Source organism: Diadema setosum, chromosome 2, assembly GCF_964275005.1.
Source record: "Diadema setosum chromosome 2, eeDiaSeto1, whole genome shotgun sequence".
In the NCBI taxonomy this organism is placed as follows: domain Eukaryota; kingdom Metazoa; phylum Echinodermata; class Echinoidea; order Diadematoida; family Diadematidae; genus Diadema; species Diadema setosum.
This window is the reverse complement of record NC_092686.1, coordinates 41609026-41730891: the sequence shown is the minus strand read 5'-3', so window position 1 is coordinate 41730891 and position 121866 is coordinate 41609026. Positions and strand designations below refer to the sequence as shown.

The 121866-nt window shown below is 37.4% G+C and overlaps 2 protein-coding genes and 1 non-coding gene across 3 annotated transcripts; 1 reads left to right on the top strand and 2 right to left on the bottom strand.

The window, feature by feature from the left end:
• Positions 1 to 10285: 10285 nt before the first annotated feature.
• Positions 10286 to 45705, bottom strand: LOC140246303 (solute carrier family 25 member 3-like). The gene is made up of 8 exons (XM_072325769.1): positions 45676 to 45705; positions 45371 to 45552; positions 18261 to 18382; positions 17350 to 17529; positions 16118 to 16299; positions 15410 to 15582; positions 14183 to 14293; positions 10286 to 11569 (listed from the first exon to the last, which is right to left on the bottom strand). The coding sequence occupies exons 2-8, from the start codon at positions 45543 to 45545 to the stop codon at positions 11406 to 11408; spliced, it is 1107 nt and encodes a 368-aa protein (XP_072181870.1). The 5' UTR covers positions 45546 to 45552; positions 45676 to 45705; the 3' UTR covers positions 10286 to 11405.
• Positions 13710 to 14043, bottom strand: LOC140246395 (small nucleolar RNA SNORA53). Its single transcript, XR_011902463.1, has one exon. It is a non-coding gene; the product is annotated as a small nucleolar RNA SNORA53 (small nucleolar RNA).
• Positions 45706 to 59832: 14127 nt separating the features above from the next.
• Positions 59833 to 121497, top strand: LOC140245992 (uncharacterized). Its single transcript, XM_072325442.1, has 7 exons — positions 59833 to 59922; positions 76301 to 76358; positions 111073 to 111451; positions 115286 to 115355; positions 116459 to 116591; positions 119490 to 119649; positions 120303 to 121497. Exons 2-7 carry the CDS (start codon positions 76330 to 76332, stop codon positions 121428 to 121430), a joined length of 1899 nt encoding a protein of 632 aa, XP_072181543.1. The 5' UTR covers positions 59833 to 59922; positions 76301 to 76329; the 3' UTR covers positions 121431 to 121497.
• The last annotated feature ends 369 nt before the right edge of the window (positions 121498 to 121866 follow it).

The window sequence follows — 121866 nt, the reverse complement described above, 5'->3', positions numbered from 1 at the left end:
GGTATACTTTCTGTATCAAAAATATATATGAGGCTGTTTTTGATGTCATTCAATCTCTGTGTAAATACGCTCACATCTCTTGAGCATCAATCTTCTGTTTGATTCTACTAATCTCGATTTTAGGGTCCGTGCTCCTGGACTAGGTTGTTTGAGGCAAGGGAGAAATTCTAAAGATTTAGATGAATGTTCAACGTGTCATGTAGAGACAAGTTCTCGTAACTTAAAGCCAACCGTGGCATCTCAGACCATGTTATGAGGTCGCTCTTGATGCAAACATGTTTTGCTCTGTAGTTTTTTTAATTGAGGAAAAGTAGACATCGTCTAGAATACTTGTAGAGTAACTGGTGAGTCTTTCGTACCCAAGCTATCCAACCACTGCACCAGCCCGGTATGCTCCTTATTCTGATATTTCTACTCTTTTTATAGCAACTCATATTGTGTCACATCTTGCCCTATGTAGGCTGATTCCTGCCCACTATTGGATGACAATCATGTTCCATACCAACAGGTTTCGTTTAGAACTTTCTGTCTTCCACATTTATCTGACTTTTGTAGCTCAAGTCAATGTCAGCAACTTTTATCTATCTATTTATCTAATCATTTTATTTGGGGGGGGGGGAGGGGTGTGATTTTTTTTTAATGTTTGAAATTTTAGTCAGGATTGAATTCAAAATTTTCAACCATCTCCTGAAAAAATTTAAATGATGATTGCTGACCATGGCATTTTTTCCCTCTCTCTCTTTCTTTGTTTGGCAGAACATGAAACACTAAAGCTTCTCTGTTATAAAATGTTCAAATACACAAGAAAAGAATTTGCTATTTGTTTGGATTTTTCAATTTAGTTTTCACATGATGCTGCATCACAAGACGTGCAGTAATTCAAATCGTCCATTGTTTGGTATCCACTAATTTGTTGTATCTATTTTACAACACCTTTTCATTCAAATTTAAAAATGTTCCTCAACAGAGATGACAGTGTACACATACATTTGTACATCATGTAGGGGATCGAGGCACCTGATTTGCAACGGGTATCAATCTTACATTTTAGCATCATTACGGGAGTGTACGGTTCAGCCATACTAATAATTCTGAGAGATGGTTGCCTTCTTGTGTTAATCTTCAGCTTGTGATATACAATGCGCCTTGATGTGCTGTGATTGACCAGAATTTTGTCAAGAGTTTCAATATCTTAAAGCTACTATAAATCATCCTGTTGCTTCCATACCACAAGAGAAGAAACTGATATCCAGTTCAAGTTTCCAAACAAAAGCTGAATTCAACAGAGGACTGTAAAAGTGGAAACATTCGTGCGAATAATTTTTCATGCTCGGCCGGGTATGAAGATGAATCTTGCACATTTTTAATTACACAGAATCAAAACATTAAAACGGGGTATATATAACAAGCAAAGATATTCACTTGCTTTTATTTTTAAGCTAGTTACTTTTCTCATGAAATGCATGAAAATTTCCACTTTTACAGAATTGCTTGAAAGCATCTATTCTGTGTGAAGATGGTCAGAGAATGCAGGTATTCCGTTCTCTCTTCGGGACGGCTATGCTGTTTGATTTGCTGCCTTCTCTTCTCGGCCTTAACTCACATGGTAGTTGAATTGAGTGCTCTTCTAATAACTGACACAGATTCCTTATTGCAAGACGAAGCACATCAGAGAATGTGGCAATTTACGTCATCTCATTTGTCCCGCAATGAAACCTGCTACTGGTGTAATAGAAAGCATGTTGTAATTATCAACATGTTGGAACATGCGATTGCATAAGAAACATGTGATAATTATCGACACATTTTAGGCTAGTAAGACTTTCAACTACCTTGCAATGCCAAAGGCCTTAGAAGTCCATTTTATGTCATGAACATATTGTAACAGCAAAGTACAATTTGTGTGGACTATCACCTCAAGATTGTTCAGCTGTAGTAGAGACCACATGGAAAATGCTGGAAATAAAATTAGAGTAATCAGTAATTTTGAAAAATTGCCCTTTAGCAGATGAATTTCTAGAAAATCTATGATAAATCAGTGAGTCCACAGCTTTCATTGAGCATATAAACAGGTGTACATAGTTGCACAGTAACGTTGCCGATATACACCTGTAGGCGTCCTATATGTTTAAATGGAATTCCACAAGTCCGTAGCAGCTAATTGTAACAAGTCAGATAGAAAGAGAAGGTGTGATGCTCTCATCGCACATTACACTTTAAACTAAAAAACTCTTTGTATTTTACAGTTGAAAAGCCACATCAGTAGATATTTGAACAATCAGAAGACAGCCCTGCTGTTTGCTAAAAAATTTGATGTTTTGGGGGATTTGTTTGCCCAAGAAGCTCTTTGGGGTACTACACATTATGTTTTACTCATAAAAGCTGATCTTATGATGAACGATTTTTTTTTTTTTTTATGTACTTTGCTACATTGAAAAAAGCTATGTTTTTAGCTGTACATCTTTGTTTTCTATAAGGAGTTCGTCACAAATCATACATACACGAGGACAGTAGTATATATATATCTAAGCTGTCCTAGTAAGGTTGTCAGCATGATGTGAAAATTTGACTCTTTATTTCAATGCATGGAAAGTTTTGCATAAGCAAGGCTTTCACTATTCTTTGTAAGCAGACAAAAAAAAAATTATCTGTCCTGATTTTGTCTGTGGTAAAATTGTCAGAAATCACAACTTTCTCTTTTCCCAGGTCTAGTAGTATATGGTATCCGTGTTTTGGTATTTGTTTGTTTGTTTGTTTGTTTTATTTTCATTGCTGTTATTTCCAAAGAAAACAATGGCACACCAATCAGCACTAGCCATGAACATTATTCTATTTGTACTTGTGATGATGTGACTGGACATTCTCGTGTTGTGGCACTTTAGAATGCCTTTCAATTCTTATATCAAAGACGGTGTGATAGAACGGAATTTGCTGCAGGACAATACACATTTAGATAGGTAGACGATGAAATAGAGGGCGCCAGAGAAAAGAATTGCTTCCTAGTGTACATAGATTGTGGTTTGTCTGTGTGACATGCCCACAAAGAAAGAGTTCACTGTGTTCAGTCCGATGGAGAGATCAAGCTTTACCATTTGACATAGTTGGTGAACTGAGTTTTATACAATGTGGTGCGTCAGTAGAAGAACCTGCAACAAATTTAAACTTGCTAAATTTGAGGGCTGTAGTCGCAAATACTGATTTTATTGTAATTATGTGTGATTGATTACCTGAAACAATAAGAATATGCAGAAATGGAAATAACAAATAAGGAAAGAGTTATATTTTTGTAATTACAGCATCTGGTATTGGGAGAGCTGATGTGTATTGTACAGACCATCTGTGAACTTTTTTTTTTGTTGTCGTTGTTCTGTTTTTAATTCTCTAGATACAATCAACTGATGTTAATAAGTCGAGTAATTTGTACATTTTTGTTTTTTGCTGATGCTAAAATTGTCTGCTGCCTAATGCTGCACAAAGCTGTCATGAGCCCAGCTAATTTTTAAGATCATTTGAGTCGTTCTCTTTCGTAGGATTTCATGTTGGTCTTGCCAGGGTCACAAACTAGCTTTGTTCACATTTTGATGATAGAAAGGAGTAATCACCCATGCACTGGAGAACATCCTATATTCTTAATTTAAACCTTTGCATGCACTTGATATGCATTTCATGGTAAAAGGCATTATGTCATAGATCGGAAAAATAAAACCACATTCTCAAATGTTGAGGATTGTTAATTTCCCTACATGTTGGTGTAAGGGAACATAACATTAGAAATGCTTCGCAGCTTTGCTCTTGAAGGAAAAAGAGATGAAGTTGATGGAAGATTTTGTGAAACATAACATGTAACGCTGGTACTGTATGTTGCTCACATGCACGTCCATATGCATACATACATGTGTTAATTTGTCATGACTCAAAACTGGCTGGCACATCTTCGAGGCTCGTTAGCAGGACATGCAGGAAATCACTTCATCTTATCATTGCTGCATGATCTGAGCCGGGTGTACCATGTGTCGGTTGCACTTCTGATGCCTCGTCATCCACAAACACAACCCAAATTTCACCTCTTGTTCTACCCCACCCTTCTTGTCTCATTTCTGTCTAGCTATCAGTCTGTACATCTATCTATGTATAAAGCTACCACACTCTCTGTTATCATCTATCCCAACTTATCATCTCGTCTATGTTCATATTTGTCTATCAGTTTGTCAGTCTCTCTGTCCGTTCCCAAACCCCGTCACCAACCAGTCATTTGCTTTAGGCAAGTGAAGACGTTTGACAAGTTGTAAGCTCAGATCAATGGTGTACATGTAGCACGAAGAAGGGATTATGCCTAGCCTAAGCCTAGCTTCTCCCTGCACTTTTTTTTTAATTGCTTGCATGTCTCTGCGTGAACCGTTGAGCTCGCCTTGCGTCCATTCCAGCATTGTGCAATTGTTCTTTGACTATGTGTTTTCTCCCTTTTCTTTTAAGGTAGAAATGCTTTCTTTTAAGTATTTGTTTCTCATTGAGAAACCCTATGCATATCTACCCATAAACAATCCCTGTATCGTGTCCCAAAGTGGTTGTATCATTCCAGTTCTATTTATAGTAAACGTACTCCTTGCAATGTACATGATAAGTGAATATTTGTTTAATATTGTAGTAATTATTAAATTATTTGTTGTGTGAAAAAAAGTTTTGTTTTGTACAATCTTGAAGATACCAAAGAAAGTCCTCTATGTAAAATGAGCTCATGTGTAATTTTGTTTTTCATGAAATTTTTTGATGAAAAACAAGTGAGAACATGATAATTGGCCTTGCAAGACTTTAAAAGTTACTTCCATATGCCTTGTGGTGATTTTTTTGCACAAAATACTCCAATTCTAATTCTGATATAAGAAACTTCTTAATGTCTTGTTCTCGTGTCTCCAGTAATGATGAGGGTGCTACGCCAACATCATTGATAGTTAGAGCTGTAAATATGCTGTTTCATTATAGATGCCCATATTTGTGTGGTAAAAGTGGATACATGATTAATGTAACATTGCACCCCTAATGTGTTCGGTTGTGAAAACTGTTCATGTGTCTGCATAGTTGTGTACAAATTCCTTTTCAAGCAAGGGCAGGTCAGAGTGCGGAAACCAGTAGTGAGCTTGACTCTTGTTGTTGAGACAGTCGGTCACACGGTGTTGACTTTTCATACCGGCCCTGCATCTCGGTATAAAGCAGTTATGCAGACTATTACCGCTAGTTAGAACGCTGTAGTCTAGACCCTGCAGCAGGGCTCTACGATGTAGGATTACTTTTCGAGATGGTATGGAAGGCAAACGGTGGTAATGTCACCATTCTGAACAAGTGCATGAATTGACCTCTTGCTTGATATAGGATTAATAGCAACATGGATTGAGGTGGAAGTACTACCTTACCAATGCACAATAAATTCTTTGTCTCACGTACCAGCACATTCTTTATTATAAAGATATGTCAAATTATCTACAAATTAAAAAAAAATCAATCCATGCAAGACTGTAAATGAAGTAGTGCAAGTAGGTTGTGTAGCAAAAAAAAAAAAGCAAAAACAAATCATGATGCAATTTTTTGTTGTGGTTTCTTCAGACGAAAGAAAAAAAAAATGAAGATCGGTGAATGAAATGAAGAGTATAGAGCTTATTTTATATTTCCTGCATAGTGTAAAGATAGAAGCCTTCCAGAAGTGTAGCGGTAGTGAAGAGAGAGTACATTAATTTATGATGATAACGGTGATAGCTGATGAGACTGCAAAGAGAGGGGGAAGGGCAAGTTTGGCGAGGTTTGAAATGTGTGTGGATCACATGGTTGCGTTTGTGTCCCAACACCGAGCCTGCCCCTCCCATCTCGCTCGTGTCAAGTTGGTTACACTTGATTTCTTATTAAAAAAAATAAAAAATGATTGAATCATGAAAGAAAATAAAATGTCTGTTACGTTCTCATTTTTTATTATGTCGGTTTAGGTGATGAATGTTGCAATATGTTGAATTGCTTTATGGTACATGTATAATATCTAAAGCTGCGTTTACACCATGTTCTCGGTGGCTATGGCAACCCTGTTTGCCCGAAACATGATGCGCCTTGTGTAGATGAGACATTCTCTCGTTTTCCCCTCTGGCTAGACTATCAATATTTTTCCTCACGTCCTGCCAATGGACCACATCCAAGTTTTTTTATGCCTCCGCCAACGAAGTGGCCGGAGGCATTATGTTTTCGGGTCGTCCGTCCGTCCGTACTTCCGTACGTCCGTACTTCCGTACGTCCGTACTTCCGTACGTCCGTACTTCCGTACGTCCGTACGTCCGTCCGTCCCGTTTTGTTTTTGTCGATATCTCAAGAACCGTGTGGTGGTTTTGCATCAAACTTGGTATGAGGGTATATCCTTGGGGGATGATACTTTGTGTGGATTTTAGGGTCACAGGGTCAAAGGTCGAAGGTCACATGTTATTTTGTGAAAAAAAAAATTGAAATTTCATGTTTTTCTCCATATCTCGCAAATGGTTCAAGGTATCTTCATGGAACTTAGTATATATGCTTGTACCGATGGGCAGTGATTATCTAGGGAAGTTGGGGGTCATGGGTCAAAGGTCAGGGGTCAAAGGTCAAGGTCAACTCCTCAAAATATAACTACTTTCCTTATATTTATGCAGTGCCTGAAGGATTTTTTTTAAACTTGATGTATGCATGTATAACCCAATATATATTCTGTGGGAAGTTTCTTGCCAAAAGGTCAAAGGTCAAAAGGTCAAAGGTCAAGTGAAAGTGCTAAATTGCACTTTTTCCTCCATATCTCAAAAATAACTCAAGGTATTGTCATGAAACTTACATATTTATGCATGTTCTACCTAACAGTGATTCTCTTTGGAACTGTGGGGTCAAAGGTCAAAGGCCAGGTTTCGATAATACTATTTTACCATTTGATACTGAAATTATACTTTTTCTCAATACCTTGAAAATTACTCAATGCATAAACTTGTAAAAGGGTCAAAAGTCAAGTGAAAATCATCAGTTCCCCCAAATACCTGCACTCTTGATGTTTTAATCATTCATCCAATTGAACCTAGTTCTAGGAAAGTGAACATTCAGCACATTTGTGGCAAACCTGTCATTTTAATATTTTGCCAACTGTGTGAAACTGTCATAACACATTGTCAAGACATTGTACTATAGACCTATTAGGAGAACCATGTATTATGGCGGAGGCATACACCAGTCGCCGTAGCGACATTTCTAGTTTACAACCTATTACATGTTGTCAGGGTTTGTCGCATTCATCCTGTTTTAGTACGGCATACAAGATTCCTCATTAGCACCGGGACTGCCTTGGCAATTTTTTGACAGTTTAAAAATCTGACACGGCCTGCACGGCAATCGTGGCCTGTCCTGTTTGCCTGTCCATTCTCACCGTGTTGTCCCACGCTCATCCCGTTGTGTCCATAGTGGCCTGAAACATGACTGCCATGGCTGCTGGGAACATGCTGTAAATGCGGCAGTAGAGAAGTACCACAGAACTTAACAAAATATTATTTTAAGAGCAGTTTCTCACAACGGATTACCTTATGGTAGGCATGTAGTCATCAAGTGGTTATCATTATGCGCGTGGCAGTTCCAATGGCAACAATTTAACTTCTCACAGCAGATGGGTTAGAGCAAATGTGTATGTAACTATGGCAATTTGCAGTAGCAAATGAAATGTCTTCATAACGTGGGTCCCTAGGTTTTCAGCCACTTTTTGTTCTACATCCCAGGTTTCCTTTCATAAGAGGTGTTAGAATAGCAGTTTTTGGTGGGAAGCAGGATTTTTGTCATTACAATGATACTTGTCATTGCGGCAAGAGTTGCTATCATATTATCAATTTTCTATGAAATGGAGTCCAGGGCCCCATTTCATAAAAACTTGATATGATAGCAACTCTTGCTGGAATGGCAATTGTCATGCTACATGTAATGACAAGATTCCAACTTCCTGATTGGCTGTTGCTATTGGAAGTTGCCATTCCAGCAAGAGTTGCCATTCTAACGTCTTTTATGAGATGGGGCCCAAATGTCCCAATTACAGCGATATAGAGATATCACACTGAATCACACAAAAAGGCATGTAAATAACTGTTGTGTGAGTCATTGTTGGTGCTTGTACGTAGTTGGTCTATGTCAGACATATTTTGTTGTGGCAGAATTGATAAGAGATATGGAAAAGGAAGCTGAGTCAAAACACACACTGTTCTCTCTAGATTTGAGCAGCACAGCATACATGAATGAATAATGACTGTTGGAAGACAACTCTTGATCTCACACAGCTACAGGCAAATATGTGGAATAGTAACCACAATTTCCACATGTACTAAACAGTCAAGGAGAAAGAGGTGAAGGCAAAAATATTGTACAGTAGCAGACAGTGCCAAAATATGAATCGTTTACTGTATAAGCTGTTATTTTCACGTACAGATATTTTCACAAATGAGGAAATCACGAACATTTTTGGCGAGATGTTGTTTATGCAAATTGACACCGACACTTTTATAAATGCACTATAAATTAACCGAGCACATGGTGACATTGTCGCGTGTTGTCAAATTCGCGATCCAACTGTAATTTGTGCAATTTGCGAAAATTAAACCCTGGCGAAAATGACAGCTCATACAGTAAATGACAAGTGACAAAAAACGAGCCAAAAAAATAATGTAAACAGGCACATAAACAGCTTTTTTTTTTTGGGGGGGGGGGGGGGCTTGAAATGTTGAAGACATTGAACATTCCTGGCATTTTCAAAGTTTTTTACTTTGAAGCAATTCCTGAGCAAACTATGTATTAAAAAAAGTGATAACATAAAGCAATACATGTATAGTGTATAAAAACCCAACTGCAGTCTTATTGATGCTACATAATTACAAGCATTGCAATTTACACATAATATCACTATGGGATTTTAGGATTTATGACTGCCATGTGAACAGAAGAGGATTGCCATGCAAAACTCAGGAGCAAACTATGTTCAAATTGTACTACACCTGCAGAATGCTGAGCCACACAGGAGCTTGATTCTAAGGAAAGAAAAAACACCTTGCTTGTAAAGCACTAAGAAATGATATCAAGGGTATCACAATGTGTGAATAGAGCTATCAAAGGTATGCTGGGATTACAGTATGTATTCTTGGTCGGTGGGGGTGGGTGGGGTGGGTGGGGAGGGAGGTTTACACGCAGTGAACATTCCCATTGTGGAGCACCCACACAGGTTAAGTGAATTTCCAGTCTATGGAGCTTGGTTCAGCGGACACTAGTAAATGAATGAATCAGTAAGGACTTCCTCTACTAGTCTACAGACCACAGCAGCTATGAATCAGAGTTCATCAGAAAGGTCAATCCATAAATAGCTTCAAATGAGTTTGATGTTGATAAATCGAAATTACCAGTACTTTTTGTATATGTCAATTCATTTTTTCTGATCAATCTATTTATCTGTGTCTACTGTTTCACCTTTCATTTACACTTGTATCTATATATCCATTTAGTTATTCATTCCTGTAATAATTCCTACAGGATGACCTATTCACCAGAGTAAATATTGCCTTCCATGGGGCCATGGCATAACAATACATGCGGAAAAATGTAAATCTATGTACTGAATGATTAGACTCATTCACAAGCAAGAATATTGTCTAATTACCTATTCATCCACAAATCTTTAATTGATATAATGAACTTACAGCAAATAAACAAACAAATAAATAAATAAGGGGGAAAAAAATGGGGGAAAAACAACTTGCTTTGATTCACCACGACATGCACACAAATTGATTCACCACGACATGCACACAAATCACAAATCTAAGCATTAATCCCACGCTAATCTTATTTCCCCCTCAGCGTTCAGCTCTTTATAACAAAGCAACTTTGCTTGCCCCAAAGCTAAAAATTTCTCTTTTCAACCTATGTCATTCTTTTTCTTTCTTTTTTAACAGCTTAATATTGTGTGAAATGTGTGTAGGAATTCAGTTTTGTGCATGTATTATGGAAAATATGTTTTATGTGTATTTCAGTTATGTAATTGTATTGTGTTCTATGCATGTGATTTTTAGTTCACAGACAGGCCAAAAAACAGCCATCAGGTACAATGAACTTTATCTAGAGTTCACCATGACATATATTCATCAATACACACAACAAACACACTCTCACTGATTTCAGCTCACATACACATGCACACATCAGTCAAAAGTAAAGAAGCTTCCAAATAAATGGAGATGACTAACAATAAATAAGATTCCATGAGAACCAATTGTTTCAAGTTGACTCTGGTTTATTCAATTTATGCATATTTTCAGACAGACTCCCAACACTTCCATCATTTGTTGGAGTGTGAAGTCGACACATATCAAGACAGAAACAGTTCAGAATTACTCAGGGGTATAAAGTAAACATCAACACAACTGGAGGGCCTACAATTTTTTGTTTGTGTCACTTTTGCATGAAACTGACCAAAATGTGTAAACACAGCAAACTCAAACTCAGTTGCTTCACATTCAGACAACAATCAAGTTATAATTGAAAGCTACTACATGTCCTACAAAAATATACATGTACACTCTTTGGGAAAACGTGCCTCTAGCATTTCTCAAATTTCACTTCTCTTGATATTCACTGTACACACTTATGCATACTGGGAGCATTAAAAATCTGTGAAGTATTCTATAAATAGTGATATGTCAGACATACATCATAATCAATGCTTTGACCACATCATTTATAGTCCATAGATTTCCTTTCCATTTTTTCGGCAACAAATCACGCACAAACTTCATTCACCTCTTTTGTTTGTCAACACTGGACATTTTGCATTTATTAATAATCCATGCACTGTCATAGGCTTGGATTTCATGTTTCACTGATAAAAGAATGTCTCATAATATGCATAAATATACTGCAAGATTGCTTCATCTTTAAAATGAGTCAAAATGCTCATCGTGTGAAGTAAGTGATAAATAGACTTACCGTTTATAATTCTTTACATGTCTACCTTAGCCACAAATATATATATTATCCAGTTTCTGATGTAGAACTCAATATGATACATGTGTATCACACAAATACAAAGTTCATGTACCAAGGTACATCCTTGTAAGGTACCAAGTTTGTTTCCATTACAATGCACTGACTTTAGGAATACAAAATTTGTTTTTTGTTTTGTTTTCTTTTTATCCATAATCATTATTTTCACATTCAATATTTGTGTGGCCCACAGGGAATTATCAATTGCAAGTCAGTGTTTTCAGATGGGTGTATTGCAGGATGTGAAATTCCAAGATAATTTTCATCACATATGAGAGTATGGTGTCTTTCAAGTTTCCCAAACATTTGACTGGTCACGGCATCTGTGGGCGGAGGGAGTAGTGCCAGGTTTACTGATTCTTAGCCTCCAGCTTGGCCTTCAGACTGGCTGGCATCTCAGGTGGGGGTGGGCGGGGCAGGCGGAAGAAGACCTTGACGGAGTCGTAGATGAACCACTGCAGGGCGGTCAGGGTACCGATCATGATGATACGTGGGCCGAGACCCTTCCACAGACCTGGAAAACGGGAATAAAAAATGATGAGTCAATCACAACTGCAAAGTACCATTTCAATCAAAATGGCATAATTTGCCATTTGAGCCATAAATGTCCAAACATCTCACTTCTCTTAAACTTATTATTATGTAAACTGCATGCATACAGCAGCATGAAAATGGCAAGAGGGGTAATATCTACAATTAAGAATTTGTCTCTTCTTTTCAGTACTTTCTTCTTTCTCATGGGCAAAAAGTCTTTCATCTCTCATTGTTGAGAGTTTTCCTATTTCCCCTTGGTACCTATGGAAAAAGACAAATTTATCATCACTTTCTAAAACTTATCAGATACAGTTAGCGCATGCAGGAAAAATGAATTAAAAGAAACTAGAAATGTCGCTACGGCGACTGGTGTATGCCTCCGCCATAATACATGGTTCTCCTAATAGGTCTATAGTACAATGTCTTGACAATGTGTGATGACAGTTTCACACAATTGGCAAAATATTAAAATGACAGGTTTGCCACAAATGTGCTGAATGTTCACTTTCCTAGAACTAGGTTCAATTGGATGAATGATTAAAACATCAAGAGTACTGATGATTTTCACTTGACTTTTGACCCTTTTACAAGTTTATGCATTGAGTAATTTTCAAGGTATTGAGAAAAAGTATAATTTCAGTATCAAATGGTAAAATAGTATTATCGAAACCTGGCCTTTGACCTTTGACCCCACAGTTCCAAAGAGAATCACTGTTAGGTAGAACATGCATAAATATGTAAGTTTCATGACAATACCTTGAGTTATTTTTGAGATATGGAGGAAAAAGTGCAATTTAGCACTTTCACTTGACCTTTGACCTTTTGACCTTTGACCTTTTGGCAAGAAACTTCCCACAGAATATATATTGGGTTATACATGCATACATCAAGTTTTTAAAAAATCCTTCAGGCACTGCATAAATATAAGGAAAGTAGTTATATTTTGAGGAGTTGACCTTGACCTTTGACCCCTGACCTTTGACCCATGACCCCCAACTTCCCTAGATAATCACTGCCCATCGGTACAAGCATATATACTAAGTTCCATGAAGATACCTTGAACCATTTGCGAGATATGGAGAAAAACATGAAATTTCAAATTTTTTTTCACAAAATAACCTGTGACCTTTGACCTTTGACCCTGTGACCCTAAAATCCACACAAAGTATCATCCCCCAAGGATATACCCTCATACCAAGTTTGATGCAAAACCACCACACGGTTCTTGAGATATCGACAAAAACAAAACGGGACGTACGGACGTACGGAAGTACGGACGTACGGACGTACGGAAGTACGGACGGACGGACGACCCGAAAACATAATGCCTCCGGCCACTTCGTTGGCGGAGGCATAAAAAATCAAATTCGGCAAAATGTTTAAAACTCTGGCATATCTCTCCTTTATAAGGGTTTGTAACATAATTAACAGAACTACAAAATATGAATATCAAGCAGGAAAGTTGTTACCAAGCCTCGGTACACCACATGAATGACTGACAGCATATTTTCTCTATTAGTGAACTGAATTTGATATATAGTGTGGGGATTTGCATGGTTCATTAACCAGCTGAAGACTATTGTAAAAGTGGTTAATTTCGCGCAAGTAATTCTTGCGCTCAGCTGGGTAACATGAGTTTCACATTTAATTCGCGGAATCAAGACATTAATTAGTAAAACATATGAGGAGCAACAAAGAAAAAAAAGAGGTTTTTATTTTCATGCTGGTTTCTGGGGGGCATTTCATGAAGCATTTTGTCCGAAAAAGTTGTCGGACCAATACTTCGTCGGACCAATTTGCTTTCAGCCCATCAGATGCAAGGATTTCAGTAGCTTGTAACAGTTTGTCAGAAAAATATCGACCAAAACGTTTCATGAAATGCCCCTCTGGTTGCGCGAAATGTCCACTTTTACAGTAGTCCCGAGTATACTCAGGCAGGTGCCTATGGGAAATGTGTGTCATAGCAAATTCGGTTCGTCCTCAACAGGTTTACACACAAATGCTTACACTGGAAATGAACAACACATTTTGAGGATGGAATATTAATAGACTTATAAACAAATTCATTGAGCTTATGATCTCTACTTGCTCACACACTAACAATGCAATGATGTTGGAATGCTGTCCCCAGTAAAGGCAGCAGTCTTGCAGGAAAGAAGCAAGACTGCACAAGTGCCTTCACAGGAGGTATATTGATGTAACACACCAATGACTCAAGCACTTCCGACGACACAACGTGGCAGCGTTGCTGGGTGATAGCGCACCTATTGTCACAGGACGCCTTCGCGGCTCCACCGACCCACAGGCGAGGAGCCCTGGCGATCAGCCCACTGCTCCAAAACAGGAGAAGTTGAACTGAAACACAAAGGCTTCTCAGCTGTGGGCGGGAAGTGCGAAGGGGCGAGTGATGGGTGCGTCATTTCCACCCCGGAAGCGGATCTAAGGAAGTGTGTACAATTCTGTGTCACATGTTCACAGCAGTCCCAGTGGTAAGCTAACCACAACATTTAATACACAAGGATTTCACAATAATAATAAGGGGTTCCATTCACATGTTCTCCTTGGGATATCGGTGAAAGAAAATTATCCTTACCAGCCATGCCAAGTTTCTTGGCTGCCTCGATGGCCGTGCTTCCCTTGTCCTGGTTGAGCTTGGACACAACGGTGTCAGCAGGGTGAGACACCACGGCACAGAACACACCAGCTGCAAAAGTCAAATGATAGCATTGGAAATGTTAAGACAGTAACACATGCTTTACACTATCCACAGCAATTGGCTCATAGACCGACTTAAGACTTTCTACTGATCATTATGTTGGTCTTGACTGTCATTCAATTGAATATGCCTGTTGCACAATAACACTCGCTGCATTACAAAGTTGAATTCTCTACACACACAGAGGACAAGAATACTCCTTCCAGTATTAGCCATGGATTAAAATTGGCTATCAAACCCACCTACAGTCACCACCTGCCTCAATCACACAATTTTGCTCGTTCCCTTGATTGGCCTACAGAGCCAAATTTGACTATGCTGCTGGTATTGCAATCAGTAAACTGTTTGCTAAAGGGTATACTATAACCTAAATGATGTCTCACAAGTACCCGACGACTCGTAATAAAGAAGTCTTAATTGGACACCACTCTCTTAATCATCTTATCAACTGTATCAGCAACATCAATGTTAACAACTTAATATCTGCAGGGGATCACCATCAATATCAACAATATCTGTAGGGGGTCATTTTCAGAAATCCTTACGTCCCGCTGCAAACAGAAGTGTAAAGAAACATGACAAAATCTTGGCAACAGGGGTATACAAGCTGTAGAAGACATCATAATGTCACATTGACGCGACAGTCAAATTCTGTTCTGAATTTTGGAATTAAAGGGACTGTACAGTATTGGTTGAGGGGGATTCAGGTTTATAACATCCCTAAGTGAGATAATGAGAAACCTCATATGAAATATGAAAGAGCATGTGATTTTAGGACAGATTCAATTTGATGGAAATTGGTTTTCAAATGGCTGAGATAGCCCAAAAAATGATGATAATAAAAGGCTACAGGCCACTCTTTTTATTAGGATCTCTTTGTTTCACCTTATATTTGGATATCTCAGCCATTTCCAAACCAATTTTCATCAAATAAACTTTTGATACCCCTTAGAATTGCATGCTCCTTGACATCTCATAGAGTGGTTTCTGAATATCTCACAAAACGTTAAAAGCTAAATCCTCACCTCAACCAGAACTGTACACACCCTTTAATGCCAGTTCTAGCACTGGGAGCAGTAGGGAACAAGATAGGTCCAAACTCACCGATGTAACCTGCCATGAATGTGACTACGAGCTGCTCGCCCTTGGAGCAATCACTGCGGGGCTTGGGGACGACGTACTTGTAGAGCGCTTCCACGGTGCGCTCAAAGCAGGCGAACTTCATCATGGTGTACGGGATCTGTCGCATCCAGAGGGGCGGGAGACCCTTGTAGAAGCTGAGTTGAAAAGGGTCACAATTAAACCAAACCTAGTTAGTATCATCACCACTTACTGAAGGATATATAAGTAATATCCATGAAGCTCAACTTTTCTGATTCCAATTATTGCCAACGTTAAAACATTGGTGCAAGGCCCATTTTATCTCATTCAGCAATTGATACATGTAACCTGGTTAAGTGTTTTGATTGGTCAAAATCTGCAAAGTAATAAGATGTTTGAATATGAACCAAGTGTTTCTAATTTTTTCCAACCAATATCAAGATTTAGTAGCACAGAGAACATATAACAAATACTTCCTTCTTGCCAATTGCAATTTAATCATCTTACGGCTTGGCAAAGCTTAGGGTAACAGTATTAGACAAGAAAAACAAGCAGTAAAGAGCATCGGAGATATGCTTCTTTAGGTCACACTGCGTAAGAATGAATTTCGCCCACAAACAGAGCTATTAAAATGGTTGATAGTTAATCAAAGTCATCAGGAAAAGATAGATGTCAACACCGAGTCAGGAAAGGTAAAGGAATTTCACCTACCCATTGAGGCCTTCGTCCCTGTAAATCTTGGGTGCTGCTTCCCTGAGGGTGTTGGCAAAGCCAGGCTGCGTCTGAATTCTGACCTTGGCAGCTTCCATGGGAGACAGGGCGATGTCGGCAAAGAATTCAGCACTGGCACTGGCAGCTAGGTACAGGGAGGTTCTGTACGAGTAGGACATTTCCTATGCCAACAAAAATGGATACATTGAAATGTTTGCTATTCCTCCATGGTCAATCAAAAACTTCTTATACATGTCTCATCAGACCATGCCACAGTCAATATCATTCAAGGCATATGGGTGAATAAAAATTCTGAGCAAGTTGAACTGGGGCTCTCAACAGTCTAGAGCAAAATGTGAGGCAACAAAATGTTAAATTTAGTTACACAACAGACCACAGCAGTATGTATTTAATCATGAAGATGACTGTACTAGAACCCATATTGGATTTACAAACATCTATGTTACAACAAATACTAAATACCTACAATTCAGAATTAAGGTACTCTCAGAGTTTACATTATTACTAGCCTATCACATAATTTCTGTACATTTTTTTTTTTCTTTTTAATTCAATTTGTTGAGTAAAGCTTGTTCATTCTTACATTCCTCATTCGACTGACTGTTACCTGAACATATCAAATATATCAGGTAAGTGGAAAGATATTGTAGCGGTCTCAGGTATTGTAAAATAAATGCTTTCCATGCAATTATGTACCGATTTAATGAACTAGCTAACAAGGGTACAGCTTTCAACAGGTCAAAGTCAGCAGTCCTGAATTTTCATTACTGTATTTAGTTGGTCTATCTTGTAGTATGTTTACGAGATACCCATTATAATAATGGGGTAAAATTAGCTGGACCAGCAACCTCCAATGGGGGTTGTCTGTACTGTACATTCCCAAATTTCCAATTCACAACATAAAAACTGGTTTCATAAAAGCAAGAAACACATTCGATAGCTCTTAAGGCAACTTTAGAACCTTATAAGCAAACCGAAATCAGCTTATGACCCCCTTACAGCAGCCTGGAAATCAACTGAAATAAATGGGAAAAAACAAACAAACTAATATTGCAAACTGGATCAAAACTATTTTTGTCTATTTGTTGTTACATTTGCTTTTGTGTTTATTTTATTTTATTTTTTTTTTTTTATTTTTTTATTTTTTTTTTTTTGGGGGGGGGGGGGAATGGCTTGTGTCGAGAAGTGGATATATATGTTTGTTTCTTTACCTCTCCAAGCATGTTGCTATACAGAATCTTGAAGACCTCATAGAAGCCAAACTTGCATAGACCCTGCATGGAGTAGCCGATGAAAGTAGGTGCCCATCCCTTGGCCAGGGCACGTACACCCTCCTCGCTCACTGTCACCCTGAAGCCCTTGAAAATACTCTGGTACTTGGCAGGGTCGACCTGTAAGAAACAGGGAGTAACTTCAGATGTTACGCCCAAACCGTTACATGGTGCCTGCAAACTGGTGACATGTATGACTAAAATCACATGCTCAACTAGAACACAAAAGGAGCCTTTGCAGGATGAATTATGGAGAATGACTTAAATCATTTCACAGGAAAGTCTTTAAGATGCTCTTTTTTCTTCTTTTTTTTTTTTTTGGCTGTATTTTATGATATGTGGCAAATGACAATATTTTTAACACAGCACTCCATAAGTCAGGTATCAATGTCACATGGATGCAAGCTTGCATGCTCATCCAACTTCAGTTACAGTCTGCATCAATCCACAGTTGAATTCTGCAAAACAAAATACATGCACATTTCTTTCACTTGCACAAATGGGCATACTTTGAGCACACAAGTGCCAATTCATTTAACTTACTGGATGGTTGAGTTTTGCTTGCCCAAGGCAAGCAGGCAAGGGGTTGTATGTGGCACCATGCATATAAAATGTAAGGTGGGCCAAATCTGCTACCAGTGCCCTGTTGCATAAAACCCTTACCGCTGGACTTACCGCTCCTTTCTAGGGGTAAGTCTTCAAATTAGCCGTAAATTTTATAATCCTTGATGCCGATTGGCTGTGACGCCTAATTTTGACAGTTAGTTACCATTGAAATTCAACGGTAAGTTTTATGCAACGGGCCACAGGTGAAAAGAAAAAGACCCTTGCATCATCTAGAAACCACTTACCTGAATTCTGCACTTGACCAGATCGAGGGGGACGACTGCGGTATGCGTGATGCCGCAGCTGAGTATACCACCAAATCCACAGAGGGCGTAGAATTTGGCAGAGCCATACTCACAACTGGTCTCTGTGGAATATAACCAGCAGAACTCAACCAATAACCACACTCAATAATGCTCATTTATTGAAACTCATTTATAATGTCAATTGGTGCTAATGTGACAACATACACGGTAGCACAAGTCCCACATTGCTTACATCACATCAATTCTTTTCTCTTATTCTGACACAATGTTCTCAATTTCAAAACGATTGACTAACTGCACTTGTATTTTACATTTTCCCACTCTATTCACTGTAAGGACCACTAAAAAAAAAAAAACAGATAAATGCAACAAAAATATATGATTTAAAAAAAAAAAAACACACACACAGAAGAATGAGTTCTGCACATGTACTATTTGCGATAGTGCAATATACTGTCTACTCTTAATATACTACAAAATAATTGCAAAAATATGGTTCGGACTACAATTATTTCACTATGTGCTTTTATAGCAAAGAAAAATATGGCCTTTCAAGGGCTAACACAGTTCTTTCTTTAGACCAACTTCAAGAAAATGATCTCAGATGCCACTTGCATTTAAATCAGACTTCTGAAGTTGGTGATCTTGCCACTTTTAATAATCATATGAAAAAGTAGATCAGATCAGATCCACAAGATCAGATCCACAAAAACCAACAAAGTTTGAATAAAATTGATGTATAACTTTAAGACTATCTGACCAATATTCAACTTGCAAAATGGATGTGTTTTTGCACTTGATAACATCATATATCACTCCTATAAAAAAAAAAAAAAATGCAACTGCATGAAATAGGGTCAAAGGTACATGTGTATCAGTATATCGTATGTCCCCAATCCCCATAAAAAAAAATACAATCTAACTTTCCGCAAGGATGACTTTACAAATAGTGAATCAATCAAAATGCACTTTCAAGGTACAAAACTATAACTTATTACCAACACATCTTACAGAAAACCCCATCTTATTTGCTTCAGTGGTCACAGAGAAAGGAGGATCTTTGTAGAGCATGTCAGGAATCTCTTCCCTCCAAGTTTTGTCCATTGTGTTCACACATTACAAATGCAACATTGTACACTTTGTTCATTGTGTTCTTGCACAAAAAAAAAAAAAATCTGCTTGTTTCTTTTCATTTTCAACTCACGAAAATGACAACTCTTACATCAAAATGGAAGCAAATTTTTGTGGAGTTTGCAAGCATTCATAAAGTGCAAAAAATGAATTATTGAGGGAAGATATTAAATCATAAACTCATGGAAGATTGGATTGAGCACTTCCTCCTTTTGGGCTTTCTGCTTTCTGGTTTTCTTTTTAATCCTTTTTCTTTTCTTTTTTTTGTTCCTTCAAGATAATCACGAGTGATGACCTATAATGTCTACATATGTTTATACTTAAGATTCACATATTGATATAATATCATGTACAGAAAATGAATTCATTAGTTGTCCTGTCAGTTGTGAGCAAAATATTGTCATTCATACGGATACCACAAGCAGAGCTGCCAACTTTTGTAAAAGCCTTTCAGTACTATGATGGCTGAAAATCAGTAATTTGCACCTTTTTTGAGTAAAAATCAGTAATCCTTAACAGTGTTATAGAATTTATCAAGACAATGATTTCTAAAATCAGTAATTGCTTGTAACCTTCAGTATTCTTGTCCAATTTCAGTAGAAACTAGACTCGGAATTTGTCAACACTGACAAATTAGGTGATCCGATCTCTTCTGAAATCAGTGATTTGAGTCCTGATCCAAATATTCAGGTTTCATTTGTGTTGACGGGACATTGGCCGTGTGATGTTTGGATTCTCATTTAGAAAAGGGAGTGAGACCTGCCATCTTTGGTACCGAATTCCGTATACACTAACGGATATACAGAATGAAGTATATTTGACCTTTGACCTCACTTTGCACACCCAAGATGGCGTCTAAGCAAAAAGTGATTATTTTATGAAATGATTCTTGTAACATGGTCTTTGCGTGTGCAAAATATGGGAAAGATAGGCCATGTATTCACCAAGATACAGGATGAAACATTTTTGACCTTTGACCCTAATTTACATACCCAAGAAGGTGTCCGATCAAGTAGTTGTTATTTTATGAAATAATGTACGTGACATAAACTAAACATGTGCAAACTATTGGGCTGATAGAGCTTGTTTTTCTTGAGTTATTGCAAAGAAAGTTGCAGAAAGAAAGGAATATGAAAATACATGGAAGATAAGCTTTAATTTCAACCAAGTTTTTGGGCATGATGCCGACTCCGTATGAAAAAACGAAGGGCACACTTACGATAGCCCAAAGTCTCAGCTACAACATACTAAAATATGGGAGAAATTCACCGAAGCATAAGTGAGCTAGTGCTCGATAAAGATAGTCATGTCAGTTTTCATTTCCTGAAAAACTGCACTCCCATAGAGATAACACGTAAACTGGTCAAATTTAACAATGTTACTTTTAATCCATTTTTACGAGATGATGCCGTCATCCAATCAAAATGTTGTTATTATATTACCGAAAGAGCATTTAATAAGCTACAACATACTGAAATCTAGGTGAAAATTGGCAAAGGATTAGTGAGATACGCTCGAATGAACTTGAAATTTGATGACGTCATTTTGAAAATTTACTTTTTTTACTTTATTAAGAAATTTGATATCTTTTAATCATTTTTTCAGCATCGTCAACCCATGAAATGACATGTACAACTCATCAGCTTTCAGAATATGTAAAGAAAATGGGGGGTCACCGTCCATCCTGACGAGTAAAATCGGATTTGAAATTGGCGGTTTTTTGGCATTGTTGCAGTGTATATCGCCATTGACGCGCGCGCGGAATTTTAACTTTGACGGGCCCGTATGACGTCATATTGAGTTGGATTGACTTGAAACTTGGTAGAAATATTCCTTGACATTTTAGGCATCCGATAAGTGTAAAAGAACGGGAAATTTTCATTGCATATGAGCTGTGTGGGCGAATATGTGCGCGCGCGTACGCGTCCGTCCAATTTTTTTAATTTTTCAAAAAATGCTCCAAATGGTCTGAAACGTGTGCAAAAAAAATTTGAGCTCGATTTGAGCATACAAATATTTCAACGCGCGCGTACGCGCACGTTTTAAGAAAAAATATGAATTTTGAGAATTTGAGTAAAATGCGCATAACTTGAAATGTATGTGACGTAAATTTCATTGAAGAATTCTATTCCATTAATGAGATATGATTGAAAATGTGTTTTCATATAATGACGTCATAGTGACGTCACGGTCGACTGATCACTATGATTTTACTTGATCTGTCGTCTTTGGGACATCATACATATATGGTATAAGCTTGACATTGAAAGGTAATGCACTTTCTGAGCTAACCGCTGCACAAATTTTGCCCAGAAATAAAGAAGAATAAAAATACTAGACTCGGAATTTGTCAACACTGACAAATTAGGTGATCCGATCTCTTTGAAAATCAATGATTTCAGTCCTGATCCAAATATTCGTGACCATACAGGTTTCATCTGTGTTGACGGGACATTGGCCGTGTGATGTTTGGATTCTCATTTAGAAAAGGGAGTGAGACCTGCCATCTTTGGTACCGAATTCCGTATACACTAACGGAAATACAGAATGAAGTATATTTGACCTTTGACCTCACTTTGCACACCCAAGATGGCGTCTAAGCAAAAAGTGATTATTTTATGAAATGATTCTTGTAACATGGTCTTTACGTGTGCAAAATATGGGAAAGATAGGACATGTATTCACCAAGATACAGGATGAAACATTTATGACCTTTGACCCTAATTTACATACCCAAGATGGTGTCTGATCAAGTAGTTGTTACTTTATGAAATAATGTACGTGACATGTACTAAACATGTGCAAAATATGGGACTGATAGCCATTGTTGTTGTTCATCTATTGCACAGAAAGTAGTAGAAAGAAAGAAAAATAAAGAAAAAATTATGTTATTTTATAGAAATTTGAAGGAGAAGCATAAAAAAATCAGAAAAAGATAAAGTAAGGAAAGGGGATTAAGATTAACTAAAGAAAAAGAAGAAAAAAGTGTTTAAAAAAATAAAAAAAAACTAGACTTGGAATTTGTCAACACTGACAAATTAGGTGATCCGATCTCTTCGGAAATCAATGATTTTAGTCCCGATCCCAATAGGCATGACGAAACAGGTTTCATCTGTGTGAATAGGGACCTTGGCCGTGTGATGTTTGGATTCTCATTTAGAAACGGGAGTCAGACCTGCTATCGATGGTACACAACACTTAGATACATAATGAAGTATATTTGATCTTTGACCCCACTTTGCACAGACAAGACAGCATCTGAGCAAAAAGTGGTTATTTTGTGAAATGATCCCTGTAATATGGTCTTTACGTGTGCAAAATATGGGAAAGAAAGGACATGTATTCACCAAGATACAGGATGAACCATTTATGACCTTTGACCCTAATTTACATACCCAAGATGGCGTCTGATCAAGTAGTTGTTATTTTATGAAATAATGTACGTGACATGAACTAAACATGTGCAAAATATGGGGGTGATTAGGCCTGTTTTTCTTGAGTTATGGCAAAGAAAGTTGCAGAAAGAAAGAAATATCTCAATACATCGAAGATAAGCTTTAATTTCAACCAAGTCTTTTGTCGTGATCCCGATACCGTATGAAGAAACAAAGGGCACATTACGATAGCGCAAAGTCTCAGCTACAACATATTAAAATCTGGGAAAAATTCACCGAAGGGTAAGTGAGCTAGTGCTCGACAAAGATAGTTATATCAATTTTCATTTCCAGAAAAACTGCACTCCCATAGAGATAACACGTAAACTGGCCAAATTTTGACAAGGTTGCATTCAATTCATTTTTACGAGATGATGCCGTCATCTAATCAAAATTGTGTAAGTATATTTATTAAAGAGCATTTAATAAGCTACATCATAGTGAAATTTGGGTCAAAATTGGCAAAGGATAAGTGAGATACGCTCGAATGACCTTGAAATTTGATGACGTCATTTTGAAAATTTACTCTTTTTATTTTATCAAGAAATTTCATATCTTTTAATCATTTTTTCAGCATCGCCACCCCATGAAATAACATGTACAACTCATCAGCTTTCAGAATATGTAAAGAAAATGGGGGGTCACCGTCCATCCTGACGAGTAAAATCGGATTTGAAATTGGCGGTTTTTTGGTATAGTTGCACTGTATACCGCCATTGACGCGCGCGCGGAATTGCAACTTTGACGGGCCCGTATGACGTCATATTGAGTTGGATTTACTTGAAATTTGGTGGAAATATTCCTTGACATTTCAGACATCCGATCTTTGTGAAAAAACGGGAAATTTCTATTGCATATGAGCTGTGCGTGCGTATATGTGCGCGCGCGTACGTGTCCGTCCGATTTTCTCAATTTTTCAAAAAATGCTCTAAATGGTCTGAAACGTGTGCAAAAAAAAATTGAGCTCGATTTGAGCATACAAATATTTCAACGCGCGCGTACGCGCACAGTTTAAGGATACAGATGAATTTCGAGAACATGAGTAGAATCAGCTTGATTTGAGCAATACGTGACGTAAATTTCATTGAAAAATTCCATTCCATTAATGAGATATGATTGAGAATGTGTTTTCATATAATGACGTCATAGTGACGTCATGGTCGACTGATCACTATGATTTTATTAGATTTGTCGTCTTTGGGACATGATACATATATGGTATAAATTTGGCATTGATAGGATGAGGACTTTCTGAGCTAACCTCTACACAACATTTGAGGAGAAAGAACTTTTTGTGACAACGGGAAGTTTAACACTAGACTCGGAATTTGTCAAGACTGACAAATTAGGTGATCCGATTTTTTTTTTTTTAATCAATGATTCGAGTCCTGATCGCAATAGGCATGACCATATAGGTTTCATCTGTGTTTAGAGACATTGGCCGTGTGATATTTGGATTCTCATTTACAAAAGAGAGTCAGGTCTACCATCTTTGGTACCAAATTCGGTATAAACCAGGGAGGTACCTCCCTGGTATAAACTATAACGAAGATACAGAATGAAGTACATTTGACCATTGACCCAACTTTGCACAGCCAAGATGGCATCTGAGCAAAAAGTGGTTATTTTGTGAAATGATTCTTGTAACATGGTCTTTGCGTGTGCAAAATATTGGAAAGATAGGACATGTATTCACCAAGATACAGGTTGAAACATTTATGACCTTTGACCCTAATTTACATACCCAAGATGGTGTCTGATCAAGTAGTTGTTATTTTATGAAATAATGTACGTGACATAAACTAAACATATGCAAAATATGGGGGTGATAGGGGCTGTTTTTCTAGAGTTATTGCAAAGAAAGTTGCAGAAAGAAAGAAATATCTCAATACACCGAAGATAAGTTTGATTTCAACCAAGTTTTTTGACGTGATCTCGGCGTATGAAAAGATGGAGCGAATATCGACGATAGCCCAAAGTCTCAGCTACAACATATTAAAATCTGGGAGAAATTCACCGAGGAGTAAGTGAGCTAGTGCTCGATAAAGACCGTCATGTCAATTTTCATTTCCAGAAAAATTCCCTCCCATAGAGATAACACGAAAACTGGTTAAATTTGACAAGGTTACATTATATCCATTTTCACGAGGTGAAGACATCATCCGATTAAAATTTTGATGAACAAAACTTAAAGAGTATTAAATTGGCTACAACATACTAAAATCTGGAAGAAATTCACCGAAGGGTAAGTGAGCTAGTCGTCGATAAAGACAATCATGTCAATTTTCACATCTAGAAAAATTCCCTCCCATACAGATAACACGTCATAACGAAGATACAGGAAGAAGTACATATGACCTTTGACCCCACTTTGCACAGCCAAGGTGGCATCTGAGCAAAAAGTGGTTATTTTGTGAAATGATCCTTGTAACATGGTCTTTACGTGTGCAAAATATGGTAAAGATAGGACATGTATTCACCAAGATACAGGATGAAACATTTATGACCTTTGACCCTAATTTACATACCCAAGATGGTGTCCGATCAAGAAGTTGTTATTTTATGAAATAATGTACGTGACATGAACTAAACATGTGCAAAATATGGGATTGATAACCATTGTTGTTCTTCATCTATTGCACAGAATGTAGTAGAAAGAAAGAAAAATAAAGAAAAAATTATGTTATTTTATAGAAATTTGAAGGAGAAGCATTAAAAAATCAGAAAAGGATAAAGTTAGGAAGGGAGATTAAGACTAAATAAAGAAAAAGAAGAAAAAAGAGTTTGGAAAAAAAAAAAAAATATTGGCAAGGGTGAGGCTCGAACCAGGGACCTTAGGATTACGAGTCGGATGCGCTATGCAATGACCTATTTCATGCTCCATAGGCCCTGTGTATTAAGCAAAATGACGCTGCATCGAAGCCACGTGCCATTTTCAACCAAGTTTTTCGACGTGATGCCGGCCTCGTATGAAAAAATGGAGGGCACACTTACGATAGCCCAAAGTCTCAGCTACAACATACTAAAATCTGGGAAAAATTCACCGAAGCATAAGTGAGCTAATGCTCGAAAAAGATAGTCATGTCAATTTTCACTGCCAGAAAAACTGCTCTCCCATAGAGATAACACGTAAACTGGTCAAATTTGACAAGATTACTTTTAATCCATTTTTACGAGGTGATGCCGCCATCCAATCAAAATGTTGTTATTACATTAATGAAAGAACATTTAATAAGCTACAACATACTGAAATCTGAGTGAAAATTGGCAGAGGATAAGTGAGATACGCCCAAGTAAACTTGAAAATTGATGACGTCATTTTGAAAATTTACTTTTTTTACTTTATTAAGAAATTTGATATCTTTTAATCACTTTTTCAGTATCGCCAACCCATAAACTGACATGTACAACTCATCAGCTTTCAGAATATGTAAAGAAAATGGGGGGTCACCGTCCATCCTGACGAGTAAAATCGGATTTAAAATTGGCGGTTTTTGGGCATTGTTGTACTGTATATCGCCATTGACGCGCGCGCGGAATTTCAACTTTGACAGTCCCGTATGACGTCATATTGAGTCGGATTGACTTGAAACTTGCTAGAAATGTTCCTTGACTTTTCAGACATCCGATAAATGTAAAAAATCGGGAAATTTCTGTTGCATATGAGCTGTACGTGCGTATATGTGCGCGCGCGTACGCGTCCGTCCAATTTTTTCAATTTTTCAAAAAATGCTGCAAATGGTCTGAAACGTGTGCAAAAAAAATTTGAGCTCGATTTGAGCATACAAATATTTCAACGCGCGCGTACGCGCACGTTTTAAGAGAAAATATGAATTTTGAGAATATGAGTAGAATGCGCATAACTTGAAATATATGTGACGTAAATTTCATTGAAAAACTCTATTCCATTAGTGAGATATGATTGAGAATGTGTTTTCATATAATGACGTCACAGTGACGTCACGGTCGACTGATCACTATTATACATTAGATCTGTCGTCTTTGGGACATGATACATATATGGTATAATTTTGAAATTGATAGGAAGAGGACTTTCTGAGCTAACCTCTACACAAATTTTGTCCAGAAATAAAGAAGAAGAAGAACCAACAAAGAATCCGTACAGATACAGAAGGTGATCCGAGAGGATTCTCGGATCACCTAACTAGACTTGGAATTTGTCAAGACTGACAAATTAGGTGATCCGATTTTTTTTAAATCATTGATTCGAGTCCTGATCGCAATAGACATGACCATATACGTTTCATCTGTGTTTAGAGACATTGGCCGTGTGATGTTTGGATTCTCATTTAGAAAAGAGAGTCAGGTCTGAAATCTTTGGTACCAAATTCTGTATACACTATAACGAAGATACAGAATGAAGTATTTTGACCATTGACCCAACTTTGCACAGCCAAGATGGCATCTGAGCAAAAAGTGGTTATTTTGTGAAATGATTCTTGTAACATGGTCTTTACGTGTGCAAAATATGGGAAAGATAGGACATGTATTCACCAAGATACAGGTTGAAACATTTATGACCTTTGACCCTAATTTACATACCCAAGATGGTGTCTGATCAAGTAGTTGTTATTTAATGAAATAATGTACGTGACATGAACTAAACATGTGCAAAATATGGGGATGAAAGGGGCTGTTTTTCTCGAGTTATTGCAAAGAAAGTTGCAGAAAGAAAGAAATATCTCAATACATCGAAGATAAGTTTGATTTCAACCAAGTTTTTTGACGTGATCTCGGCGTCGTATGAAAAATTGGAGAGAGTTATGACGATAGCGCATAGTCTCAGCTACAACATATTAAAATCTGGGAGAAATTCACCGAAGAGTAAGTGAACTAGTGCTCGATAAAGACCGCCATGTCAATTTTCATTTCCAGAAAAATTCCCTCCCATAGAGATAACACGTAAACTGGTTAAATTTGACAAGGTTACATTTATCCATTTTCACGAGGTGAAGACATCATCCGATTAAATCTTTGATAGAAGAGAACTTAAAGAGTATTAAATTGGCTACAACATACTAAAATCTGGAAGAAATTCACCGAAGGGTAAGTGAGCTAGTCGTAGATAAAGACAATCATATCAATTTTCACATCTAGAAAAATTCCCTCCCATAGAGATAACACGTCATAATGAAGATAAAGAAAGAAGTACATATGACCTTTGACCCTACTTTGCACAGACAAGATGGCGTCTGAGCAAAAAGTGGTTATTTTGTGAAATGATTCTTGTAACATGGTCTTTACGTATGCAAAATATGGGAAAGATAAGACATGTATTCACCAAGATACAGGATGAAACATTTTTGACCTTTGACCCTAATTTACTTACCCAAGAAGGTGCCCGATCAAGTAGTTGTTATTTTATGAAATAATGTACGTGACATAAACTAAACATGTGCAAAATATTGGGCTGATAGAGCTTGTTTTTCTTGAGTTATTGCAAAGAAAGTTGCAGAAAGAAAGGAATATGAAAATACATGGAAGATAAACTTTAATTTCAACCAAGTTTTTGGGCATGATGCCGACTCTGTATGAAAAAACGAAGGGCACACTGGCGATAGCCCGAAGTCTCAGCTACAACATACTAAAATATGGGAGAAATTCACCGAAGCATAAGTGAGCTAGTGCTCGATAAAGATAGTCATGTCAGTTTTCATTTCCAGAAAAACTGCACTCCCATAGAGATAACACGTAAACTGGTCAAATTTAACAATGTTACATTTAATCCCTTTTTACGAGGTGATGCCGTCATCCAATCAAATTGTTGTTATTATATATCTGAAAGACCATTTAATAAGCTACAACATATTGAAATTTGGACGAAAATCAACTAAAGAATAAGTGAGATATGCTTGAATGAACTTGAAATTTGATGACGTCATTTTTAAAATTTACTTTTTTAACTTTATTAAGAAATTTGATATATTTTCATCATTTTTCCAGCATTGCCAACCCATGAAATGACATGTACAACTCATCAGCTTTCAGAATATGTAAAGAAAATGGGGGGTCACCGTCCATCCTGACGAGTAAAATCGGATTTAAAATTGGCGGTCTTTTGGCATAGTTGCACTGTATATCGCCATTGACGCGCGCGCGGAATTTCAAATTTGACGGGCCCGTATGACGTCATATTGAGTGGGATTGACTTGAAACTTGGTAGAAATATTCCTTGACATTTCAGACATCCGATTTGTGTGAAAAAACGGGAAATTTCTATTGCATATGAGCTGTGCGTGCGTATATGTGCGCGCGCGTACGCGTCCGTCCGATTTTTTCAATTTTTCAAAAAATGCTCCAAATTGTCTGAAACGTGTGCAAAAAAAATTTGAGCTCGATTTGAGCATACAAATATTTCAACGCGCGCGTACGCGCACGTTTGAAGTATATAGATGAATTTTGAAAACATGAGTAGAATCACGTTGACTTGAACTATATGTGACGTAAATTTCATTGAAAAATTCCATTCCATAATTGAGATATAATTGAGAATGTGTTTTCATATAATGACGTCATAGTGACGTCACGGTCGACTGATCACTATGATTTTACTTGATGGGTCGTCTTTGGGACGTGATACATATATGGTATGATTTTGACATTGATAGGAAGAGGACTTTCTGAGCTAACCTCTACACAACATTTAAGGAGAAAGAACTTTTTTTGTGACAACGGGAAGTTTAACACTAGAACCGGAATTTGTCAACACTGACAAATTAGGTGATCCGATCTCTTCGAAAATCAATGATTTGAGTCCTGATCCAAATATTCATGGCCATACAGGTTTCATCTGTGTTGACGGGACATTGGCCGTGTGATGTTTGGATTCTCTTTTAGAAAAGGGAGTGAGACCTGCCATCTTTGGTACCGAATTCCGTATACACTAACGGAAATACAGAATGAAGTATATTTGACCTTTGACCTAACTTTGCACACCCAAGATGGCGTCTAAGCAAAAAGTGATGATTTTATGAAATGATTCTTGTAACATGGTCTTTGCGTGTGCAAAATATGGGAAAGATAGGACATGTATTCACCAAGATACAGGATGAAACATTTATGACCTTTGACCCTAATTTACATACCCAAGATGGTGTCCGATCAAGTAGTTGTTATTTTATGAAATAATGTACGTGACATGTACTAAACATGTGCAAAATATGGGATTGATAGCCGTTGTTGTTGTTCATCTATTGCACAGAAAGTAGTAGAAAGAAAGAAAAATAAAGAAAAACTATGTTATTTTATAGAAATTTCAAGGAGAAGCATAAAAAAATCAGGAAAGGATAAAGTAAGGAAAGGGAGATTAAGATTAACTAAAGAAAAAGAAGGAAAAAAGTGTTTAAAAAATTTTAAAAAAATATTGGCAGGGGTGAGCCTCGAACCAGGGACCTTAGGGTTACGAGTCGGATGCGCTACGCAATGACCTATTTCATTCTCCATAGGCCCTGTGTATTAAGCAAAATGACGCTGCATCAAAGCCTCGTGCCATTTTCAACCAAGTTTTTCGACGTGATGCCGACATCGTATGAAAAAATGGAGGGCACACTTACGATAGCCCGAAGTCTCAGCTACAACATACTAAAATATGGGAGAAATTCACCGAAGCATAAGTGAGCTAGTGGTCGATAAAGTAGTCATGTCAGTTTTCATTTCCAGAAAAACTGCACTCCCATAGAGATAACACGTAAACTGGTCAAATTTGATAATGTTACTTTCAATCCATTTTTACGAGGTGATGCCGTCATCCAATCAAAATGTTGTTATTATATGACTGAAAGACCATGCAATAAGCTACAACATATTGAATTTTGGACGAAAATCAACAAAAGAATAAGTGAGATACGCTTGAATGAACTTAAAATTTGATGACGTCATTTTGAAAATTTACTTTTTTTACTTTATTAAGAAATTTGATATCTTTTAATCATTTTTCCAGCATCGCCAACCCATGAAATGACATTTACAACTCATCAGCTTTCAGAATATGTAAAGAAAATGGGGGGTCACCGTCCATCCTGGCGAGTAAAATCGGATTCAAAATTGGCGGTTTTTTGGCATAGTTGCACTGTATATCGCCATTGCCGCGCGCGCGGAATTTCAACTTTGACGTTCCCGTGTGACGTCATAATGAGTCGGATTGACTTGAAACTTGGTAGAAATATTCCTTGACAATTCAGGCATCCGATCAGTGTAAAAAAACGGGAAATTTCTATTGCATATGAGCTGTGCGTGCGTATATGTGCGCGCGCGTACGCGTCCGTCCGATTTTTTCAATTTTTCAAAAAATGCTCCAAATGGTCTGAAACGTGTGCAAAAAAAATTTGAGCTCGATTTGAGCATACAAATATTTCAACGCGCGCGTACGCGCATTTTTTAAGGGAAAATATGGATTCTGAAAATATGAGTAGAATGCGCATAATTTGAAATATATGTGACGTAAATTTCATTGAAAAATTCCATTCCATTAATGACATATGATTGAGAATGTGTTTTCATATAATGACGTCATAGTGACGTCACGGTCGACTGATCACTTTGATTTTAGTTCGATTGCCGTCTTTGGGACATGATACATATATGGTATGATTTTGACATTGATAAGAAGAGGACTTTCTGAGCTAATCCATACACAACTTTTGAGGAGAAAGAAGAAAAAGAAGAAGAAAGAATCAGTACAGATACAGAAGGTGATCCGAGAGGATACTCGGATCACCTAACTAGAGATTGTAATTTGTCGTCACTGACAAATTAAGGTGATCCGATCTTTTTTTTAATCAATGATTCAAGTCCTGATCGCAATAGGCTTGACCATGCAGGTTTCATCTGTGGTCAGAGACATTGGCCGTGTGATGTTTGGATTCTCATTTAGAAAAGGGAGTCATATCTGCTATCTTTGGTACCAAATCTGTATACGCTATAACGAAGATACAACAACAAGTACATATGACCTTTGACCCCACTTTGCACAACCTAGATGGCATCTGAGCAAAAAGTGGTTATTTTGTGAAATGATTCTTGTAACATGATCTTTGCGTGTGCAAAATATGGGAAAGATAAGACATGTATTCACCAAGATACAGGATGAAACATTTGTGACTTTTGACCCTAATTTACATACCCAAGATGTTGTCCGATCAAGTAGTTGTTATTTTATGAAATAATGTACGTGACATGAACTAAACATGTGCAAAATATGGGAGTGATAGGGGCTGTTTTTCTTGAGTTATTGCAAAGAAAGTTGCAGAAACATAGAAATATCTCAATACATCGAAGATAAGCTTTAATTTCAACCAAGTTTTTTAACATGATTCCGACATTGTATGAAGAAAGGAAGGCACACATTCGATAGCGCACAGTCTCAGCTACAACATATTAAAATTGAGGAGAAATTCACCGAAGGGTAAGTGAGCTAGTGCTCGATAAAGACAATCATGTCAATTTTCACATTAAAAAAAATTCCCTCCCATAGAGATACCACGTCATAACGAAGATAAAGAAAGAAGTACATATGACCTTTGACCCAACTTTGCATAGACAAGATGGCATCTGAGCAAGAAGTAGTTATTTTGTGAAATGATCCTTGTAACATGGTCTTTACGTGTGCAAAATATGGGAAAGATAGGACATGTATTCACCAAGATACAGGATGAAACATTTATGACCTTTGACCCTAATTTACATACCCAAGATGGCGTCTGATCAAGTACTTGTTATTTTATGAAATAATGTTCGTGACATGAACTAAACATGTGCAAAATATGGTGGTGATAGGGTATGTTTTTCTTGAGTTATTGCACATAAAGTTGCAAAAATAAAGAAATATTTCAATACATCGAAGATAAGTTTGATGTCAACCAAATTGTTTGACGTGATCCCGACATCGTATGAAAAAACGAAGGGCACACTTACGGTAGCCCAAAGTCTCAGCTACAACATATCAAAATCTTGGAGAAATTCACCGAAGCATAAGTGAGCTAGTGCTCAATAAAGATAGTAATGTCAATTTTCATTTCCAGAAAAACCGCACTGCCATAGAGATTACACGTAAACTGGTCAAATTTGACAAGGTTACTTTCAATCCATTTTTACGAGGTGATACCGTCATCCAATCAAAATATTGTTGTTTTATGTTTCAAAGAACATTAAATAAGCTACAATATACTGAAATCTGGGTGAAAATTGACAAAGGATTAGTCAGATACGCTCGAATAAACTTGAAATTTGATGACGTCATTTTGAAAATTTTCTTTTTTTACTTTATTAAGAAATTTGATATCTTTTAATCACTTTGACAGCATTGCCAACCCATGAAATGACATGTACAACTCATCAGCTTTCAAAATGTGTAAAGAAAATGGGGGGTCACCGTCCAACCTGACGAGTAAAATCGGATTTAGAATTGGCGGTTTTTTGGCATAGTTGCACTGTATATCGCCATTGACGCGCGCGCGGAATTTCAACTTTGACGGGCCCGTATGACGTCATGTAGAGCCGGATTGACTTGAAACTTGGTAGAAATATTCCTTGACATTTCAGGCATCCGATCAAAGTAAAAAACCGGGAAATTTCTATTGCATATGAGCTGTGCGTGCGTATATGTGCGCGCGCGTACGCGTCCGTCCGATTTTTTCAATTTTTCAAAATATGCTCCAAATGGTCTGAAACGTGTGCAAAAAAATTTTGAGCTCGATTTGAGCATACAAATATTTCAACGCGCGCGTACGCGCACTTCTTAAAAGTAAATATTTATTTTAAGAATTTGAGTAGAATGCGCATAACTTGAAATATATGTGACGTAAATTTCATTGAAAAATTTCATTCCATTAATGAGATATGATTGAAAATGTGTTTTCATATAATGACGTCATAGTGACGTCACGGTCGACTGATCACAACGATACATTAGATTTGTCGTCTTTGGGACATGATGCATACATGGTATAAGTTTGAACTTGATAGGCATAGCACTTTCTGAGCTAACCTCTGCACAAATTTTGGGGAGAAATAAAGAAAAAAAAGAAAGAATCCGTACAGATACAGAAGGTGATCCGAGAGGATACTCGGATCACCTAACAAAGAATCAGTACAGATACAGAAGGTGATCCGAGAGGATACTCGGATCACCTAACAAAGAATCCGTACAGATACAGAAGGTGATCCGAGAGGATACTCGGATCACCTAATGAAGCTAAGCTTTGATTACTTAAGCCGAGTTTTTCGACGTGCTTTTGACGTCGTATGAAAAAACGGAGGACACATTACGATAGCGCAAAGTCTCAGCTACAACATATTAAAATCTGGGAGAAATTCATCGAAGGGTGAGTGAGCTAGTGCTCGATAAAGACAATCATGTCAATTTTCACATCTAGAAAAAATCCCTCCCATAGAGATAACACGTCATAATGACGATAAAGAAAGAAGTACATATGACCTTTGACCCCACTTTGCAAAGACAAGATGTCATCTGAGCAAAAAGTGGTTATTTTGTGATATGATCCTTGTCACATGGTCTTTACGTGTGCAAAATATGGGAAAGATAGGAGATGTATTCACCAAGATACAGGATGAAACATTTATGACCTTTGACCCTACTTTACATAACCAAGATGGCATCTGATCAAGTAGTTGTTATTTTATGAAATAATGAACGTGACATGAACTAAGCATGTACAAAATATGGTGTTGATAGGGTATGTTTTTCTTGAGTTATTGCAAAGAAAGTTGCAGAAAGAAAGAAATATTTCAATACAACGAATATAAGCTTTAATTTCAACCACGTTTATTGACGTGATCCCGACATCGTATGAAAAAACAAAATGCACATTAACGATAGCCCAAGGTCTCAGCTACAACATATTAAAATCTGGGAGAAATTCACCGAAGCATAAGTGAGCTAGTGCTCGAAAAAGACAGTCATGTCAATTTTCATTTCCAGAAAAACTGCACTCCCATAGAGATAACACGTAAACTGGTCAAATTCGACAAGGTTACTTTCAATTCATTTTTATGAGGTCATGCTGTCATTCAATCAAAATTGTGTTATTACATAACTGATAGAGTATTAAATAAGCTACAGCATACTGAAATCTGGGTGAAAATTGACTAAGGATAAGTGAGATACGCTCGAGTAAACTTGAAATTTGATGACGTCATTTTGAAAATTGACTTGTTTTGATTTATTAAGAAATTTGATATCTTTTCATCATTTTTCCAGCATTGCCAACACATGAAATGACATGTACAACTCATCAGCTTTCAGAATATGTAAAGAAAATGGGGGGTCACCGTCCATCCTGACGAGTAAAATCGGATTTAAAATTGGCGGTTTTTTGGCATTGTTGTACTGTATATCGCCATTGACGCGCGCGCGGAATTTCAACTTTGACGGGCCCGTATGACGTCATTTTGAGTGGGATTGACTTGAAACTTGGTAGAAATATTCCTTGACATTTCAGACATCCGATCAAAGTGAAAAAATGGGAAATTTTCATTGCATATGAGCTGTGCGTGCGTATATGTGCGCGCGCGTACGCGTCCGTCCGATTTTTTCAATTTTTCAAAAAATGCTCCAAATGGTCTGAAACGTGTGCAAAAAAATTTTGAGCTCGATTTGAGGATACAAATATTTCAACGCGCGCGTACGCGCACGTTTTAAGAGAAAATATGAATTTTGAGAATATGAGTAGAATGCGCATAACTTGTAATATATGTGACGTAAATTTCATTGAAAAACTCTATTCCATTAGTGAGATATGATTGAGAATGTGTTTTCATATAATGACGTCACAGTGACGTCACGGTCGACTGATCACTATTATACATTAGATCTGTCGTCTTTGGGACATGATACATATATGGTATAATTTTGAAATTGATAGGAAGAGGACTTTCTGAGCTAACCTCTACACAAATTTTGTCCAGAAATAAAGAAGAAGAAGAAGAAGAAGAACCAACAAAGAATCCGTACAGATACAGAAGGTGATCCGAGAGGATACTCGGATCACCTAACTAGACTCGGAATTTGTCAAGACTGACAAATTAGGTGATCCGATTTTTTTTTTTAAATCAATGATTCGAGTTCTCACCTGAGATTAGGGACATTGGTCGTGTGATGTTTGGATTCTCATTTTGAAAAGGGAGTCAGACCTGCCATCTTGGGTACCGAATTCCGTATACACTATCAAAGATGCAGAATGAAGTATATTTGACCTTTGACCCCACTTTGCACCCCCAAGATGGCATTTGAGCAAAAAGTGGTTATTTTGTGAAATGATTCTTGTAACATGGTCTTTGCGTGCGCAAAATATGGGAAAGATAAGACATGTATTCACCAAGATACAGGATGAAACATTTATGACCTTTGATCCTAATTTACATACCCAAGATGGTGTCTGATCAAGTAGTTGTTATTTTATGAAATAATGTACGTAACATTAACTAAACATGTGCAAAATATTGGGTTGATAGGGGCTATTTTTCTTGAGTTATTGCAAAGAAAATTGGAAAAAGAAAGAAATATGAAAATACATCGAAGATAACCCTTAATTTCAACCACGTTTTTGGACGTGATCCCGACACCATATGAAAAACAAAGGGAACACGTACGATAGCGCAAAGTCTCAGCTACAACATATTAAAATCTGGGAGAAATTCACCGAAGGGTAAGTGAGCTAGTGCTCGATAAAGACAATCATGTCAATTTTCACATCTAGAAAAATTCCCTCCCATAGAGATAACACGTCATAACGAAGACAAAGAAAGAAGTCCATTATGACCTTTGACCCCGATCTGCACAGATAAGATAGCATCTGAGCAAAAAGTGGTTATTTTGTGAAATGATCCTTGTAACACGGTCTTTACGTGTGCAAAATATGGGGAAGATAGAACATGTATTCACCAAGATACAGGATGAAAAATTTATGACCTTTGACCCTAATTTACATACCCAAGATGGCGTCTGATGAAGTAGTTGTTATTTTATGAAATAATGTACGTGACATGAACTAAACTTGTGCAAAATATGGTGGTGATAGAGTATGTTTTTCTTGAGTTATTGCAAAGAAAGTTTGAAAAAGAAAGAAATATGAAAATACATCGAAGATAGGCTTTGATTTCAACCAAGTTTTTGGACGTGATCCCGGGACCGTATGAAAAATTAAAGGACACACTTACGATAGCCCAAAGTCTCAGCTACAACATATTAAAATCTTAGAGAAATTCACCGAAGCATAAGTGAGCTAGTGCTCGATAAAAATAGTCATGTCAATTTTCATTTCCATAAAAATTGCACTCCCATAGAGATTACACGTAAACTGGTAAAATTTGACAATGTTACTTTTAATCCCTTTTTACGAGGTGATGCCGTCATCCAATCAAAATGTTGTTATTATATGACTGAAAGAACATTTAATAAGCTACAACATATTGAAATTTGGACGAAAATCAACAAAAGAATAAGTGTGATACGCTTGAGTGAACTTAAAATTTGATGACGTCATTTTGAAAATTTACTTTTTTTATTTTATTAAGAAATTTGATATCTTTTAATCGTTTTTCCAGGATCGCCAACCCATGAAATGACATGTACAACTCATCAGCTTTCAGAATATGTAAAGAACATGGGTGGTCACTGTCCATCCTGATGAGTAAAATCGGATTCAAAATTGGCTGTTTTTTGGCATTGTTGGACTGTATATCGCCATTGACGCGCGCGCGGAATTTCAACTTTGACGGGCCCGTGTGACGTCATATTGAGTCGGATTGACTTGAAACTTGGTAGAAATATTCCTTGACATTTCAGGCATCCGATAAGTATGAAAAAACGGGAAATTTCTATTGCGTATGAGCTGTGCGTGCGTATATGCGCGCGCGCGTACGCGTCCGTCCATTTTTTTCAATTTTTCAAAAAATGCTCCAAATGGTCTGAAACGTGTGCAAAAAAAATTTGAGCTCGATTTGAGCATACAAATATTTCAACGCGCGCGTACGCGCACGTTTTAAAAGAAAATATGAATTTTGAGAATATGAGTAGAATTCGCATAACTTGAAATATATGTGACGTAAATTTCATTGAAAAATTCCATTCCATTAATGAGATATGAATGAGAATGTGTTTTCATATAATGACGTCATAGTGACGTCACGGTCGACTGATCACTATGATTTTATAAAATTTGTCGTCTTTGGGACATGATACATATATGGTATGAGTTTGAAGTTGATACTCTGAGTACTTTCTGAGTACGTAGATACACAACTTTTGTCCAGAAATAAAGAAAGAAGAAGAAGAAGAACAAAGAATCCGTACAGATACAGAAGGTGATCCGAGAGGATACTCGGATCACCTAACTAGACTTGGAATTTGTCAACACTGACAAATTAGGTGATCCGATTTTTTTTTAATCGATGATTCGAGTGCTGATCGCAATAGGCATGACCATACAGGCTTCATCTGTGTTTAATGACATTGACCGTGTGATGTTTTAATTCTCATTTAGAAAAGAGAGTCAGGTCTGCCATCTTTGGTACCAAATTCGGTATACACTACAACGAAGATACAGAATGAAACATTTATGACCTTTGACCCTAATTTACCTACCCAAGATGGTGTTCGATCAAGTAGTTGTTATCTTATAATAATGTACGTGACATGAACTAAACATGTGCAAAATATGGGGGTAATAGGGAATATCTTTCTTGAGTTATTGCAAAGAAAGTTGCAGAAAGAAAGAAACATGAAAATACATCGAAGCTAAGCTTTAATTTTAGCGAAGTTTTTCGACGTGATTTCGATGTCGTATGAAAAAGAGTGGGCAAAGAAACGATAGCGCAGCTTTAATTTCAACCAAGTTTTTTAACATGATCCCGACATCGTATGAAACAACGAAGGGCACACTACGATAGCCTAAAGTCTCAGCTACAACATATTAAAATCTGGGAGAAATTCACCGAAAGGTAAGTGAGATAGTGCTCGATAAAGACAATCATGTCAATTTTCACATCTAGACAAATTTCCTCCCATAGAGTTAACACGTCATAACGAAGATAGAGAAAAAAAGTACACATGACCTTTGACCTCACTTTGCACAGACAAGATGGCATCTGACCAAAAAGTGGTTATCTTGTGAAATGATCCTTGTAACATGGTCTTTCGTGTGCAAAATATGGGAAAGATAGGACATGTATTCACCAAGATACAGGTTGAAAAATTTATGACCTTTGACCCTAATTTACATACCCAAGATGGTGTCTGATCAAGTAGTTGTTATTTTATGAAATAATGTACGTGACATGAACTAAACATGTGCAAAATATGGGCGTGATAGGGGCTGTTTTTCTTGAGTTATTGCAAAGAAAGTTGCAGAAAGAAAGTAACATGAAAATACATCGAAGCTAAGCTTTAATTTTTGCGAAGTTTTTCGACGTGATTTCGATGTCGCATGAAAAAGAGTGGGCAAAGAAACGATAGCGCAAAGTCTCAGCTACAACATATTAAAATCTGGGAGAAATTCACAGAAGAGTAAGTGAGCTAGTGTTCGATAAAGACCGTCATGTCAATTTTCATTTCCAGAAAAATTCCCTCCCATAGAGATAACACGTAAACTGGTTAAATTTGACAAGGTTACATTATTTCTATTTTCACGAGGTGAAGACATCATCCGATTAAAACTTTGATTGAAGAAAACTTAAAGAGTATCACATTGGCTACAACATACTAAAATCTGGAAGAAATTCACCGAAGGGTAATTGAGCTAGTCGTCGATAAAGACAATCATGTCAATTTTCACATCTAGAAAAATTCCCTCCCATAGAGATAACACGTCATAATGAAGATAAAGAAAGAAGTACATATGACCTTTGACCCTACTTTGAACAGACAAGATGGCGTCTGAGCAAAAAGTGGTTATTTTGTGAAATGATTCTTGTAACATGGTCTTTACGTATGCAAAATATGGGAAAGATAAGACATGTATTCACCAAGATACAGGATGAAACATTTTTGACCTTTGACCCTAATTTACATACCCAAGAAGGTGCCCGATCAAGTAGTTGTTATTTTATAAAATAATGTACGTGACATAAACTAAACATGTGCAAAATATTGGGCTGATAGAGCTTGTTTTTCTTGAGTTATTGCAAAGAAAGTTGCAGAAAGAAAGGAATATGAAAATACATGGAAGATAAGCTTTAATTTCAACCAAGTTTTTGGGCATGATGCCGACTCCGTATGAAAAAACGAAGGGCACATTCACGATAGCCCAAAGTCTCAGCTACAACATACTAAAATATGAAAGAAATTCACCGAAGCATAAGTGAGCTAGTGCTCGATAAAGATAGTCATGTCAGTTTTCATTTCCAGAAAACCTGCACTCCCATAGAGATAACACGTAAACTGGTCAAATTTAACAATATTACTTTTAATCCCTTTTTACGAGGTGATGCCGTCATCCAATCAAATTGTTGTTAGTATATATCTGAAAGACCATTTAATAAGCTACAACATATTGAAATTTGGACGAAAATCAACTAAAGAATAAGTGAAATATGCTTGAATGAACTTGAAATTTGATGACGTCATTTTGAAAATTTACTTTTTAAAATTCATTAAGAAATTTGATATCTTTTTATCATTTTTTCAGCATCGCCAACCCATGAAATGACATGTACAACTCATCAGCTTTCAGAATATGTAAAGAAAATGGGGGGTCACCGTCCATCCTGACGAGTAAAATCGGATTCAAAATTGGCGGTTTTTTTGCATTGTTGCACTGTATATCGCCATTGACGCGCGCGCGGAATTTCAACTTTGACGGGCCCGTATGACGTCATATTGAGTCGGATCGACTTGAAACTTGGTAGAAATATTTCTTGACATTTTACGCATCCGATAAGTGTGAAAAAACGGGGAATTTCTATTGCGTATGAGCTGTACGTGCGTATATGTGCGCGCGCGTACGCGTCCGTCCAATTTTTTCAATTTTTCAAAAAATGCTCCAAATGGTCTGAAACGTGTGCAAAAAAAATTTGAGCTCGATTTGAGCATACAAATATTTTAACGCGCGCGTACGCGCACGTTTTAAGAGAAAATATGAATTTTGAGAATATGAGTAAAATGCGCATAACTTGAAATGTATGTGACGTAAATTTCATTGAAAAATTCCATTCCATTAATGAGATATGAATGAAAATGTGTTTTCATATAATGACGTCATAGTGACGTCACGGTCGACTGATCACAGTGATACATAAAATTTGTCGTCTTTGGGACATGATACATATATGGTATGAGTTTGAAATTGATACTCTGAGAACTTTTTGAGTAAGTAGATACACAACTTTTGTCCAGAAATAAGAAGAAGAACCAACAAAGAATCCGTACAAATACAGAAGGTGATCCGAGAGGATACTCGGATCACCTAACTAGAACCGGAATTTGTCAACACTGACAAATTAGGTGATCCGATCTCTTCGAAAATCAATGATTTGAGTCCTGATCCAAATATTCATGGCCATACAGGTTTCATCTGTGTTGACGGGACATTGGCCGTGTGATGTTTGGATTCTCTTTTAGAAAAGGGAGTGAGACCTGCCATCTTTGGTACCGAATTCCGTATACACTAACGGAAATACAGAATGAAGTATATTTGACCTTTGACCTAACTTTGCACACCCAAGATGGCGTCTAAGCAAAAAGTGATGATTTTATGACATGATTCTTGTAACATGGTCTTTGCGTGTGCAAAATATGGGAAAGATAGGACATGTATTCACCAAGATACAGGATGAAACATTTATGACCTTTGACCCTAATTTACATACCCATGATGGTGTCCGATCAAGTAGTTGTTATTTTATGAAATAATGTACGTGACATGTACTAAACATGTGCAAAATATGGGATTGATAGCCGTTGTTGTTGTTCATCTATTGCACAGAAAGTAGTAGAAAGAAAGAAAAATAAAGAAAAACTATGTTATTTTATAGAAATTTGAAGGAGAAGCATAAAAAAATCAGGAAAAGATAAAGTAAGGAAAGGGAGATTAAGATTAACTAAAGAAAAAGAAAGAAAAAAGTGTTTAAAAAAATTTAAAAAAATATTGGCAGGGGTGAGCCTCGAACCAGGGACCTTAGGGTTACGAGTCGGATGCGCTACGCGATGACCTATTTCATTCTCCATAGGCCCTGTGTATTAAGCAAAATGACGCTGCATCAAAGCCTCGTGCCATTTTCAACCAAGTTTTTCGACGTGATGCCGACATCGTATGAAAAAATGGAGGGCACACTTACGATAGCCCAAAGTCTCAGCTACAACATACTAAAATCTGGGAGAAATTCACCGACGCGTAAGTGAGCTAGTGCTCGAAAAAGAGAGTCATGTCAATTTTCACTGCCAGGAAAACTGCTCTCCCATAGAGATAACACGTAAACTGGTCAAATTTGACAATGTTACTTTCAATCCATTTTTACGAGGTGATGCCGTCATCCAATCAAAATGTTGTAATAATATTACTGAAAGATCATTTAATAAGCTACAACATACTGAAATCTGGGTGTAAATTGGCAAAGGATAAGTGAGATACGCTCGAGTGAACTTGAAATTTGATGACGTCATTTTGAAAATTTACTTTTTTTACTTTATTAAGAAATTTGATATCTTTTAATTATTTTGCCAGCATCGCCAACCCATGAAATAACATGTCCAACTCATCAGCTTTCAGAATATGTAAAGAAAATGGGGGGTCACCGTCCATCCTGACGAGTAAAATCGGATTTAAAATTGGCGTTTTTTTGGCATCGTTGCACTGTATATCGCCATTGACGCGCGCGCGGAATTTCAACTTTGATTGGCCCGTATGACGTCATATTGAGTCGGATTGACTTGAAACTTGGTAGAAATATTCATTGACATTTTAGGCATCCGATAAGTTTAAAAAAACGGGAAATTTCCATTGCATATGAGCTGTGTGTGCGAATATGTGCGCGCGCGTACGCGTCCGTCCATTTTTTTCAATTTTTCAAAAAATGCTCCAAATGGTCTGAAACGTGTGCAAAAAAAATTTGAGCTCGATTTGAGCATACAAATATTTCAACGCGCGCGTACGCGCACGTTTTAAGAGAATATATGAATTTTGAGAATATGAGTAAAATGCGCATAACTTGAAATGTATGTGACGTAAATTTCATTGCAAAATTCTATTCCATTAATGAGATATGAATGAAAATGTGTTTTCATATAATGACGTCATAGTGACGTCACGGTCGACTGATCACTACGATTTTACTTGACCCGTCGTCTTTGGGACATGATACATATATGGTATAAGTTTGACATTGATAGGAAGAGGAATTTCTGAGCTAATCGATACACAAATTTTGTCCAGAAATAAAGAAGAAGAAGAAGAAAAACAAAGAATCAGTACAGATACAGAAGGTGATCCGAGAGGATACTCGGATCACCTAATTACTGAAAATCAGTACTAGTTGGCAGCTCTGCACAAGCATTCAAGTGCTAAACTTGGAAGAAATGGACCCATGACATACTTTACAATAATCCACATTTCTGTGACCACTAAACCAAATTAAATGGGGTTATCTGCAAAATGTAGGTAAGAAGTTATTGTGTAAGCCTACCAGTATTCGGTCACCTACCGGAATTTGGTCACTTTTCACTAATCACAAGCCAGTAAGTTCTACTGTCAGTGTCACAACACACGCAAATCACATCATTTCACATACTGGCACTATCGTTCACAACAGGAAAGTCCCTTAGTCCCCTTCAAAAATCCATCCAAAATCCTAAATTTTGCCATAAAAAATGCAGAATTGGCGTAACTTTTCCAAAGTGCGTGCAAAAAGCCCAGTTTTAAGAGTACAGGTTGCCAAAAAAAGCGCTAAAAATCGAAAATTATGCAGTTTTCACACAAGATTTTCTGTTTATCGCAAGCTCAGAGTATGATGGTACAGTATCTGCAAAAATGCAAAAGAAAAACAAAATCTCCATACATTTGTGCGTGCCAATGCAGTGACTCAATGTACAAGGGTTGAATGCAAGTGCATTCCATCATACAGTATGGTAGCCCCGGAGACCGCGCCTTGCGGCGCGGTCCTGGCGGCTACCCCGCAGTTTAGCTGAAGTTAAAAATCACGAATAACTCCCTATTGCCACATACGGCGACTTCACAAATAAAGCATGGGTAAATTTCTATCATAAACACAATGACAATAAAAAATGAAATATGCATTACCCCATTGCCTTAGTTCTTCTTACCAATTTATCTGGAAACTGCAAAATTTCCCACATTTTTTAGGAGTAAGCGGCCTGCCCTAGCGGAGAGCTTTGCTGCTATTTTGAACGTGTATATCCATTAGTACGCATCTACGCATGCGTGAACAATGACGTCAACGTTACGGATGCTCAAGGATATGAATAATGCATCATCGCACAGTGCATATAAGGTGAAATGAATATGCATCATGTAGCGAGCAATACAGCTGTCAATGCACTGCATGAATGCATGCTGTGCGCATGTGCAAATGATAGTGAGTTTTAGTGAGCATCGGTGAGCTGAAGATATTTGCTTTATAAGACAACATTTTCTGTATCATAAGCAATGAAATGCATCAAACAGCCGCCGATGTGAATCATTTAGGTTTAATCGACCCATGTAAGTATTCCTACTCTAGTAGTTTTTGTTGAAAAATGAAGGAAATATAGCGCCGCAACTGTACCCGTTTTGTACAACATTAAGATCTGAATGCGAAAACGGCGCAGCCCCAACGCTGCACGTTGGGGCTGGTCGCAGTTAACAGTATGCATGGTAGCTGTACTACACATCGACATCGACAGAACGCCTAGTACGCACAGCACTGCACGCAGAGCACATAAAAATGTATTGGCTTTGACCGTTGATGAGGATGTGTGGGAAAACGCAAAAATTCACTGTTCATTAATGGTTTTAATCAAGGTCAACATTTCGAATGAATATTTTAACCGAATCGTAAAGCTTTGGCCTTTGTATAACAAGGTGTTCAATACAACTCGGTTTGTGTGCTCTGTCAATACAAAAACAGTGGTCGATCTAAAAAGGGAGCGGCACCGAGGGAGCTGAAAAGAGGGCACTCAAGTTCGACAGCGATATTTTTGCACTGAAACTTCAAATTGAATAGGGAACAACAGCATTTGATAGTACTGGATTTTCTCAATCATGTAGGTCAAGTTTTTACGTGAATTTCAGTGTTAAATATTCTTATCAGGCAAATAGGAATTAGGCGGTCGATGAATAGTAGTAGGACCAGCCAGGCCCAGAGTCTAACTTTAAAAGACCTTCTCAACTGTCTACACGTGTAACGTTAGTTCATACGTCACTGCAAGCTGATAATGTCACACACACACACACACGCCATTCGATTCTCACACAAAATGTAAATCCTTAGCTAAGAAACCCGAGTACTTCCATGTTACTCTCTGCATTAGTTGGCCATACATTAGCACATATTTACCTTCTATTTGTCCTGCTGATGCTGCTACTAAATTTCTCGTAGTTGGAAGGACATTTTGTGAAGCCGGTAACGTCACTTGTGTGCTGTTCTCATTAGATGCCTCACAGCGTGCAGTTGAGAGAAAAGGACTGGAGAAATGGTTGCGCTTGGCGCTGTCTAGTAGTGATTGAAACATCTTGATTCTGAAATAAATGCAAATGAAATGCACCTTATAACTAACACTACGTGAAATCGTGAAATAGGTAGTGGAATGTCAAATTCTTACGGTAAAAATCAACAAATTTGGTAGCGTTCACAGTACTCACATGTTGGTCTTTCGGTCTGCTAAAGATGACGGACGTAGTGCATTGCGTGAACGTGATCAGCGCATGTTCAGTACGTAGAAAACGCCGGTTCCTGTGTGACGTCATCAATAGAATCGCACATGCGCAGTACTCTAGAAGGGTTAGGCTAGTTCAGAGACTTACTTGTGAGGAAAGGAGGCGGAAGGACTGTAGTTGTAGGCCCCTATAGGCTAGATAACGGATGCTCATTGGATGCTCACTCCAACTAGGTTGGTTATTAGCACTGCACATCGATCATTTAGAATAATCTAAATCTCGAGACTACAACAGCTCTATTGGAGGTACAGTACGTGATTTTAGTGAGACCAGTGAGATTGTAAGATTGTAAGATTTTATTACTCATCGACCCCCTCCCGGGGTATGAGAGTACATACATATTTACAATATATGAATACAAAAATATAAGTGATAATGTACATGTACATGTGAAAATAACAGATATAAATAAATATGTTTACAAAACAAGACGTAATGGACGTTTAACTACTATACCACTTCGTGTACAAACATTCACATCTACTTTACTTTCTTCAAAAATACTGTCTTTCTTCTTTGGTACTGAAGAGAACTGAAACATAATAATTCTGACAAATTTGGCTAGTTTTTTCAAATGGCAAGCATTAGTTGAATTGAATAATTTGGCCATATGTAATGCACTTGGTCTACTGGCCGTCAAGCTACTTGGTAAATACAATAATCTCTCTTTGTTGAAAAAGGGACAAACAAAAATATAATGAAATTCATCCCCTATATCGTCGGATCAACAAATAGTACAATGCAATTCATCTGTCAGGCTTGCATCAAACCTGCCCTTATTAACGGGTAATCCATTAGATCTACATCTGAATTTACTTAATGTAATATAATCCTTCTTACACTAGACTTGTAAATACTTCTCTAACATCAAGTTATCCTTAAACATTTTGTACAGATTCTATTTGACCATGTTGCTGCTCTCCACTCTTGAATAAACATATCAAAAAGTCTAACTTCTGAGGTGTGTGAAATCCATGCAGCACTAAATCCACCCCCTTATGCTAACCACACATCCCCTAGCCCTGCATAATAAAAAATATTTGCGATAGATTATAATAACCATTGTGATTTTGACGGGGAGTGTATGTCTCCTTGTAAATGCAGAAGAAATTTGAAAATTGTACATGAGTGTTTGGTTTCTTTTCCCTTGACTAATCTCAACCAGAATCCAATCATTCGACATTTAATATGGTTCAAAATTACTCCATGTCCAGTTTCACCATAAACCATACAATCAGGAGTACATTTGTACACAAGCAAAATTTTTCTCAAGAATTTCCTATGGAAAATTTCAATTTGGTCTTTGCACTCCTAACCCCAGACTTCACGGGTGCTATTCGTTATTCCGAAGGTTCGATATTCCGAAGGTTCCTTATTCCGAAGGTTCGTTCATCCGAAACACACAAATTCCCTATACCTATAAGAGGTTCGTTAATCCGAAAATGAAAAAGGGGTCGTTAATCCGAACATTTGTGGCTTTATTCCGAAGGTTCGTTATTCCGAAGATTTGTTAATCCGAAAATGAAATTCGGAAAAACGAACCTTCGGAATAACGAATCTTCGGACTGACGAGCCTTCGGAATAACGAACCTTCGGAATAACGAGCTGTAACCGACTTCACAACCATAGAGTAAAACAGGTAAAACAAGATGATCAAATAGGTGGCACTGTGTGTCCACAGAGAGCTGTAACTTTTTAGCCTTGACCAACATGCTATAAAGTGTTTTTCTAGCTTGTGTGACTTGTTTAGAAATTGCCTTTTTAAAACTACCATTATAATTGAATTTAACTCACTCTAAAAAAATCCAAGTCAGAACTGACCCAGAACTGGGTCCGTTGGGGTCACACACCGTTCCGGGTCAAAAATGACTTGGAATTTGGTCATGAAGACCCCGAATGGGGTCATGAAGACCCCGAATGGGGTCACCCTGACCCAATTCATGACTCTGAATGGGTCATATCTGACCCCATTCTTTGTCATTTCTGACCCGGAACGGTGTGTGACCCCAACGGACCCAGTTCCGGGTCAGTTCTGACTCGGATGTAGTACACAAAGTCATCTACAACCTAAAGTGGATCACCAGCATACAAACGAATTCAGGAATTCTTCTAACCTTCCCACGGGAGAAAATAACAATTTTAGTCTTGCTTGCATTTACAGTCAAGCGCTAAGACTGACAATAACTATCTACAGCATCAAGAGCTTTTTGCAACTCCTCCGGAGTTTCTGCTAAAATTATTGTGACATCTGCATAAAGTAAACAAGAAAGATTTAAAGCAAATATTTAAGTCCACCATCATTATGAATTTCTAATGTATTCTTGAAAATCATTTAGATGAATGGCAAATAAAAGTGGGGAAAGGTTTTCACCCTGTCGTACACCATTGTTACAAGTAAAAAAAAAAAAAAAGAAAAAAAAAAAAAACTCTGACATCTCCCCCTAACCGCCACACATGATTTAGCACTTTCATAAATATTCTTAATGACAGTAAACAGTTTACCCCTAAGTCCCATCTTCAACATTTTGTACCATAAAGATGATCTATCAATTAGATCAAATGCTTTCTTGTAATCAATAAATACACAGTATAAGCGTTTTTTCTTTTATTTTGCAGATAAACATCAATTATAGTCTTCAAAAAAAATATTATCAATTGTAGAATAATTAGAACAAAAGCCAGCCTGTTCTTCACCTAACATATTAGCTGCTTCGAAAAACTCTGAGATTCGATGATTCAAAATGGAAGTAAAAAGTTTTCCCAGACAACTGAGAAGAGTTATTCCTCTATAATTATCAGGATTTGTGTCTATACCCTTATTCTTAAAAATAGGAATGATAATCCCTGTGCACCATTCAGTTGGAACAATACCACTGTCCAGTACCACATTAAAGAACTTTACCAACACATGAAGCATCTCTACGGGGCAATTCTTAAGGAATTCATTTCTTATGAAATCTTTTCCACAAGCTTTTGAATTTTTAAGTTTCTTAATCATTAGTGCCACTTCTTCCAAAGTGACTGGGGCATCCAAGGGACCATCTGCCTCAACAATTTCTGAAGTACCGGTATTATCTTCCAGGCCTGTGGGCTGGTCATCTTGGCTATTACCTAAACGACTAAAATGATTAACAAAATCCCCTAATGAAACATTTCCTGTTTTCTTTACTTTCTTTTCTTTATTTATTACTGAGATTACGTGCAATTTACTGATTGAAAGGATTTTGCTTTTATTTTTGTCTTTTTTAGCTTAGGCTGTGCAGAAAACACTACCATCTAAACAAGTCACAGTCCTACCGGTAGCAATAAGAATCTCTTGTTAAAAAGTGTAATTCTATAGTAAAGGGTGTGTACAGTTCTGGTCGAGGTGAGGATTTAGCTTTTAACGTTTTGCGAGATATTCAGAAACCACTCTATGACATGTCAAAGAGCATGCAATTCTAGGGGTATCAAAAGTTTATTTGATGAAAATCGGTTTTGAAATGGCTGAGGATATCCAAAAACAAGTTGAAACAAATATATCCTAGGCGTGGCCTCTCGCCTTTTATTGTATATCTTTTTTTGGATATCTCGGCCATTTGAAAACCAATTTCAATCAAATAAACGTTGAATCCTTCTTAAAATTACATGCTCTTTCATATTTCATAAGAGGTTTCTCATTATCTCACTTAGGAATGTTCAAAACATGAATCCTCACCTCAACCATTACTGTACAGTCCCTTTGATATTCTTTGTTTCATGTTATTGTTGTGCAAGGGAGAAATGTCAATGGGGTCAAGGATGATTGTAACTTTAAACATTTTAAAGTGTACAAATTAGTTATGAATAAACCTGAGTAGACTCTTAATACACGTGGAAGCAGGCATGTCAGAGCACATTAGTGAAGTTGGAGGGAAATCAGACAACGCTTTCAAAAGTTGTGATCTTGCATCTATGTAACAAGACTGAACGGATTCGTGACAGTCAGTATAGGCTGACGTCACAGTAGGGTAACGATACAAAGATCATTTTTTTCCCGGAAATTCCGAAATGTAGTAATACAGTGCATATTGTGCAGTGGGAGGGTTGTTAGAGAGTTTAGTGTTCACCCTCCCCCCCCCCCCCCCACCCCGCACGCGGAGCGTGGGGCTGCCAAATGAAAATGTGATGTGCATAGAAAAACGCCATCATATTGTGTCCAGACCCACGCAGTATGTTGTATGTTCTTCGCAGTCTGTGTCAGGCTCAGCTCAACTTTGCCAGAGCCTGGCACATTATGCCCTCTGGCATACCTTGTGACGCTTCAACATGTATAGCTTTATGCTAGCCATAATTTATAGCAAGTCTGAAGTGCCCCCCTCCACACACACACACCTTTGAAAACGTGCAGCGGCGCCGGCCATGTATTTAGCACAATTTTAGCATAATTACATTTTTTGCTGCAGTTTGTTTGTCAGCCGATTTGTTTTCTCGACAGAATAGATGTCCTGAAATGCGAATTCTTTTGTGTCTTTGTGTGTGTGCGCATGCGTGTTTTTGTTGCTTGTCAGCCAATTTGTTGATGGAATTGTCATCTTTTTTTTCGCACGCGTGAGCCGATGGAGAGAAAAATTTTCATTGGGTCAACCCCACCCCTCTAGCAAAAAGCTGGATCCGCCCCTAGTGTTAACAAAGTTGATTTTGAGATAGATGTTCTATTATCATAACAGTTGGTAAAAAGAAGAATTCGGGCGATATTATAAATTTGGCATTTTGGAGTACATCCCTTATGGAACAAACACACGGTCACGTATATGTCGAAATGTCCCAATTTCACATAGTAACTTTGTGAAATTGGGACATTTTGTTGGTTTTGAAGAATCAAACAAGTGACGATAAAAGGAATAAATATTTTTGGTACGTCATTTTGCAGGAGTCCCGTAAAAATAAAGTGTAATTGATTATAATTATCATAAGAAGCTCGAAAATGAGGGGAAAAAAGGTGTATATTACCTCCTTTTTTGCCTGCCAGGCTATATCCAGACCAGAATGATTATTCATTTTGTCACATTTTCAATGTAGGCCTATCTTTTCTGAAATATTTTAGATTGAAATGAAACAATTCCCTTTTAGGCAAAAGAGAGAGAGAGGGGGGAGGGAGAAAATATGATACAAATAATATCCTTCCTATATTTCTTCTTCTGCTTCTTCTTCTTCTTCCTCTTCATCGTCATCATCTCCTCCTTCTTATCCGTCTTCCCCATTGTGGCTCCAATAATTGTTCCTCTTTTCCCAGAGAGGGGATGAATGTGAACAATATTCGTATTACTTAAAGGGGAAATTCAGTCCAAATAAACGTTATATCCGTATAGTCTGATAAAAAAAGAGTAAAATCGTATGAGTTCTACGGTAAATTTTTGATCGACATCCGATGAAAAATAAGGAAGTTATGACATTTTGAATTTTCGCTAATTTTTCAGGAAGCATGTAGTTCTTGAACAGTCAATGTTATGAATATGCAAATGGAAAAGTGAGTATGTCATCCCCTCACAACTTACCATATTATGGTTTGTACATAAAACTTTGAAATTTCCAGTAGGCCCCTATTTCATTAAAACGCAATTATGCCCAAGGCTCAGATCCGTATATTCTAACTGATCACTATTCTGAAGTTATTCAACCAGGAATACCATTATGTTTCAGACTTCAATGACAGAAACATGGAATTTTCGTCATTTTTTTGTATGCGATCAATGGAAAATATTGTGAGGGTATGACATGGTTCGCTCGCTCATTTGCATATTCATCACTGTACAAGAACTGTATTGCAGAATATAGCAAAACTTCAAAATGTCATAACTTCCTTATTTTCATCCGATTTCAGTCAAATTTTTACTGTTGAACTCGTAAGATTTTACTCATTTTTTATCAGACTAACTTACATTTAGACTGGATTTCCCCTTTAAGAAGCTTGCCGGAACAACTGCTCCTGTTACGTCATCTTCAAAGGGCCGTTCACACTGGAGCGGTTTTGCTTTCTTGTTGAACGCGGAATATTATGTATTGTCACAGTCAGATGGTATACTAGTACTTGCCTAGTGACCATGACTTCCTTCGATTAGTGTATATTGCTCTTTTGATTGTGATAATCAAAGTCTCCGCGCCTTTCACACGGTCCACGATCTGCCGAAAGATTTTCCGCCTTTGTTCAGCGACATTAGCTATTCTTCCGCGTGGGTATCCCACCTTCTACACTGGACTGCTTTGACATTGTGTACGGATTAAAGCCAGGTTTAAAGACGTTGCGTATCATTTTGCTCGCTCTTTTTCGGCGCCCAACTATATAGGTCATTGTTTCTTCATATCCACATACGCCGATCAAGAGCAGTTCACGGCCGGCGCCACGTTTTCAAAAGCGGTGGTGGGGGAGGGGGCAGTTAATACTGGTAGTAATTATTTCAGGTGCCACTTCCGGGTTTCATCATGCAGCAGAAACTGCTCTCAAGCAAACATTTTTCAGCTTACAAGCAAAAAAAAAAAACAAAAAAAAAAACAAAAAAAAATAGGGGGCGGTTTTACACGCGCTCCCCTTCAAGGGTTCGTTGGCTGACAACTTGCAATCGGCAAAAACTTAACCACATTCTATTTTTCTTTTCTTTTTTTCGGGTCCCACTTCCGGGGTCAAAAAGTTGGGGGCCCAAAGTGGTTACATCCTATGTATTCCTATGTATTGTGCGGAAAAGAAAAAGTGGAGGCCCGAGCCACCTCGGCCCCCGGTTCCGCCGGCCATGAGTTATGTTTTACTCTGTCTGGTTTGTTCACCAAGTATGCATGCACGACTTCGCAATTTCCTCTTTTCACACTGAACGTCGTGTACTAAATCCGTGGCCATTTCAGTGATCGATGCGTACTATTTCTAAAGTCTGGATAGCGCCACCTTATCGGATGTTCCACTTGCACTCGGTCTTGCAACGTACTCGATCACGGGTCTTTCACGGCTACCAAGTTATTTATTACAACATTATACCGAGGCAAGGAGGTGTGTAACACAATGTAATAGTACCTCCTTGATGGAGGTATTAATGTCATTCATTCATGGCTGTCAATATGAGATTCAGCGGACAAGTGAATTATTGTCCGGGGTCCAATAACGATCCAGCATTCGCCATTCATCCCAGAGTCATGTATTGAGAAATTAAACAAAAACATACGTGTCATGTTGGATGCTAAAATGAACGCTGAAAGTAACATCAGGACCTACCGGTAACGATTGTCAAATATCATTTAGGTTCGTTCCATCTATTTGTTGGTATTTCTCATCGTTTAGGTGAATTATCTTTAAGTCTTCATGATGGAATAGATAATAGATATGCAAGCATGACATGCAGCGTTTCGCACGCAACACCCACTGATGACACACATTCCTATACATCTTCATCAGATTTCCGATGGACCACAACAATGCCCAGGCAAAGGAGATGTTCCTTGGCCAGTTCGTGAAGGCCGAGCTGCGAAAGGGAGGCATTTTGATGGCCCAATATTCAAACGAGAATTTACCCCTACACGTGCATATGTGGATCCGTTGATTGCAGAAATATCATTGGAACACATTAACATCGGACAACTCATTCAAATTCGGTGATAAAATTATGTAAAGAGTAATCTGATATATCCTTTGTTTCGAACTTGAGATAGTAAAAATGTTGAGACTGAAACAAAGAAAATGATTACTACATATCAGATAATTAAATGATATCTTCAAAAATATTTTGTCGTGTAACCATATAGTGCAATATCTTTGAAAAGATTTAAAGGGGAAATCCAGTGCAAATATAAGGTAGTCTGATAAGAAAGAGTAAATATTACGAGTTCAACGGTAAAATTTTGATCGAAATCGGGTGAAAAATAAGGAAGTTATGACATTTTGAAGTTTCCCTAAATTTTCAGGAAACAATTCTTGATATGCAAATGACAAGCGAGCATGTCATCCCCTCACAACTTGCCATATAGTTTATGCATAAAATTTTGAAATTTCAGTTATTATGCAATTATGCCCGAGGCTAAAATCATGCGTTGGTATATCTAATTGATCGCTGTTCTGAAGTTATTCAACCAGTAATAACATCATGTTTCAGACTTCAATGACAGAAACACCGAATTTTCGTCATTTGTTTTTTCTGTAGACGATGAATGGAAAATTGCGAGGTTATGACATGGTTAGGTCACTCATTTGCATATTCATATCCACTGTACGAGAACTGTTTTGCAGAAATAAGCAAAACTTCAAAGTGTCACAGTTTCCTTACTTTTCGTCCAATTTCAAATTTTTACCGTTGAACTCGTAAGATTCTACTCTTCTTTTTTTTTTATCAGACTAACTTATATTTGGATTGGATTTCCCCTTTAATTCTTCTCTATCAAACTTTGATAATGACTTTATTTACTTATAAGAAGAAATTAAAAATGGCGTTTAGCTGTTTTTGCATTCACACTCTTTATAATAACACATAAGGGTTGATTTGATCGCATGATTGGTTAACTCAAATTTTGTCATTTTGAGATGTTTACGATTAAACCTGCTAAAAACGAAACAAAGAAAATGATGAGAAAATATGGGATATTCTTATTCATGTATTATATGATTTTAAGAATATTCCTGGTTATGCAGCCAGTGAGGTATCACTGGAAAAGTTTATCTAGTTTTATTTATAAGTTTACATCAGATGATTTACACAATTTAAAATGTTTTAAAATGGGTCTTAGATCCTTTTTGTGATCAAACCCTACATGTAAATGAATGATATAGGCCTATATATATATATATATATATATATATATATATATATATATATATATATATACTTTTGTTTAAATCCATCGCTGCATGAAGTGTACACAGGTCTGTGATGTCGCAGAATATAGTACAACATGTATTGACGACATGCAAAGTAGAATTCCACACATTTTCACCTTATAGCCTAATGAAAGAGGTCTTGACTTAAGTAGGACGTGTTTTGTCCTTAAAGGAAACCAAAACCCAAAGAGAAATATGGATTGAGTGAAAGCAGCAACATTAGTAGAAAATATACCAGTGAACGTTTGAGGAAAATCGGACAATCGATGCAAAAGTAATGAATTTTAAAATTTTAGTGTTGGAACCGCTGGATGAGGAAACTATAGATTAGGGGTTATGACGTCATGTGTGGACAACAATTATAAAGAAAATATAAAGGGAATTCCACAAAAATTCATTTTCAAAAAAAAAATACATATTCCATCAACTTGATACTGACATAATCTTATGCTAAGGGTTGCAATTACCGCTCTACTTTTTGAAAGCGGTTAGTCAAATGCTCTTTCATTATGCTATAAGAGTGAATTTTGGTGGAATTCCCTTTGTATTATATAGTTTTATCGCAAAATGAACTAAGTACCATTTTTAAACATTTCAAAGCAAGTCCATCATCAGATAGAGCAAAATTAAACCTTTCCTGTAATACCTCATTTGTAACATAACAAGGAATATTCTGGAAGTTGTGATTACAGATATCCTGTATCTTCTTATTATTTTCTTTGTTTTTAGCAGCTTTAATCCCAAATATCTTAATGTAACAAAAATGGATTTAGCTCGTTTTTCGATAGAACTCTTCAAATATTGGCAGAGGACCTCAAAGGAATAATGTGAAATGAGAAACCTCAGAGCTTTTGACATCTTTGACGTTTGAAATGCCATCATTAACTTTTACAATAAAGAGTAAAACGTAATAATTATCAATTATTATAATTTATAAAAAAAACTCAAAGTCAGTCACATTCGTTTAGATCGCTGTGACAACAAATCGATGCATTTTGCGGGCAGTTGTCATTTCTGAGGATGTTTTCAGTTTCGTATACTATTCATCCTTGAGCATGATCATGATGATATTCTATACATGCAGTGAAACTGCTTTCATCAAGTCTTAAATCATGAGTCATAATGGATGGTCCAGTCATTATCAGTGGTATGATGGTTGCCACATTGGTTCATTAAATGGGACGTTGTTGCGTGAGCTGTAATAACTTCATAATTGAAGTAGGATTCGCAATTTCCACCATTTTCATGTAGCTGTAGCCACTGAGAGATGTCTTATTTTTTACTCAAGGCCATTTAAGAAAACTATACCCAGTACGGCACGTTAGGACAATAATTGGTGGTAATTTAACCACAGAATCACTTGAAGAGTGGAATGAGCGTTTGTACTTTGTCACTCTGATGTATTCTATTGAACGTTTCTATGGATACATGAAATGATGCCAAAGCTTCTAAGTGAAGCCTCGCCGACCCCGAACATGAAATTGCATCGGGGAATGACGAATCCTGCATGTTTGAATGTGTGTGTGTGTGTGTGTGTGTGTGTGTGTGTGTGTGTGCGCGGGCGCGCATGTGTATACGCCACATGTGTTGCGGAAGGGGTGTGGGGGGGGGATGAGTAAGATTATTTACACTCGTCATGTAACCCTATGTGTAGCAGCATGCATTATAAACAACTGTTTATGAAATTGCCCATTATAATTATTATTATTATTATTGTTATTATTATCATATAGCAAATGATTTGCTAAAGCCAGCACAAGTCAATTATCATAAGTATTTTGTTTAAAAAAACATGATGATTTCAAATCTTATTCGAAGTAGAAGAACTTTAGGACTTAAAGGCTTTGTTTACCATTGGGAGCAGTGATTTAAAAAGTGTTCGAGTTATATATGACGCATAATGTGTATGTCAGTTGTACCACAAAACATCCTACCATATAAAATTTTTGCAATAAAGCCTGAAATTGATTATATGGAGATAATCTCACTATTTGTCTCAATAAACCATAACTGTAGACGCTTTTAATCATAGCCATTGTTCACATGTTGTATAACATTTTCACATTAGTCGTTTCTATCACTGACTCATATCTTAGAGCTTTTTTAAGCTGCATTTTTGTTTCATCTGCAAATGATAGATAATGCTTTGAATATTGAGTATTCTCTTTCTTCTAAACATTTCAAGTAAATCGTTTCGGGAGCAACAACAGAATAAGTACACACACACATTTACACACATATTATATATATATATATATATATATATATATATATATATATATATATATATATATGTGTGTGTGTGTGTGTGTGTGTGTGTGTGTGTGTGTGTGTGTGTGTGTGTGTTTGTGTGTGTGTGTACTTTATTTATAGTTTTTCATAGTATTTAGGTGCATTTGCAGAGGTCGATGTTAAAAACATATCCACGAATTTGGGGGGATTGTGTTTGAAAGGTATTGAAATGTAAAGGAAAGAACTGTACGACCAGAGTGTATCTTAGCATACTAAAGATAGACTGAAAGACTGAAAGAGAGATAAATTGAAGCATATGAAAAAATATCGAGAGATATCGACAATCATTTCGATGTGAGAGGACGAAAGTCCTTTGGAGATTTTATGCCATTTTTTTTTTTAATTACACGCCAGTATTAAAAAGATGAAGACTTTAGATGACAAAGGATTAAAAAATGAATGGCTGACCAAAAGTTCGCAGGAATTCCCCATCTCCTTCTTATTAAGAGAGAGAGGGGGGGGGGGGTGGAGAGTGGAAATATATGCATGGAAAATGAGAGGAATACGTTTCAAATATCTTACAACATGGACCTTTTCTGACTACAAGTAAATATCGATTCAAAACCTCATGCACAGAATCCGGCTTAGCAGATCCAGCTTTGCAAAGGGCGCACGATTATTGCCTGTTGAGAACCCGCTGGGGACGCGGCATGGCGCAAAAACGCGTCGGGCAAAGTGATACACAAACCCAAGGCGCTTATATGACAAAGCAAGTTACTTGAAAAGATCAGCAATATTACATCTATATGGGAACCATTCATATTTGATCAAGCGAAATGTGCTCCCCATGAACGAGTGCATCATGATATAGCTTTGAGGATCGGACATCATCACTATTCAATCAGTATACCTGGAGCGGATATGTCGTTTTAGCGTAGAATGACCTCAAAGGCTCCACACGCAATACGTGAAACCGGTTTATCAATTAGCAACTTCATTATAGGAAATATTGAATTACCTAAAGGGAAATTTTGTCTTTAATATCGTCAACGTTGCATCTGCTATGATGATAATATAATGTAGTATGATATTCGCCTACGCGGGTCATTTGTTATTTTTTCTGTTCCAATTGAAAGTTGGTACAAATAGAGTAAAGAGAGAGAGGGAGAGAGAGAGAGAGAGAGAGAGATGGTATATACGGAATTAAGGCACGGCCATAGTAGAAATAGCAGTCAAAAATATCGATAGCAATTTGAATGAGAAGTTGTCGTCGGGTTTGTGAAAATATGGACTGTATAATAATAATAATAATAGTAGTAGTAGTAGTAGTAGTAGTAGTAGTAGTAGTAGTAGTAGTAGTATAGTAGTAGTAGTAGTAGCAATAATAATAATAATAATAATAATAATAATAATAATAATAATAATAATGAATATAATAATCACAATCATAATCATAATCACAATCATAATCATAATAATAATATTTACCCATTCATTCATCGCAAAGGGCAGGGTGTTTAACCCGGTGAAGTTAGTGGTCCCACCTCACATCCAACTGGACCCCATATGGAAGAATGAATATGAATATGGGCTATCCAGCCATCTTCTCAGATGGAAAATGAACAAACAAACAAACAAACAAACAAACAAACAAACCCAGGGTAGCCTCTTCAGTGTTGCCACTGCTCTACCAGTGACTGGTCAGTGACTGGTATATTACCAGGACGTTATACGGCGACACGGCATTTGCTCCTGTGACAATAATAATCGCTCCGGTCTCATTTTCTCCAAGGACTCGGGGTTAGGTTAGGGTTGGGGTCTAGCTTGATGCGAGGATTAAGATTAAAGTTGTAGGTTTATGTTTATTGGTAATAGAATTTATGTTTGGTATATATTCCGCGTGCCGATATTTCATGGGAGCAATATTGTCCAGGAGCAAATGCCATAGAACCAGGTCCTGGTATGATGAGGAGTATGATAAGTAAAAATTGTTTAAAGCAATTGGTATCATTATTTTTATTTTTGTTATACATGTATTTTCATCATCATCATGAAAAGCAGAATAATACCGATAATTATTAATTCATTGTCGTCTTCACTATATGTTTGTCATCATCATCGTCACCATCATCAATATGGGTATTTCATCAGTATTGACAATAGTCCATAGAAGTAGAAGGGGTGTTTGGGGGAAGGGGTTGTCATAACAATGATGGAAGAAAGAATAGTTGAATTGTTATTATTGTTATTGTATTCTATCATCGATTTTGAGCAACATCAGCAGCAGCAGTAGTATAGTATAGGGTCAAGTTATAGCAACCAGTATCATGTGCAGCAGTAGCCTAATGGTGGTGGTGGAGGGTGATTATAATTCTAGATTGTGCAAAGTGGTAATGGGGGACGATATAGTAGGGAGGAGGAGTTAAGCGATTCGCTTATCTAAGAAGTATGTTTTTGTTTTTGTTTTTCTGTCTTGTTTTTCTTTAATTTGTATCCCCTCAATCACCGGACCCATTTCCATTTGTCAAAAGTTAACCAAATATTTTCAGTATGAACTTATAGTGAACATGATAAGTGCCTGCTGACGAGAGATACAAACAGACCCCCCCCCCCCCCCGCGGAAAAAAAAAACAAAGGAAAAAAGAGAGAAAAACGTGAAAATATTAATTTTGTACATTACGGTGTTCAGCCTGTGTGATATATAGAGATCTAACTCCCTTTCTCTGCTCATTCCCAATAAATTCCTGTCATTTACATGAGTTTGAAAAATATATGCACGTTCTTGCTTTTAATGACAATCTTTCTTTCTCTCCACTTCCATAAAGAGAAATGAATGTATAATTGTGTCACCATAGGGCTTTATTATTCTCGCAATTTGCATAATTACTTTAATTGTCAGTCATCTAGTGGATGTATCTGTTCCAAAAGCCTATTGGCGAAATAGCCCAGTGCACAGTTTTATTGACCAATGGCAGTGAAGTTCTTCTGAACACAAATTTACATGCTGAAAGGATATTTAAAAATGGCTGCTACGTTATCACAGAGATCGCAATTATAATCGTGTACGCGATATCTTCTGTCTTCACGTAACGGACTGGTTTGCCTCTGGATCAAGCGGCAGTAGGAAGGTAAAGTAACAGTTTACATGATACGAGTAATTTATCCTCGATTTTGAGGTAGAATGTGTAGATTCCCACGGGACACAAAGTGTTGAACGAAACTGGGCGACTCGGCTGCGAGCGGAGAAAGCATACAATGGGTCCCCGCAGCTTAGCCGTGTATCATAGTGCCAGCGTGCGCTGTCTTCGTAGAGCTTGTGTACTCGAGCATTTTAGCTGTATATCCGCAACGTCCACGAACGTACAGCGGTATCGGGCTATGTGGCCCCTGCGGCCAAGCCGCGCCGGTGGTACAAGTGCGTTGCGGTGGCAATAGGTCTCTGTACTGTGCAAGATCGAACACATGGCTTTGTTATCTACGAGTATGCCTGCAAATTGGTAATTGATGCATAATGTATCAAACCCTTGACATGTTGAAAACGCTGATGGTCACGTCCTTTCTTGTCAGTTTAATAACTGGAAAGGTTGATCATCACACTGATTGGAATGGTTGTTCACAACATCATTCCACTCAAAACCAAATTGTAATTGTTTCACATATCCTACTGTTCGTGGCATGTAGTGAATTGGATCCCCGGTGTAGCCTAGTGCATAGGATATGGGGATTATTTCCTTTCTCCAGCTCCACCAGTCCCATTGTGGGCTTTCAATTCTAGTTTGTAAAAGATGAAAACATTTTCTCCTCAATCATCAATAATGTTTAGGTTAGTACACTAGACCTATCAGATTCTAGTTTGCTTCTGTTTTTGTAAAGGTCTATGAATGCAATTTATTTTATGTATTATTGTGCTACACTTTGTCATCACTGCAGTATAGAGTTTTAACCAAACTTGGGGCAATGTCCAGGAGTTTTGGGTCCATGCCACTCACTGTTATGACCGTATAATGACACCTTTTGATATCTTAGGTTGCAGATGTGTAGTTTACATATTTGAGCTTCTCAACGATGTCATTGCCAGCCATACCAACTTTGGCTATAAATAATAAAATTATTGCCACAGATATGGCTGGATGCCTACAGAAATCACATCACTGAGTCACCATTTGCTTCCTGCTTCCCGCTTCCCATACTATATGATACCGTAGAAGAATGTATGCATGTGTATACACAGTGAACGCACATCATCTTGCCGAAATTAGCCAGCCACTCTGATGTTTCATCACGATACAATAGTACAAGCTAGGCATCTACACAGTGCTCCTGAACTGTGCAAGACAAATGCGGTGATTTCCTCTAGATGGCTAGTGGGTTGCTATAATTGTTTGTTCTCTCCTTCACTCTGTCAATTCCAGAGTGACAAAGAGAGAGAGAGAGATAGAGAGAAAAAACAAACAAACAAGCAATCGCCGAGGGGAAATTGTCGCATTCATCCAATAGTTCAGAAGCCTCTCAGAAGCCAGCATAGCTTGACAATTCATCTCGCAAACTATGCAGAAAATTGTCCATTACCTTAAAAAAGTCCTGTGTTGAAAAATGAGCTACGTGTAATATTAGAGAGCAGCTTCTTGATGTACAAAAACAGTGTTTTTGTGCCATTCGAAAGAAAAAAAAAGAAAAAAAGGCAAATGCTTTCTGAATGCTTATACTGCTTTGGTAAACAGGTCCCAGGATTTCTGCATGTAATTCCACTCCATGTCCAAATGAGGGTTGTCCCTTTAGTGAATAGAGTAAAATCAAAGAAATAAGATAAAGGAGACATTTCATAGTACTAGAAGTCAGAATTTTATGAGAGTCACAGAAGCCTTAACCCATTTAGGACGAGTCCCGAGTATACTCGATGGGAAATATGTGTCGTAGCAAAATCAGTCCATCCTCATTGGGTTAAAATGATTTCTGCAAACACCCATGAAGATGTTAGTCTCAAGAACCTGAAGATACAATTAAGTATACGATTAAAGATGAGGTGATGATGCCATCAACACACAGTGCTCCTATCTGTGAAGACATAGATCATGTGTTTGGTCGATGATTTGGCAACTAAAATCCCCCCCCCCCCCCACCCCAAAAGTCTTGCTTCCTTATAGATACAATCCTTAACATTTATGCAAAGGATGAGGTATCTTTCTACTGGAGTTCAAGTACACAATGGAAATGAACTGAAAATTTGAAAGGTCAGGGAAAATACAATTGTAATATGAAAATCTCAAATTTCCATAATGTTCTATTTTGGTCTAATTTTGATGAAACCTGTAACATTCTGTTTGTTTGCTTTGACCTTGTTCATTAAAGTCAACTTGAGACTTGAATATGTGATATGGAGTGCAATTGCACTTTCAGGGAATTTCATGTGAAAATGAGATATCATAATCATAAATTCAGTGTATAAAGAGGTACACTACTTCATCATTAGGCTGTACATAGTAATTATTCAAAGCAGACAAAGTGCCTCCCCCCCCCCCAAAAAAAAAGAAACAAATATCTATAAACTTTGGCTTGTGAAAGCCCACCCCTGTGCAACATATGTAGTAGGGTTGGGGGTACCACGTATCGTCACCCTAAGGATCTGTAGCTTGTTTATTCTAAAGATATAACACAAATCCGCCTAATTCTTACCTCAAATATGCCATAAATACTGCAGTTTTGAATGTCGTGACCGTCTCGTTGATTATGAATCTCCGTTTTAAAATAGCGCAATTTTAGTGCGTGCGTTTCGTTTTCTTCGCGCAGCTAAAAAGGGAACCTTGCGATCGGCACCCCCTCCCCTCCATAGACTATACACGTGAATTTCACAGCATAGGTAATACACATGAATTTCACAGGCCATAGGTAATACACGTGAATTTCGCAGCCATGCATCGTTACTGAGCGGATGTGTAATTTTTGGCTTGGTTTGTTTGAGTTTGATTTTCGTTTCTTCGTTTTTATTGTCTTTATAGCTAATGACACTTAATCTTGCGCGTACCTTTTCGTTCTATACGCAAACAGCCATGATACGCAGGGTGCCGATGGGAAGGTGCCCTGCCGATAGGTGGTGCCCCAACCATACAGGTTAATTTTCAAAGAAGGAAACATTTCATGAGACTGAGCATGTTAAATTACACATTTTTAAATTTGTAGTACCATTTTAGTACCTGTGATACACATTTTCAGGAGTTGGGAATTGAATCACACATGACAGTTTCAGCTGGTCACCCATGTTTCAGTTTCTGTTTCAAAACAGAGAATGGATTGTTGGGGAAAAATTGGTGTCAGACACCGGTGTCCAGCATATAGTAAGAGTTCAATAAGTGCATACTGAGTGATACAAGTGTCATCATTCCTTTACTTTTTAAGTTTGAATTTTTATTTATAATTCATTGAGACCTGCAGTTGACAATGAAATTAATATTTTACTTGCCATGTTTATGAACAAAGCAAAGGCTTTTACACATCATTTGGTTTAAAGCAAGCATTCTCCCTTGTAAATTACTCCATGCTACTCAACAAAGTTCATCATAATAATAGCTAGGCATAATAAATAAAAATTGATCTGTGAGGAACTTTTCTCCATTCAAGTGGAGAAAGACCCTTCCAGACACTGTTTAGGTGGGAATGTTGGTACATGTACATACTTGTATGTTGTCAAGTGCACTGATTGCCACACCTACTGTACATTTGTATTATGGAGAACTAAGTGTAAATGGTATATAAATGTAACATGTGCCATAAAATTTTCCACTTTGACCAGTGATAACCTTTTTTGGTGGGGGGGGGGGGGGAGGGAGGGATGGTGGTTAGTTGCATTTTTAAGGGGGAATTTGTGAAGAACACTTAGATTCTTTTTGAGGTTGTTGTTTGGGAAATTTATCGTCAGTGTACACTGTATAGAAATATGAATACACCAAGATCTCCATTTAATCAGATATACTGTACATTGTAAGTTACATGTATGATTTGATGAGATGACCTATGTTGATTTTTCACGTGTGCAATACACTTCCCATGAGTTATTCATGAAGTTTTCATTGTAAACAGGCAAAAGGTCATTTAGCTGGAATTGATTGAACCTTGATGGAATACACTTGTCCGCCAACGACAAAAGTGCGGTCTAATGTGCCTGTACAGTGCAGTGTGCACTGCATTTGACCTGTTAAAAGTGCACTGAAGCATTGATGCATGTGGATGGTGGCGCATGTGCAATATAAAAGTATTTGTGTAATTTAGATCTAATAATACCACCGTGAATATTTTTGTGTTTGTGACGGTTATGTGTATATTCACTGGGGCATTTTTTTTTTTTCTGGTCATTGTTTCTGTTGGCCTTCAAGGCCTACACCATATTTGAAATGGTACAGTATCTTAAATTGTTAGGCCTACAAATTGCACATGTACCTTGTACACTGTATACAATTACTTAGTGTTGTAGTTGTTGATGTTAACATTGGTTTACATACACATTGTAACACACCCTGAAATGATTCTGAGTTTGCTTTATAATTCAATACCATTGGTATTATACCATTGGTATGTTGAAAAAAAAGAAAGTTGATATTGAAGAGGCAATACACAATGGCACTGCAGAAAAACATTCAAGTGATGGAACTTTTATATTAATTTTTTCATTTTTGGTTGGGTTTCTTTTTTTTTGTACGCATTTGGATTTTGGGAATTCATGTTACATGTTTGTTTTGATAGTCTCAATTTTATAATAGCAATGGTATCCACCAAATGTATGTAATTCCTTGAAAAAAATAATCTGATTTGCAGTTCTCATGAAATCACACATACTGCCTGTACAAACTGTAGTATAGAATACGTTTCCATGCTGTCTATGGTTGAGCAAAGTTTCAGCTCATGATATAATTGTGAAGAATTGTGAGAGAAACATTGCGTGGAGGTCATTTGTGATCCAAAGTGCACACTCCAGATACTCACATATCTCTTAGCAACAGCTGCTAAGATGAGAATTTCCTGATATCACAGCAGGTTCATGCATGCTGCTGTACTGTGCAGCCACTTCACATTTCAGACAAAGGAAGTAAGGCTTACTGCACGTAATGGGGGAACATTTTGTACCCAACAACACACACAGTGTAGTTATCAGGGTTTATTTTGATCCACAAACTACATCAGTTATTGTTAGAGTTGTAAATATGTAGTTATTCAGCTGTATTTTAAGATAAGTAAGACAGTGATTATTATGGCATGTTAGTTGATATGCACATGATGTACAATGTACCGTAGTTTTACTATGTTTTACCTTACTTACTCATCGTGACAAAAGAGAGATAGACCTAATAGTTATGCGAGCAGAAAGAATAGCAATTTATGTTTTACCATTCTCAATTACCTGGCAAGTTTATAGGCTTTACCAATTTCACGGCCTAGATGAATACACAAAGTCTGTACGGTATTTGAATGGATGAAGGAGAGATGTTGCCTTTAAATATATTTGAATCAATATTGAAGCCACGAAGTACACAGCTGCACAGCCTTTCAAATGTATTCCATCTACATTGTATCAATGTGCAAATATCCAGTATGAGTCACAAAGCTGTGGAATAAATATGTGGGTAACTCTTATTTGCATTTTTCATACAGTCTTTTATATTTACACTTTTTGGGTCATTCTGAGATTTCCACATGATATACATGTATTTTTGAGAGAGGAGAATCGGTCCCACAAATGCTGGGTATTCTTTGATATTCAGACAAAATTACTTTCAGGCCAAAGTGATAATTCTGCATAATGGATATGTGTAAATGTTCTCAACCCGAGTTTCGTAAATGTGTGGCTACAGTGGTTGGTGATTTTTCGGAAAAGGTTGATTTTTTTTTGTTTTTTGTTTTAATGAGGTGGGGGGGGGGAATTATGCAAAAATTCAACATTAATAGGCAAAAGTTACCAGAGTTTGCACAACGCATTGCTCTGTGTCCAAGAGTTACATTTTTTTTTCCTCTCTGCACACACTTTCTTTTCTTTTGTGATTACCCACTCATGCTACATTAAACCTGTAATACCCAAATATTATGTCTTTCAAATTGAGATTCGAGACAGTTGGCACATAAAATATGATTGTAAGGTCCCAAGAGTGAGTGTAACGCTTAGAACACATTTCACAATATTCTATTTGGTGTAACAGTTTGTGATGGCTCTTCTATAGAATCCACCATTTTATTTCGAAAATGCCTGAAATTCTTAAATGTAGATAGTGTATGTACATTATGAAAATACAAAGCAGTTTCAAGTTATCGATTTGCAGACCTAGCCAAAATTGCCGTAAAGGATTGACAGCACAGAAAAAAGTTGGTGGAATGAAGGCAGTGGAGCATGAACAAAGGCGTGAACTCTGAGGGCAAGGAGAATTGAGGTTTTTCAGATACAACCAAAAATAAAGGAGAAGAAACACATTATGACCTTGTGAAAGTCCATAAGTAGTCAAATTAAACCTACCTATTATACATCCACATTTTCTATTAAAGACAATGCATTCTCCAGAGCATTTTGCTAATTACCGAAAAGACCCATACACTTTTGCTACAGTATGGGTCTGCGGAATAGAACTAGGGAAGACTTAAATGGAAAATCCAACCTTTCATTCTATTTTTACCAGGATAAAAAGAAGATGTAAACAGTGAAAGAAGCGCAGTAATTAGGAAAAGCAAGAAAGTTGTGAAATTCTTGCAGGTTACATTGTATAGTATGTCATTCTTTTCTTTCTTTCTTTCTTTCTTTCTTTTTTTCAAACCAGTGATATACAACGTACAGTAAAATACAGTGGAAGCCACAATCCTATTTTAAGAATGTTGTAGTGCTGATTTTATCATTTCATTTAACTTTTAGTTAACTGTTAAACAAATAATAGAAAGTAATGTTGGGGGTCAGTGATTTACATCTATAGTAGACAGTGTGATTATAAGCTCTTCAATTGATAAAACATCAATGTTGGACCATGGCAATTTAGTAACTGGATGCATGATAATTTCAAGAAGTGAGCCTTTTTTCCCCTCTTTAGTTGATTATTATTTGGAAATTAGTTAAAGATTTGGAATAAATGGAATATTGTCTCATATGCAGTAAGGTATGACTCTTGTACATGTGCAAGACCTTGGCTCTACATTCACATTGATCCATATGTGTGACAATGCAGCATGCACTTTGTTTTTCATATACATCACTATATACCAACCATATCAATGACAAAGGATGATAAAATCATATGTCACTTTGATTGTTCTACGGGCGTCATATACTTCTTTTGATGCCTGTGCAACGCAATTTGTACTGCCAGACGGCATCTGTGCGCACTAAGTAAGCGGAGCCCGTTAAATGTCCCTTCATTTTGAGCATGAAGTGGGGCTGTCAGCCACAATCATACAGCTGGCCGATGAGTCTGGCAGTCGCTTGCACTTTTCAATCATATCTTAAACACACAAATTTACGCATGCCACGACGACTCCCCTGAAAGATTTGTGGTGGAGAGGTCAAAAGGTCATGTTCTGAACTCTGAGGCCATAGGGCCACACGCCGTTTCTGGGCAGGGTTCAGGGTCAAGCCAGTCTGAACTGTGGCTTTTCTTTGTTGGAGAGAAACTAGATCTTATTCTATTGCCCTAATTCGGGAGAAGAGAGAGATAATGACATGTGGCAGTAGTAGGAGGCATGGTCTAGTCAAAGGTAGATTTGAGAGTCGAGAATTTGAGAAGGAGACTTCAGGGAGGTTGCTTACATCAGACTATTGCCCTGCCTAAGGCTGAAATATGTCAGTTTTCAGAACAGTAGGTCTATCATTTTCTTTTCTTGATATTTGATCAAAATGCAAAGTGTAGTATACAGACATGTGGGTAATTCCATGAAGTTGGGGCACAAAGTGTTACATTTTAGCATAACTCAATACTAATTATGCTATACATATATTGTTTATAGGCTTTACATTTGTATTGAGACCATACATTTTCCTGGAAATTTTGTGCCATTCAGACTCAATTTTGATGAAGTTATTAAAAAAAAATGTAACGGTGTCCTGTAGCATCGTGACGTGTCCATGTAGCATCGTGATAGTTAAAATCTGGTCCTAAAAGACAAATTAATGCAATTAGCTTGACCAAAATTTGATATAACATGCATAATTACTCGATTAGTCAGATAGCTAAATATCTTTACTCTCCTTTCCACAGTCTTACTTTTACAAGAAAATTACAAAATGTGTCACTACGCTACGCGGTGTCCACCAAATGTAACAAAAAAGGACACCGCGTAGCATCGTGATACATTTTGTAATTTTCTTAAAAAATTAAAACTGTGTACAGGAAATTTGAGATATTTAGCTATCTGACTAATCTAGTAAATATGCACATTGCATCAAATTTTGGTCAAGCTAATTGCCATAATTTGTCTCTTAAGACCAAATTTTAAAATATCACGATGCTACATGGACACGTCACGATGCTACAGGACACCGTTACATATTGTTTAATAACTTCATCAAAGTTGAGTCTGAATGGCACAAAGTTTCCAAGAAAATGTGTGGCCTCAATGCAAATGTAAAGCCTGCAAACAATAAATGTATAGCATAATTAATATTGAGTTAGGCTGAAATGTATTTTTCAAATATCATGATGCTACATGGACACTGCCCCAACTTCATGGAATTACCCATGTATAATGGCTACATATGTACAGTCATCTAAAACATATTTAATTAATGAGTTTGGGATTTGCTTAAAATTGTTTTTCCCAGGGTGTTCAAAACAAAAGTAACCATTGTTTTTGGTTTTTATGCCTCCGCCACGAAGTGGTGCCGGAGGCATTATGTTTTCGGGTTGTCCGTCCGTCCGTCCGTCCGTCCGTCCGTACGTACGTCCGTCCGCTTTCGTTTACGCGATAACTTGAGTAATATTTACTGGAATTTTACCAAACTTGGTCCAAGTATGGAGTATGATGGGGCAATTATTTGATTAGATTTGGGTGAAATCGGCTGAAGGTCAAAGGTCAAGGTCAAATCATGAAATTGTATCAGTTTACGCGATAACTCAAGACTGGATGGAGCAAATTTCACCAAACTTTGTTGGAGGATGATGTATGATGGGACAATTACTTGATTAGTTTTTCAGAGAAATTGGACAGAGGTCAAAGGTCAAAGATCAAGGTCAAATCCTAAAATTTTTCTGTTTACGTGATAACTCAAAACTGGATGAAGCAGCTTTCACCAAACTTGGTCCAAGGATGATGTATGATGGGACAATTAGTTGAGTAGATTTTAGTGACATTGGCAAGAGGTCAAAGGTCAAAAGGTCAAGGTCAAATGCTACAAATGTTGCAATTTCCCCCATATCTATGCAATGCCCGAAGGTATTTTCTTGAAACTTGGTGTGGACATGTACTACTGCGTAAAGATTCTCCAGAGAGAGTTTCATGTCATAAAGTCAAAGGTCAAAAGGTCAAAGGTTAGGTGAAAATGTTGCAATATTACTTTTCTCTCAAATGCTTCAATGTATCTTCGTGGAACTTGGTACATATGCATGTACTGTCTGGCAGGGATTATCTAGGGAATTTAGGGGTCATGGGTCAATAGTCAGGGGTCAAAGGTCAAGGTCAACTCCTCAAAATTTTACTATTTCCCTCATATACTAGTATATGCAATGCTTGCATTATTAGTTTCAAAACTTAATGCATTACCTAATGGAGATTCTCCGGGAAATTTCCAGCCAGAAGGTCAAAGGTTAAGGGTTAAAGGCCAGGTTTCAATGCCCCCCCTCCCCCCCCAAAAAAAAAAAAAAAAAAAAATCTATTTTGTACCGTCATCCCACTCTTTCTTCGTACCTTGGAAATTACTCATTGCATAAACTTTCCCAAAATTCCCCAAATATGTGTACCTGCACTCTTAGAAAATTATAGCAAACCCAGTTCAAGACATTTCTGACAAACCTGTCATTTCAATATTTTGCCAGTTATGTGAAACTGTCATGGATCACACATTGTGAAGACATTGTACTATACGCCTATTGGGAGAATCATGCATTATGGCGGAGGCATCAGTCGCCATAGCGACATTTCTAGTTTTGTTTTGTTTTTGTTTTGTTTTTATGTCAGCATGATTTTTCTAGTTTTAATCATGTAGACTAGCAGTATGAATAGCCAATTCTTGTTTGCAATCTGAATGTTTGCAACATACATCTGTACATGTAGTAGGATTTTATGATCAGTATCCACAAAAAAGTTGCAATTTATGGTGTACACATTCCTGTATAATGATCTGCAATTTGAAGAACAGCACACAATTTTGATGGCAGGAGTGGTGTGCTATGTTGTGCTACATGTATGTCACAATTTGGTCAGGTTTCGCATAGTCTGTTGTGTAGCGTGGCGTAGTCACAAGAAGAATCTACAAACAATATATTGCGAATATTTTTTTTTTCAGTATTGTGTACTATGTACCCAGTATGCTTATAGGCTTACATTGTAAATAGTCAAAAAGTGTGGGTTCATAAATTTGAACCTAGCAAAAGTTGAAATCTTATTGTAAATCATCAGTGGTGTACAACAAGCCTTTTTCCAGCAATCTTTACTGAGAAGATACTAGGCAGGCATAGTTCCATCGTGAATATTGCTCATGTATTCCATTCTTTTCTGCATGAAAATAATATACATTACAAAGCAATAATCAAAACTTGTATTGGCCTGGTTTGAATGTCAGAGGAGTATACAATTTCCATTGTGGCTTTGTAAAAAAAAAAAAAAAAAGGTCACAAATGTGATTGATTTTATGGTTCAGGCTCTGCAGAGACGCTTCATGAATCTTTCTGTGGGAAGCGTAAGAAATTGAAATGTCATTTGACCATTGCCTGGATGTAGCTGCACAAATGTTTTCATGAATACATGACAAGGTTGCATGATGAGCTGGGGCAATTTTTGAAGCATCACACCTCGTACAATCACTGAGAAACGCACACACACACAAACAGATTCTGTCAATGTGTACAAGTGCACACATTTAGGCCTACTGTAAAGCTAGATATTTTTGCAGCATGAAATTTTGTGAGTTGGAGCCAGTGGCCTTTTTTACAGTAAATGACAAGTTTGTGACTTGTCACTGGCATTCAACGCATATAATGTAGACAAAAATCGCACTTTAATTTTGTGAATCTTGGCTCCGGCGAAATTAAAAATTATGTGAACCTTCTTCGTTTTACAGTAGTTGCCATAAGTTTCCTTCAGTTTGGTAGCATAGAGGTTTGTAACTGTGTCCAGTCAGACTTCAGTTATCCAGCAATCGTTTTTCTAGACCTACTGTATCTGTTATCCCAAAATGGACTGCCAGATAATTTCTTTTTCATTTTCTTTGCAAAATCTGAGTAAAGGTTAAAAAAAATCTCTTGCAAATATAAAGAATTAAGAACTTTTGAATATAATTTAAATGTCGATCACTATGATACAATGTACACATCTATACGATCAACCAAAAGACTGTCGCTACAGCTGTAGAAGGAACAGAGGCACAGAGGAAGGTGTACAGTGTAGGCCCTACAGACAGTGTATCTCCACACACCTACTCCATTTCATTTCCCCATGACTTGAATGATTAAGTATGCAAGTATCGTGTACAACGTGTTTAGATTATCGTATTAGTTAAAACTAAGTAAACAATGTCCCAATTTAGATATACCCTATTACATGAATTTGCTTAAAAGTATTGTTCTTGAGCATCACTAATTATTGCTTTTTCAGATGGGTGTGGGGTCCCAACATGGCTAGATAACTTGTACTATTTACAGTACATTCTGTCACACTATGTGCATCATAACGTGATGTTCCTTACCATTCCTTTTGAACAGCTTGTACTCAGTGTTAATACAACTGTATGTGTACTTTAAAGTGATTTTAAAATCAATTTTAAATCCTGTCTTCTTTTGAGCTCATCTGAACTTTGTGATAGCAACAAATAACAGCCTTCCTTGCAGCCTCTTTTCAGTGTGACGAACAGGCTGTGATATGATGAACCAAGGAGGTATAACTTCACTGTAAAAGTCTGCCACTAGGAGTTGGGTTTCTGGGTTACTGAAAACAAACAGCTGCAGGTAGTGTACAAGTAGATTTTGCTGAGTCATGAATTTGTACAACAAGTATGCCTGAAAATGAAGCATGTCATAATTCATTAGGGCTTTTGAATGAACATTTTCAGCTCCGAATTATCAGTTTGGGAAAAAGTGAAACCAAATTCATAAAAGTGCTCTGTCGAGAGACATACGGCACGTCTCTTGCAAACCTCTGTTGAGAGAGTCTGTTGGGCAGTGCTACATGTAGATTAAAGGGCAAGTTCACATATGTTCATAAGCATATGGATTGAGAGAATGCAGCAATAATACAATACATTAATCAAAGTTTGAGTAGAAACGGACAATCTGTTCAAAAGTTACATTGTATGAATTTGTGAAGTTTCTGCTCAGTCACTGCTGGATGAGAAGACTACTACAGCTTGTGATGTCATGTGTAGAATGACATAAAGAACATATGAAGAGAATTCAACATATTTTTACTTTTCTTGCATTATAAAACATCACATGACTTTCCTCTTTCAGGAGGCAGAAGGAGTAATATTACCCTTTACATACATGTCAGTTGCAATTTGAGGGAATGTGAAAATTCAAAAAAATGAAAGTTTGTGGAATTCTTTTTATGTTTCCTTATATCATTCTATACGTGTGACATCATCAGCTGTAGTAGTCTTCTTATCCAGCAGTGACTAAAAGAATTAAGAATTAACAACTTTTGAACAGATTGTCCAATTTTCCTCAATGTTTCACTGATGTGTTCTCCTTATATTTCTGCATTTTCTCAATCCACATCTATATGAGGGTGAACTTGTCCTTTAACATGTTCCATGTTAGTGATTAAAATTAAACAGGACAATCAAATGAAAAAATATATTCGACTATGTTGATGCTACATTGTATGAATAATGACAATGACATGATTTACAGACAAAGAAGTGAAAATTGATTGACTTGGATCCAACTATGACTAATAAAAATGATAAATATGTAGGAAGAGCTGAATGTAATACAGTGTTTATCAAAGGATAGCAAAAGTATTTGTTGCTAATATCTTAGCTAAACTACCATGATCAGAATAATAGCTTGAGATATGTTGTGATATACATACATAATGTACATATATGTATGCTCCAAAGTTGCCATGCTATTGATGATGACTTAGTGGCAGTAGAAATATGAACACTGTTGTGTTTGTCCAAATTTTTCCTTACTTGTGTAGATTCTGGTTTTGCTGGTGTTATTTTTTTATAAGTACACACTGTATTTGCATTTATCATATAATGTTTAAATTAAGTATGGTTTTAATCAAAACTTGTGCTCTTTCAGTTTCCATATATTTCTAAGATTTTAATATGGTATGGATAGTTGATAGTACTGGTGTAGGCCCTGCAAGGTGTAAAGTGGGAGATCTTTTCTCAATTGAGCCCGTGCTTTAAACTTTTTAAATTTTGTCATTACTCTGAGCTGGATGTCGTGGCATGGCAAATTCCAGGTGGTGCTTAATAATGAAAAATAGATGGAGATGAATTGATTTGCATTGTTTTCATTGCTATTACAACCCCTTGTCATAGAACAATTGTTGATCAGTGCTATAAAAAGTGCATTACGAAGTCTCTATCTACAATTACACAAGTTTTACTCCACCCAAAATTATGTATACCGGTAGTCACTTCGAGGAAAATTTTGTATGCATGGCTTGCATCTTCTCAAGTGAGAAAGTGTACATCCTTTGGAACACGAGAAACAGCTGTTCAGAGTTGTTCCTGCGAATCGTCAAGAGTACGTACAGAGTTGATAGCAGCCCTCGTAATCCAGTGAATGAGACATTATATCCAGCCTTTGTTGATCACCAACAAATTTGCGGAGCTGGAGCCATATTCATGAGAGGGAGACGAACAGTCTCGGGCGAGAGGAGAGGTGAGAAGTGCCAAATTTTATCATCCATCCATTCAGAAAATACCCCCTATCATTCAGCTTAATGTGATTTGTTTAGGTGGGAAGAGTGTGGCTCGCAGTGTTGTCGTTCATCGGGAGTACAAGTGTGTGGTGTGCTCTAACAATGTTAGCTGGCACTACTCTCAGGGCAGTATGTGCAGGTGCCACTGAGGAAACTCGAGGGAGAGAGATTCTGATTTGCATTGTGAGCTCATTGCAGTTTGAGGAATACAAAGTGCACCACTCTCTGGTGCTCATGATGATAAATCATCTTGCACCAACACATTTCATACTGCAGTGCCTGGAGTAGTAGAAGTGAGCAGCATTCAAACAAAGCATGTTCCCCAATATTTGTGCGTATTGTCTATTGCATATCAATGCACCTTAAAAGATACCATACATTTGCTCTTTATAATTGCTGTGGCAGAAGACATTACGTTGTACATTTGGTATTCAGCGATATGTCCAGTACATTATACAATATAATGTATTTTAGTCTATCCCAAGGCTGCAATTAAAAGCATGGATTTCATTTCTGTGTGACTTCATTAATGATTATGGTGGTATGATGGCATCCATGTCCTTCCTACTGTGTGTTGTGTACGTGCATTTTTTTTATTTATTTTTTTTTTTTGGATGTGTCTCTACAAAGTGGAATTGATCTGCTTTGAAATGAGGAAACTGTTTTTGACACTCGTTATGCCGCCATCACTATGGTTAAATATTCATCCTCATAGAGAGATCTAGATGCAAGATTTATCCATGGAGGTAGAACAGGGTACCTCCATGATTTATCATACAGTGATGTGCATCCAACCTACTACTACATTGTAGCTAAGGGGGGGGGGGGGGTAGAGAACACTCGAGAGAGAAATGAATCACCCTGTGATTGGTGCACATGTGGGAGATAGTGATGATGGAGATATTGAAATGGATGTTGTAAGTGCCCATCAAATCTACCATGGATCACATGACAGGGATAGAAGCTTGTACACTGTGTGCATCCTTATGTGCGGGAGACTACTGTACATTGTATTGGTGCACGGAAGTTCTCCACTGGCATACATGCATGCATATAATGCAACATTTGATAAAATCACAGCTCAGTTATATAGGATGGTAATGATATCATAGATATTGATATCATACTGCTATGTGTGCGTAATCATTCTTCTAATATGGCTACCAGTTTGAAATGGTTCTAATTTATGAAGTGGTTTAGTATTGGGAGGGGAAGGGGATGGCAGTCTGAAAATGACCTCCAACTTCTTCCCTATTTTCAAGCCTGTCAGTAAAATGTTCTAATTTGACTGGAATTGAATGCAATAGTGTTATTCACGACAAAATAGCAGGATGTCGATTGTGATCCAAATACAGGATTTTTTTTTTTTTGCGCACGTTTACACAAACAGAAATATCATGCTGTTGCTGATCAAGAAAATTTGTTGACCAAACTGCACATGCCGTAAATCTACCGAAATGATGACCCTTGCCCTTGTGTTTTGTGTGCTACATGTATTGTTTTCTCTGTTGTGAATGACAACATAAAAAAATCTCAAGATTTTTTACTCAGCATTCACAAACTCACTGCAGTGCGAATTCTCACAATAATTCCAAAATGATTAAGTAAGATTTCCTGGGATGTGGATCGCGATGGTGATCGCACTATTTAGTGAGATTTTTATCCACGGAAGCAAAAATCTTGAGTTTTGTACCTGCTATGAAATTTGCATCAGTGTGAATTTTACTACTCTTGTAGCCAGGTATTTAAAGCTAAACTGTACACTTGCACATACAGCTATTTTTGGTAGGTCATTATATGCTGTTTTCATTGATTAGAACATTACTCACCTTTTAAAATCATTTGCATTACCTTCTCCATCCAGAGAGAAACTGAAATATATACAGTTGTCGTACATATATCACAAGCAATGTACCATTCTGGCATAACCAGAAAGAGAATTGATCGTAATCTGAAAGTTTTACACTTTAAATAGAAATGAAGATATTTTTATGACATACAGTGATGATAATGATGATGATGATGATGATGATGATGATGGTGATGGAAATAAATAAACTATTGAATTGAATCATGAATGTATTTTACCAAGGCTTCTAAAAGTAGTACAATTAGAGGCCATCATTAGCAAATCAGTTTAGAGTAAATGAGTTGGACAGCTGTTCTTTCCTTCTTCTAGTGTATGCTTGAAATGCTGGTTTCGATGTTTCATCCCACCTTGAGATATATCTTGTGCTAATGACAACATGCCACTTCAACTACTGTCAAAGTGATTACCCTATATTGAAATGTCAGATGACTGTTTCTTGATGCAATTGCTGATGTGACATTTTGAGAACTGAATTTGTTCTAAATCTCCTTTTGAAGTTTTTGCATGCAAGGAAACATTAATCTGTTTCATTAGAACAGTATTCATGATATTCCCCTCTCTTTTTTATGTCATCTCTTTGCATACAGATCTGATTGTCGAGTGATTTATTGGAATTATGAATTATTATGGAGCCACTGCTGATGAGTAAGTATCAAATGAGAGAGCTGGATGATTCTGTATCCTCAATATTTTATGCACTGAAAGGGTAGTCATTTGTGAGATAAAAGCATCAGATGTGATTCTGAAAACTTGGATTCATATTTGAAGTGCACTTCCACAGCATACTATTCAGATTGAGTCTTTGTGAATAGACTACAAACAATCAAATGAACAGAATTGTGGAAATTTTTATCGTAATATGATGTAAAATAGGAGAGTTGCAGAATTGTAAAGTGTCACATAGTTTTACTGAGTACGCACAAATCGTAAGAGAACACGTTGCCATCACCCGGCAATCTTCCCATGGGTTTGTATACAAGAATATTGAAATCATGTTTTTTGGTCCTGCCCCCCACCCCCACCTTAAGATATAGATAAACAAATTTTTAAGAAAAAGTCATTGTTGCTGGGTTATCATAAGACTATACCAATTTGATGCAAAGGATACATCTTATTCTGATTTCATGTCCGAAAGGGAAATTTAGCGAGGGTTTCTGTAGAGTTCTCTGGAGACTCGACATCATCACCTCTGCCAATTTGACAATGTGGTCACAACTAGTATCACTGATTTGTAAAGATAGGGGGAACTTCAAATTCCGTAACTGCCCTCCGTCTGTTTTTGATAAATTCTCAACCATTTTCTCCATCTGACTTTACTCTATTTATTAATGCCAACTTTGAAGGTGGAGTGGAAATTATTTAAAGAGTGATTCAGCCTCACTGTGGGAAATGGACATTTAATAGCTTATATTGCTTTCTTGTTTGTGGCTGTCACCTGTGATTCTATGATGTGGATGTATGATTCGGTACCATTTACTGGCCTTTGACTTTTCAAGCTAGGATATAGTACTCAGCAGGACTCAAATTTCATCTTCTACCATCAGGAATTTACTTGCAATATATCAGACAACTATAGCAAGAAACTTATCTGGCTGACGCAATTTGCCAGTATGGCGAGTTGTTTTGTTTAGTATTTTGGGATTGAAAGTGTGAAATGATAAAAGTCGGTATACTGACTTTTATTCTGGAAGCACCCTCCCCATTCAGCAGTGGGTGTGTAGAACACTGCAAGGTGATGATCGAATCACGTCCAAACAGTAGTATTGAATCAAATGCCGGACAAGGTGCGTGCAATTCACTCGCGTGTGATGGATACTGCTATGGCTCTATATATTGTGATTGATTAATATCGAATGTAAAACATCACATAGCTACCATGATCAGGTACAAGCGATGCTCTGATACTAAGTACTTGCAGCAAACCTTTTTGGTTGATATTTTGCATTTATGTCATTACCCACCGGTAATCATGTTATCATGGTTTTCTTCCACACATTTCTTTTACTATATTAGAGCAAAAATTGACAGTTCTGCAGGCACACAAGAATTATGTTTTCACTCTAAAGACCTAATAGCATGTGGATACCATGGAGAGGGAAGGCTGGCCCAGTTCAGATATGTTTGAGAATCCCCATAACGAATTGTGTACCGCTAATCATCTCTGATCTAAAGTAGATGTATGCACACAGCCAAAAGAATCTCAACTTGTGCATGCGAAATTCACAATATTTCTGAAATGTTGTACTGTAACTTCACTTTTTTTTTTTTGGTCTTAAGTTTGACTGGAAAGCTTTGGTATCATTATCTTTAAATGCTGAATTATTTCCAAGTTGATGAGAATGGACTTATGTAGGTAATTCAATGATCTAATCAAATGACATCAAATCAAATCAAATCAAAATATACGGTCTGAACATCACAGTGGTTTCAATTAACCTCTGTAAAAAAAGATGAAAATCAATTTTTCTCCAGTGGGGAAATATATTGTTTTATCCTCAGGTCTTTGAAGCACCTTTGAGTTGTAGGTCCTACACAGTCTCCCAATCAAAATTGAAGTCTCATGTAGAGCCCCAGGAATTCACATATTCATGAGTCATCATTCAGAATTTTTGAATACCCAGGTACTAGTAATGAAAATGCATAGCGATTGCATTTATTCAAATGATCGATATTCCTCTAAAGGTGATCCTTGGTTGACATATTTCAGGTTACACATTGTGCAACTGCTGTCACGAAGTGTCAGCGAGGTTCATCTAATGCATCAAAGTCACATGCACAGCATGGGTGTGCACAGGGGCGGAAGTGGACACTTGTAGCGAGCGAGAGTGCTTCCAGATTTTCTGTGATGAAATATCAACAAAATTATGCAAAGTGATTAGAAGTGTGGGGTACATTTCAGGGTAATTGTCTTGTTTTCACTTAAATAGAATTATACTTTCAAGGGAAATGGAAAATCCCCCCCGGGCTTTCTCCAGCTGCTTAGCGTAAAATGTTCTCTCAGATGTTATCATCGATCAAGAATCATGAAGGAATTTGTTGTACCACAGGTATACAATTAAGTTTCCAAAAAGAGATGGCAAATATTCTGAAAGGAGCCTTTCTCCTTTTTTTAAAGTTCTAGAAAGTCCTATCTGAAAGTGACTAAGTAAAAACAGACACTGTATGTGCGAGTGATTTTCACACTTCTCATTATTTAAGATTAATTTCATGTGTCTGTAATTTTGTGGAGGGTCACGACAATTGAGTGAGCACTTCATATAGCTGACCGCAGCCACATCAGTTAAGGGCTTTGGCAGCGTGATCCAGGGTACACTGTACAGTAAAAGGTATCTGATCTGCATCACAACACGAAATTCACTTACACTACAGGACTAGGGAAAATGAAGAAAACGACAAATAACATAAAAGTCATACAGCTTGTATCCCTACAATACTTCTTTTGATATCAAAGATATAGCATAACTCATAACAAGTGAACAATTTGCACACCTTTACTTTTGCATTAATTTCACGTCTCGCGAAATGCTCTCCACTTTTACAGTGTCTGTTTCTCAAACGACATTGCTCTTAAAGATAATAAAAAGTTTTGGTACCTCAAAAATTTCCTTGTCTTAGTTTGTGTTTCAGGTTAAAGTACCTTTCATATAACTAACACTGTGAGACTTACTCGCCTCAAAGTGCTCTCATGTCTTAGTAATCATGCAATTAACTGCGACCAGCAGCCCCATACGCATAGCGACCAGCAGTCCCATACACATAGCGTAATCGGGCTTCACATTGTAGCATTCAGGATCATGACAGATTTAGTATCGCGGGATAAATGTTAACTTAAAATCCCAAAAATTCTTCAATTTGAAGACTTACCAATTAAGGTGAAGTATTGAGAACAGGCTTCGGACAACGTTTGGTTCTGTCTATACCTGGTAGTCCCTTTCTGTTCGAATTGATGACTGAATGTGACTCGGCCGAGAGGACCTTGGGAGAGCTACATACACCATGTACACTGAATACTTCAGCCAGTGCATGCGAACACATCACATGCGCACAAATTTCAAATCCCATATCAACGGATAAGATGTTTGTGTGCGCATGCGCTGGCCGTAGTAGTCAGTGTATGCATCGGTCCATGGTGTATGTACAAACGTTGTAGCTCTCCCAAGGTCCTCTCGACCGAGTCACATTCAGTCATCAATTCGAAAAGAAAGGGACTATTGGCAGAACCGAACAACTGGCAGAACCAAACGTTGTTCGAAGCCTGTTTTCAATACTTCAACTTAATTGGTAAGTCTTCAAATCGAAGAAATTTTGGGATTTTAAATTGATATTTACCCGCGATACTAATTCTGTCATGATCCTGAATGTTACAATGCGAAGCCCCATTACGCTATGCGTATGGGGCTGCTGGTCGCAGTTAGCTATGCGTACAATGGGCTGCAAGCTGCTGGTCACAGTCAGTGGTTTCGTACAATATTTATCGACGCTGTACGGCGACGGCTCTGGTACGAAACCATTATTGCATGATTACTAAGACATGAGAGCACTTTGGGGCGAGTAATTCTCACAGACAACGTACTTTAACATGAAACACAAACCAAGACAAGGAAATTCAGGGAAACTTTTGAGGTACCAAAACTTTTTATTATCTTTAAAGGTAGGGGATACCCTTTACAGACCTCCCAAAATGCAGCAAAACATTAAATATGAACCTCAGGGGACTTGTTTAGGCCACTGCTGAGAAATTTGGAAGTCAACAGTTATCTACAATTTGAATATTGCACAAAACTCAACTACTCAGTAGTTCTGTGTGTCAGCCACACTTAAGCCTTTTTGTTGCAGTCTTCTGTATTCTTTTATCTATAAACACAAATCCAAAAGTATAAGAGCTGATGTAATAACATATAGCTGATGTAGTAGCATATAGAGTGTGTGGCGATGAACTTTCTTCACAAAATATACATGATGGACACACATGCAGTGCATGGGTCTGCAAAGGTAGCCTAGTAATGTACTGGAATTTACGGTGAGCCCCGAAATAAATTCAATTAAAAATCTAACGGTCAATAAAAATGTACTAAATGTTACCTTCCACTTTCAATACTTTATGGGAGTTTCTAAAATGATACTCTCTTCAACATACCACTGTATTTATACAACTCTTCATTTAAGGCATGCAAATGGATTCCCTACCTTTAAGGAAACTATGCATAAAGATTGGTATTGTACAATGTACACATTGTAATCTGTGAAACCATTCTGTTGGATTGATGCTTCAATGTAATATCCAGACCTTATGTTAATGTCCTTACCGTAGATTAAAGATATTATTTTATTTTTACGTTATGCAGTAGGGTGAGTTGGTTTCTGTGGGAAGACCATGCTTAAATGTTGTCTAAATGAGGACCAGGGGCTTTAATTTGGTCTTCCGTTTTGATGTGTTCACTCCTTATGTGTTTTCAGGGGGCCGGCCCCAGAGTCAGGTGCAAATGTCGTGTGTGAACTACATGCCTACATGGTTCTATGCTGTCATTTGCATTATGACACACACACAAATGCAAAGCCTTTCTCTTTTGCATTTTGCACATTCCTCCAAATTATTTTAATCAGGCAAGGGCATGCTAAATTAATTGAGCCAATATCCAGAAGAATTTGTCCGCAAAATTGAATCAGTATCGCCTTACACGAGAGTGCCCACTTATCGGCCAATCTGTTCTGGACCTGCTGAAATCTCATTATTTCGTGCAGCCAGCAATTTTCCATTTTCCGTGTTTGAGGGCTCTTCTCTGATTGTTCTGCCCCGGTGTTCTGGCAGAGTAATGCTTGTGTGTAGTACATGTATGTGTGTGTGTGTGCCCCATCCTTCTCATACCAGGTTATTTCCCATTGTTTGACAACTGATCGGGTTTCCTGCGCCTCTTCTCTGGCTGCGCAGATAATTTGGTGCCTTACCTGAGCAACTCGCTGGCTGTTTGTTGTCAATACCGAGATGGGGGAAGAGGAGTGAGATGGAGAAGAGACGAGATGGAGGGAAGAGGGGCGGAGCAGGGAGACAGGGGGAGGTGGTGGACCATGCCTTGGGATTAGCTTTTGGGTGTGGGGATACTCACCTTGGTATTATAGGATTATTGGAAGTAGCCTGATTAGACAATTATTCTCCATCACGAAAGATATTTCACTGATTCATTTCACATTGTTAATAGATACTGTGCTTGTATGACAGTGTGTGTGTGTGTGTGTGTGTGTGTGTGTGTGTGTGTGTCTGAGCACTTTATAGTATCAAATTCTACAGAGTGAGTACCAAGTGTACAAACAGTATTACATTAAAAATAAAAAATAAATCATACTTCATGTACTCAGCCCCTCCCCCCTTTTGTATAATTACTAGACACTAGACCATGCACTTTATCTTTTTACAAGTCTGTCAAAATGTTTTACCCAAACCACAGAAACACAAAATGTGATTGCCTTGTGAAATACTGTATCTGAAAGCAAATTTTCAATTAGGAATTCATGTACTACCCAAAAATTGATGAGCAAATTGCTGATCCCTCTTCAATGTGTACAGTAGTGTTTTCAAACTGTAGCCAGCAATGGAAATAATGCTTGGCTCTGGTCAGTTATACAGTGTTGTAACTGACCCACACTATACTCATTTACAACATATGTTACTTGGAACAATGTGTTGTATAAGCACTTCAGTAGCAGTGCCAGTTTCCAGGTCTTAGTGTGTGACTGTTTCATACTTTTGAAATTCATTCAAAACTTCAAAACATTGTTTCAATTATTTTATGTAGTGATCCTTAACCTTCCTCTTTAAAAAAAACAACAACACTAAAATCACTGAAGAAGATGAATTGACCATAAGCAAAGTGAACAATGTATGGCAAGTTGCTTTTAGATTTAGACCTACAATGTAATTTCTAATAATAAAAAAAGAAAGTTTGAACAATACTTTAGTGGTTCCCTCATGCTGGTGATATATGATTAACAGGTATTTCTGTTGGTCCTTCATTAGCCAGTTAATAGAGCTAATGATGAACCATTTCAATTCAAATATATTCAGTGGGAAAAAAAAAAGATGGAAGGACTATTTTTGATTGGTGACATTGGACCATTTTGTATTTCAAAGCTGTTGCTGGAACATCCTGCATATTTGATAACAACATACAGTACTGCATTTGAGTAATTTTTTTTGTCATAGCCTAGCAATATTTTTTTTTGTATTTGTATGTTTTATTGATTTTCTTGATTACAAACAATACAAATTACACAATAATTATGAACATAGCCTAGCAATATCGTGATTGTGACTGACTGAATGGGAATTCTATTAAAAACTAGATTACTGCCAAATTTACAACTAAGAATATTCATCTTACAGATTTTGTGAAAAAAAAAAAATTGAAGATTAAATTCTTGGAATTCCTGCCTAAATAAAAGAATACAATTATTTTAGCAAAACTCAAAATAAAAAGCCCCTCTCATGACCTGAAGTTACAAGGTGTATATTTATGAACTTGCTGATATTTTTTTTTTTAACTTGTATGCATACAAATGTACTACTGTAGATAATATGAGATTTAGATTTTTGCTGAATTCATAGTACAATGCAAGCTATGGCAATTGTTTGAGTTTGACTGTGTGACTGGGATTTGTTAGACTTAAGAGTTTGCTGTTTTTTACATTTATCCAACATTGGCAGTTTACTTGCATTCCCTCTCCGCATGATCCACTCTTGTATTAGTTTCAGAGATTGATATTCCGACTATTGTTCGTCTAAAACAGCTCCTGTTTCATCGATATCAAGAGGTCCCGCGATGATCCAACACCCAAGGGAAATTACAGGGAATAAATGCAATAATCACCAGAGATACAAGTCACGTGTGCCATCGTGTAGGGAGAAAGCTAGCTTACCTGTATCATTCATCTCAATTCTTCCTCATCGATTTGTTATCATGCAGAAGGTATACCAGCTTTTGCTGTAGCAACCTCAAGTACAAGTTCCCCAATGTACCAATTCTGTAGTCACTCTTGCAAAGGAAGGGGGGGGGGGAGTGGGCATGGGGAAGGGGGGTTCATTCGTCAGGTATCTATTAGTCATACTCAACTGAATGCATAATTGCAATTTCGTGATTGTTCAGATTAGTTTCTTTGGGTTGGGATCAGTCCTTGTGAGTTGACACATGCTGTATTATATATGCCTCATTCACTGGCAAAGAGCATGTTTGCTCTGAATGAGATTGAAATAGTAATGTTCAAATAATACTACTGGGTATACATTTTAGTAGTCACCTGTACTGTTAAGTGCCCCCCCCCCCCCCCCCCTGTCTTTCATGAATCATTCTGTAAAGAATTAGTGTACACTTGTAGTTTCATGGAAAGATCTACATGTATAGGTAAATTGTACAACTTCACAGTATTAAAAATTCAGATTTTATATTTCTCTTCCTCCTCCCCTCCCTCTTGCTCCTTGTCTAAAATTTTTGCTGCTTTTTGCGGTATACGGCTTTGTGCAATCAAGCTATCACTGAGAAGCACTCAGGATGAGTTCAAAGGCAATAGGGACAGAAATCACAATACGAGTGCCTCAGCAATATTGATTGATAAAATGCGTAAGTAGATGGGCAAAAATCAATACCACCGCGGAGAAACTGATATTCCAGACATATTTTAATCTTCTCGAGTGTTGTACATGTGTAGTGTATAGCGCCGTAATGACAAGGTTGAACAACTCTCATTGGATCATTGCCCCACGTGCTGCCAGCAGTGCAGACTTAGTCTTCATGGATGGATTTTTTTTTCTTTTATACAAAGAAAAGGAAAAACAACAAGAAACGATGCTGACACATGTAGTTCACCTGCAAGAATTATCCCATCCTTCCGTCAGAGATTTCTTACAATGTAATTTGGTGACAAAAAAAAAATATTAGACCCCGATGACAAAATATATACCTCTCTAGATTAATAATAAATCAGACTGTATACTTCTACTACATAATGTTTTCTTCCTGAAGCATGACTGTCTGTCAATTACTTTTGTAGTCTTTCTTTTCATTATTTAAAGAGAAGATAAAATGTTATATGAAATTAAAAAAGAATATGTTATGAAATAGATGTGATTTCTTGATTGCAGTTGTTGTATTTTTTTGTTGCTTGTTCTACTTTTTCTTCATGGTGCTTTGCTTTCAGTGATGGAGTACATGTATGTACAGCTGTAAAGTGATTCCAAAATCATTATGCAGGAGTAGAATGTGATACTTTAATAGTAGAGTCACATATTCGAGCCTACGGTGCTTGTATGTGTTAACATTTATGTTTTTGTTCGACTTGGAAGATATCCCTACAATGATGGTATACAAATGATATTATTGATATAATTTTCAATTGTTATCATAATAATTATCAAGTATCATAATTATCATAATCATCATTACTTTCAATGATGCTATGAATTTTATTGGTGACTGTCCCATCTTCTACCTTTTTTATTACTCTGTCTTAAAGGTACAATTCAGAGATTTATTTAACAATTCTGGATATTACTGTACTTAATTTGCAAAAGTGATTTGACTGCACCTTTTTTATTGATATATCTTTTTTATATTAGCAAGAACTCTTGTTTTAAAGGCAAATATGATCATTGCACTAAATGAAGTGCATCATGCATTGAGATACTTCAGATTTTCTCATGTCGCAAGGAAAATATGCCATGAAAGTCATTAAATGCTGGAATAATAGTCGTGTGACACCTTCTGTGGCACCAGATTGGAGGAGGAAATTGAATATGGGAGGAGGCCAATCGGTGACCTTTTTTCATGAATGACTGGCAAATTTATAATCTTATGCGAAATGTTGTGACTCATTCATCAGCACACTACAGCTTGGTGGGCACGTGCACACATCAGTGGGGCATGTAAAGTGCACCATATTGTGTCTATACAATGTACATGTGTATACATTGGTTGTATGTGTGTACATTTGTGTATGGTGCATTATGTGGAAGTGTATTATGCGAAGGTGCATGTGTGTTTTTTTTTTTACAAGGAAAACCTGGAATGAAGGTACAGAAATGTAGCTGGGAAAACATTACAACCAGTTTTTTTTACTCTCTTTTTCTTTTCATTTTTTAAAACATTTTTTTTTTTGCATCTCAAATGGAGTGCTGAGCTTGGTGTCTTGAGTGTGTGGCGCATGCTGTACATACTTTCTGCGAGGCGTTTGCATTGACAGTGCAAGTGTGTTAAAGAAGTTAACCTGCAGGTGCTGAGCTTTGATATGAAACCATTCATTGCCGATGGGAACTGGGTTACCGGAGATGCCTGACCTAGTTGTCATTTCTGATATGGTGTTTTTTTTTTGGGGGGGGGGGGAGGGGGAATTAACCAACTGTGTAAAGCAGTAATGAAAGTCATGTATTCACTGTAGGGTGTATAAATTATTTTTTTAATAAAAAACAAGATCTGATTTCAATATGGTTTTGTTTATTTAAAAAAAAGGTAAAGCAGTAATGAAATGTCATGTATTCACTGTAGGGTGTATAAATTATTTTTTTTTTTTTTTCTGAAAGACAAGATCTGATTTCAATATGGTTTTGTTTGTAAAGAAAAAAAAAGGTTTGGGATATCTTTTGCCTTCTGTGGACATGCATAATTAGCAAAATTTCTATCTATTGGCATGTTCAGACATTCACAATTTTGTTGGACTTCTTGTCCGCTATCCCTTATCTCAATCTTCCAAAGAGCGTGCGGGTAATTTCCTGTGAGCTGATGATATGCCCTGTTTTTATCTAATTTCCTTTTGAGAACAAGTGTTACATTCTGAATATATTTTGGCAAACCTCTGGTTGGGAAACATGTTAAAACTTTGTCTTTCTTCCATGACCGTATAGACAAGAAAATCAAATTCAAATTGTTGACAATCAAATGACTGTTGGTAAAATGTACGTATGTATAGTATGTATCCCTTACAAATTGCCCAAGAAATTATTCTTGTTCTACATTTTATATGCACATCTGTGTCTGTACAGATTGTGACACATATAGATTTTAACTATCACTAAATTTTGCCAGTTTCTAGGATAAATGTTTTCCTGAGACCTGATGAAATTGGCTGTTCCTGAACCAATGTAAGCCAGTTTGGTGAACAAATTTTCAGTACAGAAATTTTACTTTACCTTTGAAAAAAAAAAATGAAATACCAAATTGTTGTTCTTGTGATGTTTTGATCATTGTGTAATTTAGGCAAAAAAAAAAAAATACTGTAAAATTGTTTGTGGTTAAAAAAACCCCCACACACTTCAAATAGGAGAATGTAGCAACAAGTGTAGATTATTGCACTGTGTTTGTGTTCAATCGAAGCAAAGTTGAGTATGGTTGTGGCTGTAAAAAATATGTATGTATATGTGATTGAAATGAACATACACTGTGCAAACATATAATACAAAATACTTGATATTTGATTTGACAAAGTAATGCCCTGAACTTATGATTTTAATGTTCGATGTACTGCAGATTTATGAAGCAAGAGTGCCCTTTTCTCATCAGTTATTACACACACACACACAAATGTTTAGCATCTGTAAAAGCAAAGACAACATCGCAACAACAAAAAAAAAGAGGGAAGCTTCAAAGTCTTTGACCCTATGGCAAATGTTGGATTATAGTTGGGAAGATTCATGCTTTAGAATGAAGTGCCACATTTATCCTGGAAGCGATGAGTCAAGTTAAGAGAGAGAGAGGGGGAGGGATGGAGATAACACGAGAGAAATGCAGTGTCAACGAAGGGAATTAAACTTTGGACACCTGCTTCTATTTACCTTGCCTGCGAGTACAGGTAAATTTCATTTTCACCATTCCTGTTAACCCCCTTTGTTCTCCCCTGTGTCAAGTGCAGCGAGGGTAATTAACAAGATCCTGCCCAGGAAAATTGCTTTGTGCATTTCATTCATCCTCCTCCGTATGCCGTGATATATACAGTATGAATGGTTCGGGGGAGTCTCTGGTCCCTAATGTGCCTGTGCAGTATGTGTTGTCCATGTACACAAAGGGTCAGTGCAGTAATTTGCTGTAAAGATGCCCCTCGATATTTTGCAGTGGGTGAAATTTGTATTGTCATCTCAAATTGGTGCTCCGTGCATTGAATGATAGGTGACAGGTGTGCTTTCCTTTTTATTTGTAGGGATGTTGGGAATTACTGAAAGTGGGGGGAGGGTTGGTACAGTAGTTGTGTGTGTTATTTTGTTTCGTTTTTAATGGATTTTCAATACCAAAATATCAGGTGAAAGTTTCATGTTAGTTTTTGATGTTCTTTGGTCCAGTCAGCAACTTGTAAAACCTATGCACATTATGGGGTAATAGGACCACAATTCTTTTGCAGCTGACAAAATGACAACCCTAATTCTTTAAGTGTATTGGAGATAACAGTATTACTGTGTACATACAGTAGCAAGTATATGTTTGCAAACTGTGTCCATAGTTTTACAAAATGCATCATCCTTAAATGGTGTTATTGATGACATTAAAGAGACATTTCTTATATTATGATCAGGAAATTTGGTATCATCTACATACATGTATTCATGAGTAGCATTTTTTTTTTTTCAGGATCACCACAGACCCACAGGCAGGTTTGCCTCAGGGACAATTAATGAATTTACACTGAGAGTTTTCAGACTTACATTTAAAACTCATTTGTAAGTGTGCTGAGGAACATATTTAATGGTTTTTTTAGCCCATGAGATTATTTGTGTAAATATGACAGCAGACATAGAATCTGTTACTCCTGAAAACATTTACTCTTTTAAATCGTGTTTGGCTAAGAGTGGTCCAAAAGTGACTTCCTTGCTCAATCCTACAGTAGTGAGTGCATTGGGTACACTCTGTTTGCAGTCTATCAGGTTTGACCAGAGCTATCTTATAGAGGATTGAGCCAGGGAGGTGGGAAGAGACCCACCTCCCTGATTGAGCAGATGAGACCTACATACATGTATGTATGTTGACCTTGTATTCATTTCCACAAGCGTAGGTATGGTGCGTCTACCAACATACGTTGTAGTCTTGCATGTTTCACAGTTTGAGAAGAGTTACTTGTTTGATTGACATGCCATGGGGCTTGTGACACAGCCGTTGTACCAAATGACGTTTGAAGTTAGTTGAGTTGAGTTGAGTTGAGTTTATTTTATTTCACCACGGGTCACTCACTTCAGCCAATGGCTGTTCTTCTGTGAGTCCGTGAAGTAAAAAAATCATACAATTACAAAATACAACATTTTATACATAGTATAGGAAACTTAGAAAAAAAAAAAATTAAATACAAAAATCAAACAAACAGACACTCAAAAACAAATCATAGGAAATCATGCATACTACATAAAGAAAATGAGAATTAAGATACTGAAAAAAAAACAAAGGAAAACGATTAATGCACAGTGTTACAGTTCAATGCAAACAATTACTACGTATATAATTTATCCACCTTATGTTTAAATGTAAGAAAAGATACACTTTGCTTTACATCATCTGATAAATTATTCCATAATTTAGCGCCTCGATATGTTACACTACGTTTCTTAAAATTAGTTCTTGGGTGTGGTACATCTAGTTTCAATATTCCTTTTCTCAGTATATAAGTAGTTGGCTTAAATGGAAATAAATTACATACAATTTGTGGCATAATCCTATTTACAATTTTATACATCACATACAATAACTGTTTATCACTAGTTAGCAGTCATAATTATCCATTTCAGTGCTTTAACATGCTCTGTATATATCTAATCACTCTGAGAAACTCATTCCAGAATTCTGATTACAGTTATACATTTGTGAGATTGGAAGCCCTTGCTGTGTTACGCTATGAGAAGAGTTAAGGCTCTATAGGCGGGGGCGGACATCAGGGCATTTTCAACATGGAGCCCTAGTAACCGACCCGGCCGATGAAAACAAATGCGTAGCGACCGTACCTTAGTGCAGCGCTCAGCAATTAATGCATCGCATGCATATAATACACGCACGGTACATGCATAATGCACTGCACTGAATGAACGCTATACGCTAGTGTGCTATTTTCGGTTATTTTTGCACAGCTTTCTGACATTTTTACTGCAGATTCGTACATCATTTCATCGTTTGTTTCACATCCTCACAATGCCTCGAAGTTGTATTGTGTTTGGCTGCCATAATCATAATCATAATCTAATGTTGGACAAAAAACGATCTTTCTTTGAACTTCCAAAACGTGATCGCAGTCCAGAAAGAAGGAACCGGTGGTTAGCTGCTATCAGCCGGGAGAATGAAGACGGATCCCACTGGAGTCCAGTGAAGTCAAGGACGATATGCTCTGAATTCAAATTACTGGAAGTAAATGATAACCGACTACTAACCAGGTGTACTCGTTAGGTACATGTACACATCAGCGAACTGAATGTCTGGCCACGACGTAGGGTCATTGATCCTCGAGTCTGCGGGTACACGGTAGCCCGACCAGACGCTGTTAATACGCTACGCGAATACGTATGTACAGCGGCGACTGGGCTGTGTATAGTTAGGTACACGGTAAGGACAAACTGCAAGGCCGATGGAGGACAGTTCAGTCTTGTATCTCTCCTTTGCTTCCCGTGAAAGTTTATCACAGTAATCGAAAGACATCTTATAATCTATGAAAGCATATTTTAACTGAAACAATGGACTAGATTCAGCGGTAAAAAGTGAAATGAACAGCATTAAACGCGACAGTAGTAACACAGCGTGAACTGACAGCTCCACTGTAGATCCACGTAAACTCCGTTTATGTGTGCCAATGAACGGTCCCATATATTGCAATTCGCGTATTGTATGACGGCATTGCATGCTCTGTTGCACGCTCGTTTGACGGCTATTGTTTTCATCGCACTAAGGGCAGCGAGTTCGTCGCTATGCGGAAGTGACGTCACTCCGCCCCCGCCTATACACACAACATCAGTGGGGTACTGTGCAGTCATGTTTTCCCCCATTTTTGCACTCTATACACTTTTATATATGGTGATTGATGTGTGTTATCATCAAAAGTCAAGTGAATGCATACAATAAATTAACACCTCGGTGGTATTACAGTGTATAACCATACTGCATTGATTATTGTATGAGCACAACTTTACATAGTAAACCTTGTGTCAGGGAGATATTGTGATTAGTAGATGTAAAGGCACTATGTAGAACTTGTTGTATCATAAAGTAAAAAATAGTACCATTGAAAAGACCAGTTTACTAATATTCAGATTTACACAATGTATAACATTACTTATGACAGTCAGAAACTGTTATACATCTGTCTAAAAATAGTATCAATACAACTCAACCATGAACCATGAACCATGAACCATGAATAATTCTGAAAATATTTAGTGAATAGGTCCATTGTTTGTCTGCTACCCATGTTCATTTCATTTCTGTTTCAGAGTCCCGGGGACCTACAGTGTTCCATTTGTTACGACCAAAATCACTCTGAGAATGATCGCACAAAAGAAACAATCAACTAATGTTCAGGCGGTTTATTAACAGTGATATTGTGGGTACAGACTCGTAATCGGTTTTCACATCAGTACAATAATGATCAATAAAACAATTATAAATCGGAAATGGAATCACTTACAGGCAATATCCCTGGAAATCAAATAATCCCTTGAGAATGTCCAGAAACGATGTTCGATGCACAAATTAATGGTCCTTGATGCACCAATGAATGATTCCTCCAATGTAAATCCAGAGGCACTGATTGCAATAATCCACGTTATAAATCCAGGGTAAAGTCCACGATAAACAAGGTGTATGTCCACGGCGAAACGTGCAAAATCCAAACGTTATGACGACCATGTCCAGTTGATGCGTTGAATGATGATTCACTTTATAATGTCCAGCAAAGAAACCAGCCCGTCAACAGCTTTGCCGTAATAATGTCCGTTGACACTAAAATATGGAGTCTATCTCCAACGTAGGCAAATTAATTCTCTGCAGGCAAAATGTCAGCAGGCAAAATGTCTCCCAGGCCTTATCTCCACAAACACAGTTTGTATAGCAGGTCAGCAGGTAACACAGGACTGACTATAACAAGTCGCTTCAGAGCCAGAAGTGACGTAACTCTCAGAGCAGAGGTGTTGGGTACTCTGCCTACCTCAGAATTTCTCCTGCTTATATACTATCCATTCACCCCTTTCTAGTACATTCTGTAATTTTCTCCAACCTGGGGCCACATACCTGAACATACTAGCAAGTCCAAATTCCAGGAATCCTGGATGACTCACTGCCTAATATGTGCATAACATCATTGCCAAAATTAACTACCAATCACATTGGGCTACAAGGGCAGTGCCTCACTCAGCCAGCACTTCCTAGAATTTTCTGGAATGGGTTAAATCATTCTAGATTGAGTGAGCTATAATATATTTCCTGTCACATGCATACATGTACTGTAGCTACATTGTATACAATACCACATAGAAAATTCTCCACTGATCTGGTCAGCCTGTATGTACTATATCTATATCATATAGAATGTTCTCCATTAATCTGGTCACCCTGTGTACATACACATTAAACAACCATGCATACAGCCTTGATACATGTACATAACTACTTGTGTGTACATTTGTGACACATTACATATGATGCCATGTATTGTTTGACCTAGGAGTTTTTGTATGATCAAGAACAGATGTCATACTCGGCAAGGATATACTGTTTTTACAATTTTGTAAACATTTCATTTCCAACGCTCTGAAATGGGGGCCCCTCTATGTCTTGCGTGGAAAAGAATTAGATAGATGAATAAATAAATTGTCTCTTTGCCCTAATGCAGCTTGCAGTAAAACATATCAAATGCCTACACTATTTACGAAGTCTCTTTAGAATGAGATTACAAACTGATTTTTCAACCCTACTATATACATACAGTGATACATAAAATGGGTTTGAACCCTAGAGCAATCAATCTCTTTGAGTTATGGAAAGCTGTAAGTGCCATGATAAACACACTAGATGCTGGGAAAATATTCCTTTTATCTCTTTGGTTTAAGAGCAAAATCAGCATGTGATTGCATTATAAAATTCAGACAATGAGGTAAACCCAGAACAAAGGGATGCTATAAAGTCTCCAGAACTTAGTGAAGTGGAGAGGGGAAAAAAAACAGTGTTTTTGAAAATATACCAGTGGAAAATTAAGATATCACTTTTTCCGTTCGGTTTAAGAGCACAATTGTGTGATTGCAACAGAAAATTAAAAGATAAGGTAATTGAGTTGCCAAGAACAGAGAGATTCAACAATCCAAAGAAATGACAACAGGAGAGACAAGTGAATGTACAGGAATCTAGGAAATTTGTTCTTGCAAAAATATTGCTACTAATGTAATTTGTAGATTGAGTCAGGGCATTCTTCTGTCTGGCAGAAATAATGTCACTTTCATAATGGATATACATAAAGCTGAGGCATTTTTAGCCAAAAGGGAACATACAAGGCATTTTTCTTTCATTACAAGTAAAGCATCGCTGCGCAACAAAGCTGTAATCATATACTGGGTTGAGCTGCGGCAAAATCACAAGAGAGTTACTTCGATCGATGAATAAGTGATGAAATGAAATTATCAAAGATAATGCACTGACGCAATTAACCCAGTTGTTGGCTGTTCAGTGTACGAAATTGCCACTAATAGTACTCGGAACGGAAATTAATTTTGCATCATGTGTGAGTGGATGGTGGGGATGGGGGAGCTAGGGGGGCTTGTGGAGAGAGAAACCAGAGAACATGAAATTGCCATGCAATGACGTGTGTAATTGATAGTTCGGGAGTACATTCAAATTCTGCGTTCATACCATGGCCGCCAGAAAGCCAAGGTAACAGGTCCGACCCTAAAGATGACTGGCATTGATTGGTTTGGAACGCATGATGTAGCCAGAGATGGATTGGCCCCGAGGTATTGGATGGACGTAACCGCTGCGATGCTTGAGGGGAAACCCATACCGTGTGGCACTCTGTGGCAGTGAGTTTTGTGCCACTGAATACGTCAAATTACTCTCACTTGTACGTACGCCTTGAAATTGTCAATGCCAGGTTCAATAAGCGGATATAGAGTGTTGTCAAGTGGGGGGAATGTATGATTGGACGCCAATGGGTAATGCTGGGTTCACTTAGTGTGTGCACATCACTATTGAATTTATTCTTAAACTTTAAGTATAGACTATGTATTACTATGAATAGCTATCATGGGTCTTAGAACAGGGTGGTGCACCCCCCCCCCCCCCACACACACACACACACATACTCGCATGCACTTTTCCCCAAAAGAAATAATGAACAGAAGAAGAAAAACAAACAGCAAACAAACAGCAAACACAAAGCTAAATCCTAGGGTTGGGTTCATCTAATTTTGGGAGCCTCCCTAGAGCAGGAAGATTGACAGTACTGTCCCCCTTCTTCTGCTCCCCCCCCCCCCCCCCCCATTCAGAACATTCAGTTGTTCCTTACTGTGTTTGACTCTTAAACAACTCCATACATCAACATTTAAATAGTTTCCTGAAATCTGTGAATTCTACTGGCACCCTTGAAAGTGAAGACAGACCTTCAGTGGATGAAAAGTATGAAATGGAATACTTCCGTGAGATAGTATAGGAATGATATTAATATGTACTTTTTAATCATGGAATTTTGTTATTTGAGGATCTCTTGGCAAGAGAAAATCCTGATGATGCGAATGAAAGAACCACATGCAGTGAAACATATTGCTTGAGATCTCAATCATTTGTATTGTACAAGCTCTGTCGAGACTCTTGTGTACTTTCAATCTTACAGTGATTTTGAACTTTCCTGAACATTCTGCATACTCAGACACTAGCATTATAGCATTCTCCTCAAGCTTATAATAACTTGGAGTGAGTCTAAACTGTGGTGCTATGCTTTGAGCCAAAGTTTTTCAGTTGAGCTTTGACAAATGGCAAGCATTTTTTTTTTTTACCAAGATTCAACAGATTGTGATGTATGAATCTGGGCATGCAAAAAAAAAAAAAAATGATTATTCAAATAGAATTCAGTCCTCTTAGTGCAATGTGAATCAGTTTCAACAAACACAGACAAGTTTCAAGGAATTGTACAGATTGACCATTGTTATTTACATCAAATTGGACATTCAAACTGCAGACAAACAGACAAACGAATGTTTTAATAGGAGAAAGTTGTACATGTATTAACCATTGACATTTTGTTTTTGTTAAAAAAAAAACACACACAGCATGATCACCAATATTATCTTTTTCTGATGGTGAGTGATAGCTGGCAGGTGATACTGAAATATAATTCCATTGATTGGTGGGGGGGGGGATGGGGTGAAAGTGAAAGTGTTAGGATGAGGGAACAGCTTTCAGCACACATACAAATGGTGTACATGATTTCGGATGTCATTAGCGCGCTACTTACAGTGTGAACAAGCCAAAATTGTGGTTTCTATTGCTGCCTTGTTGGAACTACTTAAGACATGAATCATCGTGCCAGGGTTAAAGGGAACAGGTAGTGTGCCCAGAATGAAGCACTGTGGTGTGAAGTGTCTACTTCACGCCAGCTGGTTAGGTTTTGAGGTTGTAATGTACACCATCTCTTCGGTAATGCCAAAAGAACTCATGAGAGAGAATGGAAGACTTAAATGCCCATTGCAGTGCATTTGGATATGAAGGAATTAACTCAACCCAAGTGAGGGAGCTATTCTGTAATTCAGAGGAAAATAGTGTGACTGTATCAAGACTCGGTTGAAAAATAGTAAGCACACAAGACAAAAATCAAGAAAGGTATTTAATGCTGTGAATATCAAGTGATATAAATGAAACATGGTGTCTCAGATAGGCATCTCATCATCATTTCCAAGGTTACATTTTTATGACATTAGTATTAAGGCAATCATATATGTTTCATACATGATATGATTAAGTGTAATTTTGAGCTTATTACATTTTTGTATCAAAATGTCGACAAATTTTGTCTGATGCCTCTTTTCAGACAGGAGTAATTACCAGTCTCCAACAATTTGTAATCGAGTTTGGAGACAAGTACCTTATAAGAAGTTTATGTTCTCACATGACCCAGACGATTGCTGTGAATTGCTCATGAAAGAGCACGTACATGTAGCACAGTGTATTGATTGTGATGTGGCCATAATTTTCCAGTCATTTATTTTGTTTGTCTAGTAACGCTTGAGGATCAGATTTTTTGTATTGATGCGCTGGCGTATTGAATGGACATGATGCTTTCTTTTAAATGGAAACATCCCCCCTGCCGTGAATATCCCTTTAAAGCAATTAAGGCATATCAGTATGACCATCAACATTAATGCAGCACAGAGCTGCAGAAGGAGAGAGGGAGATCAGAGAGAGAGAGAGAGAGAGATATGGAATGAAATATATATTTTGTTTGATGAAAGTGCGTGAGTTCAATTCTACTACTCTCCACGAGCGTGGGTGTACAATGTACCATCTGACTGTTCCATTCATTGCCTGGATGTATTCTGTTTCTGCATTCCCGACGGCAATGTTCCTTAGCTGACATCAATCAAGTCATCAGATGTCTGGAAGACAAAAACAGAAAGCCTCCCTAGTCAGTTTGTTGGGATGTGCAGGGAATACAGTAAATGCTACATGGCATTTACTGAGCGTGTGCAGAGTGGGGCACCGGGATCCCAACTTGAATCATTTAATTGTATTAAGGCAGTGTTTGTTTATGCAGATGTGTTGGAAATGATTGCCTGCGCAGAGCAAAATGTCATACACGTCACTGCTATGAAAACATTTCAATATGTGCGTGAACTGTCCAAGCCCAGTAATACAATTAGTTCTCGCTGTATTGCCGCCGCTACTTCATTGTAAGGTGTACAACTGAATAATCCCTGCTCAATTTTGTTGCTGTACATTTACATTGTATGTGTCAAGAATATGTTTGTTTTTTTCAAAGAGATCTTTGGTATTTTTCCCCTTTTTGTGCTAATGGAGTAGCAAGAATGACAATTTCAATCATTTTTCCAGTGTTTTCCAGAGTTTTCAGAGCCATATTCCTATGTGTTTGAAAGTAGATATTGATATTAATTCATGGTGTTTTTAATGTACAATAGGATACAGTTGTATATAGGATACAGTTGTATATAGGATACAATGTATATAACATATTAGATCATTTCTAAAGTTTTTGAAGGACAAATAAGTAATGGTAACTGGTTCCATATTTCATAAAAAAGCAGAGAATAAACATAAAAAAGCATCCTGCAAATGTTGTGTTGTTTGTATCTATATAATTTATATATGAATTAATGATATGATGGAATGTGTCAAATATTTCAAATAGAAATATTTTTAAATTATGAATACCAAATTTTGAACAAAGTTTATCAAACCACAACTACTGCAAATGTACAAATTGTATGTTACACACTGTCTTGGACAGTGTCTTGGGCAGTGTAAAGTTCATTGAGCTACAATCATATCAACAGAATAATTGCCATCCTAACTATATTTTCCATTGCTCTTTAATAAGATATAATGAATTGAAACCAAAGCCATGGGTAGATCAATTTTTGTGAAAAGAACTCTTCTTTATGATCAAGCTGGCTAAAAAGTACAGTCAAACAATAATGAAGTGTAATTAAGCAGATCAAAATAAAAGTCAAAGCTTTACTTTTCATTAAAAGCTTTTGCATCAAATTAAACACCAAATTATTTGCAAGAAATTATTTTTAGTTTTATTTTTAGATATAAAATGCAAACTACAGAGAGCTATTAGGTGATTGTGTCGTTACTGCATCAAATATACCCTGACTGTGACCAGTATTCATGAAAACATGTCAAACTTTAGACATCAGTCACATTCTCATTGTAGTGTACAGTATATAACTGCTGTCAATGAAATTTCCAGTCTTCCGTTTTTGTGTTTGTTTATTCAGTTTTACTTTATTCTGATCATCAAAGTTAGCATGAATAAATATGCCATATAATTCACAAAGGTGATTTAAATCAAAACCATTGTTTAAATTTAGTCCATGGATTAAAATAAGCTTGAAATAGATATACCTTTCATAAACAAGCATCAACAAACAGTCATGCGCATTTACACAGAAAAAATTTTACATAAACCATGGACTAAATTTGAACCACCTTCATAAATACAGGCCAATGTGAATGTAGATCGAGTCCCTTTAATAAAGTGCAATGCACATTACTCTTGAATGCCATGCATTGTAGGAATATGCTGCGGTGATCAAGACTAAGGGCTGGTATTCTCATATCTTCATAATGCACACTGACAGCCTTTTGGGTGTTTGTTTGTTTGTTTGTTTTTTGAGAACTCGGCAGTTCTAATGATAACAATCTGCTTCAATTGTATTTTTTTTTTTTTTTTTTTTTGGGGGGGGGGGAGACGGGATTACATGCAAAAGAACATGACGAATTTCTTTCTCTTCTTTCTGTACTGTAGAACACATCTTCATTGATCAGTCTCAAATCCTGTTAAACATCGTGCATGCATCAGACAAGGTATTACACAGGATGGGGAACAAATATTGGATGGGTTGTCAAAAGTTCGATTGATTTTCTCTGCAGGTGTATGCCATTACAGTACTGATCTGCCTGGCAAATGTCACTCCAACTTAAATGTGAATGTTGAACTACACATGTACTTATGCATAGCTAATACGATTACGTCTACTTCTGAAGCACATGTACGTATAGGGCCATCCCTCCCATAGGAAGCTATTGTATAGTCATGAGAAGTGAAAGAGTTGAATGCCAATGGTACTCTTGTTGTATCAGTCGATCAGATGTGCGAGAAAATCTCAGTAATTTTCAAGTGATTTAAAAGGGTTGTGGTAAATTGCCTCAATATGGATACGAGGTATGTCGCTGCAAGTGCATAATTAATGTATTTGAATGGCTATAGAAGGCAAAGTACTCGTCTGACATTTGAAAGTGGAATATATGGTCCAAATATAAATTCATAATGCAAGGTAGCCATTGTCTTCAAGGTTGGTGCTGTTTTTAGTGGAGCGCAGATCATGAGCTTTGTTCAGGATGTAATGGCCTTTGTATTAGCAGCTCTGCCATTTTCCAGCTGAACGATCCACATAATTAAGGCCCATTTAATGTGCATCAGTGATTTCTTTCATTGCATTCAGTAGCTGTATGTCAAGGGCAAAGCATGCCAGTGAGTACAGGCCTTTGTTGTGTGTATGGGTGTTTTGTGTGTGTGTTGAGCGAGTCTCGGTGTGCTTTGTGTGTGTGTGTGGATTGTGTGAGTGATTTTCTCTGTGTTAAAATGATATCTGAATTATCGTGTGTACAAGCTATTGTTGCCATGCGAGGCGAGAAGTCAGGAAAAGCCATTAAAATGCAAACATACACTGTATACACTCTCAAATATCCATGCACACATGTGTAGCTTTTTGTTTTAAGTTCTCTTTGATATACGATACATTGTAGCCCCCATCTTGAAAAAAAAAAAAAAAAAGCTAATATGGATATCTTAACCTACTGTGTATATCTTGCATTAAAATATTTACTGAGAGCACTTCGTGAAAATTACCAATCATAAATAAGGGTTTTGTGGGGTCTTTTGTATAGAAAATCATGAAATATAGTTAGCTGGTCACCAAATGATCGTCGATCGATCTCCACCATGGGCATTTAAATCATGAGTGAAATACCTCTATCAATCAGTGTTTTGTTAAAAAATAACCACCTAAGCTACCCCTCCTTCTCCTCCCAAGCTTTAAAGGGCAATTTATCCAGGTATATACATGTAGGTATCAGTAGTTTAATGAAGTCTGAGGAAAAACAGACAATTTGTTCCCAAGTTATGACTCTTCAAAGTTTTGGTCAAATCCCTGCGGTATCACTGCTGAGAAAAAAGTTTAGAGTAGTTGTTAGATATCATAGGGTACTTATAGTGGAACAATGCAAAGAAGAATGTAAAGAGATTTCAAAAAATTTCATATTTTGATGAGAAGTACACCCAGCAAAAAAAGAAAGTAAACACTTTTTCGAGATCGTATTTTTCATTGAAGATTATGTTGAAAATCAATGTATTATATACCATATTAAAGGTGATTTAATTGGCTATCAAGTTAGTAGGTTAATACAGAAGGAAATTATACGCATGAATGAACACATTCATTTTTGCCCGCCAAGACACAAAAGTAAAAATTGCAAAATTTGACAAGTTGTCTTTCATTTGGCAATGCCCTTCAAGATACATGTAACAATGACAACAAAAAGCCACTTTAACACAATAAGAGACATTAATGAAATAGCATAAACAAGTTTTTTGTTCTCTTTATCTCTTTATAACCTCAAACAAAAACAAAATGAAAAACTAAAGGGGGAAAATAAGAATTTTCTGTCAGCATTAACTTCAAACGACATAGGGAGTAATGGCATAAAAATGATTAAATAAACAGAATTTCTTTATTTTACTCTTTTTAAATTTAGTAAGTCAAGGATTCATAAGATAAATTTAAGAACCAAATATCATTTACAACTCTCCTAATTTGAAAACAAATTGAAATCTTTACCATTTATTGCTTTGTCTCTTATTTCATTTGAATTTGGGCTTGACCCAAGATTCTTGATTTTTCTCCTTTATTTTTGGCATTTATTGATATTTTCGGCTTCAAAGATATCATAGAGATCTAAGGTTCATTTTTGCAACTCAATCCACGTATCTAATTGTGTTAAATTTGTCTTTTGTTCTTTTTGTTATATGGAGGAGCACTTGCATAATGAATGACAACTTTTTCATTTTTGCAATTTTTGCTTTTGTGCCTTGGAAGAGAAAAACAAAGGTGTTCACTCATGCGTAAAATTGTCTATTTTATTGACCTACTAGGCTGATAGCCAATTAAATAACCTCCAATGTAGTACTAGTATATAATACATTAACTTTTAACCAAATATTCTATGAGAAATATGAACTTGAAAAAGTGTTTACTTTCTTTTTTTGCCGAGTGTACATGTTCCTGTGATTTGTTACTGACCTATGTTGAGGGTAATATCATTCGCCCTGTTTGTGAAGGTGGTAAGTCAAGTGCTAATCCATCATGCTAGAAAAATGAAAAAAAAAATTTACAGTGTATATCAACAAGGAATTTCTCTGCACCTACACAAGTGATGCCACATTAAGATGCATAAAAAGAGATGCACAGATCATGAAATGTTTTTGTACTTTCCCTCATAAATTGTGATTGAATTTGCCATTAGATTAGATGCGCAGCTCATAAAATTTATCTGTCAGGTTGTGTTCGAACTCCCCCTGATCTGTACGTCAGCGTTACCTCACGTCCGTGTGCCAAAATGTCTGTCTGATCAAGGTTAATGCTTAGTGTAATGCTCCTTTATACAGTGGGTGCCATGCTTAATACGACCGTTGATTGTGACACATTAATGCATGTGATCTTGGCGGTAACTCTTTGACTACATTGAACTCAGTGTAGGATAATGGCTTGCCTTGGTAACGTCTGCCTCCAGATCAAAAGGACCTGGATTCGATTCCAGACTCTAACTGAGGTTGTGTGTAATTATAAGCTGTCCCTTGTAGTATAAAGCAGAACACTCTACTGTCTCTCATATACAACATAAAATGGAGGTCCCGTGTGTCAGATACCCCTTTCAGTAACTCCTCTGGCTCAAGCCAGGCCTGAGCTAAGTCGTAAAATTTTGAGTTCATAAATGGGTCGGGCCAAAGTGGCGCGCGCCAGGAGCGGGCTATTTTGGCACTGCTGAAGCTACATGTAGCACCAGGCCCGGGCCAGGCGCGGGCCTGGTGCCGATGAAAGAGTTCATGAACGATAGCAGGACCACAATACCTTGCACGGTCAAAGGTCACAATCACCAGGCCATGCCCTCCGCCGGAGCACGCATTCGGTTACCATGGTAGTTATCCCATACGTGACCGAGTTTGTGAATGGGTCATCATAAAAGTAGCGCGGCTCTGCTATAATTACTGAACGCAATTTTTACTGCTTGGTGCGGGCCAAATTAGCTCGGGCCAGGAGTTGGCCAAAAATGCATGCGTTACTGAAGGTGGTATAAGAGTCACAACTTGTGCACATAACAGATCCTGCTTCATTCATTCATTGCAAAGAGCACAGTTCATATCCCAGTGAAGTGGTCCCCTCTCACATCTAACTGGACCCCATGGAAGACCAGCTAGTAAAGCTGAATATGGGCTATATCCACCATTTTCTCAGACCATGGAAAATGAAACAAACAAACAAACAAACACACAAACAAGCAGGAAGTATCTGCACAGGAAGCTCCAAATATTGTAAACTGATGATTGTGTATAGCATCCAAATGATTGCTAATTATGACCATCACTAGAATAGTACTGCAAAAGTGGAAATTTTCGCGGTGTGGAAATTTTCCCACATTTTGCGCAACCAGAAGCTAGCGCAAAAATAAAAGCACGTCAATATTTTTGCATGCTGTATATTCCAGTAGTTAATGTCCTGTGTCCATGGAATTAAGAACATACGAAATTCATCTTACCTGGCGGAGAGTGAAAAATTACTTGCGCGAAAATATCCACTTTTACAGTAGTAATAACAACCTTCATGTTCTGACAATCAATAACACACAATGTGTGTACACTACAAAATAATTACTTGTATATATCTGATGTGACTCTGCTTTCTTTATTCTACCCCAAATGTGGTGGCTGTGATTTGTTTGATCTAAAACCAAATAAATTGAATGATCAAGAAGCTTATGTATACATGTATATATTTCAGATGTTATCTCAAAATGTCATCCCACACTGACAAGTCTTCTCCTATTATGAGGTACAGATGTACATGCAGCAACATAACAATACCTGATGAAGACATTGCTACCATCAGTATATCATGTTGTATTCATTAAATGAATGAGCAATAAGTTGTATGTGTGTGTGATGTATGGATGTAATCATTTGTGTCATATAACATGCAGTCAAGATAGTATAGAAATCATATAGTTCATTTAGCAGCAAAAAGTATTTCATTTTTAAACATTCAAGTTTGTTTCTCTGTGGAGGAATTCAAATTAATTTTCATTGCTGGTAACTGACTACATGCACCTGATTTCTCGCTGTCATTCCACGTGGATTTTGCTCATTTTGGCGTTTGCCACAGAGTATGTCATTTTGTGTGTGAACACTCTTCCCTTTGTCTTGTTCTTGGCTTGCTCATAAAATATCCATCAACTAGCTATTGATTTTTCTTGTGCAATAACTGTGCATTTGAAATTACTTGATTTATGGGTGGCCTCGACTTTGTAAAAATAGACGGGGGAACAAGAATGTATTAGATTTGTCATAATAAAGTGCTCTGCATACAAGTGCCTATTGCCAAGAAAGACTGGAGAATTGAATTATACAAGGTTGAATTCTTGCTGTATGTTATATTTGACTACACTGTGAATAACTGTTATTGAAATTGCATGTTTGATTGATAACAATTTTTTTTCCACTGCATTGTACAATTACAATTGATTGCTGCTCTTTATGTTGTGCAGTTTCATTTTGTGTATTTTCATTTTTTGAATTATGTTGTAGTCAAAGAATGACAAGGTTTGAATGATGTAGCTACTATTTCATTGGAATGTCTTATGCAGAAATAGAGTTCTTGTGTGTTCCATAATGCAGTGACTGTGATTAAACCATACACTTTATAATTCAAATAACCATAAAATTCAGTGTTAAATAGCCAATATCATAGAAAATGGATTCTTTAATGTAGGCAGCAGAGCAGAATGATGTATTTCATTGGAGTGGATATAAACAGTAGTTTGATTAATTTTTCCCTTTGATTTATAAATACTTTCAATGTTATTAGGTGATACGCTTTTAGCGTATCACCTATTGTGATTGTCAAAATCTGTCTTTTTTCTTATTCTTCTTTCTTTCTGGCCTATTTTGTGTCGTCAATATCTCAAGAATGACATTACGGAGTAACATGACATTTTCAGTCAACATGTCTCATGACAATATCTAGCCACAATAAGGTTTTCATGACAGTAACGTATCTATGACGTCATCTAGGCGCCATTTTGTGATTTTCGGACCATGTTACATGATTGATCATAACTTCATAACTAAAGGTCCTTTCTGTATCAGTTTTTGTGGACATAAAGTTCAGGTCACGCTCTATCTTTCCTTCTCTGATGCTAATTACCTAGGACGTCATCTAGGACGCGTAAGCGCGCGTCAAACATTTAAAAGGCTCAAAACAACTTTCCAATGGGAAATCTCGAAGTTTCAGACAATTTTAAGCGTTTCAAACAATTTTGCGCGTGCGCGTCCGTCCGCGCATTTTGGCGCGCACAGCGCGTCAGTAACATGAAAATGCACATTTTTTGACTGATCTGGATTCCTGATACTTTGAGTAACAATATCCATTGATTTCTGATCGATTTTGACAAATAACAAAGCAATGCACTGGCGTCAAAGTTGAAATTTCGCGTGTGCATCTATGTGCAAATATAGTGAAAAAACATGTCTTTGTTTATTTCGCCATAGCTCTTTAAAACGTCAGGTGACCCTATGTTTTTATTGCATATTACAAAAGCATATGAATTGAAAATAACGTTTCAAGTATCATTATTTCCATAATTACAATATGACGTCATCATATCGTCATCTGAAATCAAAAAAGTGGAATTATTTTTTTTAAGGTACTGTTTCTGACATTCATTTGCTCGTATCTCTGTTGTTTAAGCTCAATATTATCCCAAATTCAGATATGTTGTACTTTGAACATTTGCCTTTTAAGTCCATGTCATGCTTTTGATATTTGATGACGTCATCATACCTTAAATTGTGATTAAAGGTAAAGACGCAAAATCGGACAAGTTTACGTGTATTGTCTATGGGAGGTGATTTTTTTTAAAAGCATCAATTGACTTAACAACGTTTAAGCACCTTTATCTCAGCTGATTTTGATTCATTTCCTCTGAAACTTTAATATGTTGTAGCTGAGACAATAAGCTGCAGTAATCATGCATTTTATTCTTTGAAATCTCCTCATCAGATTGACAATTTTGCAGTTTAAAACTGAAAATGAAAATGGAATGTGGACAAAACGATTCCCCATGTATCTTTCACATACATAAGTTTACGTTCCCCATATTTTCTCGTCGAGACGTATGGCCGAGTGGTTAAAGGCGCCGTCTCAGAGACGTGAGATTGCGGGTTCGAACCCCACAAGATCACGAAACATTTTTTTTTTATTTTACTTTTTTTTCTTCAATTTTGTATTACATATTCGTCCATGTAGAAATCACGTTCGTATATAAACGCACCTATACACACACACAGACACACACACACGCCATATCCCTCTTTTTTGTGTGTTGGAGACCACATTGCTTCGACTGCAGCAACATTTTGCAGATTGACTTTGTCAAACCGATCATAGTATGTAATGACGACGACTGAGGTGTTGTACTTTGAACAATTGTCTTTCAAGACGATGTCATTGTTTTGTAATTTGATGACGTCATTACACTGAAAATTGTGATTAAAGGCAAGGTATCAAAACCAGCCGATTATAGGTTTTATGTCTGCGGGACGTATTTTTCCCAAGTTGCCAGAAATGGCATAGTGACCTCAGTCGTTACAGGGCCGCTTCTCCGTCTAGCAATGCAATAGATGTTCACCAGGCCACGTTAGTTGAGTGGGCATTGACTTTCCCCCTGTTATATCTATACATTGTTTTTTTTTTGTCTTACCATTTCCATGGATGACCCGTGGCCGAGTGGTTACAGAAACGGTTTCGCATGCACGCTCAATATAACTTGAAGGTGCCTATATCACATTCTTTTCTTTGTCGATCACAGATGACCGTCATCTGATGACCACAAGCGTATCACCTAACTCGTCCTCAATGTGACGAGTTTTCATGTCTCGTTACAAATTGTAGTTTCCCTGTTTCCAGTTATTCAAATGATGATTGATAACAGTTGCACTAATTATGAAAACTACAAACGTATGATTTGATGTTCATAGCTTGAATGTGGTAACTCTTTTGTCCACTTTCTTTTCTAAGCTTGGCTCTTATCATGCTAGTTAAATTCATTCAACCATGCAAGTGCAAACTCAGTCAACATTGGAATTATTTCATATAAAGTCAAGGTACTGTAGCACAGATGACTATAAAAAGGTATACACAGTATGATTTATCCCGAAATGAAGTATCTTTGCTTCCCTTTAAATATGACAGTAGTACTTAACATGACAACATTCTATCTAATAAACCTCTTATTTGATTAATAGAATTTGACACTGAAATTTTCTTTATGAGCCACTCGTATTGTACATCTTAATCATTCTCTTGTTAGCAGTTCAGCTATCTTCTGTGTCTGATGAGATGGAGTATGTACAGTTAAATATGCAGGTTTTCGTTAGAAGAGTGTTGTATACTACAGCTTTTGATGTCGGTCATTGCAAAAGAAACTTGATAATCTAACGCCTCCCAGGTTTATGATGAGAAGATTACCATAGCATTAGGCAGGTTTGGCAGTAAAGATTACCATAGGCTACAACATAGGATAAGAAAATTGAATACTCAAAGAAAATTGAGTTATTGTACAGACCGAGGGGTGTGCTGTTTTCAAGTTAGACATCATGTGATCTATAAAATTTGGTAAGCTAGATTGTTTATTGCAGTGCATTGCTGTTCATTATTGGTGTGTTGTACAGACAGCTGGATTTTCTTTGTTCAGTTTTGTATGAAATAATGTAATTTCGCATCAGCCTCAGCCACAAAACTGTATCTATAAATTTATATAATGCGATATATTGACTCGAGAAGACTGTAGGAAAGTAGTGATGCTACAAGGCCCCTCAGAGTTCTTGTAGTATATTTGTGCACACAAAAAATTATTTCTTCATTTGAGCAAATGAATCTTGAAAAGTCGACGTAACACAGAGTGCTTGCCCAAATCACAAGCAGATTGCCCCGAACAAAATAGTTCAGTAGTTCCTTTGAGACAGAATGTTAGAATGTAAGCACGCATGAATATGAGGCAGGCATATGTATGGGGGGGGGGGGGGATATGTGACATATTGTTTATCATAAGGAACAACAAACTTGTATGAAATCTCAAGATGTGCACGTATGCCAGAGAGAACTTTGATGTTATTGTTGAAGAGCATCTGCAGTATTAAATCACATTGGGCATCTTCCGAATAGGTGGGGGGGGGGGGGGGGGGAGGGGGATCAAGAAAGAAAGAAGTACAATGTAATCTTCATGTCCATTTGCTGGTCTGATACAAGCAGCTAATTCATCATTTCTTCTTCTTCTTTTTTTTCCTCAGTTAGTGAAATATACATTTTCCTGCCTGAATGTAAAATTTTACTTGCCCTGGGCCACTGGGCATTTGGACTGTTGTAGAGTTCAGTGCTACTTCGCATTACACCTTGTCTCTGATGTGCAATAAGTGTGCCGACACTTCATTAAAAGCTGTACTTTGTGAGACACAGTTAGCCCCCGAGGGCAGTGGATTCACCTGTCCCATAATGTGGTAAAGATGACAGAAGCACACGCACAAACAGACAGACAGACAGACAGACAGACATGCACACACACACTCTACACTTTTCTGCATGTTCATGCGCTAATGCACATGAAAGTCGTCGTTATTCTGCCTGTCACTCCGTGCAGTATTGAAGACACAGGTAGTGGGGAAGACTGGAGCGCTTAAAGAGCTTAACTATTGTTGATTCAACATCTGTGACTAACAGGAAAGGCAAACACTGAAATGATTCCTGCCCGGTCTATTTCTGTCCCCAATTCATTATTAATGAGACAGAAAATTGAGGAGAGATAGTCATAGACAAGAGCTAGCGTCACAGAAAGACAGACAGGGACAGAGGGAGAAAAAGAGGAGGGAGATATGATATATTGATAGCAGGCGAGGTAACAAGATGTAAACACATAAAAAAGAATTGTGTTACAGTGAAAGAAAACAAAATGGAAAGGAGAACATATACTTGTTCTTGTTTAGAAGAAGAAAAATGCTGATGGCAAAAGCAGCAAGTAACATAAAAATATTTAGAAAATATATCTTTCCTCCCCCCATGAAAAAAAAAAAATTAAGTATGATTTTGAAAACAATTTGTTTCAAAACTATTTATAACCCTTGAAACAACAATTAACAGGTATATCAATTATTGGTTTATTGGACAAATCATAGGTGAAATCAATTTGAATTGTATGCAGGCTAGTAAGGACAAGAAAATTATTGCAATGTGAACACTTTTTACTTACACTTTTTATTGCCAGAATGCTATTTGTATATGAAAAATCTAACAACAAAGATCAAATTGGTCCCACATCCATGTCTAGATGATTTTCAGCACATTGTCTTCAACAAGTGAATGAGAAAGAGTCCCTGTGATCTGAAGTTTATGGGAATTTGCATCATATCAAAATATTCACACAAACTTCAGCCAGTTCTTTTTAAGTTAAAAGTAGAGTCATTGATATTGAACTTGAGATAAAATGTATTTCAAAGTGATTGTGCATAAATGCATACAAATGGTATCGTAGAGTTTGAGAATGAGTGCATGGTATTTATTTTGATAATACTGTATCTGACTCATACAAAGATCTGATGTATCTGTGGTTCGTCTATCTATCTATCTATCTGTCTTATCTACTGTATCTATCTATCTATCCATCTATCTATTTATCTATCTAAGAAGTGAATATATATATATATATATATCGCATTATATATATATATATGTGTGTGTGTGTGTGTGTGTGTGTGTGTGTGTGTGTGTTGTGCATGTGTGCATATAAAGAGAGAGAATGTCATGTATGAAAAGGGAGAGAGAGAGAGAGGGAGAGAGAGATATATGTGACACATCTTGAAGTATGTTGAGTAAAAAGAGGAATATGACTAAACTGTGACACACAGATCCCAGAGGATGCGAGTAATGAGTATGATGTTTAAGGCATGTGCCCACGAATCTTAAAGTACCTATCAAATGCTCAGTTTCTCTGAGCTACTTTTTTTTTCACAAACAGTCCACATTGCACCACCTTCGATGTATCGACTATCTATTTCTCCCGTAATTTGCAAAGTGCATCATGTTGTCGGCCCTACACATGATGCAGTCGCAGATGCCTTTTGCATTTGTATTTGACAAAATGTCAGAGGCAGTGTGGCAGAGAGCAAATATTGCTAAACAAATTACGCCAAGGTTCTCCATCGAAACAGATGGTTGCGTGTGACAGCCAGCCGGCTGAAATAGCACGGTGACCCGGTTTCTCTGAAAAAGGAAATTGTTATCGTTATTGACTGATTTTGTAGTGATGAAATTGACACTATTGTTACCCCATGGCCCTTCTAAAATACATACGGGAGAGAGGAGGTGCATGCCTTTGACATTACACAATTGATAAACATGGAATTTTAAAAATTAAATTTAGTATGTGACTTGCAAATAGCTGTGCAAAGAATTTTCAAAATACAGTACTTAGCATCTGTCCTATGTGAAGGAAGTGAGCAATGCATGTGTACAGGTATGCTAACATTAGCATGCAGTTTCACTGCAAAATAGGTTGGTGCGTTTGTATTGGATACATTTTATAAAGTAGGCCTACATTCTTGAATCATATAGTGTATTTCTAGCTCTATACAAACCACACTCTCAGAAATGTGTCAGCTATTGTTGTGCAGCAATGCTTTCATTCAAAATGAATTGTATAGAGCAGAAAGAGAAAAAAAATGATATGAAATGTTACCTATAGTTTGAATATTTATATTCTCATAAGTCATGCATACCACAGGATGTGATATGTTGCACTTGTTAAAACTACACTACATTATCATTATACATATTGATACATTTTTGTACTGAACAAAGCAACTACAGTGTTCCTTTAAGTGTGCCTGTAACTGTTCATATGGAAGCAGTCTCTATGCTATGACATTTGCTCTGCATTTCCAAGGAGTCAGTTTCCAAAACATATGGTGAACGTCCAGTCTCAAGTACTAGTAGTCTCAACTTTTACTGAACTTACAGTACAGTGTACTGTAGCCGAAATTTGACTGTGGGTACAATGCAATAAGAATACACTTTGAGTGAAAAGAATATTTCAGGCTTACACAGTTGGCTGTCTGTAGGTGAGATATATATACAACCCAAAAAAATGATGCAGTATTTATTTCCTTTGTGTTCCAAATAAAAATCTGCCATTTTGTGAAATTACATATTTAGCGCTTTACCCTAAGTTATCAAAAATGGGTGAAAATTGTTTTTAGTGCTTTATGCAACATAGTTTTGTTGTGTTAGCTAACATGACATCAAATAAACCCCACAATTTGAATTTTGTTTTCTGTTTCTCTGATTATGCAGAAACTACTATACAGAACAGGTATAATATGTTTAGTACCCTGCCAGAATACTTGTAGTAGTGGTAGCTTATAGGCAGTTTATACATATGTGACTCGGCAGCAATGTTCACCAGCAGCACTCGGCAGTAGTACAGTACCACCGCAATCTGCATTATCTGTCCACAGACAAAATTAGTAATCATATGGGCCAAGTTTGTAGATATATTGTCTCTTTCTAATTTACTATCAAAAAGAAATAATAGTATTATTTTCGCGGGAAAAAATGAATTTATGATGATTTTTATAATTGTAACAATTACCACATCGTAACAGTGATGAATTGGCATTGAGATCGTTATCCGCGATTGTGCTCAAATTTGGCCTTCATGATGAAGCAATGTGTAATTGTATGTCTTACAAACACAAGATGGCATCATACAATGCCGTAACCAAGGGTATGATAGTAACCTGGGTTGCAGAATCAAAAGTTCTGATTCAAATGATACGGGTGTACTGGTCTTCTCGTCCATAGAGAACGGATATTTTTCTACGTTACGACTCTTATGTTGAACTTTGTTTCATTGAATAATTTTTTTTCATGCAAACAAGTAGACATTTCAAGAATGACAAACATTTCTTGTACATCGATATCCATTACTGTAAAACATGATATTTTTGCGGCATGAAATTTTCGTGAATTGGAGCCAACCGCCTTTTTCACAGTATGAAATTTTTGTGAAGTGCCTCTGGCATTCATTGCATATAGTGTAGACAAGAGCCTTCATGTGCATTTTAATTTCGCGAATCTTGGCTCTCGCGAAATTTGTGAAATTAAAATGCACGTGGACATTCCTCGTTTTACAGTAGTCTCTTATAGTGATATTTGCAGCAGTGTACTCTTTCTGTCCATTTTGGGATTACCAATGGGACTCAAAATTGTGAATCATTGAATTGATCAATGTTTGAATAAATTCTTTTCTCTCATCAGTGGAGGGTTTGGTCATCCCATCATTAAATCTGAGCCCCAGGACTACCCGGTCATCAAGCCAGAGCCCCAGCAGCCATACCCCATTATCAAGGCCGAGCCGCCGGACACGTACCCCTACAGCCACCCCCACCACCCTCACCACCCGGCTGCCATGCCCTACAACGGAGGGGGCCACTATGTCCCCCCTCCTCCGGTCATCCAGACCCCGCCCCCGGAGCAGCAGAAGGTGAGCAAGAAGGTGAAGCAGGAGAAGCTGACGGAGAAGCTGAAGGAGAAGAAACCCCGCCGCAAGGTGGACCGCTTCAACGGCATGCCCGAGGAGGAGGTGGTCAAGCGCACACTGCCGGACATCCTGGTGCAGAACCTGGACATTGTCATTGTGAGTCCATCTGCAAACCTTAAAGGAGAAATCCGGACCAGTTAAAAGTTGGTCTGAAAAGAAAGGGTCAAAATTTTATGAGCACAACAGAGATAATTTGATCAGAATTGTATGAAGTTTAGATCAATAGGTAAGTCATGAAATTGTGAATCCTTGAAATGTCAATGTGATACATAATATAGTGAGTTGATAATGTCATCACCTCACAACTTGCCATTTAATTTGTATGCAAAATCTTGAAAGTTTCAGATCGTTTTGATACATTAGCAATTATGCCCCAGTCTCAAATCTCAATATATCTGCATGATCATTATTTTGAAGTTAATCAGCTAGGAATAACATGTTTTACACTTTTATAGCGGAAGACTTTTTATCATCTTTTGCATACGATGGCAAATTGTGAGGTGATGACCTCATCAGCTCACTCATAAATTTGCATATTCATATCAACTGTATGAAAACTGTTTTACAAAAATCAGCAAATCTTTAAAAGTTATTTGCCTCTTTACTTATGATCAGGTTTTGATAAAATTTGCACTGTTGTGCTTATATAAATGTACTCCCTCTTTTTGACGAACTTGTAACTGGTCTGAAATTCTCCTTCACACTCTCCTCCCAGACGCTCGTCACTCACTCACCTTTATGTAAGATGATGTGGTCTGATAATAACATGCGTTATCGGAGTACCCATGATATTGCATTATATTTATCTGAGGATTGGATATGAGATATATCCCAGAGAGGCTTTGTTTTAGTTTCCAAAGTATGAAAAGCACTTTTAACCCGTTAGGGACGAGTCCCGAGTATGCTCGGGCAAGTGTCTATGAGAAATGCGTGTTGTAGCAAAATCAAACCATCCTCAGTGGGTTAACAAGTACATCATAAGAAGCAATTAGTGTACATGAAGATTGTTGCTAGCAAATAAATGAAGAGATTTTGCCTGAGTAAAATGACAATTATTTGACTGAGACAGGTATTTTTGATATGGTCGCCACACACTGCTCAAACCAGTCACCTGTCTTTGATACTACATATATATAATATATATATATATATATATATATATATATATATATATATATATATATGAAGTTACTCAAATTGTCACAGAGCCATTTTCATATCTTGCTCATTCATCCCCCAAACTGAGCTTTCTAGGGGGTTACTTCTACCATTAAACACCAAAATAACAGCAATTTACTTTCAGCCATAATATTTTGTCACCCTTTTGTCACCATTTTTTTTTTTTTTTTGGGGGGGGGGGGGGGCATAGTTAGTATTAATGGCACAGATCCAAAGCTCAATATTGTCTTTTTTTTTTGCAAAACGTACCCAAAATCACACAGTCCTTTGATTTGTCATGTGTATTCTGCAGAATTGTAGCATCTGTCAAGGGTTGTACTTGCCCACAGATCACAGCCTTTAGCATTAATGTTCGTTCGTTGGCCGTGAATGGGTTGTCATGATTTGTTTCCATAGTAAATTTATAAGTTGAGTGAATTCACTATAGATGACATTATGTGAAAGACTGCTTGTGGTTTTCAGGAGATTAGATACTGGCTTTGACAAAATATTTGAAGAAGTTTATGTGGCCTCTTGTGACAATAATAAATGTTGTCTCCAGACAAAAATGATCTGACAAAAATGCAGGTGAGCAATGAGTTTTAGCTTCATATTTTCTTCCTTACAAGTTCACAAGATATTTACTTTTAACTCCCTTAGTAGGAAGTGCATACTTTCATAACCCTCAGGCAATACCCACCAGCAATCTTTTTTTTTCATGGTTGCCATGGTAGCAGCAGGTGCTGCATTCAAAGGTGTCATTCTATGTCATTTATACAACAGGGTGGTGGAGCTTCCAAAAGAATGATACGTGTGAATGCTTGTACCATGTATCTTTTCATGTTTGTGTATTTCACTGCCTGATCACCAAATTTCTCTCCACATGACACATTGAAAAATTCTCAATACTTCTTTGATAGCATTTATCCATAAACGTGACTTGGGCTATCGTTTCATACATTTTGGAGAATAAAGACGAGCATCAGTGTTGTATACCTGTACCTTGTAAATTTCCAGCATCATACTCTGTATAGTTATATTCGTAACCTGCATTGTATGTAAGGGAAGCATGGTGGGTACACAGACGGCATACTCTGAGAATGTACATTGTTGAGGCAGGCCACTGAAGTTCAAAGTTTGACCCAAATGATGTTTATTTTTGTTCCACCTTGAGGGGGCAGAAGTAGCTGTTGTACTTTCAGCTTTCCTCCTTATATGAAGATGAAGGTAACTCCTCCTTGAAGCAAAAAAAAAAAAAAAGAAAAAAAAAAAGAAGATATGATTCAGAACAGAAAAGGAAAATATTCGGCAGACATGTTTTATGTGTAACAACATGACTGACGCAACTGAAAATTCTGTGCTCTTCTGACTCCATTCTTCACCCTGCTCTCAGTCAATTCATGAGACACTATTTGGTACCTGGCTCTTTTGTCATACAGAGTCCACTTTCTACGATCTGCAAACTTCAGACAGAACTCACCTTTGTCATGTGTCAGGAAAGAAACCAAAAGCTCAGTTCTTAAGATATGGATGCACTTCTGAAAGCCAAAAGATAGTACTCTGAAGGGCTCAAAATTTATCTTCCATCATTTGGAATTTGCTTCAAATACATGTACATCGAAAGGGACTACCAAGAAACTTCCGTGGCTGACGTGATTTGCCAAGATGATGAGTTGTTTTGGAGTGTATTTAGGTCAAAAATGTAGAATAATTTCGATTGTAGTACACACAACTTTTATTCCAGAAGAGCCCTCCCTTTTAATTGTGCATTCAGCAACAAGCTGCTTGCCAGCACGGAAGATCGATCGATATCACTCTGGTCCGATTTGTTGATTACCGATATTCAATAAATGAAAAATTACGTTGTAACCACAATGGGCTAAACTCATGAGATTGTGGACTTTTGGTAAACCTTTTTGGCTAATATTTCACATTTTTGTCATTACCCACTTGAAATTGTGGTATTACCACTTTTTTCACACATTTCTTATGCATACATTTTAGAGCAATAATCAATAGTTCTGCTTGCATACTGTACGTGAACAATGTTTTGGCTTTGATGTTTACATAGTGTTTTAGAATAGAATGCTGAAAATCATCAAATGCGGGTGTATCTGTTTGATACTTGTACCTTAAATGCCCTATCATATCCTGCTTCAGTGCAGTGTTGTGGCATGATTTATAGAAATATTGATTCAGTTTAACATTTGCATTTGATCCCATATACAGTGTATTTGTTTTCATTTCTGCGTTTTTTGATATACATTGTACAGAATGTAAGATTTTTAACAGTCATGCTAAATTCAAAAGCGTGCTTCTACATGTTTTGTCCTTTTTCCTGTTTCTCTTTTTCTCTTTCTTCTTGTTGTTTTTGGTATTAGTTGTTGTATTATCATTATTATTATTATTATTATTATTATTATTATTCATTGTTGTTGTTATTATTATTATATTTTTTTCATTCAAATTTATAATTCATTCAGAAAAGCATCTCCATGGAGTAGGAATGCCTACTGAATGTTGGTTACATCTGACAAAGTGATGACAGATCTGTGTATATTATTATTATCAATATTACTGGTACTCCCAAGCTCTAGTGTACTTAAGAGGCATGCCGTCTACAGTATGTATGGTATTGGCCAGTGTTTCAAATTCCACATGATGTTGTTGAGTGTTGTTATGTGTCATGTACATTGAATTATTGTTTGTTCCCCCCACCCCCACCCCCTTTCCCTTATCCCCAACCCTTTTTTTTTTCCATCATCTGAATAGATTGGTATCAACCCGGGCCTGATGGCAGCGTACAAGGGCCACCATTATGCGGGTCCTGGAAACCACTTCTGTAAGTCGCATTAATATCAGCCCTGCACAGGTTTTCCATTCATAGCTGCCGGGCGAGTAGGCAATGACGTGACATTTTGGACTGTGAATGTGTGCTTATGTGCAGATGTTCCTCATTTCCTTCTTTTGTCGAAAAGAGCAAGCTGCATCATGTTGGAAGGGCTGGCTCAGAAATTATGGAATGTTAAAACCAAGATGAATGTTCACAAGGTAGAGGAGAAATTGTCAACTGATTGAAAATCTTTCATTGCCAGTATGACCAGCCCAAAACAATCTATATGAAAATATTAATCTTTAATGTCATTTTGATAAGCGGGTTGGCTTGATAACTGCTCTTTTAGTCTTGAGTCTTGAATTCAGACCAAAGTGTATTGAAGGGAAGTAGTTCATACCAACAAGACCTTAAAGGGACTGTAAAGTACTGGTTGAGGTGGGGATTCAGGTTTATAACATTCCTATGTGAGATAATGAGAAACTTCTTATGAAATATGAAAGAGCATGTAATTATAAAAAGGATTCAACATTTATTTGATGAAAATTGGTTTTCATATGGCTGAGATATCCAAAAAGTGATAATTATAAAAGGCAACAGGCCATGCCTTTTATTAGGATCTCTTTGTTTCACCTTGTTTTTGGATATCTCAGCCATTTCAAAACTGATTTTCATCAAATAAACTTTTGATACCTCTAGAATTGCATGCTCTTTGACATCTCATAGAGTGGTTTCTGAATATCTAACCAACATTAAAAGCTAAATCCTCACTTCAACCAGAACTGTATACACCCTTTAATGTGTAGAGTCATATCATAGATTTTCGTTTTCTATCAAAATGCTTGGTATTGGTTGCAAAGAAAAAAAAACCTCTGTAAGCATTGTACTTTGTTTTTAAGCTTCTCATCATTAGTAGGGTAATTTTATGCATGCCAACAGATCACAAGTAGTGATGTATTTTTATATCGATCACAGCCTCTTTGACGAGAAGAAAGTCGGACGTGCTTCGTTCCGCATTGTTTTTAATGAATCGCTGAGTTTGCCTGCGTTAACCGTGTGGCCAATTTATCTGTTCTACTTACCCACTTTTGGCACGATCAATTCTCTTCCAGGGAAGTGCCTGTACTTATCAGGCCTGGTACCCGAACCAATGACATGCATGGATGATGTAAGGTTACCTGACTTTGGCGTGGGCTTCACAAATATCGTTGGTAGGACAACAAGGGGCAGTGCGGATCTTAAAAGGTAAGCAATTAACATAATTATGTGGATCAAATTCAGCCAAATTACAACTAAAAAAACAAAACAAAAACAAACTCCAGGTACATGCACACACAGAAAAGGAAGTCTTCTTGTTTTAAGGTTTGTTTTTTGTTTTTTCTAATGACACTTTCCTTCATTTTGTAGCTGGCAAAACTTGTTCCCCCCATACAAGGGGAATTTCATTCTTCTGATCTGAAGTGAAATTCATTAATTTTATAAGTAGATGAAAAGAAGATGAAAGTATTACCCTGAACTGTCTTCTCAACAGTGTAACTCCTTTTTGAATGTGATAAGTTGTTGATGCTCATGTAATATTGTGATGTTTCAGGATACTCAGATAATCTAGGAATTGATTGCATGTTGCGACAGAGATTCTCAGACCAACTGTCACTTTTTGCAGTATTTTATACTGTTTTTGACCAAAAATACTGCAGATGTTATGAAAAATACTGCAGATGTCATGGAAAGTACTATTTTTCCCAAATTATGCTATTACTCATGTGTATAAGCCAGTTCGGAGTTCCACTTTGCGCATGAGCAGAAACAAGGTCATTCGGACCATCATGCATGTTGGTTTTTAAATTCACTCAGATAAGCATCTGTGATGTAATGATTATTCATTTAATCCTTATAAATGCCGCATGCCAGCACATCCACCTGACAGCAAAAGTGGTATTTGGCAATATCAATAGAAAGAGGTTGTTAATACATTCAACGCAAAATAATGAAATGGATGCTTTCCCATGTGCCACTTGACGGATCATTCTGGTCATCTGGTGTATACAAGTTCATTCTTTGTTTGAACAGGATCAATGAATTCCATAAATTGTTACGTAAAGCTTATGCATTATGTCGCTCTCAAAACGAATGAAGTGCCCCTAACCGACTGAGAAAAAAGAAAGGTCATTCGGACCAATGTGCCCATGAGCTAACTCCGAACTGGCTTATTGGAGGAAAGGTAAAAATACTGTTTTTCACCGGAAACGATACGCCTTTTTAGTCCTCAAAATACTGCAGTGCTGTTTTTAAGGTCGACGGCACTGCTGTTAGCGCATTGTATGTAATACACTTTGGGTGGATAGCACTTCTGAGAGTTAAAATAATATTGCAAGCATTTCATGTGTACATATTTGTTGATTGAATGGAACGGATTGAAGGGTAAACGTGCATCTGTTGCTGTAAAACACACTTACAATGGTATAGATTGTCACATAGTATTAGAATTAAAATGCAATAAATGTGCAGTCTGCCCGACTTCAATGTATTGTACTCCTTGTCGTAAAGGGGAAACGTAAATGAGGAACGTAAACGGTTTGAAAGTGTTTTCTGCAACACAAACACCTTAATGCAATGGCAGTGGGGTATTTATTGTGACAGCCGTAGATCTGCTATGCAGTACTGGCGCACTTGATCGTTTATAAATATCTGTGTTATCAAATATATGCCATTACCTTAATTGGCCCAGTATTCGAGATGCATGCATAATTGGAGTGTATAGCTCTGCGTACAAGATCCCCTCCGTGCTGATGGGCATATAAAGTGCGTAAATATCTGGCTAGTAGTATATTTCCATGAAGAGTGTAGCTATAATTCATCATGTCACATTCTGCTGACAAACATGTTTTCGACTCAATACAACATGTTTTCTTGTGTGAATGTATACACGCACACACACGGCACACACACACACACACATGCACACACACATATCAATCAAACATCCTCGTTCGTAGAGATTTGTGTGAATAAAATTCTCATGCTCACGATGACTAGAGTTGGTCAGAGGAGAGCAAGGATTCTACTCTATTATGATAATCAGCAGATTCTGCCAAAGTTTTTCTATTCCTTTGCAAAATTGATTTAAACTTTGATACAAAAGTCAGTAGCCATGTATTTTGAAAGCCATTTTGATATCCCTGATTATTACCTATATGAGGTAGTTTTGCAGGGCAATTGTAGTTGGTATTGTGATCGGTCGTCAAGGTCAGCGAGCAATATTAGTGGGTATCACCCTCCTTCCCGGGTTAGATCGCCATTTACTTTACATGTAAACATTCCAGTCAATCACAAAGAGGAGACATTCACAAATCCGGAACACACGCACCAGCAGAAGATCGCCAATAAATCAACTCATACAAGGTCGACCTCTTCCAGCAGCGCACTACGTGTCAAACAATGATGAGTCCATTTGTGCTCAATAAGTGCACAGTGACTATCAGTTACTACAACTCTCCAAATTGAAATAGAAGCAAAAACAAAGTGTAAATAGTTCAGAGGTTTGAAGTTTGCCTGTTATAACTACATAATATGTATCTTTGAAGTTGGAGTTGAATGATGTACATTGATGCACAATTTTGCAACTATTTGACATGTTGGTGGTGATCTACAATTGGGCAAATGTGGCTTGATCTATATCATAGTGTATAGCCGTATTCACATATTTTCCTAATTTACCTAGGGGATAGGTAATAATTATGATATTGACTGGCCTTGAGGGAGATACCAGAAAATATTGCCCGCACTGAAAGAATATTTCCCTCGTCTTCAACTCAGGCAATATTCTTTCAGTTTGGGCAATATTTTCTGGTATCTCCCTCAAGGCCAGTCAATATTATATAAATATCAATAGGATTCAATAGGATTCGACAAGAATGCATTTTGATATAGAATTCTAGCATTCTTTGAATATAAAAAATTTGAGAAAAACACTTTTCTCTTTCAAAGTGGGGTATGTAGACGTCAAGCCCCCAAATTGCGAGAAATCACCTGCAAGCTCTCTCCCCATTTGGTTTGAACCCCCCCCCCCCCATAATTTTATAGCGCAGTGTTTACATTATTGTGTGACCTTTAACCCCCGATGGCTGTGCTGTCTTACCCCAGGAAAGAGATCAAAGAGGGGGCAAAGATTGTCGTCGAAAAGATTCAGAAGTACCGGCCACTCATTGCTTGTTTCAACGGCAAGGGCATCTATGAGATCTATAGTGGTAAGAAGGATTTCGAAGTCGGCCGTCAGCCAGAGACCATCCCTGGAACGGAAACAGTGAGTATCAGCAATTTCATGCCTTCACACTCAAGATGTCACAAGCACTCCTTTTTTTTTCTAAAAGAAAAAAAAATGATAATACAACAAGGAAATATAGAATAAAAGAAGGAAAAAGAATTATGAATTTAAAATCATTTTTTTTAAATATACATTGAGGTCTTTCCAATTTTACCTCTTTCGATTCATACCTGTTATGACTACTTACTTCATGGTGAAGTATGAATTTGTTTGCTTGTGTGGAGTGTAATCTTGACTGCTTACTTTGTGTATTTCCCTGGTGGCGTATGAATAGAAATTATGTTTGCCTGTGCCTGCGAATTCCTCAAAGGATTTATATGTGCTTCTTTGCTGTGCTTCGTCATTTGCTTTCTTTCTTCTCCTTCATTGAATATAGTTTAACTCTCTTCAGTGTCAAATTATTGAGGTACTTTTTCCACATAGATGGCATTCTTGCTTTTGCCTAGAAAACATGTGAGGTCACAGTTAAAGACTTCTACATCAAAAGTTCAATCACAATTTGTTATCAGCATCATATCGCTTTCTGACATTAAGAATTCATGTGCATACCTCAATAAACCACAGATGCCGGAAAATCTACATTTATGTGGTGGTGAGTGTATCATATTTTTCTTTCTTGTTTGCATCTGTAGGTCGTTTATGTGATGCCTTCATCCAGTGCACGTTGCTCTCAGTTTCCGAGAGCCCAAGACAAAGTCCCCTTCTACATCACGCTGAAAGAATTAAGGGACAAACTAAAAGGCACTCCACTCTCGGAGATCAGGAGACCTCCGATTGAAACGATGCCTCCCACACCCGTCAAGTCAAAGAGTAAGAAGAAACAACAGCAACAACAGCAGCCGACGGATCAGCACATGCAACAGCAGCAACATCCGCCGCAAGCACAGCAGCAGCTGCCCCCGCCAGCTCCGGTCCCCCACCACCCGGGAGTGAAGACGGAACCGGTCGACGGAGCATTCCACGGCAGCATGGGGGGTTGCGGGTTCCCCAACCCCATGCACGGGGGAGTTGAGATCAAGAGGGAGCCGGGCATCGACGGGCCATGTATGCCATCAAATCCACCGCCTTACTACCACCACATATCCCAGCCACAACCACAGATCATGCCTCCTCCCACACCCCAGCAGATGGGGGTGGGCGGGGCGGGGTTCACCCCGATGCAGAGGTCCGAGAACTCTTTCAGCGTGAAGCAGGAGGCCGGAGACTACACGTTATGTTCATCTGGCTGGAATTCAGGTCAGAGTATGTCTGTTATTAAGCAGGAGCCCTTGTCTCATAATTACGGACACTATGATGTGCAGCATGTCCACAACCCCAGCATGCTGGACCTCATGGACGATTTCTTGGACCAAATACCGTCTATCAATAACCAGGGCATGCTGCCCGCATTACGAAACGTCCAACAGCAGCGACAAGCGACACCGCCCGGCCAAGTGCCGCCGCAAAGCCAACCTTTCAGCAACAACCAGTGCCCTCCGCCCGCACCTCAGCAACGTCAGCCGCAGCAGTCGCCGCCCATGCCGCCATCTCAGTCGCCTGCCGCGCCCTCGGCATCAGCCCAGCCACCGCCACCGCAGCAGCAGCCATCGCCGCAGCCGTCGCAACACCAGAACATCCCCATGCCGTCGTTGCAGGAGAGGTCCAGCCCCAGCAACCCGATGATGCCAGGCTTCAACCAGTCCTCCTACCAAAACTTGCCTGCAGCTGGCCACCCAGGCTACCCCCAACAGGGCCCCAACCCAGGGGGAGGGACCATGTAGAGCAGTAAGCTACCCCCACTCCCAACCCTCCAATCCAAAGTTAACAATCCAAGCAAAGGATATTTTATGAACCTATTGAAATGAACACAACCTTTCCATCAATGGTTCAAAAGTATGTTTCCAACTTTTTCTGTCTTTTTACCCCTCATGGTTAATCATGTTTTTCCTGAACTCACATAATGGACTTATTATTTGCACAAGGACAGATCATCTCAAAACTAGATATGCTGAAGAATTGTATGTACCAAACAATCATGTGTTGCAAAATTTGTTTGCGTTGTGTTGCTTTTGTAGTGTTACATATGTGTGTCAATCATGAAGAGTATTAGTATCATTGTTTATCGGGTCACTCGTATGAATGACATTTTTATTTAAAAAGAATGATCCGAACACCATACACTCTAGGACCAGCAATTCTGAATGCATTATCACCCTC

Excerpts from the sequence above, each read along its gene's own strand:
- LOC140245992 (XM_072325442.1), top strand. The coding sequence starts at position 76,330 with ATGAATTATTATGGAGCCACTGCTGATGA. Across the intron at positions 76,359-111,072 it reads TATGGAGCCACTGCTGATGA|TGGAGGGTTTGGTCATCCCA; the intron begins GTAAGTATCAAA and ends TTCTCTCATCAG. Across the intron at positions 115,356-116,458 it reads GGGTCCTGGAAACCACTTCT|GGAAGTGCCTGTACTTATCA; the intron begins GTAAGTCGCATT and ends ATTCTCTTCCAG.
- LOC140246303 (XM_072325769.1), bottom strand. The coding sequence starts at position 45,545 with ATGTTTCAATCACTACTAGACAGCGCCAAGCGCAACCATTTCTCCAGT. Across the intron at positions 17,530-18,260 it reads TGGTCAAGTGCAGAATTCAG|GTCGACCCTGCCAAGTACCA; the intron begins GTAAGTGGTTTC and ends TGTTTCTTACAG. Across the intron at positions 14,294-15,409 it reads ATTCATGGCAGGTTACATCG|CTGGTGTGTTCTGTGCCGTG; the intron begins GTGAGTTTGGAC and ends TGACTTTTGCAG.